The sequence below is a fragment of the Pithys albifrons genome, chromosome 20 (assembly GCF_047495875.1).
Source record: "Pithys albifrons albifrons isolate INPA30051 chromosome 20, PitAlb_v1, whole genome shotgun sequence".
Lineage (NCBI taxonomy): Eukaryota > Metazoa > Chordata > Aves > Passeriformes > Thamnophilidae > Pithys > Pithys albifrons.
Window position 1 is genome coordinate 8,933,937 of NC_092477.1, and position 102,746 is coordinate 9,036,682.

At 47.2% G+C, this 102,746-nt stretch overlaps 3 protein-coding genes across 8 annotated transcripts; 1 reads left to right on the plus strand and 2 right to left on the minus strand.

Moving 5' to 3' along the window:
- Positions 1–500: 500 nt before the first annotated feature.
- On the minus strand, positions 501–5,295 carry UCK1 (uridine-cytidine kinase 1). The gene is made up of 7 exons (XM_071574724.1): positions 5,174–5,295; positions 4,896–5,055; positions 3,892–3,988; positions 3,627–3,769; positions 3,440–3,534; positions 2,324–2,372; positions 501–1,996 (listed from the first exon to the last, which is right to left on the minus strand). Exons 1-7 carry the CDS (start codon positions 5,258–5,260, stop codon positions 1,809–1,811), a joined length of 819 nt encoding a protein of 272 aa, XP_071430825.1. The 5' UTR covers positions 5,261–5,295; the 3' UTR covers positions 501–1,808.
- A 776-nt stretch (positions 5,296–6,071) lies between these two features.
- Positions 6,072–6,944, plus strand: PRRT1B (proline rich transmembrane protein 1B). The gene is made up of 3 exons (XM_071574715.1): positions 6,072–6,421; positions 6,604–6,711; positions 6,798–6,944. The coding sequence occupies exons 1-3, from the start codon at positions 6,080–6,082 to the stop codon at positions 6,942–6,944; spliced, it is 597 nt and encodes a 198-aa protein (XP_071430816.1). The 5' UTR covers positions 6,072–6,079.
- Positions 6,945–8,236: 1,292 nt separating this feature from the next.
- On the minus strand, positions 8,237–94,638 carry RAPGEF1 (Rap guanine nucleotide exchange factor 1). Of its 6 annotated transcripts, none has more exons than XM_071574263.1 (26): positions 94,483–94,638; positions 62,844–62,983; positions 58,185–58,363; positions 54,970–55,126; positions 50,206–50,294; positions 49,680–49,832; positions 48,164–48,287; positions 46,770–46,953; positions 45,658–46,173; positions 38,936–39,138; positions 36,360–36,515; positions 27,001–27,282; positions 25,589–25,681; positions 23,922–24,010; positions 22,534–22,645; positions 20,854–20,929; positions 17,672–17,760; positions 16,146–16,234; positions 15,571–15,756; positions 15,339–15,423; positions 15,018–15,112; positions 14,498–14,576; positions 14,253–14,354; positions 13,770–13,867; positions 12,589–12,717; positions 8,237–12,052 (listed from the first exon to the last, which is right to left on the minus strand). In XM_071574263.1, the coding sequence occupies exons 1-26, from the start codon at positions 94,505–94,507 to the stop codon at positions 11,902–11,904; spliced, it is 3,681 nt and encodes a 1,226-aa protein (XP_071430364.1). In that variant the 5' UTR covers positions 94,508–94,638; the 3' UTR covers positions 8,237–11,901. The 6 variants fall into 6 exon arrangements, with proteins under 6 accessions (XP_071430364.1, XP_071430363.1, XP_071430366.1 ...); XM_071574262.1 differs by having other exon boundaries at positions 36,360–36,518; XM_071574265.1 differs by lacking the exon at positions 25,589–25,681.
- Positions 94,639–102,746: the final 8,108 nt, after the last annotated feature.

The window sequence follows — 102,746 nt, forward strand, 5'->3', positions numbered from 1 at the left end:
TAACAAATGCTATTCAAGGCTGCTTTGAAGTCCCCTCCCTTCCCCCAGAAGAAGGTATGATCCAACACCACAGTCATTCAGAGTAGGTTTTAGTGACTGTTTTGCTCCTACTGTAATCAGCCCTGAGAGCTAATGCTTCAGTGCAGTAGCTCATTGTCTAAGTCTGTCACCTTGAGCCAAACAGCCCCCAGCAGCATTCAGGAAATGATCTGCCTTCTCCTGGGCATTGCAGGAGTATCACTCAGCTATGGAGATCATGGAGATACCAAACCTTCACCCATTTCCTCTGTTGAGAAGACTACAGGAATGAAAGTGGAGATGCATTTTTAAATTTGGGGTTTTTTTTCTAAGTCTTCAGCCATGACAGAACCTGGGGTAACAATTCTGAGTTAAGGGGATAAAGAACTTTAGTTTAAGAGCCCCTCCAGCAGTGGTCCTTTCTTTTAGCTGATGTAGTGCAAGTAGCACAATTACCTTTCATATAAAATGGTCAGTTCTGATCACTGTTCAGTTGTTTATTGGCCAAAGTAACACACCCACAACCAACACAGCCAGACTCTGCTTTTAGAAAACTAGCAAGTATGAAAAAGTTCCTCTTAATAACATTTCCCTCCCACCCTCATTCTTAAAATTACACCATAAGTCCAGACTCAGGAACGATATCACAAGGACATTTTCAAAGGCCCAACCAGCACTTCATTTCAGATTTGTTTTTTCAAGACACTTCATGCTGCTGCAGCACCACTTATCTGGGGTAAACTACACAGACTGGGATGTCACTGTTTATACTTCTTGTCTGCTCATTTTAGAAAGCCAGACATTCTTGAGTTTAAGCTGCTGGATGCAAGGCAAGTGCTCTGCCCCTGTCTGAGGGTAGAACATGTCCAGGCAGCTGTGCCAGCAGGAGGAGGGTCCTGCCATTCCCAGCTTTCCCCCTTGCTCATCTCACGAGCCATCTCTGGAAGTGGACAGATTCTGCCCAGCAGAATTTGCAACCAGCAGTAGAGAAATGCACTAAAAGACACTAATACTGAACAGGTCAGGTTTCTGTTTCCATGAGCAACTCAATCCAGCTGGAGCTCACACATTCAGGAACTGTGGCAAAGGCGACTATTTGGGTACAAAAAAATAATCATACAGTGTCACAAGATTTGGGAGCTTAGAAAGGAATAAATTAGGAATCGGAGACAATAAACTTCTTGGGCCTGTTCCCCAGTGAACTGCAAGTTCCCATTTGTCCCAGATAATCTCTGTCTCACCCCTATCTCAGGGCAGAGGTGCCTCTACAGGTCAAGCCCTCTGCCCCCACGGGCTGGCCAGCAGCACAGCAAGGCCAGAACTCAAAGTGCCAACAAAGTGGAGAAGAGTAATGGCTGCATCTGCTTGCTAAAATTAACAGGGTGTGAGCTGGTCTTCAACAGAGGAAAAAACGCCAAGAGGCAGCTACTTTTCCTGCTAAGAAGACCATCATCAGGGAAATGGGGTATCTTGCTAATCACCTGGTAGTGCTTAATTTTCAGGGAAGTCTTCAGCAGTAGATCTCATTTTGAAAATTAAAAAAGGCAAGTAGCACTGCCTTTAACCAGTTCATCAAGTAACATAACTCCAGACATCTTAGGGAGAAAGGGGAAGGGTTTGGAGGGGAGAGGGGTGGATGCCCAACTCCTTCCTCTCCCCACTGTGACAAGGTTCACACCAGGATCCCCTCCGCTGCCACGATGATTTAAAGGGCACTTCACCAACCATTCTGTGGAAGTCCTTTCCCAAAGCTGTCTTCAGTGTTGGTCTGGACCAGAGGCAAACCCAGGTTAGTGTGGACGGCTGCTGGACTCCAGGTGGGAGCGTTTTCCGGCTGCCAGGACATTGCTGCTCTCCGTGGGCTCCGGGAACGGGCGCTTGTAGGTCCGGCCGTGCCCGTTCATCGCCCCTCGCTGCCACTTGCAGATGTCTCCGTTCAGGATGTCTTGAATGTGCTGCACTATGAGGTTTATAGCAACTGCAGAGAGGAATGGGAAATGTAGGACATGAAGGCTTTTCTGGCTGAGTTATCTAGAAAATGTGGGGCCATCCAGCCCTGCTCAGCTCAAGTTTTAACAAGCCCTTAAATGTAACTGCCTGCTGTCTGCAGCCAGGTCAGACCTCCACAGGTCACTTTTCCAGCCTTCCACAGGCTGAGCAGCTGGTCATCCTGATCAGGCTGAGCAGCTCCCTCCCCTCCAGCCCTCCAGCCAAACACCTTTCCTTAGAAGCACATGCCACCTGCTCTCTTCCCAGCCCCAAGGGTGTCTCCCCAGGGAAATCAGAGAACCCGGCTCCCTTTTACCCATGTTGTCAACTCCTCGGGGGATGATCACATCTGCATACTTCTTTGTCTGAAAAACAGGAACAGTGGTGGAGGCTGTTAATGAACAGTCAGCTTTGTTATAAGAAGGAGTGACCAAAGGCCAGAAAACTGGGGCAAAATGGAGAATTCTGTTCCTTCCAGGGTTGTAAGTCATTGTAACAGCTAAATGAATTAAGACATCACTCTGGCTAATATGCACTGGATTTAAGGCCAGGGATTGTTCTTACTGTCCCTTTGCAGAGAATCACCAGGTAGAAGCAGCAGGTCAGGTGTAGAGTCCTTGTTTTTACAGTTCTGAGCTGCCTTCAAATATTGACCACTTCAGGTGAGGTCTGTTTGCCAAGAGCTGGTTCTAATCAGCATTTCACAATCCATTGCTCAATCTCTGCCAAGAGCCAAGGTACCCAATGTGCATGTGAAATTCCTGCCTGCCTCTGATAACATTTTATTGATTTTCACCACCGTAGCACTCCTGCTTTTTCTTCCCCCACTACTTGGAAAAAAGCTGGCAAATTCAGCATTTCCAATGAGTACTTTTGCAATCCCAGAATTCCCTTTGATCTAGAGCAAGAGGTGCCCGAGTTAGCCTTTTCCAGCTTACTTAATCCACATACAGGATTTGTTCTCAAAGGGTTTTTTTACCAATTAATTGGATTATGTGAGCACCTAAATTGTCCCTGCACTATATGGTACAGGGAACAGTGCTAGAATGGTCTGCCCCAGGTTTTCACCAGTGTTCCCTTTGAGAGAGGCTGCTGGAAACCAAACTCTTCTTTCTTCCTACAAGACTTAAGAATAAATGGAGAGTGGGAGTGTTTCAGTCAGAGGGACCCATCTAAAATAGCCCCAGCAGCCAGCAGTGAGGAAATGTGCTGGAGGCATTTCCATGGTGCTTTGCCAGCAGAGGGGACCATTTCAGTTCCTTAAGAACCAGCTTGTAATGGTTGGAGACATGAGGCAGAGGGGAGAGTGTGGGATTCATGAAATACAAACACCAGAAGTCCCCACTGCTGCATCAACAGTGCAGCAAATCCCCAGACAACCCTGCTCCTCTCCCCACTCCCCCAAAAATCAGAAGAGGGAAACGTTCCCTACCGGCAAGCAGAACTCCTCAAAGGCAGGCTTGACAAACGTTGTGTACTGGGTGAGGATCTGCTCGAGGTCCCTCCCACGTTTCATATCTCGCAGAACTGGGATGGGGAGATAAAACCCTGAGTGTTGCCACATGGCTGAGGATGGATAAGGAGCACGAGCTGGCGCTGCCCGTGCCGGGGGGCGTTACCTCGGCGGGACAGCCGGACATCGGAGTCCGTGTCCACGAAGAGACGGAGGTGGAACATGTCCCGAATGTCTTGATTGTAGAAAATCAGGATCCCCTCAAAGAGAACAACGTCAGCAGGATAGACCACTGTCGTCTCTGCCAGCCTGGTGGGAGAAAACACCAGAGCACCTTGTTAAATGGGTCTCACATCCCCACCAAGTGACCCAACCCCAGGCTGGGACATCCACAGACACCACCCAAGGCTTGGCACAAAACCAGAACCCACCTAGAATGTGTCACGAAGTCATATGTTGGTACCTCAACCGTCTTGCCCTCAACAATACTTTTCAGGGTTGAACGCATCAAATCGTTATCAAAAGCATCTGTGAGAGGGAGGTTCAAAGAGGAGGAGTTTCAGGTGCAGCTGTATCAAATATTCTGCTTAAATTTTTCTAGACCCAAAGGAAAAACTCTCTGTACAGTGTTTCACCACAAAAAAAGGAACTTATGGCTGATTCTTTCCTACCAGCAGCCACCCAACACTCCCTGCCCAAGCAACAATTGCTGTGCTTGGTCACAGAGATAGGGAAGAGACTATTTGCAATTATAATTACAAGCAACAGTTATAAGCAACTACAACACTATGAAATTAAGAACCCAAAGGTGAACTTGGTTTCACCAAACCACTTGGTAATTGTACAGTTTTGTGCAACCCTGTTAGTCAAGAGGGAACTGGAAAACCTCAGGCATTCTTAATGGTTTCCAGCAGCCGCCCTTGTGCGCCTGCAGCGGGACCAGACTCAGCCAAGGGCAGATCCCTGTCCCGCCTGCAATCCTCCCTTAGGCGAGGGGATCAGCTGACAAGTATCAGGAAAGGATTTAGGGAATGATAGAGGGTATTACAGAGCCCCTCCAGGGGCGGGAGCGGGGCCGGAGCAGGAGCAGGCTGGGATGCTCCGCAGCCGGCAGCGCCAGCCGCCGCTAACCGGGGCACGAGGGCAGGACGAGGGTGTTTGGAGGCGGGGGAGGACAGAGCACTGCTAGTCCCGAGCACCGCTGCTCCCGAGCACCGCTGTCCCCGAGCACCGCTGTCCCCGAGCACCGCTGTCCCCGAGCACCGCTGTCCCCGAGCACCGCTGCTCCCGAGCACCGCTGTCCCCGAGCACCGCTGTCCCCGAGCACCGCTGTCCCCGAGCACCGCTGTCCCCGAGTCCTGCTGCTCCCCGGCCCCTCCCGCTCCCCCCCGGCCCCGCAGAGCTGCGCGCCCCGCACGGCCCGCCCTGCGCTCACCCGGGTGGTCGAAGTTGTACTGCCCCTTGAGCGCCTTGGCCTGCTGCTCGGGCGCCAGCACCTTGTAGAAGCTGTCCTGGCTGAGGATCAGCACCTTCCGCTGCCGCTGCTCCACCTCGTTCTGCCCCAGCAGCTCCATGATCTTCTCGCACACTGTGGACTGAGCGGGACGGGGGCTCAGGCGGGACCCCGTCCCAGCGCGGCCCCTCCCGCGGCTCCGCGGGGCGCCCGGCGCGGGGGGCTCGGCCCGCACCGACCCCGGCCCGGCCGGGTCTCACCTTTCCGCTGGCGGTGCCGCCGCTCACGCCGATGAGGAAGGGCTTGGGGTGCGGACGCTCCGCGTCGGGGCCGCCGGCGGAGGCCATGGCGGGCCGGGGCGGGGCCGGGGCCGCAAAGGGCGGGGCCTCGGGAGGGCGGGGCCGGCGAGGGGGCGGGGCCGCGTGCGCTGAGCGCGCCCGTTCTTGGCACAGGGACGGGCAGACAGAGACAGGCGGACAGAGGGACAGAGGGACAGATGAATGGGCTGACGGACAGACGGACAGCTCTGCCTCCTTACACACAGCGCTGCCTTACCAAGGCACCTTGTGTGTCCGTGTCCGTATCTGTCTGTGTCTGTGGTTGCACACCTGTTGCCGAGCACACACGCAGCACGTTCTACGTGTAAACATAGCATTTTAAAATAAAGCTAAATCATACGTTTATACATAAAAAACCGCTTGTACAGCTCTGTGCCCATGCCCGGCTCTCCATCGGCGGCACCGCGGCGGACCCCAGACCCCTCCCCGGAGGGCCCGGTTTGTCCTCCCGGGGTCCCGGTCTGGGCGTTCGTGGCCGGGGCTCGGGGCCAGTCCGGGGCCCCGGGCACGCAGCCGGTCAGTGACGAACCGGCCCGGCTCCGGAGCTGCGCTCCCGCCGCCCGTTGTGGCCACGCGGGGCCCGCGGGGCGCGGCGGGGCCGTTGCGGGTCCGAACCTCGAGCCGCCTCAGGTGGGGACCCCCCCGGGCATCGGCGTGAGTGGGGATGGCGGTGGGACACCGGGGCAGTGCGGGGCACGGGCGCGGGGGGCTCGGGGGTTGGCACAAGGGGGGTCTCACTGACCGCCCCAGCCCCGCGCTTGCGGTGACCACCGGGGTGGTTGGGCCATCCCATCACAACCTCTGTGTCCCCGCAGGTGTCTCCGCGGGATGGATGGTGACGGGCCGCAGAGCCGCGACCCCCGACGCCCCGACCCCACTCGCAGAGCCCCGGGAGCGGAGCAGGGGGATGGCAGAGGGGCAGGCGGAGACCAGCCCAGCTCCAGCACCCGCCCGCAGCCTCCCGTGGGCCGTGTGGCCTTGGAGGAGGAGGAGCAGCCGGCCCGCAATGGAGTTCAGTTCGCCTGCCCGCTGCACCCGCCCGGCTGCTTCCAGCAAGCGCACGTCCATCACCAGCCGCGGCCGGGGCCGGGAATGGGACTGCGGCCGGAGGTGGGAGTGGAGCCGCAGCCCTCCATTCCCCCGAGCGTCTCGCCTGCGCCCCAGCCCACCGTACGTATCCTCCTCCCTGATGTGCTCTGCTCCCTTCTGCAGCGGGGTCACCCCTTATCTCCCTTCCTGGCTTTGTGGGGTTACGTGTGGTGCCCCAAGTGATGCTTGAGCAGCACTGCCGGGGCGGGGGGGACACACACAGAGGGTTTGCAGCTCCATCTGCTTCCTCTCCTGTGCCGCAGAACACCGGCCACCTGCTGAGGCTGGAGGACAAGTTGGAGGAGGCGGTGGTGGTGACGCTCCTGTGCTGCCCCCTGACCGGGATCCTGGCCATCATCCAATCCTTCATGGTAAGAACCCGCCTGGCAGCCTCAAACCCCGCACCTCTGGGTGCTGCGGGTCCCTCCCAACCCCGCCCCTTCTCCCCTTGCACCAGGCCCGGGCTGCGCTCAGCCGTGGGGACATGGTCCAGGCACACAAGGCATCCATCAGGGCCAAGTGGCTCATCGTCCTCACCACATCCTTCGGGTGGATAATCTACTGGATGTTGATCATCTGGAGCCTGAGGGGAAGGGGACTCTGACTCCGGGGACACGGTGTGTGCCAAGGGCTTCTTGAAGCTCACCATGGCCCTGGGTGGGCACGGACAGGTGAAGTGGCATCACTGTCCTGGGAGAAGGGTCACCACAAAGTGTTATCGGGGTTGAGGGGCTACTCTGTCCGTCCTGGTGGCACAAGGAGCTGCTCCAGAGCCTCGTGTGCCTTCGCCCACCCACTCAGCCCTGCTGAGGAACCCAGACTGAAGCAATGCCAGAGCTGTGTCCTGCTGGAGCCAGCTCTGGGCAAGGACTCACGTGGGAGCAGTGGCACCAGGTACGGTGGGATCAGGCTCTGCTGCAGGATGCTGAATCCCATTACTATGGACTGTCACTTGGAGGAGCTGCCAAATGTGACTCTGGTGCACAGGGAGTGTCTGTAGAACTGGAACTGGAGACAGAGCAAACAGCTGAGGTGTAACAGAGAGGCCCAGCTGTCTGGGAAGCCCTTGCTGGTCATTAATAATGTGGGAAGATACAAACCCACGTATGCAACTTCTACAGTACTTTTGCGCACACATACAGACACACACACTGTATTTCCATCTCCTTGCTGCTTCCAGAGTGAAATAAAATACAGCTGTAGCCAAAGCTGCTGTTTTCTCTGCACACCAAGGACCTTCTCTCTCCTACACCTGCCCTTGCCACAGCCTTTGTCCACCACAAAATTCAGGGTAAGGTCTGTTATTGGTGAAATCGGGGTCTTCCCAAAAGCAGGTGGGTGTCAGGGTTCCAGCCCCATCCATGCAGCCCCGAGCCTGGGGGTGCCACTCTCAGAGCTGCTCTGGGGGAGGATGAGCTGCTGACAGACCCTGTGCCCCCCTCCTGCCATGCCAGGCCTCTGGGATGCAGCTCAGTGGTCACACAGGGGGCACATGCTCAGACAGTGTCTGGGCATTCTCCTCCTGAGCTGGCCTGTGACAATTATATTTCCAGAGGAATTTTGGACCCTGTCCAGGACTGAAAATAGTAAATAGTGCAGGAGCAGCTCAGCTGCCCAGGCTGCTGCAGGGGTTAGTTAGGGGTTATTTATAGCCCTTGGCTGCTGCACGGGCTGGGCACCCAAACCCCAAACAAAGGGAGCACCAGTGCCCCAAGGAAGGTGACAGTAGCACATGTCCCCTGCCAAGTGTAGGGCTTCTACTGGGGCAAGGCTATCTCAGCAGAGAGAAGGAAAAGATTTGTAACGGAAAAATAAAGGAGAAAAGAGCCACAGGCAGAGCAAAACTACGAGGGGCACTGGAGAAAACATGAGGCCACACCAGCGCCAGAGGCGGATTCGATTGTCACTTTAATCCACAGACTGTGCATGCACTGTAAACAGGATCATCAGGCAGGCTTGTTATTGGTGTTTTATTTGTCTTTAATATAAAAGTTACAGGTCTGAAATGTTCACAGGAAGATGCCACCATGGGGACAGGGTTAGTGGTGAATCTATAATACAACAGAACTGCTTGTGGGGGGAGAGGCCTGGGAGTGGGGCAGAGAGCTGGTGACCGGGGGCATCGCTTCTCCCCACTCCCTGCCCCTCATGGAGAGGGGACTCAGACTCTTCCCCCTCCCCAAAAAGAGGTGATGGCCTCGAGAACGCTGCCTGCAAGACACAGGAACTTACTCATGGTCAGTCTTGCACAGGGATGTTCTGGGCTTCTGCTCCCCAGGGGCTGCTCCTGCAGAGAGGGGTCTCTGGTCAGCAAACCTGGGTCCCTCCAGCCCTGTGAGCCTGGGGTTGGGACACCACTCAGCTGGGGATGATGGCAGAGCAAAGGGGAGAACAGGGAAGGAAAGATGGGGGGAGGAAAGCTGAGGGGCTCACCCCATCACACTGGACAAGGTGCTGCAGCCGCTCAGACCTCCCATCCCCGCTCTGGTCAGGAGAGTGAAGAGATCAGTGTTTGCCCCTCTGCTGCCCCTCGGGAGGATGCTGAAGATCACAATGAGGTCTCTCCTCAGTCTCCTCCAGGCTGAACAGACCAAGTGCCCTCAGCTGCTGCTCACACTTCCTCTCCAGACCCTTCACCATCTCTGGACACTCTCTAATGGCTTCATGTCTTTTTACATTGTGGTGCCACAAACTGCCCCAGTATTGCAGGTGAGGCTGCCCCAGTGCAGAGCAAAGCAGAGCAGAGCAGGACAATTCCCTCCCTCACCAGGCTGGCAATGCTGGGCCTGATGCCCCCCAGGACAACACTGACCCTCCTTGGCTGCCTGGGCACTGCTGACTCAAATTCAACTTGCCATCAACCAGGACCCTCATGTCCCTTCCTTCAGCTGCTCTCCAGCATTCATTCCCCAGTCTGTCTGTACATCCAGGGTTGCCCATCTCAGGTGCTGAATCTGGCATTTGTCATTGCTAAATTCCTATGATTGGTGCTTACCCATCTCTGTGATTAGTCAAGGTCTCTCTGCAGGGCCTCTCTGCCCTCGAGGGAGTGAACAGCTCCTGGTGTAAGTTTGTAAGGATTCCTTTGAGTCCTGCATCCATGTTGTTAAACAAGATGTTGAAGAGAACTGGGCTGAGGATGGAGCCCTGCAGAACCCCACCAGTGACTGGTTCCAGCCTGATGTCACCCCACTCACTGTAACCTGTGAGCCAGTTGCTCCCCTGTCACATAACACGGTTATTCAGGTGCATGGAGACAATTGTACCCTCCTGTCCCTCCATGGCATCGAGCCCCAGCCATCACCTCTGCACTCCCAGATGGGCTGCAGTTCCAGCACACACAACACTCCCAGAACAGCCCAGACACAGCACCCACCCAAGGGCAGAGCCACCAGGGCAAAGCATGCACCACACACCAGGGGCATTCATTGGCCTTTTCACCACCTCAACATGTTGGGCTCTAAACAAATCTTATTTACAAAGGAAAACACACACATTACTTCCTGCATGGAAGGCTGAGAAGCCTTTGGGGATTGCAAAGCCTTGGCTGGACACAACAAACAGCTCCAACACCCTTATGAAAATAAACCACTTTTGAAGTGTTCCTGTTCAGATATCATGTTTCAGCACAGAAGATTCCTGCTCCTCTTGCTCTGGGGTTGTACAGCACAAATTGTGTTGGAACCTACACTGTCCTCTCCCAGAGGTTGCCCTTGTGGACAAGGGGGTCTCTCTGTGCTTCAGCACTTGGCAGCTGTGTGAGCCCCATGCTTGAATCTTCAGGAAAATAACCGGGCTGGGTACAACCCTGCAAGCAGGGCAGTGTGGGGTCTCTCCCTCCTGGGGGTCAGGCAGAGCTTGGCCAGGGCTTTGCAATCTGTTTGGAGAAGGAGGTGAGTGCAGCTCTGATTGACCCAGAATAAATAGAGGTTTGAGCAGGCACAGAGCTGCAATTGAGAAATAAGTTAAGGATGCTTTGTGAAACTCCATGTCTGTATTCCTTGGGAGCTGCTGCCCTAAAGCCACAGGATTTTGTTAGAACCCTGTAAAAACCTGTGACTGCAGAGAGTTGAGAAGGGTCTCACAAGGCTGCTGAAACCTGCAGGACACACAAACCCACAATCCAACTGTAAACCATCGGAGGAGGACAGAGAGGAGGGATGTGAAATGGCCTGGCTGGGGAGGACACCTTAGGTGGGACACAGAGAGGGGACGGCGGGGCTGAATAAGGCACACTGAACAGATTGGGGTTAACACTCACTGCATGTGGGGGAAATGAGACTGCCCTCTGCTCTTCCATGCCTGGCTGCCCCTGCCCTGCTGGCTCTGGCATAACAGGACTGGGGACAGGGACCTGCTGGGGCTCCTGGCACAGAGTGGGGCACAAAGCACAGAACTGAGGGCCAGCCCAACAGGGACCCCTGGGAAAAACATTTGGCAACAGTGAGAGGAGAGAGGAGTGGGGTGGGAGGATGGGGTGGCTTGAACAGGCATAGGGCTCCTTCCCAGTTCCCATTTCCAACCCAGAAATGGATCTGCTGGCTCCACCTGGCTCCTGCACCTGCTCCACAGCCCCAAGCCTCCTTCCTTCCAGCACTTGGAACAACATTGTCACTGGTTGTGAACTTTATACACACTGGTTTGCACTTTTTTTTTTCCTATAAATTCATCAGTATTCAGACATGCATCAAAAATCCCCAACGGATTCTAAACACTAGTATGTACAGTCCATATACTACAGCATTTCCTGTGCAAAAGCTAAGTACCATCGCTAAGAGACACGGGGCCAGGACAGCGACCCACAGCACCTGGGCAGGCCACATTTCCAGGTTCAGAGGGACTTACTGTTGCTTAAATAATGAGATCTGAGAGGAGGGGGATGTGATGACTGGAGATGGCGGGTCCCTGCCCACGTTTTCAGTGCCTCGTCCATATCTACAACCGGTGCCTTCCTCCCATGAAGAAGGCGCCAGAGATCTGGGGTGAACCAAGACCCCTGTAAACACAAGCTCTCTGAAAGCAGAGCTCCTCTGGCAGGCAGCAGGAACACTTCCATCCTCATCTCCTATGGATGAACACGTTTGGAGGTGGCATTGCAGGGGAGACTCAAACCCTTGGCTTCCATGGCTGCTCCTGCCCGACGCCGCCCCAGAGACAAGTCTGTGGGTGCTGAGCCCTCGCTGACCCTTCCTGGTGGATGAAAACAGAAGCCGGGCTATTCCCGGACGGAATGGGCCAGCAAACCAACCACACGCTGGCTGGCGCGGGACCCTCCTTCCACACAGCTCTCTCCCCGGGTTTAAAGCTGGTTCATGGCACAGAGGGACGGAGGAGAAGGAGGGCGAGTACAGCGAGCACCGGCCCGATCTCTGCCCTCGGTGGCGGCCGCGCGCGGTCACCTCTGGCCGGCTGCGAGAGCCCGGCGTTCCCGCCCCAGGGATGGCTGCCAGCTGGGAGGGAGGTGTGTCATCCAGTGACAGGTACAAACATTGAACTCCAGTCTCATCGCTGCCCTCGGCGCCGCTGCGGAGCAATTCTCCTCGCTGGCACCGCCCCTCCTCCTAGGTCTTCTCTTCCCGATCTGTTTTCCGCCTTGTGATGTTCCGAGGTTTGATTTTGAGGGACAGTTCCCACAGGGCCTCCTCAGCCAGGTGGTCGCTGAAGTCGTTGAAGAATGACACTATGTCGTCGTTTCTTTTGATGTCATAATGTCTGGGAAAGCACAGAGGAGGCTGCAGTTACACAAGGGGCTACCTGGGAACCTCTCCCAGTTTCAGACCACCCACCCCTGCCCTGCTCTAAGCACACCCAGCACTGTGGTCTGTGCCCAGCACTCATGACAAGTTGTGACACCAGAAAAAAAAGACCCTATCACACAGAAATCAGCAGTTAGATCTGCTACCTCTGCTGCAAGCTTTGAAGAAACCCCTCCATATCTCAGAGAACACAGGAACCAGCAATGGCAAAACTAGGAGGAAAAACTCATCTTAAGAGAGTAGAGAGAAAACTTTGTACTGGAGCTCAAAACTAATGTCAGAAAAATGTCTCCACAGCTTTTATGTAACCTACAGAGAGAACCACAACCAGAGCTCTGTCATCTCTGTCAGCTCTCCTTACATCTCCATCATGATGCTTTGGCTTTAGACTCCCTTCCCCTTCTGCAGGGGCTCCCAGCCACCATCCCCACACACACCAATCCCCACCTGGTGCCCCACAGACAGCTCTGGCCCCCCTGTTGCCTCACTTACACTTGCTGGAAGCACCTCATGCTGTCCAGGATGTTGAACTGCTGCCAGCGCTTGGAAAAGTTCACCTTGCTGTCGATGTAATCGGGGTTTCCCAGATGAACAAAGGTCAGATCCTGCAGAATCAAACCTCTGAAAGAGAGCAAGGGGCAGCAGGCCAGGGAGTGGGCAAACAGGTACAGAGGTTAGTCACACAGGGGCAGGGAGGCCACCTGAAAGGCAGCCCAATGCAATCCAACAGCCTCCCACTGCCACCATCATGGCAGCCTTATCCAGAGGCAACACGTCCCCAAGCAGCAGATCCAAAGGTGTTCAGGTGCAAGAACCCACCACACACAGCGGAGGGGCCTCTGAGGGGAGGCACTCATGGCACACTAAGGGTGCTGAGGTTGCTCTTTCATCCTCTATCGAGAGAAGAACCAGGATGGAAGAAGGTCAGAATGGGAACTGTCTGACAGGGACAAAGCCTTCCTTCCAGTTTTATTCAAGAGGGTTTCCCTAGCCAGGGCGTCTGTTCTTCCTTCCTCCTGCTGCCTCCCATGCTCAGCCATGTCTCTGCACAGTCCTGCTGTGGTCCCTTCCCAGAGGAGGTGCCACATACCTGCACAACCTCTTCCTACAGAACACTTTCCATGGAAGAAAGCAAAACCAGGGCAAGTTTTACCAGTGTAAACCCAGAGCAAATATGGTGTCTAGATGAGAAGGCCCTTAGAGGGAAGGACAATGGCTTCAACCTTTCATCAAGAAACAGTAGGTTGTCTGACAGGGCAGACTGCTCATCTACCAGCTCTTGAGTCAGCAGGACCTGAGCTGTTGCAGAGCAGAAAGCAGCAGCTTGAAGCTGTGGGATCCATTGCAAATCATGGGACAATTCTCTTTCTGCACAAAGACCCCCAAAAAACAGAGCTAAAAAGGCTCAACGGAAGATCCAGGCATTTGATCTTTCCTTTTCCATAGTCAATTCACAAAAGCTCGTTTACAAAACAAAATCTGACACCCTGCCTCCCTCCTGGACAGTCACTCCAGAGAGGGACCCCAGGCTGATGTGGCTCAGTGCTGTCTCACCCCAGATGTAGGGCAAAAAGCAAGTGCTGATCTCAGCAGAAGGTGCTGAGAAATTCCTTGAAGGAATCATTTTAATGTGGAGAAGAAGTACTGAGAGAGGAAAGAAAGGGCCCACTCACAGGTAGGGGATGCAGGGGGGCTCCACATCAGCCAGAGCCGCTCGGTAGGCGCGGAAGGACGAGGAGCTGTCGATCAGGGTGCAGTACTCAGCCAGGCCCTGGCAGGACACAAATCCCATGGTGACACTGCTGCTGCAAACCCAATTTCTTTGCCATCTCTCCCCAGAGAGCCACACTATCCTGGAAACACCTCCAACTGATTTACTCAGCCCGACCTGCACTGTGCACACGCAGAGCCTCACTGCCTTCAGCCTCAGCAAGCCTTGCCTTGCAGGGAAGGGGAGGCTGTTCCCCCTGTGGCTGTGCTGGCACTCCTGCAGCTGTCACAATGCCCAGCCATGCTGCAGGCTTCCAGCACTGTGGCATTACACCCACTGCAGAGCAGTTATCCATCACCCCTCCACCCTGGGATGCTGCTGAGCTATTGAAACCACCCAGCTGTTCCACACAGATCCACAGTTCTCCTCCCCCAGAGGTCCTCACCTCTGAGGTTTGTTTCTGCCACTCCAGCCTTCGGATGGGGGCAGAATCCAGTGCAGAAAGAATGGCCAGATAGGAATTAAAATTATTCAGCTTTCGTAAGTGCTGTGAAAGAGGAAGAATATTCCAGTTACTCAACACATCTGAAAAGCCTTCCAGCATCAAACAGCTCTACCAACCAGAAGGTCCCACTGCCCTCTCCTTTAAGGAGAAGGGTGTGTGATTCACAGGGAAGTCCAAGCTGGTACCTTCATAATCTTTATAAATTTAAGGAGCAGCCTCTCTCGGTCCTGGGCTTTCTCTTGTAGCATAATTATTGAACGGACCCTGGAAGAACAGACAGGAAAAAAAAGATAAACACACTTAAGCAGATCTCAGATTTCCTCTTGTTTCATTAAAAAACCTGATCACTGATAAGGACAGACCAGCAATACTAAAAAGTTCATAACTTCAACTTAAATGGAGCACTTTAATTCACAACAGAGACAGGATAATTTTATAGAGTGCATTTATTTGCAAGGGGAATGTTTGTTTGAAGGGCTCAGTAGTACTGAGTAGTGCTGACAATTAATTTCTCCTGTGCTCTGGGGTCTTTGATGTAAAGAAGAAAAGTTAGAAGGTGGAAGCTCTGCATCTACTTCCTGGCCAAAAACGTATGTTATCCCACTTGTAACAAAGGAACCCAAGTCTGCAAGGAATGTTTGGAAGATTTGCAAGGCACTGGCTGTTAAGCACAGTTCAGTGGCATGGTTGTTTTAAGCTCCTTACCAGTAGGACATGTTATTAAAGTGCTCTGTGAACTGTGTCAGGTTGGGGCTCTTCTCTTCATTCTGTTCCTTTGCCCAAAGCAAAACTTCTGGGATCTGCCAAAGAAGAAGAGGAGAGGGGTGGGAAAATACCACACATTAAAATGGGAGTCTTGCCTCAGGATTTCCAGTTGCAGTGTGTTCACAGCCACTTGCTGACACAAGATCAGCTGTGTCCTACACCCCAAAGGTGTCTGGGACAGCTGGCAGGGAATACCAGAGATTGCACAGGGTGCATGTTCCAATCCCTCCCACCACCCTTTCCCCACCCTGCTCTCTGTACCTCGATTTTATAGAAGAGTTCAGCATCCAGGAGGGTCAGCTGCTCAGCTATTTCATGACTGTGGAAATCATGCAGTGTCCCTGGCCTGTGGAAAACAAGGATGAAATTACAAAGGCTCAGAAAATGTAATTTCTTTTTTTCTATTTTGGACTGAGGAAACTCTTCTGTCCACAATACAGGGATGCCCTGGCTCTCAAAAGACCAAGACATGGTTCTGTGCACCTTCCCTCACCTGGCTGCCACCCCTCTGGCTGCAAGAGGTTTGATGGAGTTGGCGTAGCTCAGCATTTTCTTCTGATCCACTTTATCCAGGATGTTCTTGCGCAACACCCTGGCCAGGCTCAGCTCCCCACTGCACACCAGCCGGAACACCAGGTCCATCAGCAGCTTCAGAATCTCCTCTGTCAACTCCACTAAGCTGAGAGAAAGATGGAAAACCCAGGGAAAGCATCAGAGCTGAGACTGAGCTACGGAGTTTGCATCTGTACTGAGTCCTGTCACTCTTTTCTACTAGCAGAATTGGGTGACTGAAATTCCTCCTCTTCCCAGCTCTTCCTTTCCCAGAGATTTCTTTTTTATTGATTATTTTAAAATCACTGACCCAGTTAGGACACATGGAAAACCTGCTCATCCAATAAGAGGGTTCAGCAATGCAGGTTTCTTGCTGATCAGGATGGGAGATTTCAGCTGTCATCACAGATGGGGTTAGAAAACCACATCTTCCCCAAACCCACATCTTCCCAACAGCCAGACCTCTGTGTGTTACTGACCCCACCTTTTCCTCCCCAAACGAAGAAAGCAACTCACCACAGCTCATCCACTACTCGCACCAGCACGAAGAAGGTGTTCTTACTGACTCGCTTCTTAAACGTGTCTGGGAAGTGGCAGAACTTCTCATATGTTGGTTGCAAATTAAAGAATCAACTCAGTGTGGTCAGACCAGCATCAGAGCAGTTACCAGCTGCCTCAAGGAATCACAGAGTCATTGAATGGTTTGGGATGGAAGGGAGCTTAAAGATCATCCAGTTCCACTACCCTGCCATGGGTTGGGACACCTTCCACTAGACCAAGTTGTTCAGAGCTCCAGCCTGGCCTTGAACACTTCCAGGGATGGAACATTAAAACAGCACACTATTCTGTCTTCATGGAAACAGGTGTTCCATTTCCAGGAGATGGGGGACACGGATATGGCGCTAATTAAGATAGCACTAAGCTGACACCAGCTTCAGGGGCATGAGGAGGCACTTACACCTCACAAAACTGATGCTGGAAGAGCAGGTGTACCCTGAAATTGTTCTCTCTAAAGTGGAATTTAATGAGCAGCACTCCTCTGCACTGATCTCCCCCACTGGAATGTGACATCTGGTCTCAACAGATCTCAGATGTCACCTCTACCTCCCTCGCTGCCCAATTTGCTGCAAGGAGAACTGTCACAGGGGAGACAGCACAGGTTGAAAAAGCTTCTGCCAGGTGGACAAAGGGAAAGGGAACAAGGTTATCAGTAAGTCAGGAGGCTGCAGGACTGCCCCAGACAGTGCTGTCAGTGCCTGGTGAGCTGATCCCAACCAGAGGAGCAGTGGCTCTGCTGCAGATGGCAGTGATGAGCCACGAGCAGGACACGGTGACGTCAGGCTCCCTCTGACGTGGGTGCACAGCACCACAGCCCACTGCTCATCCTTTCACACTGCCCAAACCCAGACACTGACCCCTCAGCTGGTGGGGAATGGAGCCATGGGAGTGGAGCCAGGGGGAAGGAATGGCAGGCAGGGTGCTCAAAAACCTTCTCCATCCTCTGCCAGAAATGCTAGTGCTTACCCTGCATGTCAGAGCCCTTCTTTGTTATCAGTTACATGCCCAGTTCAGAACTGGGGGGCCAAGAGCTCAGCATTTCCACTGTTGAGTTTATTCCAATAAGATAGAGAAAAGGCCCAGATGTTTTAGGCAGTGTTAAACTACACCTGCTCAACAGGCAATCCCCACGGCCCTTCTGGAAGGCAGAAGGTGCTCTGATCCCCACTCTGGAAAACAAGATGTCTCAAACAAATTATAATTCCACAGTAATGTACAGAAAACCTCAACGACTCCTTTCCCTGACAGCACCCTCAGGAGGCAACTCTCGGGTCCATTACCCACCCTGCATGGATCTGCCCTCCAGCAATTCCCATTGCAGAATGTGGAGGTGAAGGAATTCCTGCCTGGGACACCTCCAGGGCCAGCACATCACTGGCCATGCTGTCAGCAGGATTCTGACCAAACAACTTGCCATCAGCCCCTCCGCGATGACTGCCTGGCTCTGATTCCTGGCGGGAGTGAACTGCCACTCATGCAAAAGGATATCTGTACTGCAGCTTCTTGATCAGCTCTTCAGGGGTGATAAATGTCCTGTATGTTGTCAGAAAGGCTTCACAGTACAGCACCAGATCTAAGGAGAGAGACAGGAAAGCCTCAGTCAACTCTGCTTTAAGAAAAAGGAAGTTTCTTGTGAGGTTGAATCCAGTTGTACAGAGGACACGGACACATTTTGGCATGAATGGAGTTCCCAGAACTGCTGTGCTGTTGGTCCTCACCAGCAGATGGACCCTGTAACATAAGAGCAGCAGTGACACTGCCCTGTCCCCACTGGCCTGGCCCTGGCCCCCAGTGGCAGCATTTGAGCTTAGGGCTTCGTTTATTCCACCACCAAAGGAATCAGTGAAAAACACCTGCTTGTGGGACAGGAACTTTCAATACTGGGTCAAGAAAACACATGGTTTAGACCTTGGGAATACTCTAAAGAGAAGATCTGATGGTGAGAGGTTGGGTCTCAGCTCAGGCAGCAGAGAGCCCTGCAGAAACACGGTCACTCTGCCCTCCTGATGAGGAACACATGTTTTCACATGATGCTCTGGTGCTGCAGATCCTCTGCCCTTTCCTCATTCCAGGAAATCTGTCCCAGGACAGTGTAAATTATAAGATTATTTTCAGTCCAGAGAAGAGTAAATTGCACTGCAAAAACTGATGCTACTGTGATGATGACCCTGCCACAACACAGATGCTGATATGGGGCAAGTCAGCTTGTGTGAATTCATCAGCAGGACTGGGGGTGCTGCAGGGCCCAGAATCACTGAGGCTTTGGGCGTTGTCATAGGCACAAAGGACGGGATTTGAAAAAGCAGGAATTGCAAATGGGAAAGCAGATTTCAGGTCAGGACTGTAGAACACCCCCAGTCTTGGGCAATGCCTGGTCATTGTGGACAGTAGTGTCAAAATGGGAACATTTAGGGCCAGTATAAACCAGGCAGCAGGGTGAGCAGTGGGATGGCACCCTGCTCCTGCCAGGAGCACCACGGGCAGAAAGGGAGAAAATGCTCCTGCTGGGCCTGCCCAGGCTCGGCTGCACATTCAGAGCTTGTTCCAGCCAGGACGGGGATCACCCCACACCCACCTGCTGTAACATCCATCCACTGCCATGGAGGGTGGGAAGGGGCAGGGCACAGTGGGATAGCTGTGCCTCTCTACCTGCAGTGTTTTTCTTGGCAGGAGGCTCACAGCAATGCTGTTTCCTCCTGCTCTTAAATCAGAGACTGCTGCTGCCTTTTGGTTACAGACAATCAGACATAAGCTCTAAAGCCAGGAGCTGGGTGGTCACGTCAGGGGTGAGCCCCAGGCCCTGTCCAGCTGTAATCCTGCACTCACAGCAAGTTTGAGTGGCTGTGAGCACTTAACTGACCATGGATTTTACTCCTAAAGACCACAAGTCTCTCTTTATCCCTTTTTCTATTTAGCTCTTTTAGAAAACTCAAATGGACAAGAAGCATCATGCAACAGGGCGTGGAGTTACATTTATTCTGGGTTCCCATCTGCCCAAAAGGCAACGTGAGGTAATACAGCTGGTCTGCTCTGGCACTTGAAGCTGCCAAGAAATTCATCTTTAAAGGAAAGCCTCTTAACTCTACCCCTCTGTGCCGTTTGGCTGATTGATTTACAAGCCCTGAATTCTTCTCATTGTAAGCTTAATTCATTAACCCTCTCAGTCACCCAAACAGTGGGTTAGCATAGCACAAATTCCTCTGTGCTCCATTCAGCTCCGTGGCTTGGCAGCGCCCGGGAGGCCAAGCCCAGGGACTGAGAACGTTGTGCTGCACCACTGGGCAGATAAAATCCTGCCCTAGTTTTTCCCAGTCCTGAAATGTTCTCCACAGCTTTCACCCCACTCTTTGCAGCACCCTCAGAGCCCTCTGTTCATGAATTGGAGGTGTAAGCACACATCCCCTTACCAAGCAGTTCTTTCAACAGGAACAGCAGGGAAGTTCTTCCAATGTGATGCTTGTTCCAGTGAACAGCAGGAATAAATCAGTTTCTCTATTTCCACTTTCAGCATTTTTACAAGGAGTATTTCCACTGTCTCATTTAGACTACTTTAATACACATACCTAGCCTTGGCACAATGAAGTGCCTCCTTCTCTCTAGTATATTCCTAACTCTGGTTGTTTCTTCCTGGATTTGGTGCCCAGTGCAAACTGGGAAACACAGCTATCAGGGGAAGGATTTTCTTGCTGGCTGAATGGTGCTGGTAAGTAATTGCAAACATCTTATGCCACCTGTCATTTAAAAATATACATGAACGATATTTCCCCTTTGACTATCAAAGCTCTGCAATACGAGCACTGAGTGATTCAGTGGGTTAGTGTTTTGCTTTGCATCCCAGGAGATAAGGAGATCAATCCTGGTTAAGGCCATCAGCACAAATGTGTTTGGCAGGTTCAAGCCACTCTCTGGAAACACTGCAAAGCCTGTCTTTGCCACAGGTCTTGAATAGGAGAGCTTTACGTGGGTGGTGACTGGGTTTGGAGAGATAAAGTGGGGTTTTAACAAATCTAGAGCCAAGGGTTGCTCATGTTCCTTTTCCTCCCCCACATCTGCTTTCTTGTACTGTGGATTCCCTCTCTGAATGGGTCTGGGTGGCTACCAGGATGCACTTGGTACAGTGTGGAACTAGGAAGTGACATGATAAATGGAAATGAGGGGTGTCAGCAGACCAGCACCTGAACAGCTTGCCTGATGCCCACTGGTACTGCATCAGACCCAAACCAACACCCCTTTTTTCCTACTTCGATGCATCAGTCACTCCAGCAACTCCTCCATCACCACTGCCCTGGAATTCAAAGGTCAAGGAGCACCACTGAAAACAGGATCCATGCACACAACAGGCTGGGCACACCTGCACTTGCAGAAGACAGTGGCCCAGCTCAGCAGGTACAGGGACTCCAACCCAGCGCTGCCAGTGGCGTGCCTCGCCTTCCAGATCTGGGCAAGGGCTGTGAGGAGTTAATACCACCCCTGCTGCTAAATGGAACCACCAGGGCTTATCCAGCTTACCTCCATTTACCAGAGATAAGCACAACCCCCCCAGGCTGGGGATCCCTGCAGCCTCTCCCCCAGCCCAGCTGCCTCCTCCACAGCAGAAGGCAGAGGACCAGCAGCCCAAGGCCGTGCCAGGCTGTGCCCTCAGCCGTGCCCTGCTGCAGGCATGTACCTTTCCTGTCGGTCTCTGTGGCGTGCACTAACAGGATGTCTCCAGATCCACCACGGACATCAGGCCCATCATCTCCCTGCAAAGGGAACACAGACACGTCAGGCACGGCCCAAGGTCCCCTCGGCCTGGTTTGAACATCGGTGGGGTTCAAGCTCAGCAACAACTGGCAGTGTACACAATGTTCCTGGCACTGCTTGCAGTGCAAGCTGGGACATGGTCCTCGGTGCTGGGTTAATCCAGGAATTTGAATACATCATTTGGTGTCCCAGTGAGGAGCTGGGCTGATCCCTGCTCGGAGTCTCTGACTCCTTAAGGCCAGGCTGTGAAGCTCAGTGAAAGCTGAACCGTCTGTTCACAGAAGAATGAACAGAAATGCCCTCAAGTCCTCCCAGAAGACCTTTAACAGAGCAGCAGTGCTGCGTGAACTGTCCCACAGTGCAGGATCACGTACCACAGTGGCTGTGGGCTGGGAGCTCATGCATTCAACTGGCATGTTGCTGGAACATCAAAACCTAGCAAGTTAATTCCCTAATCTGGAACTATTTGGCCAGAGGTCACCTGAAGCAATCCAGCGACTAGGAACCTTGCTAATTGCTTGACCCCTGCCTTACCACTCTCTAAAGCACATCTTTCTCCTAACTACTGCATTTCACAACTCAAAATAAGCAAAACTGATCCCTCACTCAGCCAGTAGTTCCCACACTGCAGGAAGCAGCTGGCAGTGACAGTTCTATACTGTTTCAAACATGCAGAGCATAAACAAAAGAAAGAAGAAGGACATAAAGACACAGATCTACTAGTCCCAAATGCTCCAAAATCACTGATTTTTAAATGTTCTTTAAAGAAAAGAATCCAGCAGAGGAGAAGGATTGTCACTTTAATATGCAAAACAGTGAAAAACCCATGGATTAGAGCCATGGAGCAGCTATGTCTAAGATGTGAATTTTTCAGGTGACCCTCTGGTAAGACTCATGAAATACTACTTAAAGAATGAGTAATAGCTTTTCACTCTCTCCTGCACATCTCAGCTGACCAAAGAACACTCCTTAAGTGCCAGTAAATGATACATTCCCTCTGTTTTCCAGACTAGCCCCCTGACAGTCTGAAAGCTTCAAAAGCCTGTATGTTCCCTCCAGCTGCATGTCAAAGACAGCGTGGCTCAAGAGCACAGTGAGCAAAGCTGGCTGGGAGTGCACCCAAGGCTAGACACAAAGCTATTTCTCAAATACAAAACAATTCCTTTGGCTGCTTTTCCACATCAGTAACATAATGTCCTGCTCATCCACCTGCTGAACCTGCTGTCAGACTGAAAGGCCAACACCATCAACCCACACCTGGATTTATTGTGCTCAGGCTCTCAGGTGATTCATTCCAGACTGTCGCAGGATGAGGAGGTGGGAAGGGGCAGACTGGGAAAAGGGCACAAGATGTGCTGGTTTTTAGGGAGACATCTCACCTTTTGTTTTTAACACCTTTTGTTAAAACCTCATTCATTGCTGATGCTCCCTGCCTGTGCCAGCATCTCATACTTCAAAAACAGCCTGCATGCACATCCCAGTTCTGCTGCAACCTGATTTTTAACATCAAATAAAAGGTGAAGCCTTGCCTGTGCACACAGAGAATCAGATTTCAACACAGCATAAACCAAAGAGTACAAAAGCAAACCCTGAATGCACCTACCTCTTGCTTCAGTGTTAATCTAGACATGATTTCACTGTGGTCAATAAGGGACAGCTCATCTACCTCTTCCTCCAACTGTGACGATTCCAAAGTATCTGGTGACTGTGGTTGCCTGTGAAAAAAAGAGGGAAGTAACCTTCATTAAATGACAGTAAGTACACAGACACTGTGGAGGTAAACCCTCTGCAAACAAGCCCAAATGTCTGGCTCTAATTCTGTTGCTTTGTGCATCTCTTGAAACAAAGAAAGATGAACCTTTAGGACCTGGACACTTGTCTGTCTGCATTTCTGGCAGGGTTTTACTATGCCCTGCATAAGTACACACTTCCATGTCTCCTTAATCCACCAAATTTTTAGTGCACACAAGTCTAAGCCCTTCCTCAAATGTATAGAGACTGAGCCTACTCTACACATACATCTCTTAGTCAGTTCATGACCCATTGTGCTGAGACAAGGGAAGATGACAGGCTCCTGTTCTGCAGGAAGACAGAGCAGAAAGTTCTGACCATTTTTTCAGTGTACATTCCCAGGTGTACTTCTAAAAGGGTAATGTACTTCTACTCTCAAAGGCTGGTACTCTTGTGCATGGACACGTGCTCTCTCTGCCTGTATTCCTAAAAAATATATATATATATTTATGTTCTTCATAGCTTTCCCCACACATGGGCCAAAATCCCATGCACCAGTCAGTACTTTGAGCTGATAGAGAGCTTTGCAGAGCACTCTTGTGCTGCCTCCTTCACTGCAGGGATTAAAACCCTCAAACCAACTGCAGGGTAATGGGGGAGGGAAGTTGACTGTCACACACAAATCAACTCTGTTCTCTATTTTTGCTTTAGAAATGCAATTGCAGAGCAATCTTGAGCAGCAGGGAAGCACTCACTCCACTCCTCCTGAAGCCCATCTGTTACAGCTTGCACCTCTTCATTTACATAGGCAAATGATAGCTAAGAGCATTAGAAGGGATATAAAGCCTCCTGCTCTGGGGCCTCAGCCAGCCTCTAACTAGCAGGGTTAGGAAGAAATTTCCCTCTGGAAGACAATTGCAAACAGCAATCCAGGCTCTGTTCACACATTTTCCTGGAAGCAGGAGGGAGCAGCCAGTGTCAATGACTGCACTGCCAATGAGATGGACTGAGGATGGCTCACATGGGCTGCATTAACCCCCACGGGCTCCCTGAGCTCAGCAGGGAAATCTTGCCAGGATCCTCCTTGTCCAGCAGGATCTACCACTCACTGGCTGTCCAAAAATGTGGCTTAGGAGTTCAGAGCACACAGAGAGGTTGAGGGCAGAACAGGCGGCTCCAAGGACAGTTTGGCAGAGGGTGTTGGTGGGACTCTGTACACTCTGAGGCTGGAAGCAGAAGCACCAAGGGAGCCAGGCTCACCTCTCAGCACCATCTTTGCCCTCCTTTCCCATGGCACTGCTGTTCACAGGGGAGTCTTTGGAGTGGCCATCTTTGACAGAGGGAGATTCCTGCCAAGAGAAAGAAGTTTTTCATTATTACATGGGATCCTTGGGCCCAGCGAGCCTTGCATTTGCAGTCTGCCTGCCTCTAAATGGCCCTTTACTGTAAATTCCTACAGAGCAGTTAAAGATTGATGCAAGTTAATGCCAAATGCCAGGAAAACACAGAAGTTAATCAGACAGGAAATTTGGGACCATCTCTGGAGACTAGTGTAATTAGTACTGTTTGCTTTTATCATTGTGAAATGATGCTGAAAGTTACAACACAAGTCAGCTGTTGTCTCAGATTTTAACCCTCTCATGACTTTTATTTTTCCTCCAGCCATTAGTTGAAGTACCCTTGCCTCCTGCTTTAATCCAAATGAACAGAGCCAACTCTAAGCTGTCCAGTTTCAGTTCCCCTCCTGATCAGAGCCCCCCTGCCTAAGGGGGTGGATGCTCACTGGTTCCTACCTCCCTTCTCTCCCAAGAGGTTTCACAATGATGCACCGTTTCCACTCCACAACTCAGGGCTGTGGAAATGAGGCTAATGCAAAAAAGCAGAACCAGCTGAACCCACGGCTTGGAACAGCAGGTAGAGAGCTCAGAGCAAAGATATAGCATTTCAAATTGGCTGTTTAGTAAGGAGACAAATAGCTATGAACAGCAAATGGGAAGATTAATCGGAGTTCAGAATTATTTAACATCATGCAGAGTGAAACTTGGAAATTCAAGCCAGTGAACAGAAAGGACTGAAACCACCTACACACTACCCACTCAGTATGGAAACACCCTGGTGGGTTTAGGTTTTGTGGTGTCTGCAGGATTTTTCCACACTGTATCTGTAAAGCTCTTTGCTTCAAAGTTGAGAACCCGCTTGCAACTGCTCAAGAGGTTGGGCCTGCCTAGATGTGTCTCCTGAAGGGAAGTGATGGGAGCACTATCTCTTGGCATATTTAACACCAGCATGGATAAAGGTCTCGGAGACATCCTGCAGGAGATGTGCCTCACAAGATGAGGGCAGGCAAAAGGATCACCATGGACCTCTGCTGCTGTTTCCTATGACCCAACAGGAAGATGGGACCTCCCTGGAATGGAGAACGCCCTGGCTCCTCTAGGAAATATCTAAGATATGAGGCTCAAGTAAAAGAAGATAAAGCAAAATCAATCACTTATTTTTTTATGAAAACAGTGAAGGAAGAAAAATTTTTAGAGCACAAGGCTTTCTGTATTAAAATAGGGAAGGCAAAGCAGTTAAAAGAAAAGACATGGCCCCAGGATGGCACTGGTGAGGGTGCAGCTTTCTGGAAGGGAACCTCAGGCAAGCAGCTCCAAACAGACAGTGAAGCGCAAAGGAAAGAGCACGGCAGCAAAAGCCGTCCCTGCCTCCTGCCGGGGCTCACTGAAAGCATCTCCTGCTGTCCACCCACACCTGCAGCCAGGAGTGGGCAAGCAGAGGGATGGCCACAAGGCAGCCAGGGCAGCAGGATGGACACAGGAGCTGCAGGGTGTGCAGAAGAGGCTGGTGCCAAGCGTGTCAGCCGCGGCGTGAGCTCAGCATGCACCAGGCAGCCCCTTCCCGGTGTCCGGCACTCTCCGTGTACTTACTCCTTCAGAGCCAGGGAGTTCCCCGTTGCTCTGGCCAGAGGAATACAGATTGACATATTCACCCTCACCAGCCTCCTCACTGGCGTTTTCACTCTGAGGGAGACAGGATGAAAGGAAATACGTGATGGTGCTCCCCCCCCAGCAACACTTCATGTCACTGAGAGAAGGTGCCCATGGGCTGGGGGCAGGACTGCCCTCGGCAGCTGCTGTCACATCACCGGGAACCGCTCTCTGTCTCCACAGCCAACACTGGCCACTGAGGCTGTACCATCCCAGGGGTCATTATTTTCTGGTTCTGGAAGACTATCCCAAGGGCCCTGAGCTGCAGGAGGACAGCAGAAGGCACTGCTGTGGAAGAGCTGTGGACTCTGTGTGAGGCTGCCAAGGTGCGGATTGCAGGGTGCCAGAAGCGGAGCGTTCAGAGCTGGACACATGAGTGCCTGTCCTACCCACACTGCAGTCCTGTCACTGAATGCAGTACAGCCCTGCAGCCCTGAGGGGATCAAAGGTATCCTCCAAACTATGCTACAAGACCCATCAAGCCAGAATAAACCAAACTTGAGGGCTTCTGGGAGATAACAAGGACCCAGCGTGAGGATGATGCAAAGCAAGGTCACGTCCAAAGAGTGAAATCCTGCATGTTGACTCATAATCAGTGACCCTCCTCCAAACCTGGTGAACAGGCAGCACTAGCATGCCCTGTGCTGACAGCTCTAATCCCATCAACTCTCTGCTTCGCAGCAGACGAAAGAGGAACTGTCTTGGAAATGAAGTGTTTAAAAAAGGAGCTGTAATGGACAAACCTGCTCAGTGATCTGCAAACTGACCTGGGACTTCAAACTAGCAGTGTGGGAACAGGGTTAGCCTAACTTCACCAACACGTGATACCTGCCACCAAGGGCACAGCTGGAGCTACCAGGAACTGGGAAGAGCAGGAACCTGGAGAGAACAACAGGTTTATGCATGGGAGAGAGAGCTGGACTGCACCCACTGCTCCTGGGGCTCTCCAGGGACTTAAGAGGGAGCAGGGCAGCAACTGCAGGATGGAAACTGTTGCAAGGAGCCTGTGTTTAGAAACTATCGACCTCACAAAATGCTCCCTTACCTTCTTCATCTTTGTATGACAATTGCAGGAAGCTTCAGCAACTTCTCCTCTCCCCTTCACCAGCATTTGACATTTTGTGTTTCCTACCCATGTGTTAATGCTTTCTCAAACCTGCTGAGGTTGTTCATTTTTTTCTAGCCACCATTTTGGTATGAAATTTCCTCTCTGCAATTCACACACGCATTTGGAAACCAGACTGGACCACACTTAGCATGTATTAATACAAGAGACATTTTCTTTAAAAAAACCAAACAAATAAAGGCAGCCTTGTGATAAGGTGCATTATTATCTCTTTGGATAGTCTCACCGAAGGCGTCTGGAGAGAATCAGTGAGAGAGGTTTCAGAAGGAAGGCAGACAGGAGCATTCCCGTTAAAGCTGCTCTCCTGAGAAGAGGAGTTTGGCACATCCACAGTGCTGGGTGACTGGCTGGCTGCGGCGGGCACCGCCAGGTCGGGGCTCGGAGATGGATGCACGGGCGGAAAAGGCGGAGTGGAGCAGGAAGAGGAGGTAGAAGAGAGGAAAGGAGGTATGGAGACTTGGTTGTGAGGCACAAAGTCCTGGGAGTAGGACCTAAACACAGACTTGTACTGCAGGATGCAGAGATGTACAACACAAAAACAAGGAAGGTGGGGAAAGGAAAGAGACAGACAAAAGAAAAAGTAATTAGATCGGCAGCAGCGTAGCAGTGACAGCACATGGCATTTCTGACACAGGCAGCACTCCTGTACCATCCACACACCACAGCAGGAATTGCTACCTGGGAGACATCAGCCAGTTTCTTATGGAGAGGCATGTGCTGGCACAAACAGCAGCTCACGGTGCGTCTCACAGTGGGCAGCAAGGTCTGACCTGCAGGTATCCAGCCTCTGCTAGGCAGGAGAAGGTCTGGATATTTCACTACTAATGCAGTGATCCTGAAAATCACCTGAGTGCAGGAAAGGATGCGAAGGCATACAGAAACCAGGACCCTGAGCATGCTGGAACTATCTAGATAGAGAAAAGTACTCCAAGTGCTTACTGCTTTTCTGGGATTTTCCACAGGATCCAAATTTAAGAGGCTGTTTGCTCCAGCCCTGTAATTTAGCAGCTACTGTGTCAAGTCTGTTCCAGAACACACAGCTCCCAGGGAGGAGTGGCTGGATACTGCCTTCAAAGTTACACTGAAGGATAAAGGGAGATTATGCTGCTACTCCTTCCCATTCGAGAAAAACAGGGAGCAAAAATGGTAATTGCCCTCAGGAGCAATGAATTCCTTATCAAACCAATCCTTTAATGCAGTGCCTCGAAGACTCAGCTGAAGAGATGAAAAGAGATCATCTGCGTAAAGCTTTATTTCACTATCTCTCCTAATCATCAGATTACTGTTCAGATAATATTAAACAGGGTGCAGTGGGAATATATTGTGCCAAGAAAAACAAGAGCAACCCTCTGTCTTTTAACATCTGGTGCTAGTAAGATTTGCCATCAGGGTAAGTCCAAAACAAAGCTGAAAACCATCATTAAAAAAAAAAAAGACAATAACGCTAAATCTGCTGAAGAGGAGTTTATTCTAAAACCTACAGAGCTCAACCAGTAGTGAGATCTGTGTCAAAGTCAAAGTGGACTGAAGGGAGAAGCACATCATCCAAAAAAACCCACGCTGAAACAAAGCTGTGACACTGCTCTGTTGAGAGATCTGCTGCAGAAGGATGGTGCAGGACAGAGCTCTCAAGCAGCACAGACACAGCTTGCTCAAACCAGGCTGAAAAGGGACACCACTCTGATGTAAAAAGAAGGGGAAACAAAGGCAGGAATAGGAGAATTCAGGCAACATTTTCTCAGGAATGCTGAGCAGGTTAAGCAAAGCTTAGTCCATCACCTGAGCCACAGCAGCACCCACCTCAGCAGTGGCATTTTTGTTTCTACCCAGTAAAGATATGAGCTTAAAAATCTAAACTGAGAACGTCCTCGGGCCAGAAGCCTGGTTGAAAAAGCTTTTCCACTACAAAGGAAAGGAAATGTAAAGGTCAATGGTTAGACTTTACCTTCCAGCACCTTAATCCTTAAGGGGCTGCCCTCCGCTGTGCCTGGAGTCCGGCAGGGCTCTGGGTGTATTCTCAGGGCCCAAAACAAATTGCAGGCCATAATACAGAGGAGGGGAGGGGGATGCTTTGGAAAGAGAGCTTAAAAGACTACTGAAAAGTAATTAAAATGCAAATCCCCACCACATGCCTGTGGCTAAAAGGAGACTGTCTCTAGGACAGGCTTCTCTCTCTTCCTGCCCGTTTCTTTCCGGATGAGCAGCACTGGCTCCAGGGACACTGTCAGCTTTTGGAGTTGCCTCAGTAACAATGACAAGTCTAATCTCTGTATTTACTTTCTGCCTGGATAAATGCTCTACATTTATTCATTTTCACTTGCATGGCACAAACCACTAAAGCCCTCGTAAGACGCCAGGCTCATGACATCATCTTGGCTCAGCAGATTCATTCTGCCTGCCTGGTATTTTATGATCTCACCAGCACTGATATGCCAACTATCACCCCAAGCCCCAGCCTAGACTCCAAACCACTGCTGCAATGGCTGAGGAAGGCACTCAGAAAACTGCTGTCCTGAGAACAAGATGCTCTGGTCCTGTAAAGGAAATAATTAGCTCCAAGAGAAGCTGTGTGCCAGGTCCCCTAGAGCTGGGCTTCCTGCACCCACAGGACACAGGCGGCACATGCTGTCCTTTGCTTTGAAGATGATGGACACCTTCCACACAGCACTTCCAACAGCTTTTGTCCCTGACCTGCCAAACCCAAAGGAAAAGCCAGGCTTTTTCAAAGCAGCAGTGGAGCTCATGCAGGGCCAGAGTGAAAAGGAAATGACTGTCCTCAGCCAAGTCACTCTGGGACAGGCAGAGCTGTGCGTGAGGCGCTGGCAGGGTTAGCTCAGGGCACACTCTGGTACCCTGCCTGCAGCCTGGCCAGCAGCTCAGGGAGATGAGTTACTGCTTAACATTGGCACAGATTCTGTCTTGTGGAGTTTCACAGACATTAATCCCAATTCAAAGGCAATTTAGACCTAAATATAGCATAACATTGCATAAATTTTACAAGTTTAAATGCAGATATGTTAGGATTGACAATCACCATATAATTCATCTCTCTTCAGCCTCATCCATACATCAGAACAACATCTTGGCATGAGAGATGTTAAAAAAACCAGTTTAAGGCTCAGGTACCCAATAAAATGCATTAATCTTCATTATGTGATCCGTGAACAATCATTTAAGGTTGCAGACAGGCTCTCAGCATGCTGTTAACAAAGGGAACAGTGCAGAGAAGCTTTGGAGCACTGGCATTAATTAGTCAAGACTGCTCTCCACTTCCAATCTTGTTGTAAAGTTGCATCTTGTAGAGAGTGAGCCAGGGAGCCCCCTCCTTCCTCTGGAGCCTGCAAGCAGCTCTGGAATTCCAGCTATGCAGCCGTGCTGGGACAAGAGCCAAGACTGAAGCATACTTTTAAAGGGGGGAAAAAAACCACCCTGCAGTGGAGATGATGTCCATATGGCACCCATTCCTCTGCTCCCCAGCCTGACCCAGCCCAGCCAGCAGCTGCAACAGGAATTGCAGCAATGGCTTCAATGGGATTTGGGTGTTGTACATCTCTCCGAAGCCCTGTCATTGTCCAAGAGACATACTCTTCTGGGGAGGGGACAGTCCATTCAACACAACTGTCACAAAGAAACAAGTCATCCTCTAGTCCTCCCCATAAGAAGCAACAGTTTATCTTGGAAACAATTCAGTGCTTCTTTTAATCTGTTTCTTGGAGGTTTCCTGCAGGGTCAGTAAGGCCTCGGTTATGGCTGTACAGACACAACCTCCTTCTCCATGGCTTTAAGGGAAGTATTTCAAAATAATCTCTGGGAAGCTGGAAAACAGGGTGCAACAGGAATCTTTGGGAAAGGGTGCTTTCCTCTCCCCAAGCTCTGTCCATGCTGCCAGCTCCCACCACAGGACCAGAGGATGGTCTCCCAGCATGAGGGATCCTGACCTATGACAGCAAACAGCCAAGACAGGGAGAAGGGAGAAGGGAGAGATCCCTCTGCTCTCACCACTAAAGTGGTTTATAAAAAGACCTATTTGTCACTTGGGAAGGACTTCCACAAAGCATGCTTTGAGCTGGGAGCAGTCTGTCTCCTGGGAGCAGCAGGAAGCGAACGTGCCTGGCCCTGAACATTCACCACACACCGTGACACACAGAGCTCTCCCAGACACGGCATCTTTCAACCTTTTCAATTTGCTGCCTTTGATTTTTTGCAACAGTGAATATTTTAGAACAGCTTTCCATCATTAGCAGCCCTGTTACAGGATGTCCCAAAGGTCACCGACATTCTGGCTGTTTATTTGGATTAGATGGCAGGAGATAAGCACTCTAATAGGAAACTTTTTTCAAGAGTGGTGCTTCTCCACACTCAGTAGGCATGGCTGACCACAGCTAACAGGGAAACAGGGATATATATGCAGGGAGTTACAAGTCTCCATCCTAAATCCAAAGCTGAATTCAATTATATGGCTGACAGAGCATCTGCAGCATCAGCAGACACAGCCTTTACCTTTTAAGCACAGCCTTCTCAGTTACCCTGTGGACTTCTGCCAAATTAATCTGCCATCCTGCCAGACACTCCCAGATCAGGTAGAGCATCAGACTTCCAAAACATGAACCTATCAGAGGAAAGGATCAATCTTTTAGATCTCTTCTGCTAATGCTATTAAGATAATGGGCCATGTGCCAGAACTGGATGCCCAAATTCTAACAGTACAGAACTATGTTCACAAAATACTGGGTGTTGCACCAAGTCGTTACACCCTAAGAATATAATTGCACAGACAACTACTGGAAAAGACTTCCTATCTCATGACACAATGCTGGGCTTCCAGGTACTTTTGCTAATGAGGAAGGAAATGCTCCTGCAATGAATGGCTGGAAACACAAGCTGCCAACAGAATGGCTTCAAGCACTGCCACAGGAAAGGCAGCAACTCCTCGGGCTGGAATGTTTCTCAGCAAAGCCTCTGACCCAGCTGCACAACTGACCTCCTTGGTTTTAAGCAATAGTTTGCCCAGCAGATGGATGGGTGGATGGGGTTTGCTGTGTTTCCTGGTTTCTGCACAAGAAAACACAAACCCCAAACTTCTCCTTAAGGGACACAGATTCCTGTACAACTTTGCAACAAAATAAAAAAGGGGGTGGCAGGGGAAGAAAACATTTATAAGATTTATTAACCATGCTGTCACACATCTCTCCTTTGAAACTATCAGAAGAATTCAATCTGATTGCACCAACAGCATCAACTCTTCTTCAGCTTGCAGACAATACCACCACGTCTAGGAAGCAGATCTTGAAAAGGCAGAGCCAGTCACACAAAACCCATGGTGTGTGTGGCCTAGGAAGTCAACATGGGACTGTTTAGAGAGACCTACATAGAGACCTGTAGTGCTCCAACTGCAAGGAAAATGTACAAACCACTAGAGGAAGTGGCTTTCAGAAGCAGGATTCAGTGGTGCCAGCAGCACTATTAATACCAGCACTATTAATACCAGCAGCCAGGCCAGCCGTGGGCAGTGGAAATGAACACAAACGCAGAAGGAATGCTAAACAGGAAAGGCAAAACAATACCCAGGACTCAGCAGCTGGTTAAATGGATGCAAATCTTTTCTTTCCCCTTTCCCTCAGCTCCAAATTAAGGAGCCAAAAGCTTAGGACAGAAATGAACAAACGCACTATGATTTCCCAGCCCCTGGTTTGACTGAGGCTCCCAGCAGATGAATGAAACAGCTCAGGCTCTGCTGAGGGCCAGCACCTGGCATGTGCTACAGCCTGGAATTGTGCTACAGGAACGGGAGCAAGGCAGGGAAAACATGGGAAGCACATGTCTGCATTGTGCACGCCTTTAACCACTTATCTGCCCCCCCTTTTCCTGAACATACGTTAGCACACACACAAGAAAGAGAAACAGTTGCTGTGAATTTTCTGAGAGCTTGCTCAGTTTGTTCAAGAGTGGTGGGAACAAGTGAGAACAGAAGCACTGAACTGGAGCTTTCCTAAGGAAATCACTTGCGCCTTCTGCTGGAATCTGACAGCCAATTGGTTTCTGGAAAAGTACTGGAAATGTTTCTTAATTAAAAAGAAAACATAAGAAAAAACATTTTCAGAGAGGTGAGTTGTTTCTCTGTAGTGGAGGATGCAGCCAAATTTCCACTAATGGCACTTACATGCCTCAGAGATACAACAGTTCTTTGTTCAGTGAGCAAAAGCTTCCACAAGACTTTCTGCAGCCTTTGGTGGAAAATCCATGGATAGACAGCAGTAGAGCTTGTCACTGGATGATTTCCTCTATCAGTGCAGAGCTCTCCAGCTGCCAGGAAGCATCAAGATTTCAAGATCTGATTCCTGCCACTCAGATACCTGTCCACCCATCTCCAGACAAACAGCACAAGGAGTTACTAAACCAAGGGGCAGTAGCTCTGTGTTCACATGAAGAAGGGAAGGAAGTGATCAGATAGAAATAGACTGCCAACAGTCACTAAGGCGGGTGCTTATTGCATATCCCCCTTCCTACTGTTCAGTACTTCCAAAAGAGGTGGGAATACCTAGAATGACCCTTGACAGTACAATTCAGTTGTCTCCCAGTGTGGCATTTAACACCTTAGCAGTGCATGGGATGGGGAACAGGATGCTGCAGTTCCTTAGGATATCAACCCACACCACCAGCACAGCCCCTGCTGGCACAGCGGCCAGACACGAATCAGGCTCCGTTAAAAACAGCTCAACTTGCCAAACCTATGAGGTTTGATCCAGTTGCTCAAGATCTGTTTCTATCCAGTAAAAGCCATTACCTCTGACACAATTTCCTGCAAGGGAGGGAAAAGCTCCCTTAGTGGGCTCCCAGGGCAGGGGTGGCAGCTGGGCTGCTGCAGCCTCTGCAGTGCTGATGGGAGGGAAAGGAGTCGGGGCTCTAGAAAACAAATTCATGCATGAAAAATCAGAAGATGCTCTGCACAACTTCGTATCTTCTTTTTTTTTTTTTTTTGCTTCAAAACATTGTCTGAAAACAGCCATTTTAAGCCCTGTAAATCAGAAGTAAGGCACTAATCCTTCACCTGAGCACAAAGCTAACAGGATAACAGGCAGAACGTGGGGCAGGCTTGGCTTTTCTGCTGCTGGCACATGAAGAGATGGATACAGGGCCAGCTCTTCCCTCTGGGATTGACTCCTGCTGTCCATCCCAGGCCAGTCTCCAGGGAAGGAAAGAAGCACAGGGCATTTTCTGAAAATTGGCTACGCTTGGCAAAGCTGCAGGGCATTGCTTGTCCTGGGTCAATGGACAACCATATCAGTTCAGACTTCCTGGTATTGATCCAAGGAGGTTTTTGCTTCCTGTACAGAAAGGACAACAATTCCTATGTAGGAGATACATAATTTCAAAAGATCTGGTAGTCACCACTGATATCTGGGTACACAAGAGACCAGCTCCTCAGCTGGCTGTCTGGGAGGTGTGCTCCCCTTAGCACTGACTCTCTTGCTGGGGCTGCAGGGAAGGTCATGCTTATTTTTACCAGGTTTATTGTTCAGCACAGCACTCACTTGAGTGGTTTTTTTCTAGGGAGAGAGAAAAAATGAAGACATGAAAATATGAGGAGCAGAACAAGGTATTTAAAGTATCACTGGTGGAGGCTGTGGCATCCCTTGAGGGAAACCATACAGTCCTGGGAGCAAATTGCAGGAGGGGCCCTGATCCTTCTCAGTGCTCCTGGAGGGTGTCACCCTGGGAAGGATCCAAACCTTCCCAGCTGTTTCACATCCCTGTCTCATTAGGGACAAGGGAAATGGGATAAGCCATGGTTATGGTATTACATGGGTCAGCTATGATGCATGTAAGGACATTGGTATTTTGCAGCTCAAAGAGACACTGTCATAGTGAAAATCTAATTTTCCTGTGAAAAAATAGACCAGCTAGAGACATGAGCAACTATGAGATTATCCTAATTTAAGGCACTAATGGAAAAATCACCCTTTTTAATTCAGCTTATTTCCTTTGTGCATTTGACAGTGCACTGTCTCATTGTTCTCTTGTTCCTCATCCTCCAGCCATTCATTTTTCCCTCACCAAATCCGTGTAAAAATGAGTAAGGATTTTTTAATGAAGTTTTAACATTTCACCAAGTAATGTATTTACAACAATGTAGTCCAAAGTAAGATGAGAACGGGTCAGAGCAACTTAATAGGTAGTAACCATTTAATCCAACAAAGATGCTTTTTTAAATCAAAGTGCCCACATATTTTTAGAGCATCATACAATGGTATTTACAGCTTCTCAACTAAAATAAAAATAGTCAAGTGCTTTTACTTTGTCTTACAGTTTCATGGTTTGCTTGCAAGGACCACTATCAAATCAGAGAGCTGCACAATTCAGGACTTTTACTTCAAATTTTAGAACTGTTTATCACAAATCTCTGCAAGCACCAACCTTTCCACCCCTCAGCCTTTTCATCTGTGCAGCAAAGCTATGATACTGCTCTCTCTGCAAGTGGAAGCCAAAAGCTTGAATTCATGGCTTGTGAAGTAGCACTACTTGTAAAGCACTTGAATAGTTTCTGCTCCTTCGGACCAGTGATTATCACTAATTTTTAAAGAATGAGTAAGTGTTGAAATGGGAAGATAACAGTGGCACAGTGGGAGGATACTGTTTTCAAACATTTAATATTGAACTAATTGAACACCTCTGAATTTTCTCAAGTCTTGTCTGATAATTTCTTCTCCAGAAGAAGTCTAATTTACTAAACATCCAGGTCACTGTTAAAAAATAGTCTATTCTCAGTTGTCATCACATGGCAATCAGAGCATAACCACATAGTTTTACATGCAAATGAGTCCCACATTGATGAGCTGGAGGAATCCCATGGTTTGGTTTAATGTCATTATATTAATGCTTTGCTATTACTATCATTTAATTTAAGCAGCTGATCACAGATTTAAGCAATGCTTTTAATATTATTCTTATTTTTATTTAAATCATTCCCAGCTCTTCTTGATGTTCTCTCTTCTGGCTGCTCCCAAGTGCTGTAAGAGAGAAAATCCGTCTCATCCATCACCTAATCATACAAGCAAACTGAGCTTGTTTGGGACCATAGAGACGTGAAGAGAAGCAGACGGGCAAATATGAGATGAAAAATCTGGCAGAGGCCATTTTCTAGGAAAAAAAAAAATCAAGGAGCTGCAGGCGCTGTTCCATATGTTTGACTAAATCCACGTATTTCAGGGATGGTATCTTGTTATTTCTCCAAAGGCCAGGCTCGCATGGCAGCCTTTAATCGACTCATCCACATGGCTGGAATTATGCAATGGAACAAAAAGACTTTGCAGCTCCAACGTGCAGCCTGGGGAGTGTGTGGGTCACAGAGTGTGTCTGGGCACACACTCAGCTCTCCTCACCCAAAATGTCAACACGGACACGTACAGAAAGTAGTGAAAGCCACACCTCCCCTGGGCTTCATTTAGGAAGATTCACACACCATTTTTCCCACCTGGCTGGAAAAACACGAGTCCAAAAGCCCCCAAAGAACACTCCCCTTGACCAAGCCCTGAATTTATCAGCAATAGGAGAACACACACGTGTGACAGAGCGCAGGGAACTCACCGAGTGCACAGGGAAGGAGCTGTGCCGGCTCAGAAAGGAGTTAGAGACTGACATAGTGAGGCCCTGAGTGGCAGCGCAGTCCTCGGGGGTGAAGGGCACTTTAGTTTGCTGGACACAGTAGGAGACAGAAGAGAAAGAAGAGGCAGCATAGGAGGCCTGCTGAGGAGTGGGGAGAAAGCAAGAAGACACAAGACACAGAGAAAGAGAGCACAGAAAAGGCGATGAATAAAGGATAAGAAACTCCAACTGTAAAACAAGGCATATAATGCCTGGCTAAACAAACAGCTATTCACGCAGTTCAGCAGAGCCAGGAACACCAATATGCCTTTCTTGAGCTCAAGAGGCACAGCAAAAATCACAGTTCAAATCTTCTTTGTTTCACAAATCCCTTAAAAACCAACTCCTGCCTCCCCCTTGCAGCTCACCCCTGGACATCTGCTGTGGGCAGAGGCTGTTCCTACTGCCCTTTTCTCCCCGTGGCGTGGGGGACACATGTCCAAAGAAGGAACTGGCTCTTGCTTCTGGCTGCTAAGCAGCTGACTCTTGCAGACTCCTGTTTTCGTGGCAACCTGCAGATTGGGAGCTTGGCCATGGGCCCTCACTGGTACTGCTGGGATATGAGTAACAACGACATCCTGCCATTTCTCAGTTCAATCCAAAATTATGCACCAATATTACACTGTAGTCAACAAATCCTGTTAAGGAATTTCTCCTGAATTCCACTACAGTAAAGGAGTCTGAAGGAGGCTTAGGTATATCCAGGCTTTTTCAGCCCTGACTTGTTGAATATAAAGTACATTTCATAAATAAGACCTGAAGCTCACAAGACAGGACTTTCTCATTATTTTATGGAGGAGTCCATCCAGCAAGACTTGCTACTGCTGGAGCAGCTGATGCCCATTTGAGATTTGGTGTTTCAGAAACTCTCAGGCAGCAGGAGCAGAGGAACAAGAGTCTGGTGGCTTTTACAGTGATTGTTGAATAAGCCACTGCCTGCTTGCACCTCTTCCCCTACAGAGAGGTGAAGGGTGGGAGGCTGCACTTGAACAAACCTGTGCTTCAGGGGAACTGCAAGCAACACCTTGATGGTATCAGCTTGCAAAAAGGCAAGCATGGCCAGCAGGTAAAGCAGTGACATCTTGGCTGCCCAGATAATGACTGAAGAGCAGCAAAGAAATGCTTTGCTTCAGCTGACAAATTCAGAACAGGAGCAGGATTTCCCTTCTGCACAATGGCTGCAGTCAGTCTGTGCTTTACATCATGGCTGTGCAGCCCAAACCACCACTGGAAACCATCCCCTAGAGTGCAGCCAACCTAGAGTACAAGTGACAGTGCAAGAGTCACACTGAGACTCTGGAGAACTGCCTGATCCTCCATAGAGAAGTCCTGTAGACTCTTCAGTGTCCCTGCAAAGCAGTTGGGACACCAGTGTTTAAGGTCTTGTCTCCACAACAAATTAATACACAATACTCAGTTCAGCTCAGCCAGAAATGTCACTTTATGTTTTTAGGATTCCTACCTGCCTCACAGGATGGAGTTATGCAAATCCCAAAATTGGCGTGCTTGGGTTGCTTTTCCCACTTAATTAAAAAGTAACACCCCAGGACAGTCAAACTTTAGCACAGATAACATGAAGAAACACTGCAACAGTCCCCCTCATGATGGTAAGACCATGGCTCTGCTCCCACATTTCCTCCCATTTTCTTAATACCAATTTAACTGAACTACATCAGCACAAAAGAATTTATTTTTCTTTAAATAGAGCAAATCAGATCATTGATATGAACAAAATAGGTTGGAGTGGGGGGGGAAAAAAAGAGAGGAAAGGAAAACTGTTAAAAAGAAATAGGACAAAATCCCAGCTCCACTAAGGTCAGAAACAAACTGCTGCTGCCATCACTGAGGCCAGGATTTCATCCCCCACATGGAAAATGGCACTTTCTGTGCTGCTAAACCCACCACCCACACATGTGGATGTGCCTTTCTGTGCTGGCAGTTTGGGGGACCAGCAGAACACTGAGAAACAGGTAAAATCCTGGATCACACAAGGGGACCAATGCAGAGAAAACATGCACGAGCTGAGTAATGGCAACACCAAAGGTCTGTGGCTCTGGCAAAGACAAGCCATACAAGCAGTTATTATGTTTAAATAGTTATTGTATTACTGGCATCTTTGACAACAGTTTCGAAACAGCACTGGGAACAACAGTGCAGCAATCTCTTGAAAACTGTGCTGCTCAGTGTGTCAGAATCTTCAAAGCAGTTGTGGTTACACAAGCCTGCAGTCTGGCACAGATTCAGCCCTGCCATGTGGAGGACTAATGCTCCATTTCTAGGGCATTTTAGGACCTTCAGAGCTTGTAGGGAACGGTCTGAACGTGGGGTTAGAAAGGAGCAAAAAAGAACATGATGCAAAATGCCTAAAAACTTGTTCACAAGCTGACAAGGAGCATGATGTGGTAACACCAGTGAGACATCCTCCCACCACCACAGCCTGTCAGAATCAGGAGCAGGGAGAACAGAGCTGTTCCTGGGAATGTGGTGTCCCTGTCTGGGGCACCACAGGTGTCACTCACCAGCTGCCGCTGCTTCGGAGGGAGAGCAGGAGGAGGTGCCAGGTCTTGAGAGGCGTCTAAGCTGATAAAGGAGTCATTGATCCCATAGACTTCCCTGAGGTACTTGTTCTTCTTCTGGTAGATGTGCTCGTTCTGAGGGGTCTGGTAGAACATGGACGGCTGTGGCTCTGAGTAGTCCTCCACAAACTGCATGTAGGCCGTCACTGCAATGCAAAGAAAGGTCACACTTGCTGCTCCTGGTTTGCCACCTCCTGCAACAAGCAGGCAGGGTGCTTATTTCAGAATAAAATAAGAAAAGGGTCATGCCACTGTCACCTGGACTTTGCTGCAGGCTGGGAGCAGCAGGGCTGTTCCCAAGGAACTCACAGAGCTGCCATCCACCTTGGAGGAAAGGATCTGAACATCCCATCCTGAGAGCCAGTGCACCACAAACACCATCCCAGGCCACAAACACATCTGACAATACTTGAAGGAATCACTGAGATCTCCAAACAGCAACTTGAGAAGTCTGATTTATGGTTGCTCAGCCCAAATGCTCATGTAATCCATGAAAATTCTGAGAAGATTCCTCAACAGTCAAAAAAAACCTGCCAGAATAATGTCAATCTGCTTTTTAGGAGGCACAAATCATCTTGTATGAAGCTGCAACCTTGACAATAAATCTAAAATATTCTGTGTCTATAATAAGTCTGCTATCTGTAGTCAGCAAAATTTCTAGGACAAGGAGGCAACAGTGTCTCTCCATTCTGGAAAGCTGATAAAACTGTTATCAGAGAACACCTACCTGTGAGACTGGATGTACCTCTCCCTCAGCTATTTAAATGCCACTGCCAATGCTGGTACAACACACTTACCTTCCAAAAGCACCACTGACTGTGCCTTTCTTCCCCCTTAGCTCAAATCCAACAGCCTTTGCTCCCATTCCTTTTTAAAGCAACTTATCATCTCCAGTTTGCAAACCCAACTGATTCAAAAGCTTTTGTGAGATGTGGTTCAATAGAAATATTAAATGGGATCTAATCTCACTTAGAGGAATTTTCCTCTTCTACAACAGCCTTCCAAAATCTATTAAAAACCCCCACACAGGTCAGCCTATGCAGCTCTGGCAGAGGATATACCTGCTGCAGTATTTCAGTGCTGCAGGGGAGAATGTCAACCAGTGTCATAGAAAGACTACTACAAACTCTTCTCAATTATTAAGGATCTGAAGGGTACTGAATAAATGTAAAGCAAAGAAAGAGCTCTCTTCCATATACCTGAGAAGGGGAGAAACAGATGTATTTAAGTGTCATGGAAAGGACTAACCAAGGCCTTTTTGTAAACAGGCTGTCATGCACAAGACACTGTGATCATTCCTCGCTTCCTCCTGACAAACAAGCAGTTGTCCCTTGTTGTAAATCTGGTCATTTGGTGGCAATTATTCAGTGTCTGCTGGAATTTCAGTTGTACAGCTGAAACGAATGGATGACTTCAGTGAAAGCTATAAATACAGCAAGCACAATGCAGTATTTGCACACAGTGGAGCTGGTTCCCACACTGGCTGCAAGGCAAAGCCCTCTGTTCACCTGCCAACCCAGACCCCCAGGCCAGCCTTTCCAACAGGATGCAGCCCTGCAAATGTGTCAGCAGGAAGGAGTCACTTTGCACCTGTCTGCTGCACCTTTTTTCAGATTTCCTCTAATATTTTAAACTCCATTTAGAACTGGAGCTAACACAGCTGCCCCTTCCCTAAGAGTTACTCCTCAAAAATACAGAGTAAAGGAAAAAAAGGTTGAGGCAATGGGAGCACAGGAAATGGGAGCTGATGAATTTTGATCTGGGCCGGTAGCACCTGCTGTCCCCATCCTGTGACCCCAACACTGTCCTGCCCGTGGACAACCTGTTCGTGTCCTGCAGTGCAGCCAGCTCTGCCAAGGCTGCTGCAATTCTGACCTCCAGTTGCCCCTGCTACCCAAGCCTTGCTCCTCTTCCTCTCCCAGCCACCCTCCTGCTTTCCCCCCACCTCTTCCCAGACCCTTGCTGGTCCAGACCTCTCCTTCTGGCAGGTGTGGCAGCGGTTTCAGGCACACACGTGCTGGGGTGTGTTTGTGCCACTCACCTGCTGGTGCTGGCACTCAGGTTAAAGCCAGGATCAAACTCACTCATGAGTGTGAATTTCATCCTAAGTCCTACCAGTGAAAAGAAGCGTGTTCTGGCAATATTCTTGTATGTGGAATCACAGTGAAGGAGTCTTGGTGTAGAAAACACAGAATTACTAAAATGCTGTTTTCAAGTATCATCCATTCAGTTGATTAAGGTGCTCCTATTAATACCTGTGCCCTGGAAAATGCCTTGATCTCATACAGCAACTTTAGAGGATAAGAATTGAAGAAGGCTTACAAAAGATATTTCTCTAGCAGCAAAAGTGAACTAAGAATTAAGACTCCTTGGAGAAGAGGACAAGAGCTCCAGAGAAAAGATCACATTTTGAGAGCTCATCAGCTGAGCAGGACAAAGGCCAAGAAGGCAGGCCTGGCACTGCTGGCATAATGCAGCAGACACTGCTGAACTCAGATCAACCCTCCATGTGGAGTCACCTACAGAACAGTGCTGCACTGAACATCCAGATCTGGAGCTACCACTGGGGATTGAGAGCTGTGAGCTCCTGGGCTCTGATGCTGGAATGACACCACAGCTCGGAAGTGTTGGTGAAAAAGGGCATCACATTAGACACTTGTGTAAAATTGAATTACTGTAACTCAAGGCAGTGAGCCTGAATGCTGTCGAGAGCCTTAACTCAATCTGCAAGGGAATAATGAAGAGCTCTTTTATCTCAGCTCCTTATGAGGCTAATGCATCCCATTGTCATGGCAGCTCCCATGCCTTGCTTGTTACAACTAGTCCAGGGCAGGTGGGCATGTCTCTGCTTTCTACTTTGTCATCCTTCTTTTTAGGTGAAGTGAAAAACAGTTGGGATGGTGAAATACAATCGTGGCTCAGGAGCAGAGGCTGCAGAGTGCAAATTAAAATGGGTAGCACTGAAATCCTGCCAATTTTGTACATGAGAGTAAGGGAGCAAGACCACTCCTAGACTGCTGTTTGCAAAGGGGCTTCTCTCCCTGCTCTCCACCGTGGTTTTGAACAAGGCAGAAATTTGAAAAGCAGATGGGAAATTACATCACCAGCTCAGCTCAGGCTGCACACCCTGCAGCGACTGTGCAGAGGGAGCGATGGGGCTGCAGCTCCATGGGGAGCAGCTGGGGTGGAGTGACAGCCTCAAGGCAGCACCTCGGGAGAGAGGCAGGCGTGAGAGAGAAACCTCTCCCACCACATGCCCAGCTTATGTCAGCTCTTAACCCAGACAGAAAATATGTGAAATTAAAAAAAAAAACAACCAACATAAAATCTCAGACTGAGGCCAGGAACACCTTCTCAGCAATCTGCTTGCAGTGCCTGGGCTGTCATTTCTGAAGGAGCTAAAGCTGCTCAGGGATTTCCAGCACACACCAGTTCTGCCCATATGGCAGAAGTCACAGGAACTGCTCAGAGCACACTCACTGTGCAATCACTGATGCTGGAACAGGAGAAGACCAGTGGTTGTTGGAGTCTGCAAGGAATTTCCAGAAGGTTATCAGCACCAAGGCACACCTGCAGAAAGGTAAGCACAGATCCCAGGTGGGAGGCTCACTGAAGGCCCAGCCCAACACCTGGTGCTGTGTCACCAGCCAGGCCCTGCACCTGCCAACAGATCTGTGTGCATGGGCAGGAGCCAAAGTAATGGACATTCTTAAGCTATACCACACATCAACTCACTGGAGAAGTTAAGGTCAAATGAGCCAGTCATTGCTGTCACCTCTGGGAGGGGAGCTGTTCTTCACAGAGCCCACATTATCCACTGGCTAAGCCCAGCCTGGGCCCAGTGTGGCACCTGCAGTCAAAGACCAGCTTGCTCACAGGGCACCAGGCTGCATTTTGTTCCCACTGACAGTGAGGGAAGTATGAATAAGTGTCTCACCACTGGTTTCCCTGGTTGTTTGGGATAAGGAGCTTGTTATTTCTGACTCTGGGCTCTAAATGGCAGAAGCTGTTCTGTGCCTGTATCTTGTTCAGCAGGGGCACGATGCTGGTGCTCAAGCAGAAGTCTGGAGTAATTTGCCCTTAGCACAGTAACATGTACTCTCACAGCGCAGTAAAATAACCATAATTCATGCTAGACTAAAAGCCCTATCACTCCTCTGTTTAAATTATACAAAACTCAACTCTTGGAGGTCCCTCTGAGCACAGCTCACAGCAATACACGAGGTTAACTCCTGCAGATTTGCTGTATATTTACCACAAAAAGACCATCAAAGTCTCTGCTGCAACATCTTTGCCAGCTACCAAAAGATGACCCACAACAAAGGGACAACAACCAAGTCCCATCTGTGTGAGCTCTAGATCTCTTTAACACTCCTCCAGATCCCAGGAGTGCTGGGGCTATGGAAGCAGCCCTGCCTCACCTCTGTGATTACACAAGAATATCTACATGTACCAACCTCTGGGCAAAAACGATTCTGGATGTCACCCATACAGCCTGAGCAATGCTTTACTGGTCTTTTAATGCTGAAAATAAAAGTAAAATTAGCAACCATAGATCTGTGGTGTGATACACTGTGCAGTAAAGACAATTTAAAACGAGTTCTCAGTGTCACATGAATGCAAATAGAAAATCTGCAGCAGGTGTTAGCCCCAATACTACTACAAGCTTTGCAGCAAGGATGCTTTATCAAACCATCAGAGTTGACAACACATTAGGTAACAGCTTCTTCCTCTCCTAACAATGTAATCTGATCAATACTCTCAAAACTTCTGATAGTGCCAGATGGCAATTAACTCTAACATCCAAAAAAATTCACATACAAGGCCTTGATATTGAGGTTAAAATCGTGCTTGGGCAGCAACACAGAAGACAGCTTTTACACTTGTTTTTAAGTAACTCCTTGACATCTCATATGATAACAGAAAACAAAGAAATGTGGCTTAGAGAGAAACGGAAACAGGTCAAGTCTCCCCTTCTGCTGTTAATGTGCCTCTTTCCCAAAGTTCACCCAGGAATCTCCTCTCCACTAAAGCTGCCTATGTGCATTTCGCTGTACCCACCCCAGTGTGAGAGCAGTGACACCCACCCCTCCTGACTAACAGGCAGCTCCACAGTGCCCTGACCCTGCAGGAAGGTGCTCTGCATCGCAGCTGGTACCGCCCAGCAGTGTTTTGAACAGCACAAGCCATAACAACCAGCCCTGGCTTTGCCCTGTGCCAGCATTTATTTCCTGTCTGTTGTCTACAGACAAACATCTCAGCTCCTTTTTAGCTGCTTTTAGTATCTTTAACTGCTTGATTAGCAGAGAGAGACAAAAGTGATTTCCTGTGTATGGGGACACAAGATGACCCTCCTTTTCAGGTGGGTCAAGTTTTGTGCTCTGAGTAAAATCCCTGGGGGTTACTACTGTGGACTGGCCACTTAAGGATAATGGAAATGCTTTTAGACAAGGAATATTTTTGAAGACATGACGGGCAGAGTACACTACCCAGACAGAATAGTGACCCTGCTGCACAACACACCAACATCACTGCCACATTATTCATAGAAGCACAGAATCTTAGACTGGTTTGGGTTGAAAAGGACCTTAAAGATCATATAGGTCCACCTCCCTGCCATGGGCAGTGACACCTTCCAGTAGACCAGGTTGCCCCATCCAGCCTGTCCTGGAACAACTGCAGGGATGGGGAGTCCACAACCTCTCTGGGCAAAAATTATTCTCAGTGCAAAGTCTATAAACTGCAGAAAGGAGTCAGAAAGCCCCCTCAGCACTTTGAAATCAACTCTTCTCTTGGGCTGCCAGCCATGCAATGCAATGCTCCTCCATCCAGATCTTGCACACACTCCCTCCTCAAGCAACACACAACTGCAAAGCCGGTCGGTGCCCAGCAAACGTGTGCTGGATCTCCCTGTGTCACCCACAGCCTTCCCTGGCAGGGCAGTGTGGCTGAGTGTTTGGCAAGAGGTATTTTTCAGCCATTAAGGGTATCAGAAGAAGGTTGTGAGCTTGAGTTGTGGTCAGCACTGGTGTGCCAGGAGCCTGGCTGGGGACTGGAGCCTTTGTTTTAGAGGCTGCTTGTTTTAATGATGTGGGAAATTCTCAGGCATCCAAAGGAAATGAGATCCTGCAGCAAAACAGCAGTACTGGACATTGGGTTAATAGTGTTGTCTTGCACAGCTATGTGGGTGACTGTGCTCCAACTGCCAAGTAACTGCTCTGGCAAGGCTTGGTTTTGGACTGAAAACCAGTCCTTTCTCCAAGCTCTTGGAGAGGACCCAATTCTTTTCTGCAGTGGGAAAACATAAAATGGGGAAGGCAAGAAGGAATGAACATAAAACAGGAAAATAGACCAGGAAGATCTGCAAGGTAAAGTGCCTCAAATATTCACATTCAGGTAAACAGAGAAGTAAAATGGTCTCACTACAGTAATGAAGATGCTGTGTGATTCCAGCTCCCCTGCGCCTGGCTTGATCCTGGCTCCAAGAGTCACTCCCTGCCCACCAAAGGATGACATTTCCATTCCATGCCTTTGACACTGACTGATTCTGACACTCAGACACACATAAGCCAGGTCACTACCATTACTTAGTGGCCATCAGAAGCACGACAACTGCAGAGAAAGGGAAAGGGACAAGTAAAACTGAAACACAAAAACCTGCTTACTGTGTTTGTTTTTCTTCTCTGGCAGAGGTGGGGGCTTTTCTGGGTCACTGTTAGAATCTGGAGCAGCAAAGTCAGCAATGAATTCCACTGGTGCTGAAGAGTTCCCTTGCTGGAAAGGCAAAACAGCAGCAAATGGTGTGAAGGGTATTGATGGGACACCCACGGCATTCTGCAGGTCATCCTCGGAGATGTTGTCATACTGGGAAGGGTGTCTCTCGTAGGACACCCTGCAGCCTGAGCTATCAGCAGTCTGTGAGGCTGCACTTCTCCTCTTCTTCTCTGGCAAAGCTGGAGGAGTCTCTGTTGGTGGTGCTGCTCCTGAGAGGCTGCAGAATTCCAGGGGAGGAGAGCTGCCCTGTGGGAGCTGGAAAGCATGTCCATGGAAAGGGGAGCCAGACTCACCCAAGGACTCTGGCAGTGGGCTGAGGATACCTGGCACCTGCTGAGGTACCTGATCAGCGTTGGAGAGGTCCTGCTGCAGGAATTCATAGTCTGGATCATAGTGATCCGATTGATCTGGTTAAATACAGGGGACAGAGAATGATGCATTAGTTTCTTTTACTGTTTAGTCCTTCTCAATTCTGTCCCTCCCGTTCCATCAGTTAATGGATGTCCCCCCCATTAATCAGTTCATTTTAATCAGAGTGGAACTTCCTTGCAGCTGGATCCATCTTTTACACCTTCTGTGACATCTAGACCTTATAAAACTTACAATCAATTCTTTACACTAGCAAACAAACAACAGAAATTCAATAGGTAGATGACTGCAGACATAGTTTATGTTTCATATTTATATTTTTAATTTCTTTCCTAGTGTACAGAAACAGCATTGCTTTAGTCTACAAGCATTGTAATTGCTGCAGACAAGGCTGAAGTCAACAAAACATTCCACTTGAGAGCCGAACTGAATTAGAATACAATCATCTACAACAGCCAGGGCAACACATTCCCTTGGGCTTTTTCCTGCCCGACAGAATAACTCTGCACAGAACTGCCTGCAGCAACTACAAGACAGCAGTTACAAGCATAACCTATTTATCTCTGCATCCCAGCTATGACAGCTCCCAAAGCAGAGGGAAGGGCAGCCCTGGTACCAGCCCTACAGAACTCACCCAGGGTTTCACAGCTTGTGTTGCGGGAGCACTGGCCACTGTCGCGGTCCAGGGACGAGAGCTGCTCGTCAGACTTGCTGAGCTTGCCAATGCTGCTGCAGGGGGAGAGCCGAGGAGATTCCCCCCCATAGGAGTGGCTTCCACCTGACAATCTTCTCTGGGCATAGCAGTCAACATCAAAATCCTTCAGCAAAAAGAACATCAAATCACCATCATTCCTGGAAGCTCGTCAGTAAGCAAGACAGAGTTTGGGGAGCAAATACCTCACAGGAGGGGACAAGGTCAGTGCTGGTGGCCCTTTCCAGATAGACAAGCTCATGGTGAACACAGAAACCCCCAGATTTGGTAAATACTCCACGCCAGGGAGCTATGTGTGTTCTTATTCCATGCATGGCATGCTGTGACCCACGCTGGACTTCATAGACACTGAGAAGATAATGGAGTTCCCCAGTGCTAATGACTCCTTGTCATGACACTGATACCGGGTAACAAGACTACAAGATTTCTCATTAAATACCTGGGGCTTTAGCAAATACTTGGTTGGTGTGGGTGCATGCAAAGGGAACACAACTTTCTGTGACCATGACTACAGTTCTAGTTCACAAATTACCTCAAGTTTATCAACCTGTGAGTGAACCCCTCAACTATTCCCACTCTATCAGAACAACCTTAGTGTGACTGTACAAGTAACTGAAGGATGGCCACAGCTTTATCTGAGTCAGTCAAACGACTGCAGAGGCTCCCTAAGCCAGACCTGAGGCTTTGGGGATGAGGACCAGATCTGATTTTTGTGCAATTTAATATGATTGAGGTCCTCACTGCTGACTTAGTAAGTTCCTGAATGTGTAAAGCAAACCCAGCCATTTACAACCTCATAAACCCCAGACTAGCACAAGAAATGGAATGTGATTAACACACACCAACTTTTCCATTTTTCTACCAGAAAATTAACAAGTTTCCCTCAAACTACTGCTTGAGTCAAAAGATGTTTTAAATTGTGACTGGATGAAGACAGACTTCTGATCTCACTGTGCCACATGCTCCCTTGGCCTGCAAGGAAACCCCGGTGAGATCGGGGTGAGCTCAGCCAGCTGCTCTGTCCCTGATCTATTCAGCACTGCAACACTCAACTGCTCCCATCCCCACTCTGCTGCAGCTCAAGGCAACAGAGTTTGCAGCAATTTGTCAATTAAACACAGCAACACTACAGAGAAATATTAAGCTGTTCAGATTATTTATTATACTGATGTTCCTGCCACTAAAACTCGCTCTGCAGAGCTCTCCTGTGAGCAGGGGCGTGCAGGGATCTGTGCAGCTGCAGGTCATGGCACTCCTCTGAGCTCTTACTACAGTTCACAGCACATTTCCCTTGGCTTTCCAAGTTATGCCATTACCTGTCTGTTGATTCCAACAGGTAAACTGGACCCACTGGTAGCTCGACTCATGGGGGCCACAACTGCCACTCTGGTTGGGGAAGGAGCCGACTGACGTTTCTTAGGGGGCAGTGCAGGTGGAGGGCTGCAAAACACAACAGGCATCGATGCTTCCATCGCTCTTCCAGCAAACAGACTTTTTAGAGGCTTCACAAGCTGTTTTCCAGAAAGCCTTTGTTGGCCAGGAGCTACTCAGCAAACTGCATCCACTAACAAGCATCTATTTGAGAATATTCCCACAGGTATGGTCCTGTTTGGTGATTTTTAACATTGGAAAAGAGTTGGTATTACTCAAACAAAAGCAATTTAAAATATATTTTAAATGGAGCTAATTAGTATGCTAATCATTTCTTAATAAAGGCAGTGAAAATCCAAATTCAATGTTTTGGTTGACCCAAATATTGTTTCCATTACATTCCCTTCTCCTTCTTGAACCTTCAAGGTTTGAAAAATGTTGAAAGTTTCAAAAATTCACAGGACAGGAAAATTCTTTTTCTGCTCTTTTTACTTTCTTGGTGAACTTCAGTGAACAAGAGGGTCAGTGCTGCTCTCACCACAAACACTGTGAGGGCCCATGTTTTGGCATTAATCTGTTTCCAACACACACATGAGCAGCAACCAGCGAAAATTTAACCCCAGAATTTTTTCCTTTTGCTTCTAACGACATGTAATTCTGATAATCATCAGGCCTACAAGGTTCCCAACAGCACACATATTCTGTTCTTTGAACAGGAACCTTTTATAGAACCCATGAGAATTCACAAAATACACACAAATGTGACTCTTTTTTCCAGCCATAGCCCTTGATGCAGCATTTTCAAATTAACACAACATCTATTTTTCACACCAGCCATTAGCACCGCTCCTAGAGAAGAAAAACATCATGCACACAGACCAAAAACCTGCAGACTGGGGGTTTTCCTTCTCAAAATAGAACACAGAAACTTTCATGTGGTTACTCGTAGAACAGGGTAAGAATAACCAAGCACAAGATTTTTTTCACACACTGTTGGCTCCTTTCACTCTTAAGCTGACAAGCAATGCAGAACCACCTCTGATAAGCAATGCAGAACAACCTGGCTGTGCAGGCCAGACTGGCAACTGCCAGCTGAGGTTAAAGCAACACTTCCCATTGGATACAGCAGCACCAAACACTCGTATAGTGTGGAATTCACACAGTTTAACATGAGGTTATTATGGATTTACGTGATGCCTCTCATGCACAGACCTCAGGGCACGGCACTGACCTCACACAAAAGGAAGGAAAGGAAAACACAGACAGAAAATAAGACAAACAGAACACAAAGTCATAAACAGTCCAGGAGCAGGGAATAATTACTCTGGAAGACTGGAAAATCAGAGGCAGCACTAACCCTCCTCATGAATTCTCTTGTGCACGTTTTGCAGGACTGTTTAAAAGCCAACAGGCTGGCAAGAGGCATTGGTGTTCTTCAGTCAGCTGGCTGGCCAGTATTACCTGTTCTCTGCCACACGAATGCTGGGCAGAGGGGGTTTGGGAGGAGCCACTTCTTCATCCATGGAGTCAGTCAGCAGCTCGTTGGATTGAGCCATGTTAGTTGTTTTGTTGAGGATCTCCATTTCTCGGTCTGTAAGGGGAAGTTCTGAAGGGCTGCAACATGCAAAACACAGATTGTAGATCACAAACCACAGCTGGAATGCAGACTGCTGACAGATCCATGTCTATTTTAAATCATGTGCAATCCAACAGCAAAAGGCAGAAATTTGCATCTGCAGGTGGAAATCCATGTATATGCAGAATGCAATGTGTCACAAGGGATGTTTCACTGCCAGATTTTGGGCTCTTCCCTATTACAGGGTATTCTCTGTTAGTGATCTCACTGAAATAGATGTGGCTTCATAAAGAACACTGCACCACCCCCTGTGAAGAGTAACAGAATGCTTTAACTCAGCCAGCAAAGAGACAGAAATTATCCCATCTATATCAGTCCTGCACACAGAAGAAATCCTTGACAGTGACCCACCTGTCAGATTTACATGCTGGTAAACTGGGTTTAACTGGGCTTGTGGGAGAAGGATGCTCCTGCTTTTCAATTGTGAGTCTGACCAGCTCCTGATGGATGGAGAGAAGAAAAAGAGAATAATTATTTGCTGAATGTTGCACTTGAACATCCCAGAACAGAAGGGGATGCTACTGCAGTAAACTCTTTGTTAGCAGACACAGAGAGAGCAGAGCTGGGTGTAGGTCTGGTACAGAGCCACCAAAATGATGTACAGCAGCTGCTGAGGAGCAGCCTGCACCCTGCAGCAGTTTGGCCATGTTTGAGTTAAGTTCATAAACCTTGGCCCTGGGGGGATTCTGCCCAAACCTGCATATGTGTCTTTTTGCTGTGCATCTTCTTTCCTCCATACAAACATGTTCCAGTCCCCACAACACCCTAGACAATGGCAAATTGGCTTTACATATATAAGAACAGTCTTACCCAGTGGAGCACTTCACCCAGCCAGTAAAAAATCCAAATAATTGCTTTATATTTTATAAATAAGTACATATTTTTAATAAAAAGCAAGTTTTCTGTAAGATGTCCAATAACAAATTTAATAGTGAACACCTTTATTAAAAGGCCTGCTCCCCCTGAAGCCACTTTTTAACATGTTAGCAATGGAAGTCTTAATCATTCAAGGAGCCACTGTAGTGCATCTGTTATAGGCAGATAAGGCTCTGGATAAAGAGATAAGGGCATGATAATCCTGAACTCTACATCTGCCAGCAGTCAAAGCAACAATCATTCACGCCAGGAAGATGGAGAGAACATTTTATGGATGTCTGAGGCCGACAAATAGATCTACTGCTCACAGACACAAACACATGCCCTGTTAAAGGCAGGCTGGAAAACTGGCAGTGCTTCCTGACAGCATTGGCTTCCCAGCATATTATGCAAAGGAAATTATATGGAATCAATTTCAATTTATTTTTTAAAGCAGTCTGAAGTACAGTGTCATCATTCCAGTATCATTTTCATGTCCTTGTCTGCAGAGCTTGGAAACAACTGGCATTGCTCTCTCAGTGCAGTAACTGCAACTGGAATGTCATCACCATGACCCTTCCAAGGAAGGAAATATTCTGGTATTTTTACATAAGGCTCTATTTAAAGCTGAACTTCCACGGGTTAACACACTCCCAACAAGAGGAATAAAGTGCTGCACTGGATGTGCAATGGATGGCAGACACAGTCCAAGTGTCCACCTCAGCTGGTTTTGGTTTCCATATTTTACTCACATTCTCAGTGTGAGTCTGTGCTCCAATAGAATGTGCACTGTGTTAACCAAAACCAGGACAAACAGTCAGCTTTCCAGAAGCTGTCCTGGAAAATCCCACACAGGGCAAGGAAGAGGGAGGACAAACAGAGCACATACAGATGTCCATGGGGACTAAAGCTATGAAGATGTTCCTGTTGGGACAGACAGACGACAGCCCTGGTGAGAACAGCATGTTCTGGTGAGGACAAGCACAGCACCAAGCTGACCACAGGACAGCCTGGCCTGCTCCCACCTCCCAGGGCAGCAGAGAGCAACCAGGAGCAACAGGGCTTTCCACAATCCATCAGCAACACTGTGGTAATGCAAGTTACACAGTATACAGAAAAATAAAATAATTCAAGTCCTCCAATGATAGAACTGCTGGAGTGGTAACACGGACACTGAACTGATCTCAGACCTCCCTGCTGACCTCCCTTGTTACTCAACAGAAACTATTTTAACAAAATGTACTTTCCTCTCTTTTACCTTCTCTTTCAGGATGAACAGCCTTTAATTAAAACCTTGCTATTCCTTTTAGACATTAGAAATTCCCCTGTAAAGTTCACTGACCATTACTAGGAAAAACAATCATAGGACCTCAGATCCCATAAACAAGGTTTTTCTGTGAATTGGACCATTTGGAAATTACAGTGACACCATTTGACCCTTCCTTATGGCTGCAGCAGGGCTGAGTGATGACACAATGGATTGCCACCTTCCTGCCCTCTGGACAAAAAATTCCTTTGCTGAGGAGGCTTTTGGAGACCCTCAAGCACTTTAACAAGCTGAAGCTGGACCCTGAGGGGCTGTTGGGTACTGGCCAGGAAGCCTGCAAATGCACAAGAGCACAATAAGGGAAATAAAACATTAAACCACAAGCCAAAATACTCCGTAAACATTCCCTTGAAAGCGCTACGGAAGGGAAAACGTAACGTTTCCTTTACCTCACCTTTCTTCACTACTATTTTGCCAATCATAATGGACACACAGTTGTCCACCATATGGGAGTGTAGGTTAAAATGGGAGAAAACCAACCCATTTTGGATCAAAAATCTCTTCAGAATGATTCAAACCACTGGAACTCTGGGAAAAAACCCAAAGCACCTCCCACCAGAGGCACCAAGTCAACAGATGATTGTTAATCCTTGAGAGGACCACTTTCCCTTCAAATTTTGACAAATATGACCAGACCTTGACTGTTTCTCCCCTCTGCTATCCCCAAGGGAGAACGAGCACTTGGAAATCAAGCCAAGATCTTCAGCATGCACACAGAGGTAATCAGCAAACAACTGAGCCAGATGCACATTATGCTATTCCTTATCAGCAAGGAAAGAGATTCCTGCAGCAGTAATTAGAGATAATTAAAGCCTCTCTGCAAACTTATGCTACTTCAGCAAGATGGAAACTCCAAAATGAGATGTATTTTTAAGAAGTTATGTAATCAAAACAAGGAATTTTTTCCCCTTTTATATATGCCTAGCAGGGCTCTAAAACCTGAGATCAAAACTTCAAGTTGCAGAGGTGAATATGCTCAGTTCTGAAAATAAAGGGGGAAGTAAGCACTGAAATGTGGAAGTGGATCTTGTGTGATCTGCCAGAAAAACAAAATAGGTTCTGCTGTGGAAAGAAGTGTCCAGCTTCTCAGTTCTGCTTCCAGCTCTGAAAATTGGCTTGGCCCTGCTAAAATAAACCTTGTGCTGTGCTGTGCAGTAGATGAGAGCATGTCACTTCCAAATGCTGACCTGTGGATGGGCAGACACAGCCACATCTACCCAGACAGCCACACATCTGCTCCAACCATGTTCCAGGCTCACCAGACACGAGCCAGCTCCAACGGGAAGGCCAAAATAACTTTGAGTCTACCAAGAAAGCAGAGACTGATATAACCCCGATGCTCAGCAGGGTGCAGAGCTCAGGCTCAGCACTGCCTGGGCATGCCTGGGTTGCTCCCAGCCCAGGCTGGATCACAGAGCAGCCGGTCAGGACCTTCCCCCTCTCTGCCAGCTGCTCTGGCTGAAAGGCAACAGGTACCAAGGGTTTAAATACTGCTTGAAGTGAAAGGACAAGGTGTGTGCAAGTCTCCTGCAATGAGACCACACAATTCTGCCCCAGATCTGGGGATTAAACATCTCTCTCCAGGACTGTGCAGATTCAGTCAGTGACAACTCACCATTTGCTGGGGTATTACAGTTCAGATAACACAGCACAGATTTTCATGTACTGCAAATTGCTGCCAAATTCCAACACCAACAGCAGCTGAGACTTTAGGCTAAAACTCTTCTTCTCTCTCCTGCTGTGCAAATTTAAGACCAGCTTTACTTTTAAAATGTGGAGCTTAAAGAGCATATTGTGAAAAATAATCCTGGAAAATCCATGTTCTTTAGGCGATGGGAATGTTTTGTTTCAAAGATATTTATTTAAAAGGCTCATAAAGTAATAGCAGATTTTAGTATCTGTGTTTGAGTAACACTAAAGAAATATCCAGAGGATGCAAACCAAGAGATCTGAAAATGGGACAGCCAAAGCTTCACTTTTGCATTCAGCTCCAGTTAATAAACACCAAGCTGAGTCTGAGCACAGAGAGAGAGGCCTGTTCCTGATACACCAACCCAGGTGAAACACCTGCCGCAGTTCTTACAACTCTATCCCAGCTTTCATTCTGTAGTTGATTTAAACATTCCCCTTTAGACTGAGCCCTGCTGTTGAAAGAGGTTTAACTCTACAGTGTCCAAAATAAGATTCCCAGGAGATGTGGCACAGTCTGACTGGTGCCCTAAGCCCAGGTCAAGCCCATTTTTACCTGCAGTGTTAAGACAGGTGAATGACAAGCCTGGGACACAGAAATAGTGGGTACCAAAACCTTTGAGGGAGGTAGAAGGGAAGTCAACAGCTTTCCCAGAGTGGAAAGGGGAGGGAATGCTACAAGCAGGTCTCACAATGGATACAAAGGTTTCTATTAAATGTTCCCATCAGTTATGCCAAACTAATCTCCAGAAAACTGAGTTTAGCTCATCACCTGTTCCCCACCCTAATCCGACTGCTGAAAATGGTGATGTATCACTGACAAATCCCTTGAAATTCATCCTAAAAGATGGAGCTGGAGTCTGTGATTCTCTGTGGGCATTGACAGGGAGTATTTTCATTTGATTTTGCCTAGACAGAAAATGAGGAAACTCTGTCTTGTAATCTGAATGGGATGCTGGGAATGACTTGCTGAAAAATTAATACAACGCCAAATAAAGATTTATTGCTTCTTCCAATTCATCCAAATGCCAGGGTGAGCACTTCAGAAGGTCACATTTAGAGCCACACTGTTTGTGCTAGTCTTTGACCAACACTCCAAGCAGGATCATTTTTAAGGGATAGTTAACTGAAGGCAAGAATAGGATCTTTTACCTGCACTTAAAAACCTCTTTTACACAGGTATTTTCTAAAGCACATTATTACGTACTTTATACAATATAATTTACAATAGTTGTCTTGTGTACCTTGACACCATCCAGAACAGCTTTTATGACATCCTTCACCGTTGTCACCATCTCCTTGTCCTCTGAATTGATGCCCTCCAGCATGACCTGGTCAGACCAGCGGATGAGGTTGGCCAGGCTCTGGTACACGCGGCTGTAGCAGGAGGAGATGGCAGAACTGGGCAGCAGGGCAGGGAACAAAACAAACTGGGGTTATGGAGATACCATCAAATGTCACAATTCACACTGCTGAAAGTTTCTCTCTGACATTCAGAATTGGTGTTTAGCAGGTGACAAAGCTCAGCCTTCTCCTCAGCTGCAATTGCTCTCCCCTTCTCTAGCACCCAATAGGATAACAATATTAAAGCACAAACCACCATCAGTTCATTCCTGATTATCAGAAGGAATTATCTGGGCTGCAGGTTAACATAGCAGTGCTAGAAATAACATTCCTTCCATTTTAATTTACAGCTCCATCCTATGCCTTAACTTTAAAGTTAAGTATTTAATTTCCACATTGAAGTTGAAGCTATTTCAGTATTATCTACTGTTTCCTTTTTCCTTATTAACTTTCCCCAAAAACATCTTGGATTATTGAGAGCTGACTATTCATTCCTTTACAAATCATTGCCTCACTGTTTATAATGCCTGTAAACATGTAATTAAACTTACTTCTTTAGAGAAACTGAACTGAATGAATTTCAGGTTTGAAAGTGGAAGGGTGTTGCTTTGTTTTGTTTTTAATGAGAAACAGAATTGAACCTATTGTTCTGAAGGGAAGAAAAAAAAGAAATTTTGGAAGGATGACAACTCTAAATAAAAGTTAACTGTAACAACAGTGCTCCCAGGCATCTTCCCGGCCATTCTGACAACACTGAGTTCATTACTAAGCAAGGTGTGTTAACAGGGCTGCTGATGGCAACGCTTCAGCAACTCTTTGTCAAGTTAGATCAATTCCAGGCTGCATCAAACCCATAAACAGATAAGAGAAGGTGTAATCTTGCAATCATTACTGATACAAGTGTTCCAGCTCTTCCCATTTCTCTTTGGTATCCATTTTACATTGGCTTGACTCCAGTAATTTCATTATCTGTGAGAAAGGAACCAAGCCCACAAGCTTCAATGAGTTTATTTTGGTGAATGAGGTTTGCAGGACTGGGGAAAGGACAAGTTACAACCAGGGGATACAAACAATGGCAAGGACTTCATTGTGGTCCTTGTTTGGGTTTTTTTTAAGGACACTGCTTGCCATTTGCTCTCACTTCAAATGAAATTAGCTTGGTAGGAGATATTTCCCAAACAGGGCCCTCCCCCAGCTCTTTCTAAGGCTTTGATTTCTTTGCCATTAATCTTCAGTCCTGCTTCCTCCTAAGGAGGTGGTAATTGAAAGCCCATTTTGTGCTACATTTAATTACTTTTTTCCTTGATGCAAATGCTTCCCCTAAAGCAAAAAGAGGTCCAACAATAATTGTAGCCTTTCTTCTACACTGAAACAAGTCTTGCCCACTTTTCTTGAGGGGGATTTGCCACCAAAAACACCCCTTTTTGTCCTGCCACTAAAGTACAATAGGTAGGCAGGAAAGGACATGGCTTTTGGACAAAGCCAGATCCGCTTTTGGACTTTTCTGGAGGCTAAGACAGGCAGAGCATACATATGGGATCTGAGCTTTAATCCACACTTTGTTTCCAGAATGAGAGACTTATCACTGTGTAGAGGACTCCACTGAGTACTGAGAGAAAATTCTGCTTATATGGACAAATATGGGTATCCAACTGTCAAGTTTGCATGAGTTCACAACAAAGAGAGAGCAGATAAAAATTGTGAAGAATAGAAATGTCTGAAATACTTCATCTGCTGAACACCATTTAGTTGACACTTATTTCCAAATAAATTCTTGGAAGGAAAGATCACCCAGCAAACATCCCTTGAATACACAAATCAAAGCAAGCAACTACAAAAATAACATGTTCCATCCTAAATGTATTTGCTGATATTTCACATGTTCTCCTGATGTAAGAGGAAAGTTTGTTCTCTCTTTTATTAAGTGAAAGCACGTGCTTGTCAGGAACTGGTAACAACTGAAGACACTTTTGGGTCTGTATCCAGAAGCCTGATGAATATTCCCATTCCAACAGCTAATTGGCCTTTGTGCTTTGACTGATCCAACCTAGACTGGATCTTACCTGTCCCAGTCACAGGACTGACACACTCCCACTGTCTCCTTCATTTTGACAGACTTGGCCTGTGCACTGGGCATTCTGTTTGCAAAGGATTTGGCACCTAAATGCTGACTCATCCCTACTGTAAACCTGTCTTGCACCAGAAATGAAATAAGCATCTTGAAAGAAAAAAAAATTGGAGATAGTCAATGGGAAAACAAATAGGAACACCATAAAAACTGGCAGGGTTTCAGGAATCAAACACCTGCATTGCTCTGCTTAGTTTTGTGCTTTTCTCTGTCTGTGCTAACTTTGCTCTTTCCATATTATTCCACAATGTTTGTTTGTTTCCTGTAAATCAATTGTTCCAGCACCCATGGGATGAACAGCAGCAATGTCTCTATGGCTTGGCAAAGTCCACAAACTCTTATAATCCATGATGAGCTTAGCTTTGGGAAATTTCTACTTCTTTCATGGCTTCAAACCCTCTGCCTAACTGGTAAAAACATAATACATATAATCTGTTAGAAGATAAAAACAATAATCTGTTGAGTGCGTCCAGGAATGAACTTGGTTAATCTGCTGAAGTACATCTATTTACTTCTGTGTCTGATCCACTAAAATCCAAAAAAGCAGTAAAGAGTGAAGGCTCAGACTTCTGTAAAATCAGGGTAGATAAACCAAACACAAAAAAGGATTACTCTGAGAATAAACTCCTGGATTTGTTCGCTTTTAGGGTACCACCATGGACTGCAGAAACAGTAAAACCATCTGAGGAGAATCTCCCACCAGCAAATGATAAATTTCCAAGTTTATGCCAAGAATCATCCCTTCCTCCTCTCTGAAATCACTCTGATTCACTTTATCTTTCCACAGCATGAGCTTCTTCACAGTGGGGAACCTGCTTTTAAATTATGTTTGAAAATCACCACATAATTAGTAAAAATAGCAGTCACTTCATTAGCCACCACAGCACTTCCTGTGTCCTGCATGATGTGGTACTTCAGACACAGGAGGGAGAGAAACCGGGAGCCCACTGGTCTGTCATGGTCCCAAAACCCACGAGGGGTGCTCACCTTTGCTGGATGCGAGGGTCAGTCTGCACCAGGGGCAGGATGGCCTCCAGCACTTTGCTTGCTGAGCCCGGCAGCATCTCCAGCACTTTGTTGTCAATGGCCATTTTATCCACAATAGTCTTGAAGTAGCGCAATGCACTGACCACCTCCTTCTCCTTCTCCTCCAGCCATGACACATTCTAAAGTGGGGGGAAAAATGGGAGAGATGTGTTGAAACTCCAGGATGTTTAAGGGCAAGGTTCCTTTAACACACCTGAAGTACGTTGACATGAGGTGTATTCCATGAGGAGTGGAGAAAACCCCTGTGACCACAATCACTTCCAAACTGAGTTACTGCTCTTTCAGAAGAACAGGCAGTGCAAAATTACACCCACACTTTAACTTTCTGAATTACCTGCATTACAAACTGAAGGCTAATCTTGATCAGTTTTAGGCCAAGATTAACACTACTGATGACATCAAGGGAACTGCTTTGAAACCCACACACCAAACTGGGGAGGGTGAAAGTAAAAAACAATCACAGAATGGTTTGGGTTGGAGGTGCCTTAGAGACAATCCAGTTCCAGACCCTGCCATGGACAGGGACACCTCTCACTATTCCAGGTTGCTCCAAGCCCTGTCCAGCCTGGCCTTGGACACTTCCAGGGATGGGGCAGCCACAGTTTCTCTGGGCAACCTGAGCCAGGGCCTGCCCACCCTCACAGAGAAGAATTTCATCCTCATATCTAATCTAAACCTGCTCTCAGGTCATCCCTGTCCCACCACTACACGTCCTTGTAAAATATGTGAAAATCTCTAAACAAAAAACTCCACTCTGATGAACCTCCAATCCAAGTAATTTTGTGAAGCTGCTGGAAACAGGGGAACTCACACACTTTCCACTGGGACAGAGTGTGAAAGTTGAGTTTTGGCTCTGGTGAATGAATGTAGCAGAAGGGAACAGTTCATTGGAATGAGGCTGAGTTGTGGTCACCAACTTCCGTGCCACCACCAACACTAAAGCGGAAATTCAGAAGTGATACATGAAACCTTAATGGCATTCTGGACAGGGAAAGTTTACCAGAGAATGCCTGGAGGACTTCTAATGCCACAAGTAGTTCCTTAGTGAGATTTAAATTAACTCCTGAACGCTGCTAGAAAAGGAGCAGAGAGCTTAACAGAGTCAGATTTCATCCATTATCTCCTCAGTAAATTCAGCTTCCAGAATTAATGACCTGTGGGCATTGTGTGCTCCCCATACTCTTGTCAGCTGTTAAACTGCTGCTTTTCTGCAAAATCAGGCCAGCAGTCCAAAAGGTTTTAGGAAGAACAGTTTATAGGCAGCACTGGTTAGTAATTTGGGGCGAGTTGCATAAAAGGATTAGAAGCCCAAGTTCTATCTAGCTCCAGCTTTAAAGTCCAACTTCCAATCCAAGATCTGCAAACCACCCTGTCATTTTCTGTCTCATCTGGGAAATGCCCAAACTCTGCTGCTGCTTCCAGTTTTTGACAATGCTGCTTGCCAGGCACCTCAAGTTCTGATCTGCAGCCCACAGTGCCCTGAACTCCCTTGCTGAGGAGCATCCTGGTAACTCACTGTAACAAAAAAATGACATTTCCCATTTTGCAGGCATGTGCCCTCACCACTGCACAGCTTATTCTGGGACATAGAATCCTCAAAACATTTAGGGTGGAAACAACCTCTGAGATCACTGAGTCCAACATTAATGTATGGAGAGGTTCAGTCTCTCCCTGAAGGTTTTGCACTTCATCTGAAATGATCCCACATTTCAGGGATCAGAGGGTCTGTATATTCCCTGAGTGACTATGACCATGGCCCAGCACTCAGAGCTCTCAAACAGAAGTGAAAAAATGTGGGCTGCAGTTCCTGCTCCGGTGGCTGTTTATGGATTTCATTCAACAACTGTTTCCTGTAGAAAGGCTTGAGACTTAATAGCTTAAACACTCTCCTGGTGCTCCGGAGGGATGGGCCTGCCTGGGAGTTCAGGGCTGAGAATGATGAGTGGAAACACAAACCCTTCCTGAGCACCTGAATCCAGCACTGGACACTATCTGGAACACAGCACTCTCTTTTTTCCCAACTTCCCTGCTAGCTCTTTGGGTGATATTCCCTAAGAACACCTTGTAATGAATCCTCTTCCAAGGTACAAAGGTATCACATGTAGGTGTGTGTGTGTGCACAGAACCACACGGTGGGGTGGGTTGGACGGACCTCAAAGACCACCTTGTTCCACCCCCTGACATGGGCAGAGAAACCTTTCACTAGAGCAGGTTCCTCCAAGCCACATCCAGCCTGGCCTTGAACATTTCCAGGCACTCAGCAATAGGACAAGGGGGCACGATGGGCTCAAGCTCTGCCAGGGGAAATTGAAGCTGGAGATCAGAAAAAAATTCATTCCAGAGAGAGTGCTCAGGCATTGGAATGGGCTGCCCAGAGAGGGGGTGGATTCCCCATCCCTGGAGCTTTTTAAACTGAGATTGGCCGTGGCACTGAGTGCCATGATCTGGTAAAGGGACTGGAGTTGGACCAAGGGTTGAACTTGATGATCTCGGAGGGCTTTTCCAACCCAATCCATTCCATGATTCTGTGATTTCCTGGGATGGGTCATCCCCACGTTTCCCTTTGGGGCACCAAATGAGAAAAACTTACAATTCAGGCAAAACAGCATCTCCTCTCCACTCCCCTGCCTGACACATATAGATATTTTTGGATGATGTTTGAAGTTTTCCCTTAAACAATCATTGCAAATGCATCATGTATGAGACACAGCTGCCCCAGAAAGGGTCACACTGAGCTGTACAGAATACACCCAATTACAAAAGCTGGAACTTCCCTTTTTTCCCACATTTTGGCAGTGAAAAACTTATCATAAGTCTGCATATGGTGTTAAAGGACACCATTGTACTTACAATATGCTCTGTGATAAGAATCAAACACGGGATCCAGAGGACTAAAGGAGGCTCTGAAAAACCCTTCCAATGTTGCCCCCAATCAAGGTAAAAAGGGGAAGAGGAGAAGATGTTTGCATGGGCTGAGCACAACCTTCAGCTTCCACATACTGACTTTACATTAATTTTTGGTATTGCTATTTCTGCACTACAGTGATTATCTACTTCAAGAGCACAAAAATAGCATCTTAAGTACTTAAGGGGGAGAAAAGGATGATATTTGGTTTATCAAGTGTGCCTTCTGACAGAAAATCTCCTGTTTATCAACTGATGTCTATATTCCAGTGAGAAAACCTGGCAACAATCCAGGAATATCCTTTTCCCCACTCCCTCCACAGAAAGCTAATGAGCTGCCTACATCCAACCAATTGATTAGCTGAACAGTAGCTATTAAATAGCTAAGAAATCAGCCAGAAATCAACAATATTTTGCAGTATAAGACTGAATACAGCTTAAATAATCATGTACAGTAATAAAAATTATTGCAAATGTTTTGTTTTTCAATAAAAAAAATCCCCATCTGTACATAAAGAAAGGTTTTGATGTCCAGCATGGCTTATTAGTAAACCCTCTTGCACTGTTTTTAGGGAGAAGAAAGAAAAGAAAAACTTCATCTATTATTAACATGCTGTATCTGCTAAAGAACAGCATTTTGAAAAGGGCTCTTCATTTTTTAATGTATTTAATGTGGTCACATATCAGTTTAAAGGCCTCTAAATTATCAAGATACCATCCTGAAACATCACTGGAATTAAAAGCCTTCAAGGAGTACTCTCAGGTTTATTTTTTATTTTATTTTTAAGTAACAGTGAGCAATGCAAGCTGCTCAGCTCCCTAGAAAGCATATTCACAGCCTCCTGGGGAAAAAGAAACACAGCCTGGGGAAAAAAACCACTACATCATCTTCCACCTGATGGTGCAGAACAGGGTGAGGAAGCCCTGCAGCAACTTCTCTGGGTGTTAAGCAAATCACACAGTGTCAGATAACTGTATCTTGCTGGCTGCTCTCAATAACACCACAACAACCCTCAGCAGAGATAATCTAAAATTAAAGTTTGCATGTCTGGCACTGCACATTGGGTGAGACCTTTAACAACTGGGAAAGATTTTGAATTATCATAAATAACCTCAATTTTCTTAACTTTTGGCTTCAGTTTGTACTTGAAAACTGACTGCAGCAAAATTGCTACAGGGAGAGTCTCCATCCTGGGTAATGAGGTCCCAGCAGCAGAGGAGATAACACTGACAGGTTTGTGACCTCAGCTCTTGGAGGACCCCATGTATGTTGGGTCTGAGGGACACTGTGCTGGGAGCAGCAGCTGCTGGAACACATGTTTGACTCTCCCTGCTGATCTCACCAGAGACTGAGCACATCCTTGGATCATCTTCAAGGATTTGCTCGCCTGGGTTTGGGTTTTCAATGGATCACACCCCAAAACCAGGCAGTTATTTGGAAGCTGTAAGGGAAGGATGTGTTCCATAATGAGATATTTAAATGCTTATGGAAGAGGTGTCATCATGCCCCCCAAAGGGAAGGAAATGCCTTGATTTAATATCACACAGTGCAGTTTATCAGTAACCACAAAGTAACCCTGAGGATCCCTGAGCTGCAGAATTCTGCAGAGGACAAAGTCACTCCCAGAATTGTCATAAACTGAGTACCAGGAAGCAAGAAACCATCAGGACTAACAGAACATGGCCTTGGCTTACTTTGTTCACTGACTTCTCTGGTGTTTTCACTGTCAGGTCAGCTGGTTTTCCTTTCTTTGAAGGTGTTCTCTTTATTTTCGGTGAATGAAACTTGCCCTTCAACTTCATCGTGAACGAGGAGAGATGGGAACGCTCAGAATCTGCAAAGACACAGAAATATGTTGCAGGATTAGGGTCAATTTGTTGAAACCAGGGATGCTGTGCTACAGCATTATCAGAAAGATACTTGCACCTTGTAAATTTATCGAGTGGAACAGGATAAAAAAATAAAATATTGTGGCTCTCTATTATGTTTCCAACCACAATATCACCTCCATTTTTTCCTGATTCCTCTCAGAGGAAGCAGAGGCAGAACAGGCATTGCTGCTGCTCTGTGCCTTGGAGAGAAGAGGAAAAATACCTCTCTTCAAAGCACTTATCTCCAGCAGATTCCAAAGTACTTCACAAAGGAGGTAATCTTCATCCCTCTTTTGCAGATGAGCAACTGAGTCCAGGGGATGAAGTGACTTGTTCACAGACCTCTGGGTGTGCAGGCAGGGCTCTGCCTGCTACCCAGGCTGGAAAGGAGAACACAGTCCAGGATAAAGCCCTGCCCAGGATGCTGATCTCTTGGTACCATCAATTCTGGACGTGGCTCCATGGGTAACCTGAACAAACTGCAAATGATTTCACTTCCAATGTCCCAGCAACCTGGAGAACAGAGGAACTGCTTTGATACCAGGACATCCCTCAAGGAGCTTACCTGCAGAACTGCTCAGCCCCTCTAAAAATTGTTATTTTCATGGGGTTTTGATATCTAGAAGCAGAAGTCTCAAAGGTTTGCAATCATGCCATATGCAGACTCACCGCTGAAATGTATTTTTATCTGTTTAGCCACAAAGCTAAATAAAGCCAAGCTGCCTTGTAGAGAGCAATTTAGAATGTATTTTGAGCAAAGAGCACTTTAATAAATGAAGGTCTGAATTGCTCTCTAGTGACCCAGATAATTCAACAAAGTCATTGAACTTGTCTTTAACTGCATCATCAAGAAAAATAAGCAGTTTTGCTGTATGCTTCATTTTTCCTTCTGATTATTTGGGAATTCAACTGCACTGGCTGCAGTGAGTGCAAAGGACAGCCCTGTGCATGCAGCACTGCAGCACCTCGTTAGCATGCAGGCTGCAAACAGCACAGGCTGCTGAGTCAAATTAGCACCAGGACCCAAATGCCACAGTGCACACACTGCTCCTGCACTCAGAAACTACCTAACCACAGCCAAGGGAAGGAACCTGCACTTGCCTCCCTCCCCATAAGGGTTGTCTCCCTTCAAAGGTGGTTTCCTGGCAGTGTGCTCAGACCCTGCTATGAGATGTTCCCCAGAGCCAACACTCAGGTGAGGTATGTCCTCCAGACCAAATTTTGGTGGGATCCTATGAATGGGAAGCTGCATGAGCACCAACCCTAATCTAGTCTGGCTGCAGAACTGGTCTCCACTTACAGAAGTAAATGTTTTTCAAAGTTTTCTTTGTAGCAGCAAGTCCTGCTTAGTCCACTGAGGAGGGAGGCACTAAAATCCTTGGTCACTGCAGATAAATCCAGGGATATCAGTTGGCCTCTGAAGAATCACTTACAGCAGCTGGCACCCCAACTTAGCACCGATTTACGTCAGTGCTTTACATCCACGAGGAGATCTCCAAACCTTTAAAACCCCTCTGGCTCCACAGGGTGCTGAAGGTCACCACTGAAAACAGTTCCTGGCTGCTGTCATAACGTTCTTGCACTCCTCCCCAGAAAATCACTTGTATTTATTGTGTTCACCATGTGAGAATTTCCATACATGCACGCATACAAATGCTTGCCAAGAGGAGTCATGGCTCTGAATTAATTTTTTCAGAACTGGCAAACAATTACAATAATTAATCTACAGGGAAATAATGGTAGCAGCAACAAATTGTGTCTGGCTCCTCCATGGGCTGCAGTGAGATCCAAACTGCTGGTCTCAGTAAGAAACACTCAATGCCTACAAACCCCTTGTTTGCCCATGGTGGTAACTTTGCCTTTCAGGGGCAATATTTGGAAGGGAGAAAGATTTCAGAGGACTACAATTTCCTTTTGTTCCTTGCCACCAGCTTTATCCACCTTTCTTGGGGAAGCACTCAAATGGCTGAACCATGGCGTGTGCACAGACAGGAACCTCCAAAAGGAGATGTCTTGTCAGCAGAGAAAGTTTCTTTTCTGCTGACAGCAGATCCCCTTCACCACCATCAGCCCAACCATTGCCCTTCACTCTCTTTACCTTTTGCTCACACCAAACACCAAGTCATTTGTGCACCACACTCTGAGGGAAGACAAACCCACAGAACAAGGACAGAAGCAAGTGGCTGGAGCAGAATAGGAACTTCTTAATATAGTACTAATGAAGTAAACCAGCTGACATTTGCAGAAATAATAAGTGTTATTGTTTGAACAGCCCTGCTAAGTCCTGCTTTGAAGATCACAAATTAATGCAGCTTTTTACTGCCATGGGTTTCCATCTACACCAAGCACTTTCCAGCTCTCATCTGCTCACAAGTTTCTGATGCATTTGCAGTTAAACAAATGAGTCACAAACCAATATTCTCTCACACTCAATTACACTTAGCACTTAAAATAGCGCTTTTCTTGTTGCAAGCACATTACAAACATATCGTTCTCATCCTTAAACAGGCAGGTCTTAACCTTACCCTGCAGATGGGAAGCAGACACAGAGGTGAAGCAACTCGTCTAAACAGGGCAGAGGGTGAGTCAGTGACTGCAGTGCAGCATCTCCATCACACTCAGCCCCTCTGCCCCGTCCATGCATCAGCTGTGGAGCTCCCTGATCACATTCAGTGAATGCCAACACACATTACTCGGCACAATGGGCTTTACGATTTGCAAACTGATCCATCACTCGAGCAGTATAAACACAATTTGCTTGTAATGAATCTGGATGAAGTGGTATAAAAGAGAAGTGACACTTAAGTAGAAAGGTATTCTAGCTCAGCAGTGTAAGGTACCCAGGTCTTTATGGATGAAGCCTTAAACCAAAGAGCACAGCTGAGCAGGCACTCAGCAATAGGACAGGGGGGCACGGGCTCAAGCTCTGCCAGGGGAAATTTAAGTTGGAGAGCAGAAAAAATTCTTTCCAGAGAGAGTAATCAGGCATTGGAATGGGCTGCCCAGAGAGGGGGTGGATTCCCCATCCCTGGAGCTTTTTAAACTGAGCTTGGCCGTGGCACTGAGTGCCATGATCTGGTAAAAGGACTGGAGTTGGACCAAGGGTTGGACTTGATGATCTGGGAGGTCTTTTCCAATCCAATTGATTCTATGATTCTATGACTTCCTAGACTGGTTACCACAGTGCTGGTCTGCTTTGAAGAATACATTTTCCTTACAGTATATCCCAATTTAAATATCTAACTCCCTGTGTCTGTCCAGTTAAAAAGGTTCAAACAGCACAGCATGCCTTTACTGATTAAATAATTTGATAACATACAGAAAGAGGCAGAAAACAGAGCCATGGAATGCTCAAACCACTTCTCCTGGCCCTCTGCTCCTTCCTGCCTATCTACAGTAACCAAACCCCTTAATGCAGCATTGAGGTTGTTCTGAGCTTGGGAGTCTGCCCGCTGGAAATTACTCTATCGCATTACCCTCGCCTCGGATTGATGAATAGCCAGCAGTGTTTAGCTGGAGTCTCAGCACCAGCTTTCTCAGCTTCTCTTTCTCCTCTCTGATGCACAGGAGGGTACTCTGTACTTATGTCTATGCAGTGCCCAAATATTTTTAAGATGAATGCGAATAGTCAGGGTAATAAACTCGATGGAGCGATTTCAACTGGAAGGGGAAAAAAAATCAAGTTGTATTAAAGCATTTCTGTCTCAAAGGAACCACTGATTTTCCATTTCTCTGAATGCTCTGGGGCTGCTGCACACAACTGGAAAAAAACCTCTTCAAAATGACTTTATTATAGATTTGAGTTTCTTGATTTCTGACTGGAAGCTTTACCACGTCACTGGTTTCCCAGCTAATTCCACCCCCTGACATTGCAGCTCCAGCTGTTGAGTCACAGCCCTGCTCACCTCTCAAGCTCATCTCCCTCCAGCCAGCACGTGCCTGGGGGCTGACCACACACACAACACCACAGAGCCCACCTTACACCCCTGCTCCAACCAGCCCTGCTCTCAGGTGTGGCCAGAGGGTTTTTTCGGCACCGCTCGAGCCCCCCAGGCCAGGAGAGCACAGTCAGACAGGAGTCAGACTGAAAGCTAAATCTGGGGAGGAAAGAACTGCACATTTCAAACAACAGTAGATTAAGAGGCATAAGGGAAGGCAGATAAATGAGCTTATGTGCTTGTGGGAGAAGAAACTGGGCTGCTTAGGAGAAAGCCGGCAAGTCAAAGTGCAACGTCCATCCCTGCCACAGTCAAATGGTCCCCTCCAGTTGGGTTCAAATGAACTCCAGAAAATAAGTCTAAACACGTGCAAGCTGATGGATTCCACCAACCTAACCCAGCAGCCAAGTATTTAAAGCCAAAGCGAAAGTTCAGCCTTTTTCAGAGCTCAGTCACAGCAGAATTTCCAGCTGCTGGTCCTGCTCACCAACCACATGTAACCAATACATGGGAGGCCTCAGAGATGGGAAATAACCCCCTGTCTGCTACTGGACCTCCTGGTCACGTTTTTGTCACTATGACACAGCTCAGTGGAAGGCACCAGCTGCTGGGACAGGCAATTTAACTGCTCAACTTGTCTAGTGCTTGGATCATATAAAACTGATTGAAAATAAACTTGCTTTTCATTAAAAATCCACCAACTTTAGAATACAGTACCTTTCCTTTCCTTCACCTGAAAAACTAAACCCTCCATCTTCTCTCTCTCACTCTCTACGTGTTCACACAACAAACCCTGCAGCTTTAGAGGAGGAAGAACCTTAAAAAAGGGTTATAGCTCATTTTCCAGCTTGCCCTGACTCTTGTGGCTCGTTAGAAAGAACGAAGTGGAGTCTAAAACTCTTATTCCACAAACAGTTCCTTTTTCAAAGGCCATTTGGGTCTCTGCTGGATGCACATATTTAAAAGCTATCAGATTAAAAATAACAACAGACATCTCTCCCCATGCCATAATGAAGCTATTGTGCACATTTTTAATCAACTGCTCCTGCCACTTTCGCCACGAGTCCTTTGAAGGCAGCGGTGACTTATGTAATGAGTTACACAACGATGCCCATTAAAATGGCATTTGTTCCCTTGGGCTCAGCTCCATCATTTGGGGAAGACAAAAGGCAAGTTGCAAGGCTTCAGCTAAACCCTGGCTGACAGGGACTTTAAGAGTTCTGAAGCAAAAGGCAAAAATAACGAGCTGGAGTTCCAAAGGACCTTTGCGCTGTGCTGTCTGTGCTGGGATGCAACAGTCAGCGAGAGGCTCCAGGGCTGGGGCTGGGACTCCTCCAGACCCAGCTCTGCTCTCAGAAAGGGGAGAACAGGTGATTCAGGACAGACAGATGGGCACAAGAGAGCTTACCATGAGACTCATGAAGCACAGGTCTTTCAAGATTTTATAGGAATATTGCTACAATTCCCAGCATCTTCCTTTCAGCCCTAAGGCAAGGGCTGTATCTGCTCCACACCTGTAAATACACAGATCTGGGGCCTGTGCCCTGGCTGAAGCTTCTGGGCTCTGCTGCAATGTAAACATTAAAGCCATAGAGACCGACAGAAATCCAAGCCTTTGAGCTTCCAGGAAACTCAAACAGCCTCTCCCAACAGCCAAGTTCCTCCAGAGGAGTTGGCAGAGCTGGCACAGGAGGCCCATGGGCTGTGGGCAACACAAAGCTGCTGCAGGGGCACTTGTAAAATTAATTTTTAATAATGTTGTGGTAGAGGGCAGCTCTGCCTGCCTTGTGACAAAACATTCGAGCTCCTCGGTGTGTAGCTGTGAGGATGAAGAGGAAGCACTGGGTTTTAAAGAGGGCTGAAGAGACAGATGAGGAGAACCCCAGCTCCTCCTCCATCCTTTCACACCTGCAATGTGTCACTCAGCTCTCACAGCACACAGCAAACAGCCTTAGCTGCACTTCACGCCCTCTTTCTCCAGAAGTCCTGAGGATGTTCAGAAGCCTAAAAATGCTGATGGGCAGGATCTGTGCGATGCTGCATGTTCCCAAAAGGATGAACTGGAATCCCGAGTACAGCAAAGACAGAATGTGACAGAACAGAATTAAAATATGCCTTTTAAACACATCAGCTGCTGCAACACAAGTCCTACAAAAGCTTCAGACCCACCACTTCCAGCTCCTTGAGTTTACTTTTCTCAACTTTGCCACCACCTCCAGAGACTAAAGCAAAGGGAATTTATTTAGAAAGAAAAAAAGACCCGGTAGGGGACCCGGAAAGGGAAAAAAAAAGGGAGGGTCTGGTGTCAATCAGGAAGTTTGCCCACCCTAACCTTTGTCCCTTAGGTGGAGTTGTTTGTAAGCTGCTCCAAGTCCCTCTCCAGGGAGTCCAATTGCTCGGAGAGGTGCCAGGTTTTAGAGGAAAACGATGGAGGAAAGGCAGCTCGAGAATCAAACAATCATTCTTGAGTGCTAAAGAAACTTTTCCTCCACCATCACGTCACCTTCGAAGCAGCCAATTTGGGGAGCAGAAAGACCGACTGCCCTTCTTCTTTTTTGGCAACATTACAGTGAGTGAGCATAAAGCAGGGAGCATTAATGATGTGCAATGACAGCACACAAACTTCTCTGGAAAAGGGAGGCTCAGTTCCCTCTCAGCTGGCCAGGCAATGCTCACTGACTCACAGGCTTCATTATTTTTATGCCGCCCTCTGGGGCCTCCAGAGGAAGCAAAACATTTTTATTTGTCAGAGAGCACATTTTTATTTTGATTTTTTTTTCTTTCTAAGCAACCATGAATGAAGCATCGCCAGCTGCAGCAACCTCATGTGGAAAGAGCTCGCAGTGTTTGCAAGGGAATTGGAAGGCTCAGAGGGCAACTTATCAATTCAGCCACGTCTCCCGACTGCACTGAAAAGGACTGGGTCAGTCAACAACATTAATTTTATGGTGCATTAACTACAGCTCTTCTTCCTTCCAGTATCGTATCTGGAAGCAAATCTTGAGACTGCAAGGAAGAGAAGATGCACAAGATCAAGTAGCAAGTTCAGAGCAGCTGACCAGGTTCCCTCGTTCTTTTCACCTGCAGTATTTCAGAAGAGGGGAATCACATAAAGCAGGAATCCTTTAGCTGCTGCAAACTGCAGCAATATCATAGGGAAAGGGGAAAAAAAGGCAAAAATGTACAATTAACTGAACAAGGAGGGATTTAACAGAGCAAAACTCTGCTAGCCAAGTTCAGTGTATCCTGCAGCACACCAAAGCTGGCTTTGAGACTTCTTTTTGAAATAGATACTGTAATTTATTGATAAGCAGCAGCAGCAGACGGGCCTTTTGGTCTGTTTTATCAGAAAGAAAGCTGCCCCAGCAGATTGGTGCCATATCAACTCGCAAGCAGAAACGCCGCCGTTCCCCGAATCACCCGCAAACCTTTGTGCAGCATCTGGTGAGTCTCTGGTAATTTCCCATTTAAGTACTGATTTTGCACAGCCCTGCAACCCCCAGAGAACTAATGGGATTACAAAACTGGTAACACGACTCGTAACTCCCACCCCCTGAGCCAGCAGCACTAGAACAACAAGAGGCTCAAGTGGCCTCCAACACCAACATGAATGCCCTGGTCCGTGCCCACCCTGCCCTACACGTGGAAACCCACAGGAATGTTAATAAACACTGCATTTTAAATGGCAAAAAATCATTCACCTACAAGGCATAACACCTGCATTACGTCAGCAAACTGAACACAGAAATTGCAGTGGTGGTGAGGGAATCTGTTGAAGCTGTTCACCAAACATGACTTAATATGGGGTCCGTGGGCATCCCCACTCGTCTGGCAGCTTTTGGAGAATATGGTCATGACAGTGATTCAGGCATCTAAAAATAAAGCCCTGCAGGCACAAGTATGTGTGAGCTCTACCTGAGTCACCCCAGGCTGTGGGGAGCATGTGAGCCAAAGCTCATCTGTTTCACTGCCATGGCCAAGCAAAACCCCTCCTCACTGAGCTCCACTTGAACTCCTTCTCCCCTCCCCTCATTTTCTCAAGCACATTTAGACTCTTTCCACGTTGAAAAACCTCTGCTAGGCCTGGGTTTCAGCCGTTCGGCTGTCAGCTTTGAAACTCAGACCTGAAAGATTATAACCCAATGTTGCTGAGGCTGTTTATCCATCTCCAAGGTGACGGGATGTCGTCACTGCCACTCGGCAGGACACCGAGCAGAAATGCATCATTTCAGTTGCTTCAGGGAAAAGCCTAATTGCTCACAACCTGCCTGCAGGTTCAACAGCTGACAAGCAAGGTTGTAAATGGAGCCTTGACTTTTTGTCTGCCCCACAGCACTAGCTCTGAATGGGAAAAACTCAGCCCTCTTTCATCCTTGGAGAGTAACCTCAGCTCTCATGGAAAAAAAAAAAAAGAAGCTGGCTCAGATCTGCCTGACACAATTTCCAGTTGCTTTGGACATTACTAATTATAGTCATCTTTATTTTTGACCTCTGATTACAGACTCTTTGCACATTCAGCCTGAATGGCAAAGCTAACCCCTCTTTTCTAGTAGGCTTGGGAGGAACCTTCTACCCTGCCCAAAAGCCACCGGCCACACTCACATGAGCACAAGGAATAAGATCAAAACATGGAAAGCATTTGCTTAAACATGCTCGGTTTTATTTCCTTCTTTAGGAAGTGCCATAGATCAAGGGCAAGAGGCCAGGTGAGAGTGTGATGTAAGCTCTTTTCCATGCAGGTTGTGAGATGAGCACTGCTGAGCCTCCCTGCTCACTGTTCTGACTAGCACTGTGTCCTCGGGGCTCAGATGCTGAAAAGCAGATATTCAGTTCAGTGAGATTAAACATGTCTGCACAACTCCAGTGCACTGTGCTGGGGGCTCACATCTCTGCAAGAGAGACAAAAAGGAGTTTCAGGAACCAGGCCAGCACTATCTCCTAAAGGCACTGCCACACCAGTGTAAACTTCCCTAATAATGCTTACTCAATACAACAAGGCATCACAGGAGGGCTCTGCAATTCCCTCAGCTTTGATGTACTGCTCTCCTGCTGCCCCAGAGGACCAGCTCTCTGTCTCCACACACACAGACAAGTGTGTGTGTGCAAAGGGATAGAACAGCACTGCAGGTGTGATTTCTGATGGCATCAGATCCGAAGCTGCTTTTACATGGTTGTTGTGCTGTTCCTGTGAAGGGTTAAAAAGCTGCAGGTCATACCCTCAATTCCATAATACTCTGCTCTACACCTGATAGGATCTGCAACCAAACCACCAGCTTTACTGCCTTGCCCACAGGCAGTAGGAAATTTTAGTCTTTCATAAGCACCATTTGAAACATCAGCGCCTCCAGCAAGGGGAAACTGAGATGTTAATTGAAGTGAACAGCCCAGGAGGAGCTCCCCCTTCCTCAGCTGTAGGATTAACACATCCCCAGAAACAGGAGGTGGCTCAGGGAGTCTAAGTGGGATGTCTCTTTCACTCTCCTGCACGTAAACATTAAAAGTTACTTTAGCAGTAAACAATCATTTGTGACAAGTTTCTATTTTCTCCTGTCTCCTCATGCCTGAACTAAAATCGCCTACAGAAAAGAGGCTTCAAGGCGAAGGCAACTGCCACAAACACCTGCAGTTCTCCTCAGTCTTTCTGGAAAATCTTGACCTTAAAACAAACAAAAACACTTTTAAAAAGATACAGAAGACTGAACTACAGAAGCAAAGCCCAGCAGAGCTGTACAAGCATCAGCAGCAACACGGGGGGAGTCTGAAGGAATCCATCCCATCTCTGACTCCACTGAGCCTACTGAGGACTTAAAGTTTCAGTAATAGGGAAACAATCTCTAGAATTTTACTTGTTAATTTAATGCTGAAGAAAAATCAGCTATTTCCCAGCACTTCGGAATATCATGTAGCCCAATGCAGCGACAAGTTTGAAAACCCACTTAACAAGGGGACACCTGAGCCTGATTTCTTTGGTGCTTCACTCTTTGCTGTTATGCAAAGTTATTTCTTGTATCACCCTGGCTATCTGCATTTAACGGATACCGTTATCTTCAATGGAAACTACCAAAAGTGAGCCCTGCTAAGAATCAGTTTTAATTTTTCCATGACCTTCCAGTTTGCTCATGCAGGAAGCTGCCTGTGTTTCAAGAAGAAACACCTTCATTACTAATATACAACAACCTGACAGCTAAAGAGAACTAAGCTGAGGCTGGATTTCACCAAAACCAAAGCTGCACCTCAGCTCAGCATCTCTTTATAATCCTGCTGAACCTATTCTTCTATCACAGAATAAACTTTGAATTAACAGTGAGGATTTTACCAACAGCCCATATCCCATATCCCATCCCATGCAGAACATAACATCAGGCTTTAAAAGTGAGATGATATCATGGAATCACAGAATTGATTAGGTTGGAAAAGACCTCTGAGATCATCAAGTCCAACCCTTGATCCAACCCTACTGTGATCACCAGCCCAGGGCACGGAGTTCTGTGATCTTTCAACTAACAAACCAGTACCTATAATGTTGAAAACACAGAACTGACTTTGTACATATGAAGGACCTCAGCAAACATCTGCTCCCCACAAGGGCAACTCTCCCAGATGCCCTGCACAACTTCACAGGATTTCCAGTCTGTGCTTGGACTTCATTTATTTCAGTACATGTTTTTGGGAAACTTCCCTTTCCTTTCTACCCTGTTTACAAATTTACACAGCAAATTCACTTTGCTTCCCTTCCCAAACAAACACGTAAGTTCTGCCTTTTTAATCCTCTGTGTGCTCATGAACTCTGAAGCTCAGCAAATAAACTCTGAGCTGCATCTACTTCTAAACTGCTGGTTTCTGTAGGGGAATGACAGATGGAAGAGAGCTCTCCTGCTTCATTTTTGGCAACTCTGCAGGCAGAATCTGAATACACTGCACGTGCCCTCATTCCTCATTAACTTGAGAGCCAGTTATGGACCTACAGCAAAGAGGGCAAAACTGGAAGATGTCTCAAAAGAAATCTTGGAAAAAAACATTTGATTTGGAAAAAGCTGCTTCATTAAACTGTGTTGAAGCTCCTGAGTGCCTCTGCCAAAGGCTCCTGCAGGCTATATGGCTTTAACCAGTATCATTTCCATGTCTATCTTGATATTACACACAAGCCGTAGGTACAAAACACCCATAACGGTTTGATTGCTGCTGTTTGATTAAAAACAGGGCTATATATAGCAGGCAGATAATCATGAAATTGAACCCACTCATTCTGGAACTTTGAAAGATGCCCCTCACAGAAGATATCTGCAACAGGGATTCAAATCCCTTCTAGAAGAGAATTAAAAGAACCAAAAACTTCAATACAGTCAAATTAATTTATGATTTGCTGGCAGAGAGCAGAGAGGGTGAAGAGCTGAGCTGGTTTTCTGGCAGATGTACAAATCTATACTTTTAGGGAGATCACTTGAAACTATAACAAATCAGAGTTTATCAGGATAAAATGGGCAACATTCAAAGTCACAAGAATCTTATAGCTCAGACTTTGTAATGAGAGGGCTTTTGCATCCAGGAAAGTTAATTCAAATCAAGATGAAGGTTGGAAACTCACACACATTATTGCTCCCTATACAGTTTTACTTTGGAATATGACTGTTCACTTGCAAAATGGATTTAGGTACTTAGAAGGCAAAAGGGGAGTATTTAGAGAGAATTCTCATGTATATGGGAAGTTGTTTCTCAAAGATAAAAAAATAATATCTAGCTTTGTTGAACAGAATTAGATAACAAATCTCAAAGGAAGAGATTTTTCTTGTAGGAATTGTCATTTTTTATTTAAGGAACACTCCTGTGCTGCTGTAAGGAACCAGGACAACACAACCTTTGCTTTCTATTGCAAAGTAGAAATCCCCATTTTGTGCTTTCAAGAATTGGGTCTTCATTTGCAAAGAGGTGGCAGCTCCACTAAAACACTTTGCCACACAGGAACCCAGTGGAAGGGCAGTCAGCTCCAGGCCTAACAGCAAAGCCTGGGCTTACATTTAAACAATGGTCTAAACAAAGCCTGACCCAGCCCCAAACAGGCACCTGGTTTGCACATGGGGATTTGCAGGATGTTTCTTTTGCCCCTTTAAGGTCAGAACTGCCATTTCTGTGCCTCCAAAATGGCTGTGATGGTTTCTCACTTCACATAGCCAGAAATTAATGGCACAAATGGGTAAGAGGTGGGGATTCAAAGGGCACTTCAGGCACACAAAGATGCAAAAACATGTCAGTGTTGGCAGAGGAGCCACCTGGGTGATGGCAACTCAACTTCACGTCTCTGTGAGTGTCTTTAAGGGACAGACTGTGATCCTGAAGCCACACAATATTCCTATAATGGGTTTCTAACAGGCTGCCAGTCACAGCCAGCACATAATAAACAGTTGGGCAAAGCTGTCCAAGCAATAAGAAGGTTACTGTGAAAGAAATGACCAACCTTCCCAGCAAATGACCCAGCACAACCAACCTCACCAGCCTCAACAAGCTCTCAGATTGAACAGTACAAATACTCACAGTCACTTTCAACATTTCAGACCAGGAAACTGTTCCCTCATATTCTTAATTACCTCCCACAGCAAGACAGACAGGGATTTGGAGCCTCCATAAATCCTCAGTAGCAGGGAAATCAACCCATTAATTTTCTAACATTAAGTCTACCAGGTTTATTTTATAAAATTACAAGCCAAACCAGAGTCCAGTAATGAGATGATCTATTTGGAAATAATATTTTGCTTGGAGGGAAAAAAAGAAACCCTGTTTTCTTCTATAATACCCATAAATCACTGTATTTACAGACTACAGCCTGGGGATTCAGGGCCAAGCCAGTGATAGGATTTCTCTGCTGTTTGCACCGTGTCAGCATCTGCTCTCTTCATGTGAAAACAAAGAGCTGCCCAAGGAGATTAAAGCACTTTCACAGCCTGAACCACCCAGGTCCCAAAGAGTGTGCCTAGTTCAGCTCATTAGGAGCAGACTACACTTTGCATTTCCTACCATTTTAGTATTGTAAGTGTTTTAATGAATATATGATAAACACTGGGAAGGCAGCTCTTGTTCAACTTCAAACAAATATGAACCACTGCTTTATTACAAAAGTGGAAGTCAAATGCTCTAAGGCTTCTTTCAGAAAAGGATCATGGGCATAAAAAAGATGAACACCAATAAATAGTCAAAAGTATGCCCTCCTCTCCTCTTTTCCTACTGTTCAATTACACTTGGTTGTAATAATAGACATGGTTTATTAAAGGATTTTCACGTACCTAAGGAGCCAAGGCTGGCAGTGATTTTATTTATTTATTTAAATAAACATTTTACTCCTTTATATACATATTGCTTTAAAAGAGAAGCTCTGAAAAACACCAAAACCAATCATCTCCAGGGTAAAAGCCAACAGCCAAACAGGAGGAAAAATATAGCAGAAAGAAATTATATCCCAGAAATAGGAGCAAACAACATGGATTTCAAAGCATGCTGGGGGCCATGGAGAGCCCACTTATTCCAGATAAGATTTCAGACTGAATTTTGGAGGTCTAATCTGAAATACAGAAAGTCATAATATTCCTGGGGGTAAGGAGCTCCAGAGAGCATCACTGTTACAGGAGGAGGTTTCTCCTGCCCAATTACCACCACTCTAACTTGAATTCACACCTTCTGGTTGTGTATTAACACAACAATCCTGTACTATATTGACCTCAGTCTAACATTTTATCTTCACAGAAGAAGAGACCAGAAAGAGAATTTCAGAGTTCAGGCCAATTCTCTTGCTGTATCACACAAAAGGTCACCCACTGGGACCTGAGCAACGTAAGGAAAACCAAAACAAGGAAACAAAGCAAACCAGGAAAAATCCTTACACAAAAAAGGAAAATCTTTGAAATCATCAGTCCACCCACTTAAGGGCTGTTAATTCATAATGACCCGGATACTTACAACTACTTCTAAATTTTCAACATGTGTAATTTTATTTAAAAAACAGCCTCTACATCTGAATTTCTGAGCAAGAGCACAGATGTACACAACGCTTTGCATGCTGAAGACGTGGCTTTATAGTGGCTGAAATTTCACATGTGCCCATCTTTTCAATGGCAAATCCGTTCTGACACTGCTCATTGTTCCAGCACCCAAAGAATACAGACACAGCCCCTGCCATGGGAGTTCTGGAGCACCCAGGCTCTGGCAGAGGCTGCAGACAGGAGGGGAAAAGAGGCCACTCGGCCATCACTCAGACTCTCTTTAATCAGGTTGAAACGCTTTGCTGCAGAGGGGGGTTCAGCCTCTCCAATCCACACTCCCATTGCTCACGCTGCTTTCTTAATTAGCAGCAAGTGGACAACAGCTGTCAGCAGCCTGGAGGCCAGAGAGTTATCAGCAAAAATGGGGATGTGTTAAGGACAGAGGCAGAGGGGCAGCCAAGAGATCCATCCCCAGTCAACATGGTACAGACCCATGGAATGGTTTGGGTTGGGAAGGACCATCTCATTCCAACTCCCTCCACAAGGACAGGACCCTGACAGGAGAATCACAGAAACACAGAATGGATTGGGTTGGGAAAGACCTCCGAGATCATCAAGTCCAACCCTTGGTCCAACTCCAGTCCCTTTACCAGATCATGGCACTCAGTGCCACAGCCAAGCTCAGTTGAAACTCCTCCAGGGATGGGGAATCCACCCCCTCTCTGGGCAGCCCATTCCAATGCCTGAGCACTCTCTCTGCAAAGAATTTTTTTCTGATCTCCAACTTAAATTTCCCCTGGCAGAGCTTAAGCCCGTGCCCCCTTGTCCTATTGCTGACTGCTCTTCCTGCTGGCTTTAGTCTGGTTTTTTTAACATATGACTAATTGCAATTCAGTTTTTTAAAAATTTATTATTTTTTTTAGCATTCCCGTAACAGGAAAATTTAAATTGAGAATAGAAGGAAACAGGAAGGCCATCCCAATGTCTTGATGAAAACACAGGAGGGTCATCTCAAAGGCACAGCAGAATAAAGTCTTCAAGATTGTTATGGAGGTTTCAAGCATAAAAGGAGAGAGCAAGGAGGAGAGATGTTTCACTTAAACAGCAGAGAGAAACTCTAGCAGAAGATAAAACTTAATCAGAGCCAACTAGAAGCCCTAACCTCAAACAGCACAAAAGAAAAAACCTCTACTCAGTCATTATTATTTGTGTTAAATCCTAAGAGACCAGGTCATTGTCCATGAACTTATTGCACCACATATTAGACCAGTGTGGGTCAAAAATTTCTGTCCCAAAGCATCAGCGATGCCCTTTGGTCAAGCCATGTGCTTATCACACAAGACACTCCCTGGATGATCAAGAAATAAAGGAATTGCTTCCCTGCTGGATGCCCTGATTACTGTCACTTGTGGCAATGGGGAACTCAATGCAACTGGAAGCAATGAAATCTACCATTAAAATCCCCACTGCCCATTTGGTGACAAACTGTCAACACTCCAACTTCTTCAAAAAAGCCACACTTCTTTTGAATTTGGCTTTAACTTACCCAGAAAACAGAGATTTGGAGCAATTTTCTGAGGTCTGGCTGGCAGTTCTGCCAGTTCTAAATATACCCCAGTTTTCTGAGCTTGAACCCAGGCAAGGGAAGCTGGGCTGAGGATGGAAGCATTTCCCCAAGCTGCCAGTAGACTAGCAAGACATCTAAAAACCCTCATCAAATTAAGTGCTTAATTACAATTCAGACTTCGAGACTCTGGAAATTAGGATAATCTTCTGGGAAATTTAATAGTCTCCCACAAAAGAAATTGCAACACACAAGCCAAAAAAAGCACAGAGCTTGGAGGGTGTTATCCCATCAAATCATACCTTGCACCAGATTCTTCACCCTAATTCCCGAAGAATATGTGGTGAGATCCACAACTTAATTTCAGGTTGTTGAGCCTCTGGGAAAGATTAGGATCAACATAACCAGGAGGCTAAATCATGAACAGTAGTCCCATGTCAAAAGTTGAGAAATGTTTGTTGAGATGAGTTGATGGATCTTGTCACACTTGACTTCATGAAGGATGCGGAGGAAAAGCCACAGAGGGCACTGCTTGGAGAAGGTCTCAACACTGCCATGTGCACAGCCCCTGAAATTTGGCCAGCAAACCATGGCCACAGCCTTGCCAGCCCGCTCTGCTCCTCTAGGTGGCATGGTCTGTGCACACAACACCACCTGCATCTGCCCACATGGAGAGATGTCACCACCACACAGCATTACTGCCACTCTCACTACCTAATGGGATCTTTAAAAACAAGAACAACCCACTCACAGGGCTCACAGCTCCAGCAATCACTGAAAAGCCCACAGAAGTGTAGGGAGAAGTAGAGATCATCTGACCAAAGTTAAACCAGACCAGTGAATGGAAGGAGGGAAGAAGTTGTGCTCACTGTTCTCACCTCACAAGCAGCACATTCCACCACCACCCATCGTGAAGTCAGGACAGAAGAAATGTTTGTACAATGCTCCAAAAATGTAAAGCTCTAGATGAACAGTTAGCATTACACATTTTCCATTTTTGAGTCGTGATATTATTGCCTCAAGGAAAATGGAATCTTTTTCTCAAAATGAGTCAGAACATCCCATATTTCCTTTTGCTGCCACGCGCATGAGCCACGACCCCAGAACCACAGTCAGCAACAAGAGGAGCTCTGCTGCTTGTGTAAGATCATAGAATGGATTGGGTTGGAAAAGACCTCCGAGATCATCAAGTCCAACCCTTGGTCCAACTCCAGTCCCTTTACCAGATCATGGCACTCAGGGCCACGGCCAAGCTCAGGTTAAAAACCTCCAGGGATGGGGAATCCACCCCCTCTCTGGACAGCCCATTCCAATGCCTGAGCACTCTCTCTGCAAAGAATTTTTTCTGATATCCAACCCAAACCTCCCCTGGCAGAGCTTGAGCCCATCGTGCCCCCTTGTCCTATTGCTGAGTGCCTGGGAGAAGAGACCAACCCCCACCTGGCCAGAACTTCCCTTCAGGGAGTTCCAGACAGTGCTGAGGTCACCTCTGAGCCTCCTCTTCTCCAGGCTGAACACCCCCAGCTCCCTCAGCCTCTCCCCACAGCACTTGTGCTCCAGTCCCTTCTCCAGCCTCTTTGCTCTTCTCTGGCCAAGCTCCAGCCCCTCAAGATCTTTCCAGAACTGAGATGTGCATGGATGTTCCTCTGCTGTGACACACATTCCACTACCTGCTGGCACATCCCTTACATCTCAGGACAACCCTGCTGAGTCAAAACCTTGTGACAGAGGCAGGAGGCACTATAAGCAACCAGAAGACCTGCAGAGTAAGAGAAACAAAGGGCAGTGAGAGGTGACAAAGAAGAAATCATATCCTGGTAGCAAAGACAACAAGGAACAGTACAAACCAGAAAGCAATGCAAGCCCAGAGCTCAAATGTAGAACATGGGAAGTAACTGCACTTGGGCTGGAAGTATCTCAAAAGCTGAGCTGTGACACAGGTTCACTCATGTTGACAGGGCAGCTGGAGGGGAAATGACTGGACTTCATGTCCATTAATTCAAAGCAAACATTTTGGTGGAAAGCTAAGAAAATCTATATATCATTTCATCAGAAGTCAGCTCTGTGATTACAAACAGAGATAAACTATAACAAAAAAGTCCCTACTTGCTCCTTAGGAAGCTCAGGACAGGGAGGTGACTGCATTTCCAGGGTATGCCCTGCCTAATACAGGTCTTGGTAGAAACCCATTCTAAGCAGCAGGAGTGCTTGGGAATGCTCAAAGCCACTGATCCAGTGGAGATGCCAATTTACAGAAACAGAAACTGCCACACTAACTCAACACAGAATAAATCAATTAAATCTGTACCCTGGAGCAAGAGCCTGGGGAGTGTCCAGACAAGCCTTTACAAATATTAGCTAGCCTGAAGTTAAATACCTCTCTGTAAACTATCCTGCAGACTTTGATACTCCAAGAACCAGAATGTTTTTCCCAATACAAAATTCTGAGCAAATGAAAATACGAAAGCAGTTCTTGATAAAGCTCAACTAGACTTTGGTACTGATCATTTAAGCCTGTGCTGCTTCCTACTGATATTAAGGCTTTCACAAGACTTTTCTTATGGCTTACTCATAATGAACAGCTGCTCTGGCAACTGCTGGAGTCAGCAGGTACTTCCTGCCCTGAAAAACAGTCATCAATATATCTCAGTACAGAAAATCATACTCTCTTTATAACAATTCATGATAGGGTTGAGATATCAGCTGGCTCCATGCCACAGACACTCCCTTAAACAATGGTTACACCCTCCATACAGCTAAAACTGAAATAGCTGAAAAGGAAGACGTTTTATACAAGTTCCCAGGGTAAAACACATCTGAGAAGCACTGGTCTGGGACTGACATTGTTCTACTAAAAGAATAAATATCTGAGCCCAAATCATATTTCCTTCACCACCTTCCCAGACTGGCACAAGCAGAAAATCCCTCTGAGCTTTCCTTTTACACTTCTGGTGCTCTCCAGCGGCATGAAATTTTATAAAACTGTAAATAAATTAGAAGTACTGCAGATTATGATTTACCCTTTTGTTAACATCACTTGTAGTGCCAGGGAGTGTGCCAGCTCAGGAGAGGTCTGAAACTCTTTCAGTGTTGACTTTAAGCTGAATACAAATATTGAGTGATCTGCCTGCACACTGAGTCCTCAACCACAGTGGAGTGCAGCAATGCTGCTTACAATGCTGCCAGTGAGCCAGGGTGTCAAAACAAACATCATTGTATTAATTGCATCTGTTGATGAACCAGCCCGAGAACAGCCTTGTTTCAATCACAGGCTTTATAAGACAGCTCTGAAACGTTACTGTGAGTGTTGAGATGGATGAGTCAACAGACAAAACAGAAAAGCATTTGTAGGGAGAGTCTTGCTGGAGTAATTTGATAAGCTGCACAGATACACAAAATGATGGTCTCTATCGACACAGGTTGCTCATATAGTCCTTGACCTGGTTTTAGGTTTCAGTTTTGTTTTCTGCAGGCTTTCCAGTCAAAGGCAGGCAAACACACATGCAGTGTTACCTTTGCAAAGGTGAAAGATCAGCAAAGGTGTAACCACTCTGAGAACAGTTCAAAAAGTCATGTCAGACACTAATCCTTCTCACTGGAGGGGGTTTACAACGGCTCTCCTTGGTATTTTGGAAGCTTTCCTTGACCTTGTGGAGAGGAAGACCTTTCAAACAACCAGGTAAACAGAACACCAGGGGCTTGGTGTCGGAGCAATGCAGGAAGCACTGGCTGCACACCAGGGAGAGCCTCTCCTCCCGTTCTTACTTGGCTTAAATGATCCCTTCAGTGTCACCTGAGGTCAGCAGATTCAGGTTACTGAAAGAATGACATTTTAAACCCAACCCCTCTCTCATCCAAACCACCTGCAATTCATCTTTTAAGGCCGAGATTATTCATCCCAGGGGAATTATCCACTAAGCAGTTTTTATCTCCCAACTGGGTCCTCATGCTTGCAGCTGGTCAAGAGCTCAATCTGGCAAAGGTTTTGGTTCCTTCCACTCTCAGAACAACCCCCACAGGACAGACTCTAAAATAATCTGATGGCAGCTTCATGGGCTAAGGAAACTGGCATGGATTTACCAGCCAACACATCATGTGCCAAGGTAGAGAGAGAGGCACAAAGTGAGGCTCCAAGTTATGAGTCACTTTTCCTTGGGCTGGGCCTTAGTTCTTTACACCTTCAGGCACAGGGAAGTGCTGTGGGAGGTTCTGCACCCCCAGGATTTTCTGAAGCAGGATAAAAAGTAAGCAAAACCAGACTGCACAACAGGAAAAGGAGGCAAGGACTGCAGTGTGTCCCCCAAAATAGCAGAGGTCAGCACAGCCCTTTGGCTCCCCAGCACAGTCCCTCACCAGCCCAGCTGCTATTCCTTTCAGTATTTGTCACAGTCAAGTGTGAAACTCTAGAGCACCATGTGGTCAGGTGAGTCAGATCCCTGCGTTCTGCTTCTCCCCTCCTTATTATAGTTCATCCTTTTGCTGCAGCTCTGCCCTGTGACACCAAAGCATTTCATAACCACTGCTCAAGCCTGTGAGAGCAGGTCCTCCAACCCCTTCCACTCACTGCCTGTGCCATCTACCAGAATAAAATTCATGTCCATCTCCACCTCCCAGAGCGACATCCCTGTCCTGTAGGGCCTTCAAAATGAGATGTGCCCTTCACCTGCAATTATCATGCAAAAAAACCCCCAAAAATCCAGGCAGATGAGCTGCCTCCTGCATCTCACCCAGAGGCCGAGGCAATTACTGCAAAACTTGCAGTTTGCATCAGTAAATGCAGCACCATAATAATTTGGTTTATCTAATTCTCAATTTTGAGAGCTATGTTAAAACAAAATCAAACCAGACTCACCTGGATTTCTCTCCTGGCAAATGAATGGTTGAACTGGCCAAAAATCATATTTTACCAACTGCAAAGGAGAAATTCTGGAGATTCTTCAGCTGGTACGAATCAGGACAAAGGGCATTTTACAGCTGTGCAAGGGAGATGTTTTTAATTCCCTCAGTTCATTTAATATTATCTAAACATCATAGCTTAAAATAATCCTGACAGACAAAGCAGGCCAGACCTTCCTATCCAATACAGCACAACATGCACTGTATGAAAAGTGTTCTCTACTCTCTCCTTGGGTGAAATGGCAGAGCTGGAGGAAAAGAAACCATTTGCAGTAAAAATCTCTACCCAGACCCATTTGTTTTACTCTGAAAGTATTGACAGATGAGTAATGAAAAACTTTGCTGCAGACACAGGCTGTTCTTCAAGGCAGCATCAGTTAATAAACCACAGCCACAGCTGCAAAAATATTAAGGAATTTAACTAAGTGATTCCTTCAAGGGCACAGGATTGCAGGAGAAGCCAGTTTTTGTCTTTTGTTATCATCTGAAAAGTTAAGATCATAGTTTGCAGCACCAACACAAACCACTGTTACTGTTTTGGATATAAAAGCTTTGAATAACAATGTCATTAAATGTATACAACTGAGTACTAATATTTCTAGCATGATTTTTTCCATTATGATAATATTTGAAACTTAGTATACTGTGTTGCCAAAGCTTTTAGATGTGAATTATCTCATCCCAGAAGAATTAAATGATAAAACCAAATAACACTACTAATATAATTCACAGCCTGTTAGCTCTGAGCATCACCAAGGATGGGAGAGAACTTCAAGATCACCTGGTCCAACCACTGACCCACCATAATCAGGCCTAAATCACGTCCCCAAGTGCCACATCCAGACTCCTCTTGAAACCTCCACAGACAGCGACTCCACCACCTCCCTGGGCAACTTCTTCCAATGCCTGACCACTCTCAGTGAAAAATCTGAGTCTTCTCATAGGACAAATCACTCCTATGGTGACATGGCTGAGATTGATGGTTTGAATGAGTTATCAGCTTTGGATGCCAGATATGGATCGGGACCTGCATCAACAGCCAAGCCAACTGGGACTGATTTCAGCATCAGTTATGGCTCCAGCTGATGGAATATTTTTCATATACTTCCATTGGAGCTCCAACAGAACAATGGATGACCAATGGCTCTAACCTTTGATACTAATATTTATACCAGTCCTAAGTACTTACAGAACTTGAGAAGTCTCAAAACAATGACATAAGCAAACAACAACAACCTTCTGGCATCGTTTTTGTTGTTGCTAACACTCTTACACACCTTGTTGCCAGAGACTCTCACCCTCATGTGCTTCCCTCATTTCCCCTTCTCTACCATGCTGACTTCAGCCAGAACAACACAGGTAAAAATACACATTTGGGTGGTAACTCTGAACACAGATAATTGTGGTCAACTGCCAGAGAAGTGTTTTTTTCCTTACATGCACAGTAAGAAGCCACAATGATCCCAAGAATCCCAGGCAAGACATGGGTTACAGCAATGCCTGGTCAAAAGAGGGTTTGGATCCCTTGGAGCTCGGCACTTGCCAGGCTTCCAGCCAGATGGAAGCACAGAGAGGTTCTCCTGTGTGTCACCTGCAGTACACCTGATGTCCCCAGGGAGCCCCAGGAGTGTTACTGTGAAAGGGACATCTCACATTTGAGGGCTAATGAACCAAGTTAATGAATTCAGGATAAAATCTAAGAGTGAGAGCTGCCAGTGCATATTTAAGGAATTTATCCAAGTGCTCTCACCGAAAACAGACAGGAACAAAACTGTCTTTGTTTAAAGACTACCTGGAAATAGGCACAGACAGTAACAGGAACCAAATTCTCTCTTGGCCTGGCTTAAGAGTTTGTTTGCCTTGTCATTTTTACCAGGCATTTAGCAGAAACCCACCCTTCACAGTCCCTGACTGGCTCCTCTGAACTGGCCCCAGAAGAGACACAGAGTTTTTTTTCAGAGGATTCAAGTCAGCTTTGCCAAACAGAGTAGGGGACAGCTACATTTTCCCTTTAGCCCAAATTAAGGCAGTGTTTGCAGCCCCTCTGATTTTCTCATTCTTCTTCAGAAAGAGTGCAGGTATTTAAGGAAATTTTAATATCCATTCCTCTGCAAAGTTTGACTGAAACTCGTCAGTAAGTCCAAGAGTTACAACAGATGGATAAGTTATCACTTCTGCTTTATTAAAGGACGCTACAGATTAAATAGGAGCAGTACAAAGAGCAAGCTCATCTCTGAGGGATGCACCGAGTTACACCTCAGAACTCAGTGGTTCTTCTTTAAAGGGATATTGTCCACCTGAGTATCACAGAATTGGCCATAGCTGAGAGCGCCAGCTCATGGGAAACAATGTATTTTAAATACCATTCCTTAAATTCACTGGATCATTTTAACAGGGTGGTTCTACAGCATTCTGAAGCATTTCCCCTGTAAGCAACAACAGAGCAGGGGACAGAAATGCCACCGTTTCCAGTGACAAAAGAACCAGCAAAACTAAGCTGAAAGCAGAGAAACTCTCCACCTCAGTGTCTGTCAGTTCTGTTCTAGGTATTGCTCATAAAGATACACAGTTACAGGTTTTTTAAAGCCATGTGACTGTTCAATGCACGATGGTTTTGGGTACTGAAAATTTCTCCCCCATAGTCCTGGAGAAGTAACTCCAAGAGTAGAAGTTAAACTCAACCCCTGCACTGCTTGTGCCATGCTCTGTCAAAAAATCTGGCCTCAGCCTTAACATCTGATTTCGTGTGACCTTTGCAAGGCTATTTATACAGACAAACCTCCTGCTGCATAAACCAATGCTCTACATTTTCTGCAAATCCCTGTAAATTCATAGATAAGCTCCAACTTAACCTGCTGGCAGACCTCCCTTGCTCCTCAGACTTATTGCTCTTGTATATAATTCAGTTTAAAGCTTCTCCTAGCAAGAAAAGCAGAAAATATACACTTAAAAATGAAGATGGATAGAATATAACCAAAGAGGGATGCTTGGTTTTCTTGTGTATGAAAGGTGCAGGACACAGCACTCCCAACAGGGAAATGCAAGGCCACACTGTTAAGCAAAAAGCAGAAGGGAACTACTCACAATTTAATACTCAGATTGATCAAGTTAATGTAGTTAGAACAAACTGAAAGAATGTAACACCCACAGAAAGCTGTTTTAAACAGCACTGTCCTGCTAACCAAAGCAGATGGATTCACTGAATGCTGCTCTCCAGAATTGATTGGAATGTACTACACAACCAGAACTCAACTATTGATCACCCTGGATGCCCTTTATTATGTGGTTTGCAAAGGAAACTTTCTAAATATGGAATGAATTCCTGAGGCTGTTTTACCACCTCTTGGGCAGTAGGGACACAAACCCACCACAAGGTAAGGGGTAAAACAGTCCCTGCTGTACACTGGGAACACACTCCCATTTTAATTATTTTCAAGACTCCCTGCAAACTACATTGAACAGATACAGAACTACATAGCCAGTCTCTTAATAAAATTCTATCAAGGTTTAATCAACCAACCAAGCTGCAGATCTGCTTAGTCCAACTCTACCAGCCATGAGTAACTGTTCTTTGATTTTAGCCTCTACTGACTTTTCCCTTTCTTTTCAGAAAGCCTAAGAAGGAAAATTCTCATCTATTTTCTTTCAATACCCAAGATTGTTTTACATGTGAGGGATGAAATTAAAGATCTTGCTTAGAATATAAATGGGACTGGTTCAGTGAATATGTTCAGTACTCAACAAAGGGCATCCCCCCATGAAGCCTTGAGAGAGAAAGAACAAGAGCATGAGAGTGCAGCTTTAACCTTCCTCCCTGGGCAGAATAATCAATTGGGAGTTCACTGGAGGCACTGATGGCCACACCAAGATGTCAAGTTACATCCCAAAATGCACAGGATTTTCATGGCACCGAAAAAGCTGCACCCAATGAAGCAGAGACCAACACTCAGTAAAGTAAGAAAATGCAAAATCTGAGCTTGCTTAATTCAAAGAGCCTCAGCCCTATAATTATGAAATCTCTTCTTCAGTGCACCCCTGCTCAACTGACCACCTAACTGGTATGAGAACCAAAAAAATGAAAAGAACATGAAAACAAAATGCTGGGCTTAGAATACAGCTCTTGTCAATTCTCAAATATTTACTTTCCTAAATATGACAAAAGGGAAAGCAAGTGTAGGGGAACCAATTCTCCCAAATACTGTGAATATCATCTCCCACAACACCAAGTGAACATTCTGATACAGACCCTCTTTTTCTTGTTCCTATTCCCTTCTCCCTTGGTCTCAACAGGAAAGCATTATTCTACAAACTCCACAGAAGGTAAGCTCTGGTAGCAACGAAAACAGCAAACAGATTTAACATGAAGAGACTGTTTCAAAGCTGAAGAGCTTGCTCTGAAACAGGCAACCCAAATAAAACCAGATCAATAATCTGATCCATCACAGAACACGTGGGGACACCATTTGTCTCTCTGAGATGAACCTGTCTGCTCTGTCAGTGCTCTGTCACACACCATAGGAAGAGATCAGAGATGTATTTTTAAGAGTGGATGCTGCAGGTCAGGGAATAGAGCTGTGATCTGTCAGGCTGCAGTAACACGAACAGCACAACTGCACAACATTCCTCTGGCAGCACGTCCCAACCTGCAGGATTCCTGCAGCTTTTCCGGATTGCTGAAATCCATCTCCTGTCTCTGTGCTTTGGAACAGACTCCTGTGAAAGCCACTGGGAACGTCCTCCTTGCCCATTTCCCCCCCTGCTCTCCTCGCACGCGACTCACCCACTGCTCCCTCCTCTCCTGTTCTCACTGGGTTGGGCATCCTCTCACTTCTCTTCTGGTCTTTCCAGTCATTCCATCAACACAGCCTGAGACTGGCTCAGTTGGTTAAAACTTGGTTGCAGTAATGCCAAGGTCATGGGTTCAATCCCCTGTGTGGGCCATTGACTTGAGAGTTGGACTCGATGATCCTTGTGGGTCCCTTCCAGCTCAGAATAGTCTGGGATTTTGTGATCTCCATTTGTGATGTCCCTTTTTCCCCCCTCTCTGGCCACCTTTTTAAACACCTTGGAGTTCCGGGGCTGCAAATTCAAACTTGCAGAGGAGATTAAATCTGGTTTTCTTTCAACCTGCTCTCCCTTTTCCTTTAATCCCTAGTAAAGCCCCGAGAACAACACGCTGTTCTCCATTACCACTCCTGCATCCTGTTGTGTTCTAAAGTATCTCTCAACTGAGGACCAAACTTAGGTTATCCAGACAAAACTGCCACATGATGAAGCCAATATCCTTGCAGTAGCTTTGTGATTTTAATATTCCTTTCATTCTGCTTCATGACACTGCCTGAATCCCATATTTTGCTAATAAAGCAAAAAGATGTAACACCAAAGCAGAATTTCCCAAATATTCAGGCACGCACAGCACAATAAATTTTCAATTGTTTTCAGAGACAAAAAGCTTCTGTCACAAATCAGAGAAGCTGGAGGATCCCTCTCCATGCACAGGACTCCTCTTCAAATAATGTGAAGTCTCTACAGGCAGAATACAAGCTGGAAGGATTCATTTCATGGAGAGGATCCCTCTCCATGCACAGGACTCTTCTTCAAATAATGTGAAGTCTCTACAGGCAGAATACAAGCTGGAAAGATTCATTTCATGCTCAGCAACGTTACACAGAGGTCAACAGCTCTGCAAACCAGCAAAGGACCCCAAATCTCTCGTTTCAGCAGAAAAATGTTGGGATGATATGCCTTGGAAAACAGGACAAGTTATATCTACTACATGTATCCAAACTATGCAAAAAAAGATGGGTGTGGTGAGGAGGGGGAGAGGGGAAGGAGGCTATTAAATCATCTTACCTGTAGTTCTGACATGTAATTTGTTATTTTTAATATATGACATAGTTTGTGGAGTTTTATCTGGCACAAAGACAGGAGATGCTCTTGATCATTTTGCCTCTGCCCAGGTATATGGACCTTCCAAACCTGGTGCTGCAGTAACAAACAATTCCAGCCTTCACCTCCCAACTGAGCCCTACCTGTAATACACATAATGACTGATTGAATTAAATCTGATTAGCCATAAATGCCTCCACCAAGGAAGGTATAACACCCCTCCAGCTTCTCTGAAATAAAGTCTGGAAAGTTAACTCTTCACATTCCTCCACCTGCAGCTCAGATGCTGTAAGATTCTGAACTAAATGCTCTCCTTCCAAAGGATTTGTAAGTCAAGAGCAAAGCTCATCCTGCCAATTCTACCCACAGGATTTTGACTCTGGAAGAAATAAGGTCTTAATGTATCTTTTTTTTATATACACCACCATTTTATATGCAGCATCAGAGTCTGTCTGCACCTACAACAGAGTCACCAGAACCAGCTGAAGTACCAACTGCAGTTCAAAACTTCCAGAAAAATGAATAAAGCCCCAAGGAAACCTGAAAAGGGAGTTACAGTTTGACTCCTTTCCTTAGAAACAAACACTCTGGTTTCTTCCACTCAGGCAATACAAAGCCATGCTGGCAGCCTATGGATCCCTTACAGACAGGAAATGTTTGCTGCAGGTGATCAACAGCCCTAAAAGAGGGATATTTGTGTCACAATCTTGGCTTGACAGTGAACTTGCACTCCTCCCTGCTCACCAGGAGGTTACCAAGAGGCAGTAAGAGTTACCACCACATAAAAATCACACCAAGAGATATATTTAGTCGTTGTGGTTCAAGGAAAACGATTGCTTGCACTGAAAATAAATTTAGCAATTGTTTCCAGTTTCTGCTTTTTCACTGACTAAGGCACAACCCAGCTGCTTCACATTCCTGTAGCCTTCAGCTGTCTCTTTTCCTCTCCAGTCCTTGCCCACTTCCCTCTTACAACTGCTCTGACCATCCCAGTCCTGCAGCAGTTATCCCACAGCCTACACTTTGAGGAACATCAGTGCACCACAACACCTGTCAGGCCTAGGATGGCTCATAAAAGATGCCAAATTCTGCTCTCTGTGCCATTTTTGTAGGGAAAAAAACCCCTAAGCAATGATCATCTTGTACCTGTATTTTGCCATTACACAAAACTAGGTTAAATTGATGATGCTGTTTGAACAAGTTACAACAAAACACACGTGGGATGTCACTTTGGGAGGAAAAAGAGGTGGTGAAAGGTAAGGAATTCTTCCTGAGTAAGGAAGAATTGGAACTGAATTGTCTTTAGGGTTGTGAGGTGAGCCTTTAGAAGGGTTTAATTCTCAGATTACAAGACAAGAAATTAAGTATTTTTTTACTTTGTTTGAGCAGCACTTAAACTGGTCAACTGCAAAACTGAAAGCCCTCAGTTACATCGAGGAACACAGTGCAGGTGAACACACACAGAGCTCTGCCTGGAAACTCACCTGAGCGTGGCAGACAGAGAGGAACTGCAGAAAACTGTACAGGTGTAACAACTGTGCAGGCTGATTTCCACAGAATGATCCAAGAGACAATGACAGTTCAAAATGTAACCCACACAGAAACAAGATCCCTGGGAAACTTCATGTTAATACAAAAATATTTGCAGACACACAATTCAGTCACATAAACTGGAGGACTCTGGATAAGCATTAAGTTCCTATAAAGATGGGAATGATCTGACCTCCTGAATTGTGTCTGCTATTTTTGCCACTTTCCTTAAGAAAAGAGTTCTCCTGGGACTGCCCGTGATGTTCATCCTACCAATACTAAAGGATGAGAATTTGAGATAAATTTGCTTATCAGGCAAGTGTTTATGAGTAAAAGGTGAAGCCAATAGCATTTCTGGTCTGCTGGGAATAAAAACATCCAGTTGAGCCCTGAGCAGAATAGAGGTGACTGTCTGCACTCCAGGTAGCCAAGACTCAAACCAGTTATTTCAGACAACCTTTAGCAGCTGCTGGAAAAGCAAGTTTAGAAGGGATAGGAAAACATAAGGGATATGAAGTGACAAGATCAAGACTGAAACATCCAAGTAGAATAAACCTTCAAAGTATGGAACTGGTATCTTCTTTGGTTTTAATAAAGGGCATTTTTGAATGGACTTGCTTCATGAAGAGCTTTAGGTTCAGACCTGATGATGTCCAACTGCTCCCTTATCCTCCCTGAATGATGCAGAATAGTTCAATTCCCTGGAGCACGTAATCCATCAGGTAAATAAATACAGGAATTCATGCATTGCCATGGTAACAGGAAACCCCAGCAGAATCTGTGACCTTCTCTGCTCTTTCTTGGCATCTCTATTTTGGATTTCACATCAAAAGGGTGAGAGCAAATATTTTCTGCAAGTGAAGACAAAAAGTCACAGTTCCAGAGTGAAGAAAAGCCAACAGCCATTCCTTCTCTTCAAGTCAACAGGGGTTCTGCTTTGGAAAAGTGTTTAGAAGTCTCCTGGCTGGAGCTTAACAAAACAGGGGCTCTAACACTTGTTAAACCAAAACACACCGTTTTATTCTGTGTTACCAGATGGCTGCCCTTCACTCCAAAGCAGAGCTCTGAATTGCTCTACAGTGACTCTTCTGTTGATTAAACAGCAGCACTGAGAGGCTCCAGAGGGAGCCTTGTCTGCCCTTTCTTCATGGACAGGATGGGAGCTGCTCTCTCTAATCATTTATTATGGTTTTTATTGAGTGCCAACAAGGTGTTTCAGTTCAGGACCCAGGGAGCAGATGGATGCAGGATCTCTGGGGGTCTAACCCTGTAAGGATAACACATTTCTCCCAGCAGCCTGTCTAGATGGACACACCAGCCAAACCAAAGCCAAGCCCACTCCAAAGTTTGTCACCACGGCTTCTGATCAGGCAGGAGCCTATTTTATTTACAGCATAATGTGTTATGCATGAATTTCTGTTCCCACAAGAAAAACAAATTCCAATGTACACAAATACACAGACCTCAGACCTCACAGCAGTTGCTTCACGATTCCACATCCTTTGTTCTGCTACTGTACACGTTTTGACAAACAGCACCCCAGAATGACTGTGGTATTACAGCCTGTGTTTACTGGGTGACGTTGTTAACCAAATTGTTTGTGTCAATCAGAAGTTCAAACACTCAGAAGCAGCAATGGAGAGGCTCCTGCACAGGAACAGCTGGTTTCCAGCCCTCCCTCCCTGCCTCTTCTCCTCCCATTTATATTGGGAGTGGAGTTCTTGTAACATCCTTCTTAAAGGAATGAAAGTACAAGCAGTTGAAAGAGGACACATTCCCAGATTTACAGTTTCTCTTGTTCAGCAAATCATCACTCCAACAAACACCCACTACAAGGAATGCCTCCACATCAAGGCTTCACCCACTGCATTTTCCAACTCTACGCTCCCAGCACTGACATGGAGATGGATCCTGCATGATCCTTGAGCTCTCCAGTGGGAGCTCAGTGTGTCTGACCTCTAGGTTGTGCAGCATATGAATTTTATATGGTATTTTATTGCTGTTACATGGTATTTTATATGGTATTTTTGGCCTTTCTCTTCTATTGTTTATGGAACCACTCTGCGTTTGTGTGTGTGTCTACAGAGCCATCTTCCTGTGCTTGAACTCTCCACTCTGCCTCCCCAGTGTGGAGTTCTATTTACTATTCTCACAGGGTTATTTACTGCACATGAATAAACAAAATGTGATCACTTATTTACATGTCTGTAATTACTGTCTGCAGTTACTACATCCCAAGCCAAACTCACCTCTAGCATAAACAAGTGGCAATTACTCCAGAGAGCTGGCCCCAGGTCTGTGTACTCTGCTAACACCTTCCTTACTCAGTGGAGTAACATGCAGGGATATTACAGCGAGCATGGAAAAGCACAGCCAGAATCCCAGAGCAAAAACCCACAGAGCAAAGCGCTCCATCAGGGATCGTGCACCAGATTAACCTGTGATATTTCGGGACCAACATTTGTCCCGTGATTCGATGCACACTTGTCAGACAGTAACTCAGCGGGAAGAGCTGGAAACATGCCTGTGTTCCCCAGGGCAAAGCGGCTGCCAGGGAGCAGCTCATCCCCCGGGGCCGCTCCAGAACCCGCATCCCTGGAGAGCACATTGGGCACAGGCGGAGCAGCTCAGGAGCCAGAGCAAAGCGGGTGGAGTGATCAGAACCAGAGCACGCTGAGCCGATTCCTCTCCTTTGAAACCATCTTTCCTCCAGCCGTGGCTGCTGTCCTGGAAAGCCTGAAGGCTGCGCTTCCCACATCCCGACTTTGCTGCCCTGCCTTCCCCAAAGGCAACTGCCTAGCTATTCCTTACAATAAAAATACAAAACAGCATTGATTTTTCTCTGCTAATTAAACGCAACATAATTAAACCACGTAACTTCACTGCTTGATTTGTACAACACTAATTGAATCTTTTTAAACTTACTACTCCCACTACGGAGGAAAACATGGGCATTCAAACCATCTAAAGTGACAACTGAGAACCGAGCACGACTCCAGAAGCACAGAGAGACAATACGATCCGTGCTGGAGCGTTTCCCTGTGAGAGTAGGAGGGATCAGCCTCTCGTGGCTCTCACAGGCACCCCAAACACAGGGGAGAGCTTTGCAAGGGAGAGGAAAAAATGAACAAGTCCCCTCTGACATTTGTCTACGGACCCGTCTTTTCTTATCCTGCACAAACACCAGGAGAGGAAAGTTGGGAGAAGTTGCCATCAATCACGGCGTGTAGGCCCCAAAGCGCTGCACTGCGCTGATGCTCGGCTGCACGGGCAGGACGGCAGCGGTGCGGGAACGTAAGGATTAAAATAAAATAATCAGGGAAAAATAGAGCAAACAGGAGGAAAAAAGGAAAACGCGGAGCAGACACAAAGCCTGACCGGGCAGCGCCAGCAGCAGCCCCGGGGACACGGGCAGAGCATCCCCCGCGCTCCCCATCCCGGCCCGGCCCGGGCCGCGCTCGCCGCCCGCCCCGACAGCACCGGGGGGAACCCCGCGGGGATGGGGGCCCTGCCCGGCTCCCGCAGCCCCGCCGGGCCGCGCCAGGCCCGCGGCATCCCGCGCAGCCCCGGCAGCTCCCGCAGCCCCGCGGGGACGGACGGCGAGCGCGGCCGCCCCGGCCGGTTCTCCCCGCGCTGCTCCGCCGCGCCCGCGGGGCCTCTCCCCGGCGCCTCCTCACCTGCTTTCTCGATCTTGCCGGACATGTCGGAGCCGGCGCTCGGCCGCTGAGGCCCGGCGGCACACCCCCCGGCGGCTCCCGCGGCTGCCGGGCGCGGTGCGGAGCGGTGCGGGGCTCCGGCGGAGCAGCAGCTCCAAACGCCCGCCCCCCGCCCGCTCCGCGGGGCCGCGACGGGAAGGGGCGGGCAGGGGCTCCGCGCACGCACCGCCCGCAGCGCCGCCCCGCCCGCAGCGCCGCCCCGCGGCCAACGAGAGAACTGCAGGGGCGGCGCCGCCGCGCGGCCCGGAATAATCCCGGGGTGTCAGAGCAGGGAAGGGGCTGGAGCGGGGGAGAAAGGGCACAGCGTTAATGTTTGGGTTGGATGTTGGGAAGAATTTATTTACGGAGAGGGAAATCAGGATGAGGTGAGCTCATCACTGTCTAGAACTACCTGAAGGGAAGTTCTAGCCAGGTGGGGGTTGGTCTCTTCTCCCAGGCACTCAGCAATAGGACAAGGGGGCACGATGGGCTCAAGCTCTGCCAGGGGAAACTGAAGTTGGAGAGCAGAAAAAAATCCTTTGCAGAGAGAGTCCTCAGGCATTGGAATGGGCTGCCCAGAGAGGGGGTGGATTCCCCATCCCTGGAGGTTTTTAAACTGAGCTTGGCTGTGGCACTGAGTGCCATGATCTGGTAAAGGGACTGGAGTTGGACCAAGGGTTGGACTTGATGATCTCGAAGGTCTTTCCCAACCCAATCCATTCTGTGATTCTATGAATTGGAATAGGCTGCCCAGGGAGGTGATTGATTTTAAGCTGTTTGGGTTAGATATTGGGAAGAATTTTTTTATGGCTAGAGAAAAATCAGGAATTGGAATAGGCTGCCCAGGGAGGTGGTTGGTTGGTGTCCCGGGAGGTTTTCAAGGAGAGACTGGATGTGGCACTTAGTGCCATGGTTGGACCAAAGGTTGGACTGGATGATCTTGCAGGTCTTTTCTAATTCAGTTCATTCTATGATTCTATTCACCTAGCTGGGAACATAGGGAATAGTTTGCCATGTGTGTTCTTGACTTAAACAATTTATTGAATTTGATTCTTAGCAGAAAAGATCTTTATTGACTAAGTTCTGTGAAGTGTATGACTTTTGTAAATTAATTTCTTCTAGGTGCACTACTTCAGTATTCTTTGATTAGCTCAAGGTGTTGATCTTCATTTTGCATTAAACTAATTTAGCAAAAAAAATCAACTAAAATGATTAAAATGCAACTCTCTACAAGGGTCAGAGCCTACTAAATTCCTAAATTATCTGAGACAAAGGCATATTTCTCTCTCCTAACCCCAGCCCTAACCCATTCCCTGCCCAGTCAGGGTGGTCCCAGAGCACAAAGCACAGGATTACATCCAGACAGGTCTGGGATATCTCCAGTGGTGGAGACTCCACACCCTCTCTGGGCAATCTATTCCTGTTTACGGTCACTGCACAGGGAAGTTCTTCATTGTGTGCAGGTGGAGCTTCCTGAGCAGATCCTTGGCACTCCCATTTAAATATTTATACACAGTAATGAGGTCCCCTCTCAGTTGCCTCTTCTCAAGGCTGAACAGCCTCAGCTCCCTCAGCCTTTCTCATGTGCCAGATGCTCCAGTCCCTCAGTCATCCTCATTGCTGGACCTGCTCCAGTAGCTCCACATCTCTCTTGTCCTGGGGAGTCCAGAACAGGGCACATTGCAGGGTTTGGGCTGGAGCAGAGCTTTGGAGCCCCTGGCAGTGTGTGGGACACTCAGCACCATGGAGCTGCTGTGACCTCAACTCTGCACCCCAAGGCAACACTGAGGGGATGGGAGACACCCCTGGGTGTCCTGGTCAGTTCTCCCCCCAAAACACAACCTTCTGGATGAGGGACTGGGTTTGGCCTCTTCTCCCAGGCAACAGGACAAGGGAAAATGGGCTCAAGTTGTGCCAAAGGAGGTTCAGGTTGGATATAAGGAAAAATTTCTTCATAGAAAGAGTGGTTAAGCATTGGAACAGGCTTCCCAGGGAAGTGGAGTCACCATCCCTGGAAGTTCAAAAAATGAGTAGATTTGGCACTATGTTTAGTGAGCACAGTGGCACTTGGTCAAAGGTTGGACTTGATGATCTCGGAGGTATTTTCCAGCTTTAATGATTCCATGATTTTATGAAAAGGGAGCAAAGGTGGGATTTGCACAAATCTAACATGTTTTTTGACTCCCAACTGGACACTGATGCTGATGCCACAGAGCATTCTCACAGCCTCTGTGGACACCCCAAATACACACTCAGGCCATCCATGGCCAGGGTAACCCCCAGGTTGCCCAGCAGAGCTGTTGGAAGCCCCGTGGCAGCCTCAGACAAGCCCTGTGCTCCCACTCCCATTCTTGGCAGCTCCATGTTTGCCATCCTGGCCAACACAGTTGCTTTAATTTGAGCCCAGGGAGCAGTGGCAGCTCCCTGGGGACAAGCAGGTTCACTGCAGAAGGAATGGAAAGCAGAGCCAGTGGGGATGGCCTTAGGAAACAATAAAAGAATTATTGGCCCTATTTGAAAATTAACTCATTTCTACAACTTAATTAGGGACAAATATCACAGCAGTACCGTGACTGGCAGGTGGCATCCTGTGTCAGAGGCCAATAAATCCTTGAAGCCTGGTGAGCTGTCTCAGGCTGTTTATTTCCCTTATGAAATAAATCATTCACGAGGTTGCTATTTTTGTCAGCTTTATACACAAATTTTAAAGTAACTTCATCAGACTCTTTAAACATCTCACCCCCAGGGCTGGGCACAAGCTACAGGAGGAAATGCCTAAAAGGCAGAGTATACATTTTTCTCTCATTAATTTCTTTCATTGAGAGGCTTGTGGAGAGTTCCTGAGTGCATTTACTTAATAAATCAAACAGAAAAGGATTTAGGTGGAGGTTCTTCTCTCGCTCACACAGATGTAAATGGTGGCTGCTGTAGCCACGCTGAGCTGTGCTGACTCACTCTATGAGGGAGCGATAGGAAGGAGGAGCTGCAGAGGGTGATGCTGATGAGAGCAGCCCCACTGCCAGTGCACAGCACACACAGGAAGCAGACAGATGAAGTAAGAAGCTGCTATTCTTACACCCTCTGCTTTCAGACTTGGGCAAGGAAGGAGGAGCGTGTGTGTAAGAACGTGAGATATGAGCAGAGCAGCAACTAAATTGGAAGGTCTTTTCGTAGTCTCTGATATAAAAAGCCCCGTTTTGCCCATGGTGTGTTGCCTTCCGGGGGTTGCTGGGGTTTCTCTTGTATTTTCTGCATTAAGATGTAGCTCATGCGTGGAAAACCTGATGCTTCTAAATATTCCACGGAGTCAGCTGGGGAAAAATGCCCCAAAGCTGAGTGTGTTGTTGTGGAGAGAGACACGGCCAGGAGAGCAGGAGGAGAGCTGTGAGCAGAGATGTGACTTTCTGTGCTGTTATAGAGTGGTTTGAGGTCCCCTGGGGATGGTTCTTGCTGCACACTGCAGAAGGAGGAAAGGTTACCTGCAGCTGGTTACCTGCAAGAGGTACAAGAAACACCCTGCAAAGAGGCAATTTTTCAAGAGTCGATGCTACATCAGGAAGAAGAGAAGGATATGTTGGGTACCTGCTTTGTTATGAGATGAGAGCACAGTGCCAAAGTTCACCTTGCAGCAAGAGGCACACAAGGTGTGTGTGAGGGCAACAACCAGAGCCTCCTTCCCCAAACACTGGGAGAAATTCCCTGGCTGCAGGTCCACAGCAGCACTCCAGATGGTTGGTCCCTACATGCAAACCCCTCTGATGGATTCAGCCTCGGCTGACAGCACCTGGGGGAGGCCAGCAGACACAAACTGCAGCCCCACAGAGTAATTTCCTGCAGTGAGTCACTGAACTCTACAACTGACCCACTGAACAGGGGAAATTGTGCAAGAAATGCTAACAAGACTATTGAGACGCACAGTTAGAGAAGAGCTCTCCTGCCCTCTAGTGCTCTTCCCAAATTCCAGGCTGCTCCCGCCCCAGCCCTGCTCGTCTTCTCTCCTCCAGTTTGTGGGATCAGGGCTGGGGTTATGCTGGGTCTATCCCTGCACAAATGCCAGGAGGGAGCGGCTGTTCACCCCCAAACACAGTTGTCCAAGTGGGTTTCAAAAGCAGAGAATAACTAGGATTATGTACAATTTAGCCAAGTACCTTCTGGATGCCTTCTGGACATGATAACATTGCTGGTCAGGGTGGTTGCAATTTGTTTAAGACACAATGAGCTCCCTGAAAAACCTGATTCAATGTGCAGAAGATCCCCAAGTGACAAACACGCCCCAGTGACCAGATGTGCCCCTGCCACCACCTCAGCTCAGCTTGTGGGGTGGAAAGTTTTGCCACTGGGGAGAGGTGAGAACAAAATTAGTGGAAACAACTGAAGAAAAAGGGAAGATTCTCACCTTCTGTTAATGGCTGCAAATCTTCAGGGGTGGAAAGAATGAGATGGGGGAGGAGGAGAATTGTCAGGGAAGGAGAAGAGGACAGCATGGGTGAGCATGGGTCTCTCACACTGGGTGAGAGACTCAGAGGAGCAAAGCAGAAAAGGACAGAGCTTCTGTATCAGTCACCTGGGAAAATATATAATGATATGGGCTGCACCGAAGCTCAGATGAGCAAAAAGAGGCAAATGGGAGATACTGATCTGGGGCACATCCCCACTTTCACCTCCTTGAGGAAGGGCCAGTGTTCAGGGTTTTTTGGTGTAGCAGCTGATGGTGCCTGGCTGGTGCCAGCTGTGTGACAGCCCCTGGAGCTCTGTGTGCTGGAGTGAGAGACAAGTTAGCATTTAGAGAGCTGGTGGTCTGGGCAGATGGGGCAGAAGTGGATTTTTCCCCTGGTACCCCCGAGGGGTCTCACCCTGTACCCACACACAGCCCAGCCCCGAGGGAAGTTTTAATTGGTTCTCTTATTCTGACACATGATGGACAGGACTTGCTAACAGCTTTTTCTTTTTAAAAAAGCGGAATTTGGGTGCTGACTCTAGAGGGCAGCATATGCCGGCACATGGGGCTGGGGGGGCCAGCGCTGACCCCCCACGCCCTGAGCCGAGCAAAGCCTCCGGTGGCAGGAGGATATCCCGACAGGGATTATCCCGAGGAAGCAGCCAGGAGGATGCTCCCCAAAGGCACACACTGACCTCTGAGCACCTGAGCACTGAAAAGGGGGAGCAGGAGCGAAGAGACCCCCGGTGTGTTCAGCAGGTGGGTTCACTCTGTCTGAGATGAGACAAGGTGTGATAGAATCATAGAATGGTTTGGGTTTTAGAGGTCATCTCGTTCCAACCTCCATTATACCTTCCACTAGACCAGGTTGCTCACACCCCAGTCCACCCTGGCCCTGAACCCTTCCAGGAATGGGGCATCCACAACTTTCCTGGGCAACCTGTCAGTGCCTCACACCCTCATTGTAAACAATTCCTTTATGTGTAATCTAAATTGACCCACTTTCAGTTTGAAACAATTACTCCTTGTCCTATTGCAACATCCCAACCTTGAAAGTCCCTTCCTTGCTTGGTCCCAGACCTTTGATTTGTTTTGGGTTGTTTTGCTCCCCAGACAAATCTCTGGAAGGGATGAGGAGCCAACACCAAACAAGGGAAATCTCAGCCCAAATTCTCAGCCACTGCCTGGCCACATGAGGAGGTGTCTCTGCCAGGACAGGGCTCTGCAGCCTCAGCCCCCTGCTCAGACTCACCACTGGCTTCAGGAGTCCAAGACCAACCAACCCTTTGGGTGTCTGGGATGTGTCACTCAGTTTCAGGGCTCCCCATCTGTAAAACACCAGTGGGCAGAAGAGCAGAGACTCAGGTCACTGGGACTAGCAAAAATCTACCAAAAATAAGTATGTTGCACTTTCATATCTGTTAAAGTGGCAGCTTTTCAATGTCCTTCTCTTAGTCTTTTGCAAAAATAAGTAAATAGTTAATAAATTGTTGGCCTCACACTGCCACAGGAGGATGAGATGGATCTGAGGAGAAGGCTGAGAACTCCAGGCCCTGGGATTATTAAAAAGAAAAACTGGGAGAGAGATTAAACAACTTTTGACAAAACCTTTGTACATTAAAAATCATTGGGAAGGTGAGGGTGGAAGGATAAAAGGCTATAAAGGTTCTTTCTCTGGTTTAATCTTTTCCCTCTACTGGGAACTATATTTTACAGTGGAAACATAAGTATATGAATCACCAGAACAATATATACAAGCTAACGAGCTGTCTGGTACTCCAGGGTGTTTCTGTCAGCACTTCCTCAGTGGTCAGACGTCTGGCTGTCCTTTCACCTCCCCACGTGTGGAGGTTCACATCGATAGCTCATCCTCCTGGGCTTTGGTGGGATAATGGCAGGGAATTCAATAAAGAACTTTGCTGTGCATGGCTGAGGCTCAGCTACTGACTTTGCTGACCACATCATGGTCCATCTTTGCTGTTCTGACCCTTCTGCCTTCTGGCTCTGGAGTCTGTGTTGTTGAGGACAGAAATGGTAGGAAGACCCTTTTTGCTTTCAGAGCCCAGTGAACAGTAAATTCTGGGCAGTCCTTTCCACTTGCAAATTCTGAGGGCATCTTCCCAGATGGTCCCAAGTCCATCCCCACAGGACAGATTGAACATCAACTGGTGCCACTCTGCATCACAGACCTTGGCCAACCTCTGCACACAGAGCAAGCAGAGGAGAGGGAAGTTTGTTGGATCAGCACAGGCTGCAGGTACATTAAGTCTGTGGGAAATCTACCTTAGACTCTGCCTGCTACAACTGAATTTCTCCTTTATCTGGAGCATCATTACCAGTCACTACTGAAGATGGAACACAAGAAGTTGGACACATTTCTGTGGCAAACCCTCCCTTTCAATCAGAAGCTGGTCCTGCTGCCCACAAAGATCAGAGGAGCTCCAGATCCAGACCTCCTTCCTTGCTGTGCAGTTCCCATCCATCTCTTTGAAGGACCTCCTGGAGAGGGAGACAAGTCACCATACAGCCAGGAGGTATTCAGGAAGGATGGGATAGAGTGGCCCAATTCAGAGATCTGAAGCAAACCCAGCCCATACACAAGTGCTCTTTAAAACCTTGTTTTCCTTCCAGGTCATTTTCCATGGACATGTGACCCTTCCTGCCTAACACTACAGACCAAGCAGGTGCTGAAGGTGAACCAAGTCACTCCCTGCAGGAAAGAGTGAAATGAAAAGGAATCAAAATAGGAAATAAAAATCAATATTCCAAAGTCAAATAATAAAAAATTGTGTTATGAAAACAAAGGTCACCCAGGGAAAAATGCAATTGGATATGACAGCCTAGATTTCCTCCCTCTGCCAGTCCCAGATGGGGAGACCTTGTGCCCAAGCCAAAGTGTCACCTGCCCACGTGGCTGAAGCACCATCAGGTCTGTACAGCTGAGAGCAGCTGCAGGAAGGATGGGTGAGAAGACCCTGGGGGAGCAGGGGGAGATGCAGAGGCAGATGCAGAGGCAGATGCAGAGGGAGATGCAGGCGGTCGTGGTTTGAAACAGCAGTCTTGCAGAGCACGAATGAGCTGTGTTGGCAAATCCACCTGGGGAGCCCAGCACTGAATAAACGAGGCTATGGCAGGTCAGGTCTGAGATGTGCTGAATCCTGAAGATTCAGGCTTGGGAAAGGCAGCACTTTCTCCCAACAGCGAGTGGCACCAGCACCGAAGATGTGCATGGGGGAGAGGGACCATGTCTGCTTGTGGAGGGGCATCCCTTTCAGTGCAGAAAGCCAACTTGGGGCAGGCTGGCCTCTCTGTGCCTCAGTTCCCCCTCTTGTAAAACAGCCCTTTCACCTTTGCAATTAGACAGGAAAGGCACAGGCGCCTCTGGATCTCATTAATGAGAACAGCAACCAGCCTGGCAGCCTGTGAAGATAAACCACTGATTCCCACCCAGCCCCACGAGGTCCCTCTCAGGGCTGAGCAGGGTGATGAGCTGCAATGTCTCGTGCTAGCCTTCACTTTGGCCCTCCTGGCCCTGCAGGGGGTTCAGGGCCACCCCCACGTTGCTCCCATTACACCACACGAGCCCTGACACATTTCAGACAACATTGGAAATGTGGGGCACGTACCTCTGATAATGATGCAAACCTCAAACCATTATTTCCCAGCCCAGAGCGCTTCCCTTCATCATCAGGCTGGTGCTGATGGCTTGTTTGGTGTAGTTTGTTCTTCTTTCCTTTATTTTAATTTTTTTTTAAACTTGACCTTCTGATTCCTCCTGGGAATTTATGTTGGATTCTTTTTAATATTG

Excerpts from the sequence above, each read along its gene's own strand:
- UCK1 (XM_071574724.1), bottom strand. The coding sequence starts at position 5,260 with ATGGCCTCCGCCGGCGGCCCCGACGCGGAGCGTCCGCACCCCAAGCCC. Across the intron at positions 5,056-5,173 it reads GCGGCACCGCCAGCGGAAAG|TCCACAGTGTGCGAGAAGAT; the intron begins GTGAGACCCGGC and ends CGTCCCGCTCAG. Across the intron at positions 3,535-3,626 it reads TGTCCGGCTGTCCCGCCGAG|TTCTGCGAGATATGAAACGT; the intron begins GTAACGCCCCCC and ends TCCCCATCCCAG.
- PRRT1B (XM_071574715.1), top strand. The coding sequence starts at position 6,080 with ATGGATGGTGACGGGCCGCAGAGCCGCGACCCCCGACGCCCCGACCCC. Across the intron at positions 6,422-6,603 it reads CGCCTGCGCCCCAGCCCACC|AACACCGGCCACCTGCTGAG; the intron begins GTACGTATCCTC and ends CCTGTGCCGCAG. Across the intron at positions 6,712-6,797 it reads CCATCATCCAATCCTTCATG|GCCCGGGCTGCGCTCAGCCG; the intron begins GTAAGAACCCGC and ends CCCTTGCACCAG.
- RAPGEF1 (XM_071574262.1), bottom strand. The coding sequence starts at position 94,507 with ATGTCCGGCAAGATCGAGAAAGCAG. Across the intron at positions 39,139-45,657 it reads AGAGAAGAAAAACAAACACA|TGACGGCCTACATGCAGTTT; the intron begins GTAAGCAGGTTT and ends TTTGCATTGCAG. Across the intron at positions 27,283-36,359 it reads GCTCCTTCCCTGTGCACTCG|TACAAGTCTGTGTTTAGGTC; the intron begins GTGAGTTCCCTG and ends TGCATCCTGCAG.